Raw genomic sequence first — 144179 nt, 5'->3', positions numbered from 1 at the left:
TGAATCAGTGGTACAGGCTGATACATTAGATAGGTATAAGAAGGGGTTGGATGGTGTTTAGCAAGTGAGGGAATACAGGGATATGGGAGATAGCTCATAGTACAAGTTGATCCAGGGACTGGTCCCATTGCCATTTTGGAGTCAGGAAGGAATATTTTCTCCCTCTGAGGCAAATTGGAGAGGCTTCAGATGGGATTATTTTGCCTCTGGATCAACTGGCACTTAGGCAGATAAAAAACCCAAAAAACTAAAAGGTTGAACTTGATGGACGTGTGTCTTTTTTCAACCTTACTTACTATGTTACTATATGGATCAGTCAGGCTATTGAGCAGATATTCAGTATTAACCTGGAGAATTTAGAGGCTTCAATAACTTTCCTGTTCTTTCAGATATTCCTGACAGTCAGGAAAGCTTTAATACAGTGACTTGTAGCATTATAGATAGATGGGGGGGGGGGGGTCCCTTTCCACCAATGCTATTCCTCACCTCATTGGGGCTCTTTAAAGAAATAATAGAGGAAGAGTCTCCAGAGCCGAACTGTAACTCTCAATACCTTCAATTTAATAAAAAGTCAGTCTTCTTCTAGCCAAACACGCCTCATTTTGATCTCTTGTTAAAGTGGGACATCACTAAGAGGGAGCCCCTGAAACAGTTGGTTGTCCATAAGCTTCTATGTCTTCCCTTAAAGGAGAAGGAAAGCTACAGAGGCATTTTATTGCCAATAGATTAGCTGCAATAGTGCAAGCTAGAATGCTATATTTATTCTGTAGAATGTTTTGCCATACCGGAGTAAAAAGCTCTAGAAGCTCTTTCTGTTTGGTTTAGGATAGCAGCTGCAGTATTAGCTTGGTGTGACATCACTTCCTGCCTGAGTCTTCCACTGCTCACTTATAACTCTGTGCTCAGATTACAGCAGAGAAGGGAGGGGGGAAGAGGAGCAAACTGAGCATGCTCAAGCCCTAGCCCTGGAGGTTTAAGCTGAAAACAGGAAGTCTGATACAGAAGCCCATGAGTACACAATAGAAGGAAAGAAATGTGCTGTTTCTTTTGACAGAGGACTCAGAGCAGCATTACTTTGAGGGGTTACTGGTGTATTTAGGTGGACCTTTCTGATAAGGCTTACTTAGTTTTAGCCTTTCCTTCCCCTTTAAAGAGATAGTACATACACACATTTATTGATAAGACTTTCAAATGCAAGCCTCAATGGGTAAAACATAGAAGCATGAAATAGTTTGGCTACAGGCACATACATAGATGAGATTCACATGCCTCAGCCATACTGAGTTGGGATGTCACTAGGCTCTAAAAAATAGATTCAGTATAGTATGACTCAAGGAGTTGTCAGTTTGGGGTAATCTGCTTGTAACCAAAGGTCTCCAGAGCCTACACAATGTTCTAAGTCAATTCTTCAGCTGCTGATTGGAGGGAGGTTGAGGTCTTATGGGGCTAGTGAGGTGAAAGGTAAAAGTGGCTGATATGGTTCCTTCATGAAGAAATAGATTTGTGTCCCATTGTGTAAAGGGCAGACAATGTGTTGTTAGGAGGTGAAGGGTCAAGGAAAAGAGGTCCAACTGATAAAAGAAGAAATAATTGAGGAAGATGAAAGAGGTGAACATGTTACACAAATGTATCCGTTATCCTTACAATAACACACAAATATGTGCAATGATACTCAGATTTTGCCATAGAACAGAAGGACAAATGTCTGTAGGACGTAGATGCTCCATACAAAGGAATGTTCCATATACACACACTCAGAAGTAATGTAGTAATTGGGGATGTGACCTCGGTTGTTTAGTGTTTCTAATAGTAATAGTGTTTGTAATAGTGTTTCTATCTGTGCCCTCAGATGTGACTTAGGAGGGGCTAGGACCAATCTGTCGCCAATCGTTAACTCAAGGACCCTCTAACCATCTTTCTGCCAAGTCACCAACTTAGGATCCCCTATTTTCCACCACATGAACATTCCGTTTAGTTGAGCAATAAGTGTATCTTCTTCACCAAAGAGGTGCCGTGCCCTCAGGATCAGGTATGAAACCCAACCTTAATACAGGTATATGGAATGGACAGGACATGATGGTTTCCAGATAAGGGATCTTTCCCTAATTTGACTGAATCATGAAATAACCCAATGGAATTATTTTGCCACCAATATGGATTTATACAACTTACTTACCCTCGTGTACAAGGTACTGTTTTATTATTACAGAGAAAAGGGAAATCTTTTTTTTTTTTTTTAAAATTCCAATTATTTGCTTAAAATGGAAGGTGCATGGCCTTCCCATAATGTGGAGCTTTCTGGCTAAAGGATCCCATGACTGTACTAATTATGCAGGTGATAGACCCCTAGCTGAATAGTGGACCTTCTTTCTGGAACTATCACTTGAGCCTAAAATGTCCATAAAAATATCAAATGTCGAATTTCGAATTCATGTGAGTTTTTTAAACTACTTTAAAGGAGAATTCAACCCATAACATAAATAATCCCTACCCTACGTAGACCCGCCTCCCTCTTCCTCTCCAGCCTACCTGGTACCTGGGGCAAATGCCCTTACTTTCTACTTACCCCTTGTGCAGATTCTGTCCTCGGGAGTTCACGGCTGCCATCTTCTTTTCTTCATTAAACTTCATAAGCAGACTGTAGTTTTCGGCGCATTTGCAGTTGGAGTAATATTCCGATCCCGAACACCTGCGGATGTGCCGAAAGTAACGAAAATTTCAGAAAGTCATGAAAAATGGCACGAAAATTCCCCTAAATTTTTCATTTCAATATTACAGTCCAGAACAACTTTTAGGACATTTTCATGACAGTTTTTGTGAGTTTTGGAAATTTTCTTGACTTTCGGCACATGTGCAGTTGTTCGGGACTGGAATATTACTCCAACTGCGTATGCGCCGAAAACGACAATCTGCTTCCAAAGTTTAACGAAGAAAAGAAGATGGCGCCCATGAACTCCCGAGGACAGAATCTGCACAGAGGGGTAAGTAAAAAGTTAGGGGCATGCCCCGGGTACCAGGTAGGCTGGGGGGGGGGGAAGGAGGTCTATGCAGGGTAGGGGGGTAGGAGTTTTTTATGTTACGGGTTGAATTCTCATTTGAATTCGAATATACTTGAAATTCAGTTTAAGAAAAAAATCGAATATCTAAAACTCTAACAAATTTTACAGACCCGAAAACTTGAATCAAATCAAAAAAACATGAATGTCAGGAAGGCTAGCAACATGCCCAAATTGGTCCCTGGACCTCTCCCACTGACGTATACATGAACTTGGCAGGTTTTAAGTGGCGAATAGTCGAATTTGAGTTTTTAAAGGGCCAGAGTATGATAAATATCAAAATTCGAATTAAAACTCAAATCGAATTTGTATAATTCACCAAAAAAGTTTTTTTTGAAAATTCAAATTTGAATTTTAAATTCAACCCTTAATAACTCTGCCCCTTAGTGTTATGTGAAAGCCAGGTGGAATGGTAGGTCCTTAACCCCTGCTCTGAAACCCAAATTAAGATTTTGAACGAGTTCTGTGACCCCAAAATTGGTTTAGAACTAGTTGGTGGACACCATAAACAGAATAGGGGCCTTATTTTGGGTTGTGTCCCACAGTTTATAAATCCCTGCCATAGAGTATTGAAGCTTACTATCCCCATCAAGGCAAACTCTTGTCCAAGAACCGATGGAAAGGGGTGAAGATTTGTTATGTAGATGTGGGATGGGTAGGCAGGGAGCTGGGTCAAGCAGTTCTCCTTAAGTGTCAATAGAGCTAACTCTTGTGCAGGCTCAGATGGACACCGGGGAATCTCCCAGGTACTTATTGGATCATTTCCATCAGTTCATTATTCTACACACCCAAGATCCATACTGTTTTATCTTTATTGGTTGTGACAGTGGGCTTCATGATTTCTAGATCAACAACGCTCTTGTGCAAAGTCCATGCACCCGGCTCATGGACATGGGCTGTTTCTCTTATACGCTCATTATTTTTGTACGCTTCAGTTTGTGCTGGTTCAGAGTGCAAAGTGGCCATTGTTGCACCAAGGAGCAACCTGACGAGACGATATTAATGCCGCCTGAAAGACAACGAAGGTTGGGTTAAACCGTAACTGTCAGACTGTCACTTCCATCCGTCATTGTAGACAACAAAATTAGTTTTTTCCTGATGAACTAAATGGCAGAATTCAAATCAAACCATCTGCAAAGATTTAATTACAGTGATTAAACCACATCCTATCATTTGTGCATGACATTAATAAGATTTTGTGTTGTTTTTTTTTCATATTGTGCCCCGGCTCAGTTTCACAGCTTCATTAAGTGCCGTGATGTCTCTGTCCTCGCTGACGACTTTTAATGAAGTGGATACTGACATCAAGCATTATTTGGTGTGTAAACATCAACAGCCTTTCCCGGAGCAAAGGTGATCGGGATGCACTGACAATGAAGGAGGGAGATGCGTGCAGGAGACCAAAGCGCTCTTTGCATTCTTGCGCGATTGGCTAATTACGATGCAGGAGCGTTGCCCAATCACAGGCAATTAATGAAATGAATGAGTAACGAGATAGCAGACTCATGATATTATAAAAACATGTTAATTGCCCAATGACATTTTTCCATCTATTTTTATAAATGGAAAACAAAATAAGTAACTTTTAAATGGGTTTGTGGGGGTAGGGGGTTTAAAAGATGGAATCTCAGCTAAATATCGTAATTTACTAGTAATCTAACTTTCTTTTCCCCCCACTCTCTAAACTGAAATTGAAAATTCAAATTTTGGGCGTTGGTGACAAACGCTTCTGCAGGAACAATAAAACTGGAACCAGCTTAGGCAATTTCCAAAATGGAGACTGGGTTTTTTTAAAGAGATTAGGCTCCAATTTTTGAAATTCGGCGCCTCTTCATGACGTCACCAACAATCTCCGAGAGACACGCCGGGAGGTAAGAGAAGCCGGCAATCTCCCGGAGCGTCTTACAAGCAAGTTCATTATTAAAATATTCTACAGTTATTCTAAGCAGGATATCCATTGACATGGGGGGTAAGATGGTTTCACCATCAGCCAAGAAAAGTTTGGTTTTCTGTGCCAAGATCTATACAGGTCCTGTGGAGATTATGGGGCAGATTTATTAAGGTTCGAGTTGTGTTTTCGATGAAAACTCAAGTTTTTGGGTTAAAAAAAACGAATTTATCGAGATTTATTAAACCCCCATCCTGGAAATAGCTTGAATATGAAAAAACACCACCTTAAACCAGATGAGGTCATGTAGGAGTCAATGGCAGAGGTCCCATGAACCATTTGAACATGTTATCAGCCTGCATGATGTTCGAGTATTTTTCAGAGAATTTTACCTAAAAGTGATTTGTGCAATTCAAGTTTTTCTTTTAACAATTCGTGTTTTTGAGATTCAAACTCGCAGAATTGGTTCGTAAATAAGATACCATTCAAGTTTTGAGTTCATTCAAAAAACTCCTTTGATAAATAACCCCCTATGTGGCAAGGGTTCTGCTTCTTTATTACTACAGATACTATTATGGTCATGTTAATTCCAGGGTCAAAAAAAATGTTTTAGTTATATAAAATCAAACACATGACCTTTCCATTGTTGTTGATAGATAATTCTTGGCACTGACCAAACTTTCTCTTGGCTGGGGATTGTACATCTACATCAGCAGAAAGACCAGAATCCACGAACCCCTGATATAACGTGTTCCTATCACTATCTTGCCCTGCTGTTGCCATCTTGTCTTACTGTACGAGTTATGACACCACTTTTCCTAACAAGAGGTGTTAAACTGGCCGTACACAACCAATAAACACTGCCAACCATTTTATGCAACAATTCAGCCAGATATCTATCAGGTAGATCTATAGAAATAGGTAAAATCAACTGGACTTGCTGTGTTTTTTTCCTTGAAGACGTTTCACCAGTCATCCAACTGGCTTTCTCAATTCAGAATAACTTGTACATAGGATCTTGCTTCGCTATATATCCTCTGGAATGATGTCATTAAATTAGGTGTTGATTGTATTAGCAAGATTGGAGATTTGATGTCTTATTAAACCTTCCAGGGAGAGGTGACAAAACAGCATTGTATGTGGCACACAATAGATGTCCCCCCACCTCTATTCAGACTTGGTTTTTCAGTTTTTACATATATGGCTTCTTTACCACCTCTTTTAAACCAGTCGCTCTCCCTGTGTAGAATCTGGACGTGGCAGTCTTCAATCATGTATCCTTTTTCAAGGGAAAGTTGTGCTCACCACTAATTTTTTAAAACTTATAACTTGTTATAGTTATACAGGAGCAGTGACCAGCTCCATGTTGTAGCTCCCACCCTTCCCAGCTATAGTCAGGTGATCCCACTGGTGTCTAATAAAAGGGCAGCCAAGTTTGGGAGTTTTACTTTGAAAGCAGCAAGTAAGTAGCAGGTAAAACTAAGTCCCTTTGTAAAATGTATAATGAAGCAATAGAATTCTTAATGAATCAGATAAAATTGAGCGTAGGACTGGCCAGATATGGGATGACTGTGACGTAGTTGGCCAGCTTAAACATATTGCAATATATGGACAAACAATCCCTGTGTTGTTTAAAGGGTAAGGCATTTTTTCAGTAGCAGTATGCACAAAATGTCTCTGTCTTAAATATATTGATAATGGGTTGAGTGCAGAGGACTCTTGTATTTGTCTATATGTATCCTTTTTCGTTTAGATGTAGGTACACGGCTGAGTTCTGACCAGAGGAGCTGACTCTTCTGTGCTGGGCCATACACTGGTGTAACTGTTGTTTGGTTTCTCCCACATACAAATCAGAACACTCCTCACTGCACTGCACACACAATGTTCCTCTTCTTGTGCATTGGGGTGGGGTCTTTTGGGTGAACCAGTTGCTGCCTCAGTGTGTTGCTGGATTTAAAGCAGATAGGGATGTGGTGTTTATTAGTATTTATTATAATATAGTGTTTATTATCAGGTAGGTTTGGAAATCGTATGGGGTGAGTACTGCACTGATGGTTTTATGAGGCCTTCTTCTGACATATTTTCCAGGTCAAAAATCAAATCAGTCTGATTGGCCCTGAGCATAGGAGGCCAAGTTATTCAGACCTCCTCAAGTGCAGATTTGACCTTACCAAACAATGATCTGATCAGATTTGGCTCTGCACTTTGTTGGTCAAAACATGCAGAGATCCATGAGACCTTACCAAACAAGCAGATGTCACCTTTACTATGAAGAGTCCCATGATTATCAAAGATCAGAGCAGTCACCATTATTGGCTCCACCTAAAGGGCATGTCAAGTCCAAGATCTTTTGTTTTTACTCATCTTTTGCAACTTTTGTTTGGTAGATCTCTCTCCCATCCATGGGAAATCTAAATATGCAGTCAGTAGCAAACATGGATCCAGTTACAAGCACAATTAAAATTCACAATGTTTAATTAACAATACAAAAAAAATGTGCAAAATAAGAAACAAAAATGGTATGAGTCAAACAGAAACAAAAAGAGGTTCTGAAGGGTCATATATGGGCTATCGTTGTCTTAATGAAAAGAAATAATACAAACTGTACTAATAAAAGCAGAGTGATTATGACTTTTAAAGATGGGTCTGCGTCGTTACCTACAGCATTACCCACTTCAAAGGCTGCTCCCTGAAAGCACCTCCTTATTAAGAGGAAGACAAGCAGAAACAAAGGGTGCACATGATTACCCTAATAACTGGGAGAGAGGTAAATAGGCTTTTTAGTCACCAATGCCCGCACAAGGCTCTCACTATTAAGGAACTGCACAACACGGCTTTTATCTCAGAGACAATGCCACGACTGCTTAATTTGTCTTCTTCAAAAGATGTCAGCTTTTAAGAGATTGTCGAGGGCAAAGCAGGGGTCGGCTGGAGTCATTTCATTAGACAGATATTCCTTGAGCATGGAGTGGAGAGGGAGCAATTATAACTTCACAAATAACAGAAAGGCAGAACGAGTAAATGCTGTTCGCTGTTTGTGCTGGCGCCAGGAAGATCTGACGGTGACAATTAGTTATCATATATTCACTCTCGATGATCAGCGTGGCTGTGTCTTGCTGTTCAACATTTCAGAGGAAAATTAAATTCACCAGAATCCTCAAGTGAAGTTTTCCTTGTTTTAGATAGAGGTAGTATAACCAGAAAGGAAGGTTTGTTGGTAACTCTTCCAAGAGGTAGATGTTCCATAGTCCTTCGTGTTTTAATCTATCCAGCCACCTTGGGTTGCCACTTGTCTAGTTTTAAAATTAACAGACCAGTTTCTTTCCTGAATAAAAAGTCCTTTTTTAAAAAGTCCTTTTTAGAAAAAAAAATGTACTGGCTGGGGAGAAAATACAGCAATGCTCTTGCCTTTCAAATGAATCCTGATAGTAGATTTAGACTCGGAAATTCAAAAATATCTCTACTGTTAATTTGTAAGTCTTCAGCTGGCCATACACTGGTGGATAAAAGCTGCTGACTCCAGTCCTGTCTGTGGGGCTTAGTGACTGGCCTACCCAACCAACATTTAGCCAAAAATCATCTTTTGGGCAGGTCTAACAATCTCATTGTTAATTATTGCATCAGTGTGTTGACCTGACAAGTCTACATAGACCCCACCCAACGAGTGGATTAGCACAATCATCCTGATAAAGGGGAAAGTATTGAGCACCCCGGAGCCTCTGGAGATCTTACGGCTAGACATAGAAAGAAAAAATTGCTTTTTCTGGTCAACATTTATTTCAGTGACATACAGATGAACTGGGCCACAGGGTAGAATGTACCAAAAGGCAGCTTCAGTTTAAAACACTCATGGCTTTGTATAATTTCATGAACTTTTTTTTAGAAGGATGTAGACAATTATCAATCTGTATTTGGTCTCCATTTTTGTAGTTGGTATGAGTGACTGGAGGATGAATCAAAGATGCTTAATTTTACCAATTTATTCAAAAGAAAGACAAACTTACTTTCTTTCTTGGTCCAAATATTTTTTTCAATTGATTACATTTAATATGGCAAAGAACCCCCACCCATAATTTATGTTCATATTTTATTGGGACAACTCTCTCCTCATTAATGTACTAGTCCTTTAGTCTGATCTCCCCCAGTGCTGAGAGATCTCCAAGAACAAAGTCTAGGCATACAATGACCATTAAATGGGTGCATTTTGGGTGGGCTTCAACTACATGAAACTTTGACCTTCCTTCTTGTAGAATAACTCTTAAGGTACAAAGAGAGCTGGAGCTCACCCAAGTTAATGAAACATTATGATAGCAATATGACCCTTGTGGCAAATACACAATCATTGCCTTAAATTCCCTTCACATAGATAAAATACATGAGGTGATACCAACCTATTAGTTTAGCTGGCTCTGTCTTGCTATACAGTTACCACCTCACTGAGCTTACTCCATCTAGCTTTACTGTCACCATCTCACCCTGCTTTCATCTTGATATTCTGCTGCCATAACCCCGGCAGGCTTCATCTTGCTTTTCTGTTGCCATACCCCTTTTGGCTTGTTCTTTCTCTACAGGTGATGGAGCCATCACTTGCTGGCCCCATCTTGCCCTGCTATAGCTGCAGTGTCTACTCTTCTTACATACAACAGCTACTTTGATGGATTTCACAATATGAAGGCCCATGACAGTAACCATGATTGGAACATCACTGCAGGTTGTGTGCCCCTAATGCCATTGGATCATAATAAAAATTCCTTTTTGATTTTTTTTTTTTTTTTTGCAGGGTTAGACTACAGTAAAACAAAGCCCCTTTCTAAAGCTACAACTTTATTCTACAAGATATCAAAAGTTACATTTTATATGAACATTTTTTTTTTGCTTTATAAGAACTGGCAGCAATTCCCAAAGACACAGTTAGAGCTACAGTACAATAGTAAATAAAGCATTAAGAGTTAGAAAAATGATTTACCGTATATACTCGAGTATAAGCCGAGTTTTTCAGCACCCACAATGTGCTGAAAAAGTCTACCTCGGCTTATACTGGAGTCATCAATTTGTGCCCATGAAAGTTCCTCCTGTGGCCCACACAGCTGCCTAGTTTCTGGCTGTACTTGCAAAATTCGGAGTGCTCGACCCTTCATGAACCCTATGCAGGGTATCAGGTGCTTACTCTGGTTGACCCTTTCCTGCCCACAGGGTCCAGCATACAATGTAGAAAGTAATCCAGCAGCACACTGATTTTTGATGTGATAAGTGATATTATTTATTCAGCCCATATACATACAAGGTAAGGGCAACGTTTCGGACCCCACTGGGTCCTTTGTCAAGCCTGGCTTGACAGGCTTGACAAATATATAATAAAGCAATATATAATAAAGCAATAGAAGGATCAGTTGGGATGTTTTTCATTTATTTGAATGGTCACGAATAAACAGCATTTCCACACATTGATGAGAGGGAGTTGGAAAAAATGCTGTTTATCTGTCACCATTCAAGTAAATGAAAAACATCCCAACTGATCCTTCTATTGCTTTATTATTTATATATATATATATATATATATATATATATATATATATATATATATATATATATATATATATATACTATATATGTGTTAGTGTGGATTCAATCTTGCCCTAATTTAGCAAACATAATATAAATCTCTCTCTCGTCCTAGCAGTGACGCTAAGCACTACTGGTTCAGAAACTACCCATTAACACTCAGGGGTTGCTATTTATTATTAAGGAAAATTTTGCACACCTCTCTTACCAGCACCCTAGGCTTATACTCGAGTCAACAAGGTTTCCCAGTTTATGTAGGTAAAATTAGGTACCTCGGCTTATACTCGGGTCGGCTTATACTCGAGTATATACGGTACTGACTTCGTGAATCTGCTCTTCCAGGTCAAACAGCTGCATTTCAAGGTTGGAGCAGCAACTGGCTTGTCAATAGAAATCACAGCTGCCATACAGTTATCCATTACTCGTGCCATGGAAACCAATAAAGAAGACTCATCCTCCAGCACAAGGGTAATTTAAATAGACATTTGGACAAAGGCAACAAATACCTCAGCTTAGTAGGCAATTGATCATGTTCCCTATAGGGATAAAAGTCAATGAATATTTTATTAGATGTGACATAAAGGAGCACTTATAGGAATTCCTCATCATGGTGAGGAAACAGTATGTGCCGGGTGATAAGCTCTACCACAACCACCCTCATGTCCCTTTCCTTTAGTCAGTTCTAATCATTTAAGGGTAAGATTTAAAATATGAAATATTTTTGGCAAAAAATAAAAAGCACCACAACGCCACGAAATTTACCAATTAACGTTGTATTGGTGAACATTTACACCTTTTCATCAGGTCATGTTTTACCATGACAATTTTAACAAGAAAGAGAGGAGACATTTTCCTTAAAGAGAGAGCAGCCATAGTTGCATCCCAAAATCACAGTTCATCATTTGTTTGTGGATTAAATTCTCTAGCTCATTTCGCCCACTGCAATTGTATGATGAAAATTTCACAGAGAATTGACGCCAGATTTGCATGAAGTATAGACAAACTTTAGCAGAATTAAGGTGGCCATACACAGGCAGATTCAAGCTGAAGATATCAGCCCTCTAGAACGATTCAGCAGCTTGTCTGCCCATGTGGGGGCTTCCAACAGGTCCCTGATCAATATCAGGCCAAAAATCATCCTGATATCGATCTGGCAGGTTTGATTTTTCCTGCTATCGAAGACCGCATCTGCTAGTTGATACGGTCTTATGACCGGTCGGCGCCCATTATCTTCGTTGTAATACAATTGTTCGGCCCTAGTTAGATGGCATATCGGAAAGATCCGCTCATTTGGAGATCTCGCCAAACGAGCAAATCTTATAGTGTATGGCCACCTTTAGATGAGGAAAAAAAAGTATCACTTTAGGAAATATGCCCCTTGCTGTTTCTAAGTTGACTGAAAATAGCAATATCGGCAACCACACCGCTAAAATGTAGGGTTTTTACAGGAATGTGTCATTATCCCTTTAAAGGAGAAGGAAACCCCCTGGGCGCAAAACCCGAATGTCACAAAGTTTTCGTGACATTCGGCGCATGCGCAGTAGATCCGTACCGGTAAATGTTCCTACTGCGCATGCGCCAGAAGACGCCGGTCAAAGCAGGAAGAAGACCGCGTGGGAGAAGATGGCGACTGTGAACTCCGTGGACAGGACCTGTGCAGAGGAGTAAGTAACAAGTTAGGGGCATTTGCCCAGGGGGACAGGTAGGCCAGGGGGAGGAGGGAAACACAGGGGAGGGGTTTTGCGCCCAGGGGGTTTCCTTCTCCTTTAAATAGAGCTTCAGCCTTATTCCAATGTTTCATAAACTCACACCATGCATCCTCCGCACTGGTTACTTACCCATGTTAGACTCCCAACACCTCTTCAACAGCAATGTTGGGATTTGGGGCGCAAACTGTAGAATAGTTCACATACCCAAAAGCCAAATCAGTGAGGCTGCAGGAACAGCGGTTTTGGGGAGTACTACATAGGGGCAGCTGGGGAGGAGTTTTTTTTTTTTTTTTTAGAGTCCTCATGGAATGAATGTATTACTTAATTATGTGGTAACCATCAGTAATTGTTAGACTTTAATTACATTTTGCAGACACATTTACAGATTGATTTTATACAATTGTGTCTAAAAATGCAATGGCGCCAAACGAGCGGATCTCCCTCCGATATGCCCACCTTGAGGTGGGCTATATCGGCTGATCCGATCGTGGGCCCTAACTATGCCCAAACGGGCGGTCGGATCGCGGATCGCGGGACCGCATCAACGAATAGATGTGGCCGCGATCCGACGGGATTTTCTGTCCCATCCGATCGAGATCTGGCCGACTTTCGGCCAGATCTCGATCGGTGAAGCCCGTCGTGGGGCCCCATACACGGGCCAATAAGCTGCCGACACGGTCTGTCGGCAGCTTTTATCGGCCCGTGTATGGCCACCTTTACACAAAAGAATATTTTGCTCTTAGGCCAGTCGTTCAGTACAGTAGCTGGGTAGGGTTGCTTGTACACAGTAGATGAGTTTTCAAAGTAAAAGAGTAGCAAAAGTTGGAAGAAAAGACACAGCCTTACACTCTAGTAATCCCTACCTAGTTACCAGCTGATGATGCACAGGAAGAGGACAGAATCCTAAGCCGTTTCCAATCCACAAGGTGAAATACAAAATGAAAGTCTGATTCCTCGGCCATCGTGTACTGTATATATTACAGCTAATTGCAGTGGCATTCAATACGACTAACCGCAACGTCCAAACATTCACAGTTTTAAATCCCATTTCCAATTCAGGGCAAAGATCATTCGGAATAAGTCTATAATGTAACTGTATAATCCATTCACTCTCAGCTCAGGCAAAGACCCGACCTCACTTGCACAGAAGGAAACAGGAAAAATAAAGACATTTGGTAGATGTTTAATAAGAAGGAGATAAACAGTGGCTGCATTCATTATAAGCTTTACACAAGGACAGAGCAAAGGATTGACAAAGGGATTTTTTAAAAGCTTTAGCCTCTTTTTAGCAGATAATCTCCGCTCTATGTTTTTGAGAGCAGAAGGCTTAGATAAATAAATAAATTCAACGTTTGTAATTAGAATGTCTTTAAAACAACCAATCAACAATATTTTTGAGCTATTGCTCATGTATCATGAGGAAATTTTTATTCCCTAGACACAATGATTTGAACATCTGATCATTAAACAATAAAGATGATAGGAGACCTGATGGAAGGGTAACTCTGGCCCTAGATGTTCATATCATTAGATGTTCATATCATTCCTCACTGATGTGCAATACAGTTATAATTAATTAGCCCATAATTAAAAGGCTTCTGTGACTAAACCTAAACGATGCAGTCCAGCAAAGCCAGCACTAAATCAGCCATAATGAGTGCACTGGATATTGAGCATTAGGGATGCACCGAATCCAGAATTCGGTTTGAGATTCTGCCTTTTTCAGCAGGATTGGCTGAATCCTTGCACACGGCAGAATTGAAATCTAATTTGCATATGCAAATTCAGGGAAGGGAAATCACACAACTTTTTGTCACAAACAAGGAAATAAAAAACGTTTTTTCCACTTTTTCCCTAACCATCCATAATTTTCATCTGCAAATTAGGATTAGGTTCGGACAAACCTTTTTATGAAGGATTCGGGTATTCGGCCCGAACCCAAAATAGTGGATTTGGTGCATTCCTATTGAGCATATGCATGAATACGCCAATATTGGCACAAAAGAAATGTATTCAATTTTAGCTCAGGTACTAGTGATGGGCAGGTTCAGGCCAACATCATAGACGGGTTTGGGCTGAACATTACCAAGAATTTCAACCCCACCACAAACTTACAATGCCCCGCGTGCGTCTCCATTCAGCACTCGCGCCCATGTACCCCACCCCTTCCATGACATCAGAGTGGGGTGGGTTAGTGTCAACTTTTTCCTCGACCCACACATCACTACTGGATAAAGTTCTCTGAAATATGCATGACGGCGGATGAAGGAAACCCTGCCATTTTCTTTGACAACTGTCATGGAACACTGAATGATTGTTGGCACATTGGGTGCAAAATGACAATTTTCTTTTTGGTAGGCACTGAAAATATCTGGAGTTGAACATTGGGTTAAGATAGACAATAAATTACTTTGTGCATTTGGCTCACGGTGGATTGTGAAGATCTATGCTTCCTATGGCTCGGCATCATTCTGATTATGTTTAACCCTCTCTGTCCCATGCTCAGTGAACTCTGGGCTGCAGTAGCTCACTCACCTTTCTGAATACTTACCAGCATACTCTTCATAAGTGAGGAGGCAGGCAAGGACTCCACAGTATGCAGCTACAGGGTTGAACTTCGGAAGCAAGCATAGATCATCCCAATGCATGAAGCATATTTTCCAAACGGAAGCTATTGGCCTGTGCCAATATTAGAGCATATATTGCACCAGTCTAGATTTGGAAGCTGCATTCAAAGCCCTTTACGGCGAGCCACAATGCTTTTTTGTCTTTTATATATTGTAACTAAATTTCCTGTCCTTAAGCAAGGATTATGTAACCACAGTCCTGTAACAGTGATAATGGCACCTCAACCCAATTAAGAGTTTATTTGTACTCCTCCCCATCGACTACCCATAAAAATGTCCTTGACATTTGCTATTTCTTTTGAAAACGAACAATATGATAAGTTAGTATTGCCAGAATTGGCCCAGTGGACATAGCTAAGCTCTGGCAGCCAGGAGGCAGTGCTTTGTCTCAATGATAATTGTCTAACAATAAAATGATAATTGCCTCTAACAAATACCAGAAGTAACATGGCGGCTTCTTAAAAGAAAAACAATAATGGCTCAATGCAGTTTTTTTTTAATAGGAAATGACTAAATCCTGCTTGTGTGGGGTGATCATAACACCCTGGAGCCAGACAGCCTTATTATAGGTGCTTCATTTCTTATGCACAAAAAAACCCAAACATGGTTCAAATCGGCAATATTAACTATTCAGGATTCTCAATGGTACTTGGAACACTTGGCTCAATAGTCATATGAAATAGCAGCCTCAACATTGGTCTCAAAACCTAGAGAAGAGCCTGAGATGTGCATTGAGTACATGTGACAACTGATCACACAGATGCCTTGCTAATCAGGCAGAACAGAATCTACAACATACTCTGTACAGAGAGATGTAGCCAACTTGTAATTCCCCAACCAATGATACAAGGTTGAACATCCCTTTGCTGCTAACAGCCTCTACATATTTGGAAAACCTTGTAATTAGATACTGACATTATTGATGGAATTTCCATCCATTCAGCCCCAAGAGCATAGGTTAGGTTGGGGACTGATGTTGCCTGGCTCACTGTTAGCATTCCAATTCACCCCTCAGGTGTTCCGTTGGATTGAGGTCAGGGCTCTGAGCAAGACAGTCAGGCCATGCCCACGGCAGAAAAAACATTATGTATGGATTTTACTTTATATATGGGGTATAAATGCTAAAATAGAAGCACAGAATTTCCACTGTACACTAGATGACAGTTAATGTTAGGCAGTCAGGTAGATAATGTTCTCCTTGCATCTTCCAAAGTCAACTCCCTAGAACTGCCCAAGACTCCAATGGCAGTAAGCTCTGCACCACTCACGCCAACACTTGACATTGCACATGGTGACATTAGTTTAGCCTCTGATGGACTCATAAAACCCCTATACTTCTTACAAATAATTCTTGTGCTGACATTGCAGACAGTTTGGAGCTCAGCAGGGAGTGTTCAAATTTCTCATTTTAGGATTGTCTGGATACTTTGGCCATATAGCGTATCTGCACACTGCAAAGTGACAGTTGACAGAATGTGCAAAGTTAATAGGTCATACACTGTCAAGGGAACACTTAAAAAAATTATATATATATATTTCTATTTAGGCAGCTTTGTGACTGTTTTAGATGTTTTATAGTAGCCATGGTTTACACATAGTTTCCCACTGCAGTTATGTTATGAATTGTAAACGTTCTAATGCTGCAATTACCTTTAGTCTGATTGGAAACAATTCCGTAGTCCAGAAATAAAGACAAGGGGCAGTCCCAGTAATGACAACACTAAATTAACTAGTATGCAAAGTAAAGGAAAGACGGAGTCCAACAAGTATGGCAGTTATTATCTGAACACTTATTTGATAAAGTATCCAAGAAAACAAATCCTTACACCACCTAGCAGCGAAGTGGTTTACTAGCCCTAGTACTAACCAGTGGACAGAACCACATAAAAGTGTAGCTGGCTAATGCGAGAGGAAAAGACAGGGCTTGTGAGCGTCTGCACTTTATTCCAACACAAATGTAAAGGCCTTATTATAACTTGCACATGAAAAAGGATTAATCAGGGCCAGAGTGGTACAAAGAGGCCATCTACAACTCATGTTGAGAGTGTGAAACCTGCGGGTATCGATCTATGAGCCCTGGAAAATAGCCTCCATGTTTTCCACCTTAAAACCAGCCCTGGGGTTATCCACTGTAAACATAAAACGTTTGACTGAATTCCTCCTGCTAACACAGCTATAGTATTAAGCAGAACAGCAGTATTAGTGGGGGTAACTACCTCCCCCAGTCCTAAATAAATACACAGGAGTTTAGCAGCAAACGATATAAAGTTAAGCATCGTGTCCTTGAAGTAGGCAAGAACACAGTCATCCGAAAGCAGTGTTCAAGCCGTATCCTGGGCAAAGCCTGTCTTCATTGTGCAAATCAAAGGTGGACTCTCTGAACATCTCGCGTGGCAACAGACCTGTTGCAATTGTTGCACAGAACAGACAAAGACTTTTGTTTCTCTGCTAAGCAAGGCCGGCACATGAGGTGGCCGCACGACAGCTGATACACAGGCTCCGTCTTGCAGTAAGCGGAAAATATCCTCCCACAAGAAGAGCAACCTTGACCCTCGCCACATTGATTAAACTCTAAACAGAAAGAGCGAAGAGAACAAGAAATACAAGTTATAGCAGGAAAATAAGTTGTTTGTAATGAAAAGACACAATCAAATAAAAATATCCAGGAAGCTGAAGTGTAAAATTCTAGAATGTCACATCCAGAACCTAAAAGGACTTCCGGTTATGGACAGAAATGCCATATGGTGTCTTACCGTTAGGTGTGTGGAATTATAGAAATAAGCCAGGACAGAAAAATACAAACAGGCTACCAGAACATATTTTTTGAATTTTTTTGCAAACTGGGTTACAGTCACTAATTTATGGTTTTTCGATTTGGTACCTGGGGTGAAATGTATTTACATAGTGTAAATCAAGCCTGACGCATTTCATGTAAGAAGAGCTTTACACTATGTTAAAGGACGTTGGAACCTTTTAATTAAATAATGAACAGTGTTATTTGACTATGGTCTTGTTTGTGCCAGCTCATGTGTGCAAGACTGGTGTTTTGCCTGACTGGGAGATGGCTGCAGCCTAATGGTCTGTGTATGTGGCCAAAGCAATTGCATCCCAATTCAATGACTACTTATCAGCACATCAGAAACCAGTTGATTTTGGGCCAAGTGATAGAAGAGGTGTAGTACAGCTTACAGGTCAGTTAAATACATGCCCTTTGGTGTGGAGGTCATTGTCAAAGGCACTTAGTTGACTGACTTTCCTATCCCATTAAAAAATAAGCGTAAAGCTGAACATGTGATCTGTTGAAAATTTAAGGAGGCTTGGTGATGGGCACCCATGTTATGTATTACAGAACAATGCGGTAATGAAACCAGAGCCCTATAAGTAGCACATCAGACACAAAGTCTTGGATTATGAGTACCGGGCATGGAGCTGCAGGTTGAGCTTCCTCCACCACTCTCCACCGAAGCTCCCAGTTGTCCTTTCATAAACCTTGCAGTGTACGAGGGCATAGATCCGAGTGTAGTTGTGAGTGCGTAGTCCAGGCTTTGTGTCAACCTCTGCTCATGGGATGCTGCATCTGCATAGATACATTAGGGATATTAAGATACTCTAGAATTTCTACCCTATAGGCTTATAAGGTTGTCGCTGAAACATTCTACTATAAACAGACTCAAGAAAAGTTGCTGTAATACAGCATATACCATTTTTAATGGAGACAAAGTAGCCCTACACCCCTAAAGCAGAATATGAGCAAGTACCTGAGTTACTGGTGGAACAATCCATGTTTGATGGACTACACTCATTTTCCGTTTTCAACTTCTTGGCACTGAAGTCTGAGGCAGAGCTGTTGAAACCACTTACAGCAGAAAAATACGTGTCTACGTTGTCGCCGTCGTTGGCACTGTCCTCCATCCATTCTATTTTCCGTTTCATGGAAGACAACGCTACAGCAGATGGAGTCACAAAAGGCCCAATCTGAGTCCTGCCCAGAATATTGGAGCCAGGCATCCTATGCTGTAAGAGGAAATAGTCTATCCTTAATTTCAGGGATGGGTGGGGGACAGGTTGAGTGTGTTGGCTGAAGGGGACGCCAGTAAATGGGTCGCTAGGCAGTCGACCCCATGTTGCTTCACTTTGGTTGCATTTATCTAGTGTGCTTTGGTCAATAACTTTGCCAGAGGGAAGAAGCATTGGGAAAGTCATAATGTCGAGTGTAATGGGATCCAGAAACTCCTCAGGGACATTATGGAGAATGCTGGCAAGTTCACTTGGACAACGCTGTATATTTTCTGAGGTGTCAGACGACATGTGGCTACTTTCCATTGGCAATGATGGAGGCGGCTGCTGCTGCTGTCTTGAATCATGGGGGAGACTCAGGCAAGCAATTTGGCACAGGCTTTCCACGATTTCCTTAGGACAAGTCTTTGCCGGCTGACCCCAAACCTCTACCCTCTTAATACAACATGGGGCAGCAATATGAGTAATACAAATCTTAAGACTGGTTACACTGGCAAGACTGGAGGGACCTTTATTCCATAGATCCTGGCAGGATGAACCATGGTCAGATGTCACATGATCAAATTGGGTAAAACAGGTGTCGTGGCTTAAAAGCCCTGTTACTAAACGTCACTTTGCTTTGATTTTTAAGCAGGATTTTGCCCACCAAGGTAAACAATTCTTTGTCAGGTCCTTGCCCCCTAAGACAGGCTGGTTTGGATCATGAGCGATCCAGGAGGATTTGGTAGAGGAAGCAGAGGTATAGCGGTCTATCCCAGAGAAGTGATGCTGCCCTCCATGGGAAGTATCTATATTAATCCTACATATCTCAATGCCATAGGGAAAAGTGATTGTGACGTGCACAGGAGGTCTTATAAAATATTCACAGCAAAAGCCACGATTCCTTTTACTCAGATCTTCTGAGATTAGGTTTTCCACTTCGTAGCCATCTGCACTAATCTAGAAGCAGAAGAAAAGCAAACATTATGTTAAGTGCAAAGAAAAGCTTTATGTGGCTCTCCAGATGTACAAGATCAGTTAACAGTTACCTGTAGAAATTGTGCCGAGAAATTCGGAAATGTATCCATTAATATGAATTCTAAATGTATTTCCTTATTTTAAAGGAGAAATAACCGCCCCAATAAGAAAAGCCCCTACCTACCACCCTAGATAGTCCCCTGACCCTGCTTCCCCCGCCCCCCCCCCACATAGTTCATTACCTCTGAAAGTTTCCTGAATACATTGCTAACATATCGGTGTAGAGTAAAAGAGGAGCTCATGGGCGCCATCTTCCGGGTGTTCATCTGTATGGAGCGCCGTATTGGTGCATGCGCAGTTGGAGCAGTCTTCCAGTTCGTAGCAACTGCACATGTGCCAAAAGTGCTGTGGACTGCCGAAGGGAAGGACCTGAAGAAGACGAAAGATCCGGAAAATGGTGCCCATGAGCTCCACTGAGCTTACTCTGCACCGATACGTGAGCAATGTATTGGGGACACTTTCAGAGGTAATGAACAATGCGGGGGGAAGCAGGGTCAGGGGACTATCTAGGGTAGTAGGTAGGGGCTTTACTTATTGGGAGGGTTTAGTTCTCCGTTAAAAGTTCCAGATATTGAACTGAATGGCTTAATTGGCCATCCGGCAGGATCACTATAAAGCACTTATGGATCAAAATGAAGGTGGCTGCTGATGTGATATCCACAAGCCAGAGTTGGACTAGAGAAGATTTTTGGTTTGGACAAACAGAAATTCCAATGGGTCAGTTGCAAGTGGCTCCCACAGGGGCCATGGACACACTCATAGATAATAAGGTGGAAACTGGCCAAAGTCTCTGACTATATCAGTGTAGGTATGTCCATGGTAGGCATCTCAGTAACTATGGGCACAGACAACTTGGTTGGCCCTGTATTACGATATTTACCTTATTACACGCTACTCTAGGGTGAAACTGGGGAAGACAAAGGTTTATAACCATCCTTGTTGATCAGTCAAGATCTTCTTTAATATTAATATCTGGAGGAAACAAAAGAAAAAACGTAGAGACTATAAAATGAACGGATAAGGCAAAGTGCAGGTCACCCCAGGTGACCAACCATTATAAATAATGGATCAACCTACTAAAAAGCATCACTAATGTGTTAAAGCCACAATCTCCAATGCTACATACCCCTAGGAGGGGAGTACATGGACAAACAGGTCTGCTACATAATAACAATAATATCTGGTCCAATAAACTCAAAGCAACCAGACCTTTGCTAACTGGCACATTATTGCTAGGGGTCAATAAAGAAGGGCAAGCTTTGCTCATTTACTTAATACAGTTGTGATATGAGGGCCGGCCCAATACAAGCAGGTATCCTACAGTGCTGTGTTGTAACCCAGTTGGATAAGAGCAGAAGTACCTGTAAGATCCCAGGACTCCTAGGTGTTAAGCCAAACCTAACCCAACTCCTTGGTTAAGAATCCCTGGGTTAAAGGAAAATTAACCCCCCCCCCCACAGCTAAAAGCTTCCATTCACCTTCTCCACTGGTCCCCTCCCTGCTTCCTCCCCGCATAGTGTTCAACAAGTATGTGTCCCATCCAGCAACACTGACCTAAATTTGCAGATTAGCGTCGTGAAGCTCAAGGGCCCATGTTCGGTCACTTTGATATCTTCTGGATCCTCTTTCTTTTGGGTAATTTTCAGAGCTCTCCAGCTCCAACTGCACATTTGCCAAAGGCTGAAGTGTCAGCTCTCAGTTCATGAAGATACCGAAGAAACTGGACATGGCGCCCCTGAGCTCCACTACGCTGTAAATTTAGGTCAGTGTTGCTTTTAGCTGTAGGGGGGGGGGGGTTTTTAATTCTCCTTTAATACCCACCAATAAGCAATGCAGGCAACCCGCTGCCAATGTTTCATCACTTTGCTCTCTATATTCTTCTCTTGCCTTCATACTCTCCTGTGCATTGACTTTCTCTGCACCCCTCTGTTTTCAATGGAAATTGCCAATAGAGTTGGCTACAACTGTCATTTTGGCAAAGTTCGTTCACCTAATCAGACTCTGAAAGTGCGAACACCTAGATCTGTGTTGAACTATAACCAGCGTGCCAAGCATGAACATTATCCAACTAGCTTTACGTTGTTTCCAGATATAAAGTCTATCCAGTCAGACTCCTGTGTGTAGGCACCAGTCAGGTCCGGACTGAGAATTAAATTAGGCCCTGGCTTTTCAGGTACACAAAGGCCCACTCAGTCCACATAGAGGCCCAAACAGCTCCACCAGCCCACTAAATACTGACTTTCAATGGGATCTTATAGCAGCCCCTCTAGCATTTGCCAGAACCCACAGATTGCCAGTCCGGGCCTGGCGCCAGTTAACATCTTTATGTAGCACTACCAATAACTGGCTCAAAACACAATTTACAGCCACACCAATTCATATCATCTATGTTTTTGGGCCTGAGGATTATAAGAATTGATGATTAACATTCAAGGAAAGACAAGATCAACTGGGGTTGATCTCATTAGAATAAATATGTTCTAGGGGATTGTGAACTGGTAACTGGAGCACAGTGTGAAGGGAGATATATTTCCCCTAGGTTCATGTCTTACTCCCATATGTACAGCAGTTCTGTGTGGGTTAATCCCCTAGAAAGTCTCACCTGAGGAATAATTAGAAGGCTAAATCAGCTAGCTGCTAGAGAGGGGAATTCTGAGATAAACGCTGAGAGGGCTGAGTGCTGGGATCTGTGTAGCCATTTGGAGCGGCTGTTTGCTTTTCCAGAAGGAAAAATTACATTGTAAAGGTACCGTGACTCTGTGGAGTTGTACTTTTGTGTTTGGCTGGGAATCCCAGTAGGGGACTGGTAGTAGAGAGGGAAACTACCCTGTGTATTAGTTAGAGCCCAAGTGTGGCAAGTATTTTGTTTTGTTTTATGCTACTTTGCTCACAGAGTCTGTATATGTGAACAATAAATGGACTTTGCCCTGTTAAAGAACTGCCTGTTCATCTGATCCTGCTCACAGGGATATAATTAACAGGCCAAATGCCTGAATTCCCAAACTAGATTGTCACACACTTGTACAAGATCTGCAGAACGTTATGTAGAGGAAATCCTGGACACAAGCAGACTTTACCCATTATAAATTTCTATTGTCATGCTTCAATTCTACCTTGTCAAAGGGCAATAGTTGTACTGTATTCTTATGAACAATAACAAATCCAATCCATGATGCCTGTTCGCTATATTCAGCACCCTTCTGTAACCAGCTGCTTTTTCCTAAGCCTCTCCTGTATACCTTCATTCCTCTCTGATTTCTCCTGACTTTCCCAGTCATCCCCACTCACAACTTGCTCTGTGACCCCGTGCCTTCTTCTCTGCTTAAACACTGTGCTGCTGAGCTTGCACTCCAGCTCTTACATCTTCAATTCTTCTCTGGCTTTTGGAACATTCCCCTCTCTGTTAAAACAGACCTGTGTCAAGCCTATTCTTAAAAAGGCCACTCTTGACTCTTCCGGTCTCGCTAATAATCGTCCTTTCTTTCAACCGATATCCAAGTCTTCTGGCGATATCAGTCGCCTCTTTTCCCACCATACACGCACTGAAAATCGTACGAACATTTGTTTTGTACGATATTATCTGTGTGTCTATTGCCACCTTAACTTTCTACATGCCCTTAATCTGTTGGACCCTCTGCAAACTGGTTTCCAGACTGCACACTACTGAAACTGCCGCATGCAGTGTTACAAATGATAATCATGTGCCAAAACCAAAGGTCACTTCTCTATCCTAATCCTCGACCTATAATCTGCATTTGATACAGTTGACCACTAACTCCTGATGCAAATTCTGCATTCCCTTGGTAATCCATAATCAGGCTGTATCCTTGTTCTCTTACATTTCTTACTGATCATTCATGGTCTCTTAAGCGAACAGAACCTCATCTCCAGTCCCACTAAATGTAGTGTTTTCACAAGGCTCTGTACGTGATCCAAACCAAAGAAAAAAAAGCAGAAAAGCCCAATCTGTGCAGTATTCGTGGTATAATAATTTGATTGCAGCTCCCACCAAACTTTTCCATCTGGCAGGACTACGTCTTATAGCCTGTGGGAAAGTGCATAGAGAAGAAATCTAATCGGAAAATTCTACACTAGGAGTTTTCTTGTTATTTAGGCTTCTCCGCAGAATATAATTTCAAGCCTCTGTACTTTGTCAGATATTCCCGCTATACACTCGGTCTTTGGTAGATCTCATCTGCTCATTTGGCTTTAAATATCTGTATGCTGATATCCAAATTTATTTCTCAAACCCTTCATTAACAGATAAAATCGAAACTCAAGAAAGTGCCTTCTAGCAATCTCCAACTGGATGAATCCATGCCACCTTAAACTCAACCTAACAAAATCTGACCTAAGCCTGGTCCTACCCTCTAACGCTGCACATTGTCTGTGGGTTATCTTTGCTTCATCTCTCTCCTTCTCTGACCTTATAAACAGCACGGTCACCTTTTCTTTCGCTATATTGCCAAAATCTGTCCCTTTCTTTCACCTGCAACAGCTAAAAATCTCATGCATGGTCTCATCCTATCAGGTCTACACTACTGCAACTTGCTACTAACTGTCTCCAACAATTCTCCCCCACTCTTATTCCAAATAAATATGACGATTTAGAAGAAAAATCTTCCTTAAAAACCAAAGAATTTTCCAGAAGTCCCCTAATTTAAAGCAAAAGTTAGGGGCTGATTCACTAAGGGTCGAATATCGAGGGTTAATTAACCCTCGATATTCGACTAGGAATTGAAATCCTTCGACTTCGAAGTCGAAGGATTTAGCGCAAATACTGCGATCGTACGATTAAATCCTTCGAAGGATTTTAATCCAACGATCGAAGGAATATCCTTCGATCAAAAAAACCTTCCCCATAGGCTAACATTGACTTCGGTAGCTTTTAGCTGCCGAACTAGGGGGTCGAAGTTTTTTTTAAAGAGACAGTACTTCGACTATCGAATGGTCGAACGATTTTTAGTTTGAATCCTTCGATTCGAAGTCGTAGGTCGAAGTAGCCCATTCGATGGTCGAAGTAGCCCAAAAAATATTTCGAAATTCAAAGTTTTTTTTACTTCGAATCCTTCACTCGAATTTAGTGAATCGGCCCCTTAGTGTATGCATGCTCCCATAGTGAAATTGAAGAAGTAAAAACGAACATATATCAATGTTTTTTCTCATGTCATCTCTGTAAGATCAAATAGTTTAAAAAAAAAAGGGGAGCACATAAATAATGTACATAAGGGATATGAAAATCTTTGAGTCTCCAAACATTTCTTAAAGAAACATAATAAATGTTTAAAAGGGATGCATTGGTTTGACATTGAATTAGTCAAGCCACATTGGAGCGGACTTAGGAACTGACACTCTAAAATGAAAGAGTCCTGTTCGCGGTGAGGTGTGGGCACGTGCCGTAGAGATTGAAAGACTCCGGAGTTTTCTCTGGACTGTACTTTTTAATCTGACAAAGTGCAGTTTTAATAGACGTTTGCAAGTGCATTATAATTTATTTATTAAAGGTTTTAAAAGCACATGCCACTTTTTATTGCACTTAAAAAGAAGTAGAAAAAGTTGCTAAGAAGCCATTATTGTGTTTGGTAGTTACTATATGCAGTTAATAAAGATATATCTTGTGAGTATAATGGGACATTAAAGCAAAGAATGAAGTGGATAAGTCCTAAATTCATCTTGCAATCACTTTATACACTATATGATGAGTGTGTGGCGCATATAAGGTGTATTTCACGGTTTTGAGCATCTTGAATTGGAATAAGACCCTTAATTCTGAGACTGTGGTAAAGTGTGCTTTGACAGAGGGTGTGTGATTTTTAAGAATGCTACACTATATATTATTTTATCTTGTTTTTTCCCACAAGGCTCATGTCCTTGAGCTCTTCCAGCGGCACGGATTTGGAGAACTGAATACTTTGAGGTTGAAGAGAAATCATTGTGTTTTGCAGGAGTGGAGTGACACTGATTTGGGACTCAAATAATTCACTCTACCATTTAAAATTATATACTTGAAGCAACAAATGTATTTTTTCAGCTGTAATATTGGTGTGGAGGAGCCATCTCAGTGCATTGTGCCTAATTCTGAGCTAAGAGAAGGAGCTGGCATTCCAAGATGGAACTGCTTTGAGACAACTATTGTTTCTCCCCTTCCCATTGTATTTCAGCACGACCTAGGATTTTCCTGATTTGGTGATATTCTGAAGTCTAACACTAGGTGGGGCTTTAGCAATGCAAATAATTCCTTCAGCAGAGGTGTCAGGGAGCTGTTATCTGGTTACCTTCCCATTGTTCTGAGATGGACTGCTGGGGGGGAAGGGAGGGGGTTGATTTCACTCAAACTTGCAGTACAGCAGTAGAGTGACTGCACGTTTATAAGTTTATAAGTTACATGACCCGAGGGCAGCTGCGAAACTAACAATATGTCTAGCCCCATGTCAAATTCCAAAACTAAACCTAAACAAAAAAAAAAAAGATTTCAGTGGCGAATTCTGCTGGAGCAACACTAGTAACTGATGCATTTTGAAAAAATAAAAACGTGTTTTTATTTTATTTTTTTTAAACATTTTGGAAATAGAAAATGGGACGAAAAAATTTGATGCCCATTTTTGTGGCCACACCCTCTAATTACCATGTTCATTTTACAAAGTTTGAACATGTTCATGTGTTTTTTTTCCAGTTATTACAGTTGTGCACAGTCCCACTTCCAGAGACCCTTCACAAATTACTTTGCCCCCCAAATAATTTTATTTGTAGTTTTTTTTTCTCAGTTCTGTCTGCCCCCTCCCTCACTCATTGTAAAATACCAGCCAGGTCTGTAAAATACTGCCCAAGTGGCAACCGTCTCTCTGAATGGGCCACTTAAGCCTCACAACACGACTTCCATCCAAACTGAAAAGGGGTAAAAGACTGTATTAATATTAAACCGCAAACCCTCATCCATGTCTCTATTTCCAAACTGTCCCAATTGTTTAACATGGACTGGATTGAAGCCTCAATGCAAAATTCAATGCAGGATAAGACATTTTACACGTGTGAGTTCTATTAGAACATTATCTATTGAAAATGGTCAAGTGGGGATCATACAGAATCGGCAAATTGTATGATGATAACTATTAAAGGGATCCTGTCATTGCAAAACATGTTTTTTTCAAAACGCATCAGTTAATAGAGCTACTCCAGCAGAATTCTGCACTGAAATCCATTTCTCAAAAGAGCAAACAGATTTATTTATATTCAATTTTGAAATCTGACATGGGGCTAGACATTTTGTCAATTTCCCAGCTGCCTCTGTTCATGTGACTTGTGAAATGCTTTCTGGCAGGCTGCTGTTTTTCCTTCTCAATGTACTGAATGTGTCTCAGTGAGACATGGGTTTTACTATTGAGTGCTGTTCTTAGATCTACCAGGCAGCTGTTATCTTGTGTTAGGGAGCTGCTATCTGGTTACCTTCCCATTGTTCTTTTGTTTGGCTGCTGGGGGGAAAAGGGATGTCACTCTAACTTGCAGTACAGCAGTAGAGTGATTGAAGTTTATCAGAGCACAAATCACATGACTTGGGGCAGCTGGGAAATTGACAATATGTCTAGCCCCATGTCAGATTTCAAAATTGAATATAAAAAAATCTGTTTGCTCTTTTGAGAAATGGATTTCAGTGCAGAATTCTGTTGGAGCAGCACTATTAACTGATTCATTTTTCCCCATGACAGTCTCCCTTTAATAAGCATAATTGTAAATGTACAAGAAAAGAGATGGTATAAGTTACACATGACATATCAAATGACATTGTACGCTCTCTTCATGCATCACCTTCTCTATAACCTGTACTGTATGAGCCAAGACATAAGCTTTTCTTTACTGTAAGAATACCAACTGATGATTAGTATAGGATGTCAAATATTTCATATTGTTAAATCATTGCACAGGTGTGGGATCTGGTATCCAGAAACCCATTGTCCAGAAAGCTCTGAATTACAGAAAGGCAGTCTCCCATAGACTCCATTTTATGAAAAGAATCCAATTGTACTTTTTCTGTGTAGTAATAATAAAACAGTAACTTGTACTTGATCATAGCTAAGATAATTAATCCTTATTGGAAGCAAAACCAGCCTTTTGGGATTATTTAATGTTTACATGATTTTCTTGTAGACTAAAGCCATAGACGCAAAGATCTGATCGTACGAATCGAGGATTCGTTCGATTTCCGGATTGTGTGTGGAGAGCCCCGACATTTTTTATCTGGCGGAGATCGGTTGTTTGATCGATCGGAACAGGTTAGAAAGATTTGTCGGCTGCCGATAATATCTCTGCGTGTATTGCCGATCAAACGATTTTCAGTAGGAGACTGTCACTAGTGTTGTCAGACATAACTTTCATACGATTGCTGTCAGGGGCAGAACTTCGGCTGATCTGTTCTTTTACTACTTTATTTGATCTGAATGGTAAGACTTTGATCTGAATGGTTAGTGGCAGGTCGGGAGATGGGGAAGTCCGATCGTTCGTTGATTCGTACGATCGGATCTTTGCGTCTGTGGCCAGTTTTAAGGTATGAAGATCCAAATTACTGAATGATCTGTAATTTGGAAAACCCCAGGTCCCAAGCATTCTGGATAACGGGTCCCGTACCTGTACCCAGGGCCACCGTTAGAAGTCACGGGGCCCCGTACAACAAAATTTTCCACCCATCCCGGCCCCCAAGCCCGTCCCAGATCCCGCCCACTCCACATCACAGTTAAAAGACCACAGACATCAGTGCTAAAAAAAAAAAAAAAGTAACCCCCGCCCACACAAGTTATAAAAAGCTATTGGGGACCAGGGCCCCCCTATAATTTAAAAAAAAAACCACATTGGCACCAGGGCCCCCCCATAAGTTTTTTTTTTTTTTTTAAAAAAAGCATTTTAAAACAAGTACAAGTAAACAAAAAACTGGGGACCCAAAGAACATTTTTAAAAAAAATATCGGTGGCAGGGGCCTATAGAGTATTGAAATAATACATTGGTGGCCAGGGGATTAAAAAACAAACACACATTGGTGTTCAGAGGAATTGAACTTGTGGCTTCAGGACTTCAACTTCGCTTCTTTTGTGACTTTGGGTCTTTTTGCCGCTTCAGGATTTCGGAACTTTTGGCATTTCAGTTGTTCGGGACTTCGGAAGGAGGCAGCATGGCTTCGGCGCTGACAAGGGGGGTCGGACTCTTTTGAAAAGTTCATCCGGGCCCCCCTTCAGGCCTGGGCCCTCTACACTTGTACCCCCTGTGCCCCCCTGATGGCTGCCCTGCCTGTACCACTAATTCAAGAAACTACTCTGCCTTTTACATATATTGGCTGTCTGTTCACTAAAAAAAAAAGGAAAAAAAATTGCTTTACTGTAAAGGCAATCAGGTATCATAACTACTGAGTGAGATTTTTAACATAAACTGGAGTTACACACACACTGGAGTTACACACACACACTGACGCTATACATACACAAACACATCCACTGGAGTTATTGTGTAGTACTACAGCGCCACCTGGTGCTCAACAGACAACCTCAGAGGAAATTCACAGTGGATCTGCCATACTAGATCAGATCATACAGTATTACAGAGAAACATACAGGCAAGTCAACTGGCTCCTGATAAAACTGACCCTCTTATGTGTGACTTTAGATTGTAAGCTCTGCTGGGGCTGATGTATAACTCATGCAGTGAAATAGGTTGTCGCTATATAAAGGATAACAATGCACCAATTTGCTACAGATAAGTACAGCCCTTTGTTACCGCTTGCCTAAATTGACGGAGTTACGATAAACCAATACATCAGCATTTTTATGGCATTTTATTATATTTTCACTTTGCAGCTTGCCAGTTCAGGATTGCTAGATTCATTAATTCATTAGTTTAGCAACCAAACAATTGAAGACTGAAGGTTGAATAGAAGAGGGCCTGAATAGAAATGAAATCAATAACTGAAAAGGGAACTAGAAAGAAAAATTAAAACCAAATACAAGGTGGCTCATATTACTTTTACAACATATTAGGGGGGAAAAAAAACAAAGCATGGGATCCGTTATCCAGAAACCCATTTATCCAGTAAGCTGCAAATTATAGAAAGCCCATCTCCCATAGAATTAGGGATACAGCAAATCCAGGATTCAGTTTGGGATTCAGACTTTTTCAGCAGGATTCAGATTTGGCCAAATCCTTTTGCCCGAACGAACCAAATCCAAATTTACTAGGGATGCACCGAATCCAGGATTCGGCCATTTTCAGCAGGATTTGGATTCGGCCTAATCCTTGTGCCTGGCCGAACCGAATAAGAATCCTTAAAATCATGTGACTTTTCGTCACAAAACAAGGAAGCGCGGCTCTCTTTTTCTCTCCCTCTCACAGATTTGCATATGCAAATTAGGGTTCGGATTGGGTTCAGTATTCGGTCAAAACTTTCACAAAGGATTCGGGGGGTTGCCAGAATCCAAAAATGTGGATTCGGTGCATCCCTAAAATGTACATATACAAATTAGGGGCAGGGAGGCAAATTGCGCGACTTTGTGTCGCAAAACAAGGAAGTAAAAAATGTCTCCCCTTCCCACTCCTAATTTGCATATGCAAATTAGGATTTGGTTTGGTATTCGGTCGAATCTTTCACGAATGATTCGGGGGTTCGGCCGAATCCAAAATAGTGGATTCGGTGCATCCCTACATAGAATCCATTATAATTAAATAATCCAAGTTCCTTTTCTCTATAATAATAATAATAATAATAATAATAATAAATAATAATAAAACAGTAGCTTGTACCAAGATATAAATAATCCTTATTGGAGGCAAAACCAGCCTAATGGGTTTAATTATTGTTAGGGATGAACCGAATCCAGGATTCTGTTCGGAATTCCACCAGGATTCGGCCTCTTTCAGCAGGATTCGGATGAATCCTTCTGCCCGTCTGAATGAATCCTAATTTGCATATGCAAATTAGGGGTGGGGAGGGAAATCATGTGACTTTTTGTCACAAAACAAGGAAGTAAAAAATTGTTTCCTCTTTCCATCCCTAATTTGCATATGCAAATTAGGATTTGGATTGGGTTCGGTATTTGGCCTAATCTTTCTATAAGGATTTGGGGGTTCGGCAGAAATGAAAATAGTGGATTCGGTGCATCCCTAATTATTGTTTAAATGATTTTCTAGTAGACAAGGTATGAAGATCCAAATTATGGAAAGATCCGTTATCTGGAAAACCTAAGGTCCCGAGCGTTCTGGATAACAGGTCCCATACCTGTAGTAGGTAAAGTGTTCTTAGGGATATGATGGGTGAAAATAGTCGAACATATATTCTTATTCTTTAGTATAAAAGCAGACAATTTGGAATCACCTTATCTGGTTGTAATTAATTAAACAATAATAAAACATTTAAAGAAACAACGGACTCTTGAAGATATAAAAAAAACACCAATGTTTATTGGTGGAACTGTTTATTGTAAAGAACAAAGAGTCAAACCGCAAGGGAAGATGTTTGTAAGAATATATACTTTTGGAAACATAAAAGGTTATTTAAATGTGACCTGATTTTGCATATACAACTGTATCAAGTGGTGATCAGAGTTCTAGTGGTGGTGGTGTGGATGTTGATACAATTCAAAGCTATAAATCAAGCGGCATCGCAGAATTACCAAACCTTAATAATAAGGATGCCGGCCCACCAGAAGCAGGTCACCCCCTGAGATAGTCCACAGAGCTGAATATCTTTTGGTGCAAGTAAGCAAGTTTCTCAGAACGTGTACGTTTTAGCAATGGGAACCATTCCCAAAATGGAATCTCCACAACTACATATCCCAATTGTTTGAGTTGTCTTCTTTTCAAGTTATGGAGTCCCAGTAGATGCCTAGATGCATAGCAGTAGTGATTCCGGTTGGAAACTTGGATAGCCAACCTCAAAACATCTGAACGTGCCTTTGGTGTGCACACAGGTGTTTTGGGTGAAGCCCTTGACATTGACAACATGGATATCAGGTTGTCGGTAATGGAGACTCCACTGGAAAATTCAGCATGAAGTTGTTTCGGGTAATCCTTTGCCACTTTGTGTTGGTCAGCCACATACTTTGGTGCTCTGGTCTTTTCTATGTCTTTCTGCGGATTATTTTTCCGGTTGCTGTCCAACAGCTGATCCAGAAGGTCCTCAGTTATCTGGATACCCACAGGTTTCAGTTCTGAGCTTTCAGGAGAAGATCCTACAGAATCAAAATTTATAGGAATGGGCTTATAATTGATGTCCAAATGGACCTCCAAGTCATTTGATCTAGTGTGAGGCAAAATCATATGATTCTTTACATACTGGGGTCCACCCAACATAGACTCTATCAGGGTAGCAGCTTCAAGAACCTCAGGTTTGATGCAAATATCCTGTCTTGAGAAGCTCTGGAGCATTTCCGTCACCTCTTGTCGAAGCTCGAGAGACAGGTGGTTTCCAGTGTACCGGGGACATTCAATTTCCACGCTTCCATCTAAAGTAAAAAGATCCTTTTTGAGTTCAAACAAGCTTTCCTTGGTAGCTAATTTAACAAACTTCTCACTTAAGGCAAATCCAATCAGATCCAACGGATAGTATTTTGCGAATACTAGCCCCAACAAACAAGTGAGAAAATGTTCCGGAAATTTCTCAAACTCCCTCAGTTTGTTCCGAATCTGTGAAATGAGGGCGGTGTAAAAGTGGTTTGCATTTGGAGGCTGGTAGTTTAAAGCACCAAAGGACCATAAAATTTTGGCCAGGTCTTTGCTTCTGCAGTAAGCAACCCTGTCTGGAATTGTAGCAGCTACGGCATTCATGATGTTTTCATCTAGATAATGTAAGGCAGCGCAAGACAGAGCTAAGTGCATGATGCCTTGAGAACCCATGTTGGGGACTCTGCTGGGTGCGATTTGTCCCAGTCGTTTTAAGAAGACCAAATGATCTACATGGGTGAAGCGGAATATTTTCAGAACATTAACCAAAGCATAATTGCTAATTTCTTTCATATTGTCAGAAACTTTGTCCCCGATCTTTCTCATGAGATGCTCAGAAAATCCATTATGAGACTTGAAGAAGCCTAAGCAAACAGTGCCGAGTTCTTCGAGGTTAATTGAATCCAGGTGTCTCAGTACCATTGATTCAAGTTTCTGCATCAGCTCTCGAGGTGCCCTTCTCCCTTCCCCAATAATATAGATCAACTGTATTAGCTGAGGCAAATTAAGATCCTTCCAGCGTAGCTCCATATAACTGTATAAGATCTCTAAAAAACGAGGCACGCTACGACCCAAGCACCTCCACATGTCCGCTATTAAAAGCAAGTCGTTTGTGCTCATGTCCCAAACCCTACGGCAAAACTCCACCTCGTAGACATTGAGCATTGAGTGATTAACGGAAATCTGTATACGGACAAATGCCTCAAGAATACGTATCAGCTCTGCAGGAGTATACTGCTGTAGGTTTTCTACACTGTAACGGCAGAGCATTGCAAACTTAGTATTTGCCCGTAACGATTCCATTTGATCAACAGGTAAATGACTGAGTTTATCAAAATAGTCAGCGATGACTCCAGGAGTCAGATCGCTCTTCAGAAAAGTTACTTGTTGCAGAAGGTGCTGCTCTTCCTCTACAGAAGTGCACACGTTTTGGGTCGAGTTGCTGTAGCACAAGGATCTGTACTCTGGCCTGTACTGCTGAAACTTTCTTGGATCTTCCTTGGTGCTATAGATTTCAGCTTCGTATTCATCAAGCTTAGGCTCAGCTTCATTTTTTAACTGGTGCTTTGTATTTTTTGGCAGTTGAGCCTGCAAGGTACTTGGACTGCTAAATGCAAAGTCTAAGATATTATTTTTTGCACTAGATAAGCTTCGGGAAGACGTAATGCTGTAAGTATTTTGAATCTGCTTGGCATTCCTTCTGGTGTAGTCTCTATGCAAAATATTATCCTCATAGTCTTCTGACACTTTGCGGTTACACTTTTTGAGCCCTAGATAAGCCCCAGGGTTGTATAGAGTTTGATAATCCACACTGAAACCATTTCTGTCGGGTTTAAAGCGTTCTGTCTCCAAGACCAGCAAGGTGTAGGCATTTCCATGATCATTGGGAAGATTCTTGTGCCTCAGCTTGACCGCCGATGAAAACGTGCTGGCTTTGTATACACCTCCTCGCAGTCTTCGGCATATCACAGTGGCCATGGGTCACAAGATCCAGCATCACAAAAGGATCCAGTTACTGAAAAAAGGGCAGATGAAGAATGAAGATGAGTATCTTCCTTCAACTCAACTGGCGTTTCCTTTTTTAATCTTAAGGTTTATATCTATCAGCAAAAACATAGCAGGCAAATAGAGAATCTGGAAGGTGACTTGGAGCTGTAGAATACATTAAGGAAGAGCTCTTGCTTTCTATATTATTGAGCTACAGAAACTAGGCATAACCACCAAGTAAAAAAGTCAATTTAACCATTCTAGCTTTATCTTTCCTATGCAGTTATTCAAGCTGATAAGAAACACCACCATAAATTAGATTCAAACATGATTACAAACAGTTATATGTGTTGGGGTTTTGCAGGAAACCCAAGTTAGTGTTCAGTTTCCCGACCCTAAACAAATATTTTAAAAATAATGAAGCGCTTATTAAAGCCTATTTTAGGAAAATGAATACCTGTCATTCAGCAAAACACACCGCAATTGGATCAGTAGGCACCCATAGTTTTCTAACCCGACTAATCAGATTGATGGTGATGTGATTGTCCTGATCTACTCATTTGCTCTCTAGTATCATTTTATTAGACTCCTAAAGGACCATCTTGTTCAGCGACAAATAGACAGTACAGAAAGTTTTGCTCAAAGATGTTCCAGAAGCAGTTATAGCACCTTTTTGCTAAAAATATGTGTATAAAGAAAACTCTCTTTGCATAGCAGTTTAGTTTATGTCAGTGATCCCCAACCAGTCGCCCACGAGCAATATGTTGCTCACCAACCAATTGGACGTTGCTCCCAGTGGCCCCAAAGCAGGTGCTTATTTTTGAATTTCAGATTTGAAGGCAAGCCGTGTTTGCATAATAACCCGGTGTACTGACAAACAGAGCCTCCTGTAGGCTGCCATTCTATATACTGTAGGCACTACCTAATGACCAATCACAGCCCTTATTTGGCACCCTCAGGACTTTTTTTTCATGTTGTGTGCTCCCCAACTCTTTAACACCTGAATGTTGCTCACAGGTTAAAAAAAGGTTGGAGACCCCTAGTGTATTTAAAATTGAAGTGCCCATCGGTTTCCATAGTGGGTCAAGTATTCAGTATTCTACACCTTAGAGGTCAGTTGATGTTAAAGGAGAAGGAAAGGTTAAAAGTAACTAACAGAAAGGTCTATATAAATACACCAGTAAACCCTCAAAGTAATGTTGCTATGAGCCTCAGTCAAAAGAAACTTTCCTTCTATTCTGTAAACATGGGCTTCTGTAGCAGACTTTTTTCTTTCAACTTAAACCTCGAGGGCACAGGCTTGAGCATGCTCAGTTTGCTCCTCTCTTCCCTCCCTGATGTAATCTGAGCCCAGAGCTATGAGTGTATAAATGTGATAGGGACCTTAGATTGCAAGCTCCACTGGGACAGGGACTTATGGGAACAATATTAAATCTCTAAATCGCAGTGCAAATTTGTCAGTGCTAAATAAATAAAGGATAATACATTTTAAAGATCCACAGCGGAGCAGTCTCATATTCTAACCAATATCCTTTATTTGGACAGCCCTGTGAAAGCAAAACCGATATTTATGCAATGGACTCTCCCTGCGGAGTTTATTGTCCAACACACTATCAATAGCAGGCTGACCATCTTAAGGTGGCCATACGCGGGCCGATAAAAGCTGCCGACAGACCGATTCGGCAGTTTGTTGGCCCGTGTATGGGGCCCCCCGATCGAGATCTGGCCGAAAGTCGGCCAGATCTAGATCGGAAGGGACTAAAAGTCCCGTTGGATCGCGCCGCATCTGTTCGTTGATGCAGTCCCACGACCCGACTGCCCGTTAGGCATCGTTAGGATCCGATCGTTGGGCCCTAGGGCCCACAATCGGATCAGCCCGGTATTGCCCACCTCAAAGTGGGCATATCAGAGGGAGATCCGCTTGTTTGGCGACATCACCAAACGAGCGGATCTCTCCATGTATGGCCACCTTTAGCCTCACTCACCAACTGGATCCTGAATGATGTTGACACCCACAAGAGATATTATAAGAGACCATAAAATAAAAAAAATAATCATGCCTTTTTATTGTAGTGTCAGGAAACAGGGAGAGAATCCAGTCAGACTCATGGAACTGGGTAAAGAGACGCGACAACCAAAAAACACATTGATATCCAACATAAAACAACAATAAACACAGACTTATTGGTTGGAGTATATAATTGGAGTATAAACCACAATGCTGAAAGCTGCAGGGAAAAAAAGAGAAAGTTGAAAATGAAATTCAGCTGCACTAGCTCTGTCTAAAATGTTCTAGTGCAAACGTCAAAGCAAACAATGGAGAATGTGTCTGCTCCCTCCAGTAATCTAGCACAAAAGTCTCTCACTTTAACTGCAGGTGCCACCGAGGTATTCGAACAATTCCAGACAGGATTCAGCTACGGAGACGTCACTCTACCCCATCCCCTTTAGACTCTGGGATATGTACAGAGCCAACGAGACAAGGAATATCAAACGGATTGAAATTAATCACAAATCAAGAAAAAAGAAACAGAAACACACCGGCGTACTGCAATTCACTTTACAATCTGGTAAAAAAGCTGATATCTCAATGTGAAGAGAAAAACGCAAAGTGTGTCCAAAATAAAGAGCAAAATGACCAGGGAAGCCCTCAAGAACAGACAGATAAAAGATACTTAAAGGGGTTGCTCACCTTCACTGAGGCAACAATGGAAAAACGCATCGCCGCGTGTGCGTTAGCGCAGGCAACTTTTCCTATGGGAAAACACGCCGAGGCAGTTCGGGGAGATTGTCGCTCAGAAGACAAGGCGATTAGTCGCCAGGCGACAAAATCTCCCCGAATCTCCTCGTGTGAACTAACCCTTAGGCTACAATTTTATTGTTATTGCTACTTTTTATTACTCATCTTTCTATCCAGGCCTCTCCTAAGCATATTCCAGTCTCTTATTCAAATCAGTGCATGATTGCTAGGGGAATTGGGACCCTAGCAACCAGATGGCTGAAATTGCAAACTGGAGAGCTGCTGAATAAAAAGCTAAATAACTCAAAAAACACAAATAATAAAAAATGAAAACCAATTACAAATTGTCTCAGAATATCACTCTACATCATACTAAAAGTTAACTCAAAGGTGAACAACCCCTTTCATGCAATGCTTCCCACCAATCAGAAGCGAGCATGGCCCTGTTCCGTGTAAAGACGAAAAGCAACAGAACTCTGGTGTAAAATCTAAGACAGAGAGGTCCAAGAACCCCCACCCCATTAAAAGAATGAGCTATTTGTATGTACAGCTACATACCTTGGTTAATTCAAATGCAAAAAATAGGAAAGATCCTCCCTTTGTCAGGTTACACCCCCCAAAACACTGATGCACAGGTGGTCGCAATTACAGGGTGCATGAAATATGGCGTTTGTGCGACCCTCTTAAAACATCACTGAATTGACGAGTGCCGACCATAAAGGGGAGATCAGCAGCTCCAGTGCACAAGTGTAAAGAGAGAGGTGAGAGGTGAGAGGTGCAGCAAGTATTTGTTTCAAGTTATGTGTCACTAAAAGTAGTGTCTGTCTGGCTCTGCACCTCTGGTTCTGACTCCTGAAACACTATTGCAAACTGTGTTTCTAACTATCTGACATTTTCTCTCCCCAAGTTTCCAGGGGCACTTTTTTCTACCCAAAGGGATATGCGTTTCTTAGGACCCTGAGTTTTCATCAGAGGAGCCCTAGTTTTCTCTCCTGTGGGTACACCAGGGGATATTTTCTAAAGTTCTACCCTAACAGATTTAAGTTTTTAGGGAGCCCTAGTGTTCCACCCCAGGAGATATTTTCTAAGGACCCCTAGTTAAGAAAAATAATGGTCTAGGGACCCTTAATTCTCTCCTCTGGGGATACATTACGTTCTAAGGACCCCTAGTTTTCACCCTGGGAGGCTTTCATTCCTGGGGACCCCATAGTTTTCTCTCCTGTGGGTACATTTATAGATCACTCCTAGTTTTCTACCCCAGGGGATATTTTCTCAGGACCCCTAGTTTTCACCATGGGAGGCTTTCATTCCTGGGGACCCCATAGTTTTCTCTCCTGTGGGTACATTTATAGATCACTCCTAGTTTTCTACCCCAGGGGATATTTTCTCAGGACCCCTAGTTGATATCCCTTAGAACGTAATGTATCCCCAGAGGAGAGAACTAAGGGTCCCTAGACCATTACATTTCTTAACTAGCAGCCCTTAGAAAATATCTCCAGGGGTGGAACACAAGGGCTCCCTAAAAACTTAAACCCCCTGGGGTAGAACCTTAGAAAATATCCCCTGGGGTAAAAAACTAGGAGTGACCTATAAATGTACCCACAGGAGAGAAAACTAGGGGTCCCCAGGAATGAAAGCCTCCCAGGGTGAAAATTAGGGACCCTTAGAACGTAATGTATCCCCAGAGGAGAGAACTAAGGACCCCTAGTTTTCACCCTGGGAGACTTTCATTCCTGGGGACCCCTAGTTTTCTCTCCTGTGGGTACATTTATAGGTCACTCCTGGTTTTCTACCCCAGGGCATTTAAGTTTTTAGGGACTCCTAGCGTTCCACCCCAGGGGATATTTTCTAAGGACCCCTAGTTGAGAAATATAATGTTCTAGGGACCCATAGGGGTGAATTTACTAAGTAGTGAAAATTCGCTCAGACAACACTAATTTACTAAAATGCTGCGTCCAGGGCACCGAAAGCTGGCAAATTTTCGCTAGCATTACTTCGGCAATGCGACCAAATCAAAGCGAATATGCGCTAGCGTTCAATTCTGCCTAGAGCAACTTCGTTGGAGGTCTTCGCTCAGGCTAATTTGCATACGCTCGGAAATTATAAAGTTGAATGGACATATATGTTGCAGCAAATACATTACATTACACAAGTCCTGGGAACCTTAATAAAGGGATCCGGTCATCAGAAAACATGGTTTTTTTTCAAAATGCATCAGTTAATAGTGCTACTCCAGCAAAATTCTGCACTGAAATCCATTTCTCAAAAGAGCAAACAGATTTTTTTTATATTTAATTTTGAAATCTGACATGGGGCTAGACATTTTGTCAGTTTCCCAGCTGCCCCTGGTCATGTGACTTGTGCCAGCACTTTAGGAGAGAAATGCTTTCTGGCAGGCTGCTGTTTTTCCTTCTCAATGTAACTGAATGTGTCTCAGTGGGACATGGGTTTTTACTATTAAGTGTTGTTCTTAGATCTACCAGGCAGCTGTTATCTTTTCTTAGGGTGCTGCTATCTGGTTACCTTCCCATTGTTCTTTTGTTTGGCTGCTGGGGGGAAAGGGAGGGGGTGATATCACTCCAACTTGCAGTACAGCAGTAAAGAGTGATTGAAGTTTATCAGAGCACAAGTCACATGACTTGGGGCAGTTGGGAAATTGACAATATGTCTAGCCCCATGTCAGATTTCAAAACTGAATATAAAAAAATCTGTTTGCTCTTTTGAGAAATGGATTTCAGTGCAGAATTCTGCTGGAGCAGCACTTTTAACTGATTCATTTTGAAAATTTTTTTTTTTCCCCATGACAGTATCCCTTTAAATAAAATAAAGTTGTTATATTGCCCTACACATGAGCCCACTGTATAGTTTATGTTCCAAATGTTAGAAAATGTAGGGGGGAACCCAGTTACCCCAAAAAAATGTAAGGACATTTGCAGCCTATCACTCTGAATAAAGCAAAAAAAACAAACGACAGCGTTTTTTGGACTTTTTCCACTAAAAAATATGATGTAAGATTGAGGAAGATCTATGCACTCCATTGCACTTCCCCTGGTCTGAGCTGAAGGCAAGTCTGGTGAAACAGGCAACGTTCAGTAAAATCCACATCTTCTGAATTTGTGGAGTAACGTCCATTCGCCAGAGCGAAAATTCACCTGGCGATAAGAGTGCGAATGACCGCTAGCGTCTGTCTCTGTCTCTAGCGAAGTGACGCACGCGCCCGTTAGTAAATCGGCAAAGTGCCTGAAAGCGGTAACTTCGCCCTTTAGTAAATCTGCCCCCTAGTTCTCTCCTCTGGGGATACATTACGTCTCTAAGGACCCCTAGTTTTCACCCTTGAGACTTTCATTCCTGGGGACCCCTAGTTTTCTCTCCTGAGGGTACATTTATAGGTCACTCCTAGTTTTCCACCCCAGGGGATATTTTCTCAGGACCCCTAGTTGATAAATAGAATGTTCTAGGGACCCCTCACCTCCAGACATTCCCAGGGAACACATGTTACACAGGAGCCTCTATTATTCACGCTCCATGAGAAATGACCGGCAGGCCAGAGCTCAGTGGGTCTGTTTATAAAGAAGTTCCCAGACTGCAGCTCCCAGAATGCTCCGCAGGCCACTGTATAATGGCGTGTTTGGATATTTGACAGGGAGGTTTGGGGGCGTGGGCTCAGCAGATCTGCCAGCAGCAAATACTCACACCACCCTGACTTACCCAGATGAGAAGCCTATACAAGTGCGGTCCCTCCTGCCGCCTTCACACAAGCCGACATTAAGGAACCGCAGTACAAGGGCATGAGGCGCGCACTGTCTCCTTCCCCGGCTCTGCGCCCGTAAACGTCGCACCAGTAAGACGTAATCTGTCAGCGCGGGGATATTACGTCACGCGTATGCGCTGGGCGGGCGCTAAAACAAATCGCCCTATCAAGAGGTCGCGTGGCTTCGGACACGTGATCAATAACATACCCCTTTTCTACAGACCATATTCTATTTCCCCAGCTTGAGGGTATTCATATAACAAGTTTATTGGGTCGGGGTAGGGTCCACCTATGGGATCTTTGACCTGGGCCCACTGGCACCTTCGCTCCTGGATGTTGGCCAGAACAATGGGCTTGTAGGACTCAAAATGAAACAACGAACAGGGGATTCATCCAAACGTGCAAAACACAATGTCTGGGATGATTTAATACTGAGAGGACACTCCTACCTTCAATTATTTGGCCTTCAAAAATGGTGAACGTATAAAAGCACTCGAGATGGGCGCTGAGAGCAACTGTCACTTATTTAAACATGTGCCTCAGTCTGATCCATTCCTTAAAGGGGATGTTACCTTCTCTCTGTGTCACTAAACACTCCATATTAGTCTGCAGGAAAGTGGAGACTTCCATGTTGCTGCCAGTGAAGCTGCCATGTGTCTCTTGGACTGGCAGGTGGCGCTGCTGCTCAAGCATATACTGACCTTCCTATATATTTATCTTTATTCCCTATTAATAACATTGGGATCACTGGCCTTCCTATATATTTATCTTTATTCCCTATTAATAACATTGGGATCACTGACCTTCCTATATATTTATCTTTATTCCCTATTAATAACATTGGGATCACTGACCTTCCTATATATTTATCTTTTTCCCCTATTAATAACATTGGGATCACTGGCCTTCCTATATATTTATCTTTATTCCCTATTAATAACATTGGGATCACTGACCTTCCTATATATTTATCTTTATTCCCTATTAATAACATTGTGATCACTGGCCTTCCTATATATTTATCTTTATTCCCTATTAATAACATTGGGATCACTGGCCTTCCTATATATTTATCTTTATTCCCTATTAATAACATTGGGATCACTGACCTTCCTATATATTTATCTTTATTCCCTATTAATAACATTGGGATCACTGACCTTCCTATATATTTATCTTTATTCCCTATTAATAACATTGGGATCACTGACCTTCCTATATATTTATCTTTATTCCCTATTAATAACATTGGGATCACTGACCTTCCTATATATTTATCCTTTATTCCCTTATTAATAACAATTGGGATCACTGACCTTCCTATATATTTATCTTTATTCCCTATTAATAACATTGGGATCACTGACCTTCCTATATATTTATCTTTATTCCCTTATTAATAACATTGGGATCACTGGCCTTCCTATATATTTATCTTTATTCCCTATTAATAACATTGGGATCACTGACCTTCCTATGTATTTTATCTTTATTCCCTATTAATAACATTGGGATCACTGGCCTTCCTATATATTATCTTTATTCCCTATTAATAACATTGGGATCACTGACCTTCCTATATATTTATCTTTATTCCCTATTAATAACATTGGGATCACTGGACCTTCCTATATATTTATCTTTATTCCCTATTAATAACATTGGGATCACTGCCTTCCTATATATTTATCTTTATTCCCTATTAATATTTATCTTTATTCCCTATTAATAACATTGGGATCACTGACCTTCCTATATATTTATCTTTTTCCCTATTAATAACATTGGGATCACTGACCTTCCTATATATTTATCTTTATTCCCTATTAATAACATTGGGATCACTGGCCTTCCTATATATTTATCTTTATTCCCTATTAATAACATTGGGATCACTGGCCTTCCTATATATTTATCTTTATTCCCTATTAATAACATTGGGATCACTGACCTTCCTATATATTTATCTTTATTCCCTATTAATAACATTGGGATCACTGACCTTCCTATATATTTATCTTTATTCCCTATTAATAACATTGGGATCACTGACCTTCCTATATATTTATCTTTATTCCCTATTAATAACATTGGGATCACTGGCCTTCCTATATATTTATCTTTATTCCCTATTAATAACATTGGGATCACTGGCCTTCCTATATATTTATCTTTATTCCCTATTAATAACATTGGGATCACTGGCCTTCCTATATATTATCTTATTCCCTATTAATAACATTGGGATCACTGACCTTCCTATATATTTATCTTTATTCCCTATTAATAACATTGGGATCACTGACCTTCCTATATATTGATCTTTATTCCCTATTAATAACATTGGGATCACTGACCTTCCTATATATTGATCTTTATTCCCTATTAATAACATTGGGATCACTGACCTTCCTATATATTTATCTTTATTCCCTATTAATAACATTGGGATCAACCAATATTCTTACCTGCTAGGCCTGTAAAATTACAGCGAGGTGGCAACCCTAGTTGTCCTTATTGACTGAAACACAACGAGCACCAAATCAGAACTGCAGACTGGGTGGTTTGGTGCATCGGGGGGGGGGGGGAGTCCTGCATTCCAGTGATCCCTTCTGTGTCAACTCCCTATGGATGTGAAAAGTGACTCTGTTACAAGGATTACTGGACAGGAATAATTGTTGTTCCTATTCAGACTTTTTGGTGAATCTTAGCTATCAATCTGACTGTTCCTCAGGTGCCAATTTGTTAAACACCCCCATTAGTGATGTGCGGCCGGCCCCTCATCTGCAGGACCCGCAGGTTTTGGACTGACTACCACATACATTCTGCGGGTCACGGGTGGGTTTGGGTTGAACTCTTCTTGCACTCTCCCCACCCATGGCCTTACGCTGCTTTCGGCTTTGGCAGCCTCCATTTATAGGTGCACGCCTGCCCAGCCCCCTTTTGTGACATCAGAGATGGGAGGGTTGGACTCAGGTCTATAAATGGAGTTGCCAGCTGGGTGGATTAGTGGAAGAGTTCATATGCTGAGGACTTCCCATACCAGTCAGTTGAACTCAACTGCTCGGAGTAGTGAAACGTTTTCAATTATTACTTTGCTATTCCAGTTGTTTTAGAATTACTTATAATACACAAAAGCCATGAATATCCTGTAAATTATATCCTTATAAACGGTGAGTTCTGATGTCATCAGTTATAAATGGTGAGTTCTGATGTCATTTCTGTCACATGACTTGCTGAAATGTGTGTATTATAATAAATAAAGTACCCCCTGTTGTAAAATATGAGGGTATTAGAAGTTACCTCGGAGTTTCATGACCCGTATAAAAACACTCGGCCTTCGGCCTCGTGTTTTTATATGGTCATGAAACTCCTCGGTAACTTATAATATCCTTATATTTTACAAGAGGGGGTACTTTATTCACTATATAATAGATACAGCTGGGCGTGGATCTAAATTTTTGATGACCTGCACATCACTAACCCTCACCCCTGGCCTGGACCAAGGGCTCTTTCTGCTTACTCAACTGCACAGGTCTAGTCAATGTCATCATTAGAAATCACGGGGCCCCGTACAACAAACTTTTTGGGGCCTCCTGTGCCCACGCACATTGGTGTTCAGTAGAATTGAACTCTTGGCTTCAGGACTTCAACTTTGCCTCCTATCGTGACTTTGGGTCTTTTTGCCGCTTCAGGACTTAATTTTGTCTGTTTTCGTGACTTTGGGTATTTTCGTGGCTTCAGGTCTTTTTGCCGATTCGGGACTTCGGCTGTTTGGCACTTCCTCATTTCAGCTGTTCGGGACTTCGGAAGGACGGCATGGCTTCGGCGCTGTCAAGGGGGGCCTGGCTCTTTCGAAAAGTTCAGCACTGCCGGGCCCCCCTTCAGGCCCGGTACACTTGTACCCCCTGATGGCGGCCCTGGGTCTAGTGGGGTGCAAGGAGTAACTGGAAAAAGAGTAGGGATGCACCAAATCCAGGATTCGGTTCGGGATTTGGCCAGGATTCGTTCTTTCAGCAGGATTCGGCCTTCTGCTATGCCGAACCGAATTTGCCTTTTTGTCACAAACCAAGAAAGTAAAACATGTTTTCCCCTTCTGACCCCTAATTTGCATATGCAAATTATGATCCGGATTCGGTTAGGTATTCGGCCGAATCTTTCGTGAAGGATTTGGGGGTTCGGCCGAATCCAAAATAGAGGATTCAGTGCATCGCTAAAAAAAGAGATATGATGATGTGCTTAGGTAAAGAGAACCCTGGGCCTAACGAATGTTTGCATATGCAAATTAGGATTCAAATTCGATTATGGATTTGGCTGAATCTTTCCTAAATGATTCAGGGGTTTGGCCGAATCCTAAAACTATGGGTTCGGTGCATCTATAACACAAACAGCTGGTGGGGATCCTTTTTGGGGTTCCGTCACTTTCTATAACAAAAGACAAAGAGGCGGAGACTCAGAATGACTCCCATGTTTATTTCTCGCTCTCTCGGCTGACCCTCCTCCCACATACACGCCACAGTAATATTGCTAACAGATAGCGCATGTGTACATGTACACATTATATATATATATATATATATATATATATATATATATATATATATATATATATATATATATATATATATATATATATATATATATATATACACACTGAGATGATTCTATTGATATCAAAGTACACTTGTTTAGATAACGTAGCAGCATATCAAACAGGAATAAAATGACACTGAAATCAGAAACTGTTCCACAGACTTGCGCACGCCACTCTTATCCCCTATTCATCCATTCAGGACCATCGGCAGTAAATAATTCCTTTAATAAGGGTAGATTTGCCACAACATTCAGCAAGAGGTAAGGTGACTCCATACAGAAACAGCACAATAATCAGCGTCGATAATAAAAGATATTTTTTTCACCTTTTTCTCATAAATTTCATAGAAAATTAGATATGTACAGCTCTGTGCCTCTGTGTATATATATATATTTATATATCTCCTCTCTATGATATCCTATTCACATAACACGTGCTCACATGCACTCTCTCACACACACACCGTGCCATAAAGCTCCCCTTCTTAAAGGATAAGTAAACCTTAAAAATAAGTGAATGCAAAATTGATGAGAGTGCTATTCTAAGAATGTTTGCGATGTACACTCTTTATTGTTTTTTTAATTCCAAGATATTAAGGGATACATGTACTGTTAATATGAATGAATTTTGTTACAACACCGCCACCTGCTGGTCATTTTCCCACCAGTCTGACCACCAAGTAGTCAAGGAAGTTGTCAGGAGAAAGAAAGAGGCTGATGTTCTTCTGCTTAGGAAAGATTTGAGAAAGGTTTCTAAGCAGAAGAACATCAGAGCAGCCTCTTTCTTTCTCCTGACAACTTCCTTGACTACTTGGTGGTCAGACTGGTGGGAAAATGACCAGCAGGTGGCGGTGTTGTAACAAAATTCATTCATATTAACAGTACATGTATCCCTTAATATCTTGGAATTAAAAAACAATAAATAATGAATGTACATTGCAAAAGTTCTTAGAATAGCACTCTCATCAATTTTACATACATGTATTTTAAGGTTTACTTATCCTTTAAAACTGACATCTATAGGGTGCAGGTTGGAGTAAGGGCAGTGGCACAGGGTGGCATGGCTACAGGTCGCTTTCCACTGACATCAATGAGAATCTCATGAACCCTTCCTTTGTTCATAGTCGAATCCCAAAAATAAAAATGCAATGCGCATATTTGTGTTTTTATCAGGCATGCGTTGCATCTCACTGGTGTCAACAGGAAAGAAATGGCAGTTGTTTTGATTGGCGCTACAAGAAATGGCGATCACAGTGCCCTTAGGATGTAAGGTTTTAGTCTTCACTCGCCATTTTGCTCCCTGGAGACAAGAGAACAGAACTTTATCTGATTGCAGTGGGTCGGCCCAAACGGACAATTCCATTGGCTGATGTGCCCGGAGAGTGTGCGGTTCAACAACATAGAAGCCGAGTCACTGGTACACACAGGGCCACTGACATCACGGATCAATCCTCTCCCGGCTTCTTCTTTCTTAACATTTCCTGGGGCAGACGCATGTGCAGTAGAACAAAATAGCGACATTTTAGTTAAAGTTCGGCTTTTCGTTCTTCTGTGCATGCGCAGCCGCGAGAAGTAAGAAGAAGATGGAAGAGGATCACTCCGTGGTGCTCACTGGTATAACCCCGGGCCGATGCAGTTTTCTGCTGATAGGAGCACAAGCCCAGGGTTTCAGATAAGTAAATGCGATCACTTGGGGGTGCCTAACATTTGGCTCCCCAAGTGGAAGAAGACTTTCCTTCTCCTTTAAGTCCTGGTTGAGCTGCTCAGGGATTGGATAGCTGAGGTTTGAACTTCCCCTCCAACTCATCCAATGGCCATGCAGCTTTACCAGGACTTAAAATTCTGTGACTATGGGGCCCTGTGATTTCTGATGGCAGCCCTGGGCCATCCATCAGAATCACATGATATAGTTTTATGCTCCCTGTTTACACTCTGGTCTGTTATCATTACAGCTCCCACTAGATGGCAGTAGCCTAAATGGCCGTTACTGTAAATTACAATTATACTGTATATTTATGGGGGAAGAGTAAAAATATCCTCCAGGTGTTATATAACAGCATTTTCTGTTGCACAGGATTAGAGATAGTAAAGGCAAAGCGCATGGCTGCAGCACGGGCACTTACATTATACGTCTCCTTAGTGTTGAGACCTATCACTTCAAGAGCCTAGTTTGTGTTGTTTTGTATTTATTGATCTTCTCCCTCAAGGAGGTACAATAATTACTACAGTGAGTGAATTGCACCCATGGGCATGAGTTGCAGCAGCTCAGCAAGGGGTGACATGTGGGTGGGACACGTGAGCATGCGTCCATGCATGTGATGCAACAGTGAGCACCTAAATCTGCAGCCAGCAAACAGAGTCCTGTACTCCGTGCAACCTGAGCGGGAGACAAGTACAGGGCAGCACCCGATGAAATAAATGACACCTAGCGTGGGGCACCGTCGTGCCCTTACATGTGCAACCTACAAGTAGGCGGAGTTGATATTTTTGGGGTGATTGTTTCATTTCTGAGCGTGGTAACATAAACAACAAACAGGCATTAAAAGAAGAGCTTAAAGGGGAAGTAGAGTCGGCACAATACGTTTTTATCTTTTTATATTGTGATGCAGATTCTCCGTACACCCAGTGTCGCCACCTGGTATCCTGGTACATACACATATAATTACCAAAGAACAAAACACATCATCTTTCCTACCCAGGGGGGCAGTTAATGTGTGTTTGTGTGAGAGCAGGAATCCATTGTGTGATTCTAAGCAACCGTTACCTTCTGTCTTTCTCCTTAAAGGACCAGTAACACCATCAGTTCTTTGTATCTGTTCAACCAGCAGCTACAAAGAAACAATTTCATGGCTGAGAGCTATAACAACCGTGTTTATCTCCCTTGAGTATTAAAATAATTATATATGGGCCTTATTGCCGTATTTCAGCATGAATTTGTCCCCCCCCCCGGCTACCCAGCAGCTTATTTCTATGAATTATATTTGATCCTCTGAGGGTGGTGTTAGAGACAGGTAACAGTCCATTATATTGAAATGCATAGAAAACCCTTCCATGTGTGCTGGTGTTACAGGCCCTTACATTAGGGGTGCATTGTGCTCACAGAATATCTGTCCCTTTAATATGAATAGGAGCTACCCTATTGTTTGCCCCTGCCCAGTGGTGTAAGTTCACTTTTCCTGGGCCCCTTTAATATCACAATACCACAACCCCAATTCCTGCCTGCATGAAGGAGAGTGCCGGGGGTACAGGTCCTTTCTGGGGACCCCCTGTTGAAGGTAGTGATGGCACTGGACATTATCCACTGAATCATCAGCTTCTGAGCCACAGAGAATGCGATTAAACTGGAACACACGGGAAAATGCCAAAACCAAGGATATATTAAAGCTTATATATGGTACAAATACAAATAAACAGAGAAGGGCACACAGTAAACTCATTTAAAGTGAACAATATGGCAGCTTCCACCCCTATGTATAAATTTAATAGGCAAATGGTCCGTGTGCACAATGAGCTACTCCCTTACACTTCGTTGTAGCAAAAGCGAAACACCATGGCAGATCCTACTCGCATGTAAAAATACAAATATACAAACTTTGCACACAGTTAGATGAACTCACTTTTCAGTCCACATAGGGGAAAATAGATATGCGCCTAAAAATAGAATTTACTCTTCCTTAAATCTAGGGCTGGGCAACCTGCAACTTACCCAGCATGCTCCTTTAGCCATTGAAGGGATGCTGGGATTTGTCGTTCCAAGAACACTGTATTTGTTATATATTTAATGTTAAATCGTATTTAAATACCCCCTTTCCCCGGCCTGTTGAAGAACATCTGATGCAATTCCAGGTATCAGTGGTCCTTTAACATTAACATCAAGGCTCCTTATCCTCTACCTCCCTGGGCCGTAGATCAGGTTTAGTAAACAAGCACACTCACAGTTCATTGCAGCATTTATCATGGAGCGGAATCTAGCGGATAAAGACACTCTACCCACTGTGAACGGTGACTTCCAAAGGAATATTCTTGGCTTCCAGGCACAGGTCATTGGCAAAGGTCAAACCTTCCTACTCTGGCGGTTACTCTGCCTACAAACTAACTCTACGTTATATAAAATGATATAAATTGGTCCTTTTTGTGTTTCCTGAAGAAGGACTGCCATTGTCTTTGGTCTGAACCCCAAAGTTTTTGGGCAGTTTGGTCTAAAACATCTTTAGGCCTTAATGTTATTGATTGATCATTCTTAGGGACTATGTTCCCATCACTGGGGAGACTCATCTGGAGTTACACAGACAGATGTTTAATGGGATATTATCATCATTTATTTCCAAGAAGAATATTTTGGATATATTAATTCTTATTAGAGGCAAAACAATCCTATTGGGTTTATATAATGTTTGAATTATTTTTAGTACACATAAACAGGTCCCATACCTGTGCCAAACATCATGAATATTGAGGGAAATAAATTGTTAGTATCCCTTTAAACATTGAACTGTCCAAGGGCCCCTAATATATGCATAGGGCTCCTTTGGAATTTAAATGTCTTAAGGGCCTAAAGATGGATTGTCCTGGTCTTGATCTATCAGAACAATTTGAACTGCTATTGTTGGAATACTTGAACTCTCAGATTCCTGCTTTGTGAGAACTCCAGTTCCCAGCATGCTCAGCTATGTGTATCCAGTTTGGAAATTGCTGGGTGCACCAAATATTTAATAACTCAGGGATAGTTTTAATAAATATATATTTCAATATCAATTAACCGTGTATGCAAATATATACGTATTGGCAAAGCTTTGCTAATTATATGCAGCGTTGCTCAATTAAAATGTTTATGGAAAATAGAATGTTGACTATGGAGAGGCACAGGGTGGATAAAGTGATGAGCAGAAGGTCACAGGGAGTTGGGAAGATGTGTCAGACTCCAGTATTAGAATTCTAATGGCTGCTATATGTGCTAGGTCTTAAAGGTTGATGTCTTAAGGCTAGAAGGAAGCAGCCTCACCAGAATGCACCTGGGCATAAGAGCTTACAGCTTACTGGAGGATTCACAAAGATCAGCCCTTGGAATCCCGTAGCAACAATGACTTGGCCGGAGCATTAGGCACCCTTGGGCCTTACCTTCCTCAAAAATCGATCAGTTGTGACGTCAACAGGATTGACTAGCTGTAGCATTATCTGGGCTACGTAGAACTCAATCCAAAACCATGTGTCTATTGTAGGTGATGCTAAGGACAACTCACTGTAACCTTAGTTTTAAATGGCACTTGTAACTTATACAGTCTAATATATTCTTTAACAGTCTTCTTCTATGCTTTAATGCTTGAAACTTGTGTAGCCCACCATGACTCTGCATCGCTCTGATATTGGTATGGCCAACATCTCCTACCTCTACAGTCTGCATTTTATTGCTAACAAAACCTACTACCTAAACTACCAGGAAACACCACTAAGTTCTGCTAAACTCTATGATAAAACATAAAACCCAGCTTGCTCTCTGTATTAGAACCTGGGAAACAATTCCATAAAAATAAGTCTCCAAAGGGAATGTTGGGATTGGCTTCCCGATCATTCGGGTTGTTTATCCCTAGCAACAAGGGACTTGTGTCTGACTCCTACTTACAGACATACACAGAGAGAGTCCAAATTTAGTGAGATTCCCTGCATAAAAAAAGAATTTTTTTTTGGATAATTCACAGTAAACAGTGGCTAGAATTCTTTATGTGTATAGGTAGATTGCTAGATTATACAGCACATCCAACCTTCCCTCCACTAGCCAATATGGCTAAAATATCCCAGAATCCAAGTCACTTTGACTTTTTTTTTCTTTGCACAAATCCCAAAATGAGAAAGGGGCCAGTCAACAGTCAGAGTTTGCCTCACCTCTGATCTGCACAAGGGCATGAGGAGCACAACGCCGAGGCAATGCACTCTACGCCATACAGGCAGAGAAAAGTGCATGCAACAGGGTAAACAGACACATAGCATAACAAACTGTATACCACATGTTCTTCATTTTTAGTGGGGCCACAGCAAGCATCCGTTCCCCTGCTCTGACACCTTCTGCTTACTGAGAAGACCTGGCCAAGGCTGCAGCTGCTGGTCTCCTCATTGCTGAAGGGTCTATTTGAATTATTTCCCCCTGATGACCATGACCTGGAAAAGGCTGCATATGCACAGTGAGAATCTAGCTGTGTATATGTGATCCACCATCCTCTTTTATATCTCTGTGGACTCTATTCTCTCAAGCCTGGAAGGTGTCCATGCTTTTTTATCTTCTGCTGGAGGTGTCGTCACCTTGGTGGTGATTTCACTGATCTTTTGCTCAAGCTGTTGGTTTTTCTGGTACATCTCCACATAGTTGAGCTGAAGCTGCTTCTGGTACTTAATGACTTTCTCTTTCTCCTCTTGCCAGGTACGTCTCTCCTCCTCAAAGTCCGCCACCTGCTGATCCCTTTGTTGCCTCTGTATCGTTAGTTCCAACTGCAGCCTCTCTATATCCTTCTTCAGACTAATGACATTGTCCTCATTTTGGCGCTTCATTTTGGCCTCATCGCTTTCACAAGCAAGAGTATCCTTCAACTTTTCATTAAGCTCAATGGTGTAAGGATTTTGTCCAAGGTTCACCAAGGTTTCTTTCAAGCTTGATATCTCTTGTTCATATTGGCTCAGCTTCTCTTTCATCTGCTGAGCTTCACTTTGCTTCCTCTGCATTTCATTCTCACAGATCTCCAGGCTGACGCTCTTGGAGCTATAAGAGTCTTTAATAGAAGTAATATGTTCCTCTTTCTCCTTCAGAAAGGCCATGGCTTCCTTAAGTTGTGTTCTAAGGCCAACAATATCATTTAGTTTCTGGGATACATCTGCCTGGCTGTCTTTCAACTGCTGCTTCAGGAGCGAGATTTCTCCTGCTTTCTGGCAAACCTGGAAAGGTAAAAAACCATAGAATCAGTTGGGTCTTGACCTGCCAGAAATCACCAAGATTTCCATTTAAGTAAGTGTCACCACAGACCTGTATCCAAGGTGGTACCTTCCATTCCAATACTATTATTTAGCACTACTTGTTATAGTTACCAGTCATGTCATGGTAACTGACTATAACTTAAAAGAAAGAAGGAAAGGAAATTTGACACTCTGGACCCCATCAATGAACGATGGAAACCCCCCCTTCTTAACCGGCATTTGTACTTTAATTCAATAGCCACCACTTTCCTCTATGTCTGTTTTTATACCCCTGATGAAGTTGCACCACGTTTCCCATAGTTAATTGAGTTTTGGCGGTTAGTAAGTTGCAGGTTTATGTAGAAGTCTACTGAACGAGGCCAGTGTACTAGGTGGAAGGCAGCTCTAGAGACATAACAGAGGTGTTCTATTGGCAGAAAAACAGTGCAGAGGCTTTGCACACTTACTGATAAAGATGGACATCACACACAATTATTATCATATCTACTTTTGTATCCTAATTCAAGAGCCACAACCTTCTGCCATATCTGTGTACCCCACAGTCACAACATACTTCCCATGATAGAGAGAACTTTTAGTTATTTATGATGTGTAATGTATCATAATGTAATTATGTATAATATGTGTGATTGTATGTTAAACAAGTGAACTCTGTCATAATAATTTCCTTTGGGATTAATAACCAATAAATAAATAACCAATCAATAATCTATCAAAACAACAGCCTCATAGCACCCAGAACCTTCTACACACGTATTAATTACCAAGCTCTACCCAATTATGTGCAGTTATTGGTAACCTGTACATAAAGTTGAAATGTGGTTGTAGTTGTACGTACTGACCAAGATATTTGTTCATTCTATTAAAACACAGGTTAACTCTGGCTTAGCTAGCATCTTATTTTGCTCCTTACCTCCCACTTGGTTTCCTCTATTTTCGGGAGGAACTCTGCCTGCTCCTTTTTGAAAGCCATGCATTTTTTCTCTATCTCCTCTCTCTCCTGTAAAAGTTGGGCCACATCATCTTGCAGCTTTTTCTTGTCTTGCTGGAGCTTAAATATCTGCAGTTGCAGAGCCTGCTGGGCTCTTTGCGCTTTCTTGGAGACTTGCTGAAGCTTGTTGGCATAATTTTGTCTTAAATCCTCCATTTCCCGCTCCCAGATCTTTTGCTTCTCTTCAAAGACTTGAAAAATGGCCGCCTCGCTTTTGTCCAAGCTTCTTTTCACCTGTATGACTTCTTGTTCCTTTTCCCACAGTCGATCTTCTAAATCTTGGATAATGTCATCACTTGAGGGTGAGTGGAAAGGCAACGACTCACTGAGATGGTTCAGTCTACTAAAAGAGGAGGCACTCTTGCTGGAAGATCGTCCACACTCTGAGGTAGTTGTTCCATTATAACCCACTATGTTCTTTTCAACATAGCTAGACCCGATGCGATTTATATGGCTCGTTGATGCGCTCATTGGGCCAATGTGCTGGCTGTAGCCGCTCCCATAAGTTGGTAAGCTTGTCAGAGAATTCCGACCGGAATCTGAAAGACCTCCTACCTGGTTGGATGACCTGTTGTGGCTTGACTTCTCAAGACTATTTTTCATGGCAGCTGAGCTATTGCTGTTCCCATGGTTTGAGCTCTTTCTGTTCTCTATTACTCCATTGTTCAATGGTGGACACAGGTTCTGCATGGAGTGAAAGTTTTTCGGAACTACTGGTTTAAAGGCAGAAGGTCTTACCAAAGGTTCATTGCTCTAAAACACAAAACGAAGAAAATACATATACATTAATATGCATTCCTATATCACTAGTACATTGCTCAATGGGTAAATCTAGAAACTACACATCATGTATTCTGCACTGTGGTGGTACAATTGCTTCCCTTTATATGGTGTTTGGCATCAAGGAGATGTTTTACACAACATAACAGTATTGGGCACATTTACAAACACAGTTTAATACGCAACATGCCAGATTCGTACTCAAAATCACTATGATTTTTTTTACCCAGAGTGCAGTCTGTGACTACCAATATGTATGCAAATAAGGGTCCGTTTTTGTAAATCATACTCAAATTGCATGTTTACTGAAGTTGTGATGGCATCACTTCCAACTCGCCAATGTGAGTGAGGGCAACACAAGAATTAAAATCTAAAATATTTGGCACAAGTCAGTTGCGTCTAAAGAAAATAAAGAACTAAAGCTGGCCAAGTTCTCATCCAACCATGCGCCCAATTGGGAGCAGTTTATGAGAGCCACCACTCATGCATGTGTTCATAAATGAGCCCTTACTATGTTTCTAATTGTACACCAAGCAAGAACTTCCCTGAAACTACCATTAGCATACCTGCCTTAAGCAACAATACTGTTTAAAGGGATTCTGTCATGATTTTTATGGTGTCTACAATATAAAATTTAATTCCTGAACCAGCAAGTGTATTTTTTTTAAAAATTTATAATATTGGGGTGTAGGCGTCATCTCAGGTCATTTTGCCTGGTCATTTGATTTCAGAAAGAGCCAGCACTTTAGGATGGAACTGCTTTCTGACAGGCTGCTGTTTCTCCTACTCAATGTAACTGAATGTGTCTCAGTGGGACCTGGATTTTACTATTAAGTGCTGTTCTTATATATACCAGGCAGCTGTTATCTTGTATTAGGGAGCTGCTATCTGGTTACCTTCCCATTGTTCTTTTGTTAGGCTGCTGGGGGTAAAGGGAGGTGGTGATATCACTCCAACTTGCAGTTTATCACAGCACAAGTCACATGACTGGGGGCAGCTGGGAAACTGACAATATGTCTATCCCCATGTCAGATTTCAAAATTGAATATAAAAAAATCTGTTTGCTCTTTTGAGAAATGGATTTCAGTGCAGAATTCTGCTGGAGCAGCACTATTAACTGATGTGTTTTCAAAAAAACATGTTTTCCCAAGACAGAATCCCTTTAAGGTGCTATACTAAAACTACAGTTGGGGCAGTCATAATACGGGTGATTTTGGTAGAATATGTCAAGGCACTCAGTGAAATAATAAGGATGTGTATATATATAATATATAAATAAATGGAGCTTCATGGTGGAACATGGGGAGCCATCTGAGTCAAATGTCTTTATAAACTCTGTGTAAAATGTACTCCATCATATTAAAATTCACTTTAGGTAGGCTGTAGGCTCTCTCCAGCAGCTAGAAGTTTCACTAGGGCAGTAACCGGAAAAGAATTTAGATTTCTGGTTTTCCTGACTTCATCTGACTGCTGCAGTCTACCAATTTACCTGCTCCAACTTTCCAGAGACAGGTAATATCTTTGGGGGGTTGGAATCCCTGTACTGAGCTGCCTGTGGCATATTCTTTTCATTGTTGGCACTAACGTTGCCGCATGTGTCCGTCTTCATCTTCTCGCTTTTGCGCTGTTCACCGTTGATGTACATGGAGCTGGTGTTTTTTTCCAACTTGTAGATCTTCTCCTCCCCCGAGTAGCGGTTTGAGTAGCCGTTCCTAGAATTGTCGTTTTGCTTGAAGCTGTGCTGAGTCCTGGTCCCTACGCTCTTCATTGGAAACTCTTGGTCGTTGGCCACTCCGCTGCCTACGCTTCCCATAGTGCAATGGGGGGGCGAATCAGAGGACCTGCTAACGAATGAGTGGAAGGATTCTTGGCTCTGGTAGGCTGCGTCGCTGAGGACAGATCTTGATTCTAACTTTGCCATGGCAGCGTAGAGTCGAGGATGGGACTTAAATCAATGGCACTAAAGCAAAGAGAGAGAAGAGAGAGTCATGGGAAGAAGTCAGGACATCATTGCTCACAAATCCATATTGATATCAGTATAAAACAAAGTGCTCGAATTTTAGCATATATGAAGATGGCAGCTCATTAAAACCAATTAGAATTTCCCGTCTTATTCATCTGAATGTACCGCATGATGTCTGTAAATCATTAATGATCTAATGTTAATGATCTGCAGGCTCCTTGCAGCCTTGATTCTCACGAGTGGTAATGATTAGCCGGCATCATGCTGGGTGGCACCAGCAAACATCACAAGCAGGAGCAGAGCATTTCTTTACTAAACAGCCACGTTTGGCAGAATAAAAATCCAGTCAACTAAATGGAAATGGTATGAATTAGTATATCCTAGCATTCCCTGGTGGAAAGAACGTACACCTTTAATTTTCTCCTGCTTTGGGTTTAGCTGGCTCCTTAGTTAGCTCAGGTACCAATAGATACAGTTTTAATGGATTTAAATTCAATTTACATTTAGAACACACACACACACCTATAGGTGAATGTATAATTTAGACTGCCGACCCCTTGTTTGTTCCCATCTTCATTCCTCTACTGGGGTCTTTGTCTCTGTGGATACCAGTTCACTTAGTGGTCTATTTAAAGCCAAAGAATAGACTATTAATATTCCATTTTACTTCATGCTTGGGGGAACCATGTGTTTATCCCAGGTCCCCAATGGGTTCATTAGTTAATGGTCCATTTAGACTGCTCAGAGAAGGTTCCTTCTTAAAAGGAATTACTGCAGTTCCTGTGAAATTGAATCTTATCTTTTATCTATATAGAGCAGACATTTTGCTTTACAGACACTATCTCTACATCATACTAAGGGGCACATTTACTCAGTTTGAGTGAAGGAATAGAATAAAAAAAAACTTCGAATGTTTTTTTGGTTACTTCGACCTTAGACTACGACTTCGAATCGAACGATTCAAACTAAAAATCGTTTGAATATTCGACCATTCGATAGTCGAAGTACTGTCTCTTTTAAAAAAAACTTCGACCCCTACTTCGCCACCTAAAACCTACCAAAGCTCAATGTTAGCCTATGGGGAAGGTCCCCATAGGCTTTCTAAGTTTTTTTTTGGTCGTAGAAAAATCCTTCGAATTATTCAAGTTTTCGTTCGATCAAACTAATTGCGGTAAGTTCTTCGATATTCGAAGTCGAAGGATTTACATTCGGCAGTCGAATATCGAGGGTTAATTAACCCTCGATATTCAACCATATGTTAATCTGCCCCTAAAAGTTCATTTAAAGGTGAACAACCCATTTAACCATGAGCCAAACAGGCCAAAATTAACCAATATATAAAGGGCCTATTTACAGAAAAATACAGCAAAACTTGTGTGAAAATTACCAATACATACATTAATTAACCAAAAATGTACATGGGGCTTTGAGTGGGTTTGGGGGTGGAGCCATAAATGTGTATCATCCAGCCAGATAGGACCATAGTCAGCTCATGCTGCAGGGTAGGAGGGGTTTGCTTTCTGCCTGTGGTATTCTGATTAAAGCTAAATGCTGATTGGTTGCTATGGGTTTCTGCAATGGGGCAAAATGCAGACCACTGGGGGAAGGACTGAATCAACAAGTTAAATTTTAGGGCAGATATCAGTTGGGCAGGCCCATCTTCAGACCAAGCTGACAACTGGATCTGAGGGGTATATGAGTTGAACTCTGCCGTGTACGGCCAGCTTTAGTAAATGAGCAGAAGGCAGGCAGTATTGTGAATGACACACTTTAAAAGGACAGAAAGACCAAAAAAAAAATACAAAAGAAGGAGAGGAATAAATATCTGGACAGGGAATCAGCTGGTTTCTTGTTGCAAGGGGCACTAGACTGTAGTAACCAGGAAGCCTTATAAATGCCAGATGAGCAAGAGGCACAAATAACATGAATAAAAAAGCACAGTGAATTGGTGAATCAGAGCAGTTACATATGGTTCTAACTTCAGGTCCAACTTGCCCTGGTGTTGCCATGTGCATTTAGCTACAGCACTACCTGGTGTTTTCCTGAATAAACTTTCCCTTTCATTTGTACCTACCTCCCTGCACAGCTTGGCTCCATCCCAATCACAGGGGGGAAATTTGATTTCTGCAGAATAAACCATTTGAGGCATCAGGGAGGGAAGTCAGTAGCTCTATGGTCAGAGGGGCCAACGGTAAATAGTAACCTGAGTTGTTTCTTTATTCATATGTGTTTCTATACATTCCACACATTCTCTGTGCTCGACCACATATTCCTGGCTAATCAGTAACCCACATGTAGGGTTTAATGGCAGTTTGCTGTACGAATTCATTTGTATGTATATATAACTTTGTAACGAGCCGTTAGGGAGCCGCAGCGATGTACAGTGCATAAAAGTACAATGTATATAAAAGTATACATGGGGAAGATAAATCGCATAATAAATATATACAGAAATCATATCAGGACAAAGAGCTTAAGTGCTATGTGGTAAAAGACATAGTGGGAAGGAGGTACCTGCCCCGTAGAGCTTACAGTCTAAGTGGATGGGAGGCTAACATACAGGTACAAATTGGAGATGTAGGTAAGGCATAGTCAGTAGGTACAGGACTAGGCTAATGTTCTAGTGCTCCAAAAGGTAGGCTCTTAGTTTTTTCTTGAAGAGATTAAAAGAGGATTCAGGTGTGGAGTTCCAGAGGGAAGGAGCAGAAAGATAGAAGGGTTTGAGACGAGATGTGGCAGTGGATGTGGATGGTGTGAAGAGAAGGTGCTCTGATAAGAGCGGAGAAGACGACCAGGAACATATAGTGAGACAAGAGAAGAAATGTAGTGAAGAGCAGAGGAGCGAAGAACTTTGAATGTTAGTAGAAGGAGTTTATTCTTTGCTTAACAGGCAGCCACGCTAAGGATTTTAGTTGGGGTTGAGCAGGTTCCCTTTTAGGAGAGAGCAGAAGGATCCTGGTAGCAGAGTTTAAGACTGATTGGAAGGGAGAGAGATGGGAGTCAGGAAGACTGGTTAGTAGGAGATTGCAGTAGTCTAAACTACATAAGATAAGGGCATGGATTTGTGTTTTGGCTGTTGATAGTGAAAGAAAGGGGTGTATCTTGGCTATATTGTGGATGAAGAATATGGCAGTATTATTAATATGATAAGAGAAGGAGAGGGACTGGTCAAAGATGGCCCCAAAGCAGCGTGCTGCGTTAACTGGGTTAATGGTCATGCCATCAATAGTAACGGTGAAAGGAAGAGAAGGGCTCGGTTTGGGTGGAAAGACCCAGTCTTGGTCAAGTTGAGCTTGAGGTGGCATTGGTACATACAGGAAGAGATACTGTAGCTACTAAGCAGTCTGCGATCTGGGTTAGAACATCAGCAGTTAGTGAGGGGGGTGTCTAAATATATCTGAATGTCATCGGCATACAGGTGGTATTTAAGGCCAAATGAAGACAGAAGGTCTCTTAAAGAGAGAGCGTACAAGAACCCTGAGGCACCCCCACATTAAGATGAACAGAAGGAGAGGATTTGTTTGCAAAGGAAGGAGCGGTCAGAAAGGTAGGAAGAGAACCAGAATGCAGCTTGATCACAGATACCAATTGAATAGAGAACTTGCATTAGAACAGAATGGTTAACATAATCAAAAGAAGAAGATAAGTCCAGGTGAATGAGAATAGAGTATTGCCCTTTGGCCTTAGCAATCTGGAGATCATTTGCAACTCTACATAAGGCAGTCTCAGTGGAGTGTGCAGGTCGAAAGCCAGACTGCATAGGGTCCAGCAGATTATTGGTGCAGGGAAAGTTAGTAATACGGGAGAAGACGAGACGTTCCAGAAGTTTAGAGGCTAGTGGTAAGAGAGAGACAGGACGGGAGTTGGACAAACAGGATGGATCCAGTGTAGCCTTTTCAGAATGGGCTTGACACAGGTCTGTTTGAATAACGAGGGGAAAGTAACAGAAGTTGGTGAGGAATTGAATATATGAGTAAGTACTGGAGTGAGGACAGGAGCACATTGTTTTAGTAGAGGTGATGGGATAGGATCAAGTGAGCAAGGTGTTGATGGAGAGGATAGGAGAAGTTTAGAGACTTTAGGCTCAGATATATGATCAAAAGAGTTGAAAATGGAAATAGAAGCTTTAGGGGGAATGAGAATATTGGGATGGGAAAAATTTTGTGGATAGAGTCAACTTTGCTTTCAAAGAAGTCAGCAAAGTCCTGGGGGTATGTTCAGGCGTCAGCGAATTATTTGTAGAGGGATGAAGTAGCGAGTTGAATATTGAAAACAAGTAGTGATGGGCGAATTTGCGGCGTTTAGCCGAAACGTTTTTTTGATGCCGGTGCCCATTTTTAACGATGACGCCCAAATTTTTTTGACGCCAGCAAATTTTCGCGGGCGTTTCGCAAATTTATTCGCTGGCGGCGAATCGCGTAAATTTGCAGCGAATGCGCGCCTGGCTAATAATTTCGCCCATCAATAAAAACAAGCGGCGTGGGTTGGATTTATTGTTATAGTGTATTGTAGTGCTGTTGTTTAGCCTGGGATAGGGCAGTACCAAGGCAGGACATGAATCAGGATCAGAGGAAGTAGAGATGGAGGAGAAGCTAGAACTGAGAGTCACATAGAGCAGTTATATCACAAGTGAGGGTGTTATGAACCAGATAAGATAAGATTTGGCCAGAAAACTTAATAAAGTCACCTAAAACTGTGATCGTTAGTTGTGCGGTTTCATTTTTTTTTTTGGATGAGAGAGGGGAGTATTGCAGAAAGGCCTCCAGGCCCCCTTTGGAGAAACCAGTAAATAAAAAATAAATTTGGTATAACAGCCTTGCAGTTGGTGGAATGCTGGGAGTTATACTGTAACAGCTGGAGATGCTGCAGGTTGGTTGGGGGTCCCAGTCTTACCTCCTAAGTGACAGTGACCCCTTTCTTTGTTTAAAGGGTTGTTTACCTTTGAGTTCACTGTTAGTATGATGTAGAGAGTGATTTTCTGACACAATTTACAATTGGTTCATTTTTTACATTATTTTTGTGGTTTTTGAGTTATTTAGCTTTTTATTCAGCAGCTCTCCAGTTTTCAGCAATCTAGTTACTAGGGTCCTAATTCCCCTAGCAACTATGCACTGATTTGAGTAAGAGACTGGAATATGAATGGGAGAGGCCTGAATAGAAAGATCAGTAATAAAAAGTTGCAATAAAAATAAATTTGCAGTCTTACAGAGCATTTGTTTTTAGATGGGGGTCAGTGACCCCCCCCATCTGAAACCTGGGAAGAGTGAGAAGACAATTAAAAGACTATAAAAAATAAATAATGAAAACCAAGCGAAAAGTTGCTTAGAATTGGCCATTCTATATATAACACACTTAAAGTTAACTTTAAGACGAACCACCCCTTTAAGAGGAGAGGAAGGTATCAAAGTAACCCTCAGGGTACTAAACGTTGGCCCTCCTGCTATTCCCACCATCTGTCTGTACAATCTTCTGCATGGGCTGGGGCAGCTGCCTTTTAAAGTACGAATGAATTGGGGTGCTATAATATAATATGCCCCAGGTCTAATAACCTCAATAAATCAATACCCTGTTTTATGTTACACTGACTAGCAAATGTTACGTGCTGCTTGGTTGCTATGGGTTACTAGACCTGAAGCTAACTTGACACATTTTACTACATTCATTTCCAGGGTTTTGGGTCAGTATGAAATGCAGAAATCCCAGTAAGCCTTAATGTGATTGACTGCTTGCAGACTAAGAGTATGACTGTGCATTGTTGCACCAATAAAACTGTTTGCATGGTTGTGCATTGTAGCGTCAATAAAACTGCTTACATGGTTGTGCATTGTAGCGTCAATAAAACTGTTTGCATGGTTACGCATTGTAGCCTTAGTAAAACTGCTTGCATAGTTGCGCAATGTATCATCAATAAAACGGCTTACACGGTTGCACATTGTAGCGTCAGTGCAACTGTTTGCATGGTTGTGCATTGTAGCGTCAGTACAACTTCTTGCATGGTTGTGCATTATAGCGTCAATAAAACTGTTTCCATTGTTATGCATTGTAGCGTCAGTACAACTACCTGTATTGTATAGTTTCTCGTTGTAGCATCAATACAATAATACACAACAATTCTTCCTAGGTGCATGAGTTTATGTGCAAAGATGCCAGACTATATAAATCAGCACATTCCTGTTCTCTAATTCTCTTGGAACATAATAGTGGCAGCTGGTGGGTCTTATTGAAATAGATTCCTATTTTCAGATTACCGCATGTTCCACTGCCGCATATGTTTTGCATTTAACCAAGTGACATAACTAAAAGACTTCTTATATTTTATTATTGTCGCTTTTGATTTCTAAATCTTCCAGACCTTCATTAAAGAGGTGGCTCACCTTTAAGTTTACTTCTAGTATGTTATAGAATGGCCAATTGTTTGTCTTCTACTTATGACTATTTTCATCTTCCAAATGGGGGTCGCTGACCCCATCTATAAAACAAACGCTCTGTAAGGCTACAAATGTATTGTTATTGCTACTTTTTATGACTCCGTTTTCTATTCAGCCTCTCCTATTTATATTCCAGTCTCTTATTCATATCAGTGCATAGTTGTTAGGGGAATTTGGACCCTAGCAACCAGATTGATGAAATTACAAACTGGAGAGCTGCCGAATAAAAAGCTAAATAAATCAAAAATCTGAAATAATGAAAAATTTAAACCAATTGCAAATGGTCTCAGACTATCACTCCCTACATCATACTAATAGATTAAGGTAAGGTGAACAACCCCTTTAATGATGTTCCTCAGCCAACAATTTAAATTTTATAATTTAAAAATAATTTTTCCTTAAATTTTGTCTCATTCAGCAAACCCTGCTTGCAAAAAACTCCCGCACACCCGTCTCAAGCAGCTGATGTTTACTTGCTAAGCAGACGTGCAACTGCCTCGCATCTCCGTTGCCTAGCAACCTGAGTCCGCAGCTGCACCCCCTCTGGGGAGCTACGTTTCCGGAGGGAGAAACAATGTGCAACACAAGTTGTGATACTGCATTCAACACTACACGGTAGCCCCCTTTGTATCCCCTTTTGTGAAGCACGGCGGATCGCGGCGGAATCGGCCGTGTAGTCCTGCCCTAAACGGGAGCTGGAAGTCGGGTGCGGGTGGAGGGAGGGTGCGGATCAGGAAGAACCCAACCCGCACATCACTACTACAGGGCTAAAAATGCTGGGGGTAAAGCAATAGTACATTGTATGATATCCAACTGATTATTTATTATCGATATCCTTTATTTATATAGTGATGACATATTGTGCAGAGCTTTGCATAGATTATATATCATTCCCATCAGTCCTAGCGGAGTTTACAGTGACATTCCCTATAACACACGGTTGCCACCTTTTGAAACGGTAGAGACCGGGAAGGGGGGTGGGCAGTGACGGCAGGGGGTGGGGCCATGAGGTAGATGGGAGTGTCCGTGATGTCAGGGGGTGGGGCTATGATGCCAATCAAGGGAATCCTGCCCGGTTTTCCTTATTTGGAAAACCGGGCAGGAAGTTTTGACCCAGGCAGCCCTTCAAAATACCGGGCTGTCCGGGTCAAACCCCTACTATAACACTAGTTTTTCTGGACCTGCACCCAACTCGCACCCAGCCTGGCTCAGCTCCTCCATTTAAAGACCCGCCCACCCTGCAGTGATGTCATGGGCGGGGCAATGGAGGAGGAGCCAGAAGTGTTAGGTCACAGACGAGGAGAGCAGAAGGAACCGCTCAACCCACCCACTATCCGAAGCCTTGATGCAGCGGCCAGTACATCACTACCCCCCACCTTCCCGGGCCCCCTGCCCCAGCCATGATGTCCACCCAGATCCGCATCCCCTCCGCCCCCTTTCCCCTGACTGGTACCTGTCGCGTGCATTGTTTTCCCTTTATGCCACAGCAATGGGGGGCCAGGGGTCGGCAGGGCTCACTGTTTTATTTCCCGGGGTCCCAATGGCCCAGTCCTACCCTCCCCATTCACAATCACACACACTTGGGGCAATTTTATGAGTAGACCATTAACCTCATGTTCTGGAGTGTGGGAGGTGCCAGGAGGAAACCCACACAAAAACAAGGAGAACATGAACATACACACAAATAGTGTTCAGGCTGGAATCAAACTCAAGACCTCGGCTCTGCTAAACCCTACACACAATGCAGTTAAAGGGACACATTTATATCTACCAATCAGGAAGGTCATTGTTATACTGCACTTTAATGGGGTGGTTCACCGTTAAGTCAACTTTTAGTATGTTATAGAATGGCCAATTCTAAGCAACTTTTCAATTGGCCTTCATTGATTTTATAGTTTTTGAATTATTTGCTTTCTTCTTCTGATTCTTTCCAGCTTCCAAATGGGGGTCACGGACCCCATTTAAGAAACAAATGCTCTGTAATGCGCCGAGTCCCTCGAAAAGATTTGACCGAATACTGAACCAAATCCGAATTTGCATATGCAAATTAGGGGTGGGAAACCTTATTTACTTCCTTGTTTTGTGACAAAAAGTCAAGCGGTTTCCCTCCCCGCCCTTAAACTGCATATGCAAATTCGGATTTGGTTTGGCAAGGCAGAAGGATTTGTCCGAATCCTGCCGAAAAAGGCTGAATCCTGAATTCGGTGCACCCCTTGTAAGGCTACACATTTATTATTATTGGTACTTTTGATTATTCATCTTTCTTTTTAGGTCCTCTCCCATTTACATTCCAGTTTCTTATTCAAAGCAATGTATTGTTGCTAGGGTCATTTGGACCCTAACAACCAGACTGGAGAGCTGCTGAATAAAAAGCAAATAATAAAAAATGAAAACCAATTGCAAATTGTCTCAGAATATCCCTCTCTACATCACACAAAGTTAATTTAAAGGTGAACAACCCCTTTAACTGACAATAAAAGTACCAATTTCTTCTCCTTCCTTCTTTTATGTGGATCCTAAACGAACATCTGTGGCCACTTGGCAGGCGCAGGCAGCAGAACGCCGTGGGATTGAAGAGAACTGTATATTTACTGGGAAAGTTATTTCAGATTCTGTTCAGGGACCTGTTTAGGTACAATGACATTTTGCGGGGCCGCTTCCCATCTGATCAGTAGCTGCGAGGGCGTTTGGCTGGCACGGGGTGGCAGTTATCCAGGCATCAGAGAAAGCTGTTTTTATGCTATCTATGGCTATATAGGGTGTTTTATAATCATTTCTACAAAGCAACATATTTATTGGACTAAAGGTGGCCATACACAGGGAGATCCACTAGTCACCAAACGAGCAGATCTCTCCCCGATATGCCAACATTGAGGTGGGCGATATTGGGCTGATACAATTGTGGGCCCTAGGGCCCAACGATCAGATCAGAATGGAGACGATACGGACGGTCGGATCGCAGGACTACATCAAATAAAAGATGCGCGCGCAATCCAGCAGGATTTTTTACCCTGCCCTAATTTCGGGCCAGATATATCGATCGGGGACGCAGTCGGATGGCCCCACACACAGGCCAATAAGCTGCCGACTCGGTCTGTCGGCAGCTTTTATTGGCCCGTGTATGGGGGTCTTTAATTATATAGAAGGCAGCCTTTTAGAAAAACAAGCGTCTGACGGACACAGACTAGATCTACAGAAGCTTTAAACCTAGATTTCTACCCCACTCCATCCACAGGCAACTTACATATCAGGTTACTGAAATTTTTTTTATATAGACTTCATGGATATAATTCAGTAAACTGGATATAACATGTCACTAGCAACTCATAGAAGCCCACCAGCACCCCCTGACCTCTCCACTATATGATACTTAAAGGGGTTGTTCACCTTTGAAATAACTGTTAGTATGATATAGAGAGGGAAATTCAGAGACAATTTGCAACTGGTTTTCATTTTTTTTATTTGTGGTTTTTGGGTAATTTAGCTTTTTATTCAGCAGCAATCCTGATTGCAATTTCAGCCATGTGGTTGCTAGGGTTCAATTCCCCATACAACCATGCATTGATTTGAATAAGAGACTGGAATATGAATAGGAGAGGCCTGAATAGAAAGACGAGTAATAAAAATTTGCGATAACAATACATTTGTAGCCTTACAGAGCATTTGTTTTTTAGAAGGGGTCAGTGACGCCCATTCGAAAGCTGGAAAGAGTCAGAAGAAAAAGGCAGATAATTGTAAAACTATAAAAAATAAATAATTAAGACCAATTGAAGAGCTGCTTAGAATCAAACATTCTACAACATACTAAAAGTTACCTTAAAGGTGAACCACCCCTTTAAAGAGGTGGTTCACCTTAAAATTAAATTTTAGTATTTTGTAGACTTGGTCTTCTTTTTTTTATGGCTTTTTGGTTATTTAGCTTTTTGTTCAGCAGCTTTCCAGTTTGGTATTTCAGCAGCTATCCGGTTGCTAGGGTCTTACTTTTCCTAGCAACCAAGCAGTGCTTTGAATAAGACACTAAGGGGGTATTTACAAAGACTTGAATTTTCCCATTTTTCTATTAAACAAAGTCGCCCTAATTTGCATCCATAAATTTACCTGATTTATCAAAAAAAAACATTGAAAAAGTCGGTGCAGGAAAAAGCCACCACAGAATCATGAGTCAAATCAAATTGTGCAACTTTTTCAATTTGAAGCTCCAATCATGCGACTTTTTCGATTTGACAGCCAAAAAAACTCTACTTTTTGGATTATCTAATGAAAACCAGCCTGAAACCTTCGAAGACCATGAAAGCAAGAAGTAACTTCAGATTGTTAAAGGGACATCTGCTATTGACTTTTACATGACTTTTGTATTTTTGGATTCAGATCTTTAGTAGCTTTGGAGCATAATAAATAAATAAAAAATTTTACTTTTTTCTCCCCTTAAAAACTCAACCAGAAAAGAAATCGAGGCTTCATAAATAGACCCCTATGTATAGGAGGGGGGCCGAGTAGGAAGATAACTTATAAATAGTAGCAATAACACTACAGCTGTAGCCTCAGAGAGCAATAGTTTGATGCCTGCCGAGGTCATTGACCCCAATTTGAAAGCTGGAAAGAGGTAGAAGACTATAAACTATAAACATTAAAGACCAATTGCAAAGTTGCTCAGAACAGGAAATTTTATAACATGCTAAAAGTAAACATTTAAGGTAAACCACCACGAAAGGGGAGTGCTCTACAATGTTGCATTTGACACAATAAATTGGCTTATGGGTAATCCCTTGCTGGCAATAGCTTTGACATGTGGGTCCTTTTTGTTGTTGGGATACTGATAGTCTAGGAGCAAGTTTCTGCACACTTGGATACCATACTGGACTCCATTTGGATACCATACTGCATGCCCTTTGGATACCATACCAGACGCCCTTTGGATACCATACCAGACTCCCTTTGGATACCATACTAGACTCCCTTTGGATACCATACTGGACGCCCTTTGGATACCATACCGGACACCCTTGGATACCATACTGGATGCCCTTGGATACCATACCAGACGCCCTTTGGATACCATACTAGACTCCCTTTGGATACCATACCGGACGCCCTTTGGATACCATACCGGACGCCCTTTGGATACCATACTATACTCCCTTTGGATACCATACTGGATGCCCTTTGGATACCATACTGGAAGCCCTTTGGATACCATACTGGACGCCCTTTGGATACCATACTGGACGCCCTTTGGATACCATACTGGATGCCCTTTGGATACCATACTGGACGCCCTTTGGATACCATACTGGACGCCCTTTGGATACCATACTGGACGCCCTTTGGATACCATACTGGACGCCCTTTGGATACCATAATGTGTGTTCCTCATATATGTCACCCTGGTCAAGCACATAAAGAGCTGTTTGTTTGGCTAGTTCACCAAGCAAATGCCGACTAGAGTGGTGGAGTTGGCAGCCAGTGTTGACTTCTTCATAGCTTTAGTTGAGCTTTAAATTTACTCTACCACTCTATTTCCTTAATTATCTCTACAGCTGACGTCTACATTGGCAGACATGGCCCATCTTGTGACCGGCAGCTTTCCTTCAGCGCACACAGACATCCATCTGATCATTCCATCTAACAATAAACTCTCTCGGTTTGACCTGTTCGCTCGTCTGTCATTGTGTTTTTTCCACTATTTATCCAAGTTCTCTCGGGCAGATTCTCATCGCTTTGCAGGTGGCACCAAGAGAAACTCAGGAAGAAATCGTAAGAGGGTGAAATATAGAATGAAGCTATTTTTAGGCCCAAGTGTCATAAAGATTTTATTTCATACAGCTTTCAGGGAACTCTGCACTGATATCATCCCATTCAGCATCCCGAGAATTTACTTTAGATCATTTGAAATATAGAATATCATTAAAGACGAAGCTTGGGCATTCCTGGCATACACTCTATGGGATATTCCCTGGGCAGATGCAATTCAAATAGGGTGTTTTCCTGGAGCTGAATGCTGGGCCCAGGGTTGCCGACAGTAGCAGGTTTCGTTGCCATTTAAAAAACATTAGCACTGCATCCCAATCTCTCCCCCAAATTCCATCCATACGTTATATTTGCTTGTAGAAGAGACATGCATGGCCGCTACCTCTACTCTTACTGATATAATGGATATTGCCATGGCAACAGCTGGTGTAAGGAAAATATCACGCAAGTAAAAGCTCAGCTAAAAATCTGGGTTTCAGCTTGTTTTATAATACGATGCAATTATTTTATCTTCATTATCATGTTATTTAGAAATGTCTCACCTTTAACCCCTGCTAAGGGTTTTTTTCCACACCACAACGCTGAGCCTGACATTTTAATTTATGCTTACATTTATATCAAGATACGCAACTAACATTTTTCAAGGGGAAGTTAACCAATTTTCTATTGAATTTCAGTAAGATGGCTGGAATTTCCAACTGCCCTTTACTTTTCTTTGCTTTCCTTTAACATTGGCCAGGTTTTATGTCTCCTTTAGCCTAGCTCCAGGCACCCTAAAGACCATAACAAACAGGCTGCTTCAGGGACCCCACTTGTCCTGCTTTAGAGCAGCTCCTCATTGCTGCTCAAGCACCAGCCTTAGCACAGAAAATGAGAAGATGTATAGGCAGGAATTTACAATTTAAATTTACTTATCATCATGTTAAATTAGAGAAAGGAAGAAGTTTCCACATCCAAGCTCTGGAACCCATTCTCATTTCAGTTCCTCTTTGGCTCCTGTATTCCAGCTCTATTTGGCTCCATAGCATAATACAAACAAAAACTCTTAAACAAATTTGCTCTATCCAACGGTGGCCTTTACTGGTTGCCCCTGTTCTAAAATGTTCCCATAATGATGCCCCATTCCCACTCTGCCCCTTGTTAGTCTTCCTTATCCTTCTGTGCTCCCCTACTGGTGCCTATCCTACTGTGCCCCCTAATAATTCCCCTGACTTCTGTATCCCACTTAGTTCCACTGGCCAACTTCCCTGGATTTCCATAACCAGGATAGCTGCATTGAAAGGCTGCTTGAGCATCCATGGTTTGATCACGGTTTCCATGGATACATACCGCAAGGTTCATGGTAGGATAAGTGCGCTCAGCTTCTCAAGTGGAGCCAATGGGCCAAGAAGGACTTGCAATGGAAAACAGTAATTTTGGTATAGGGAGGTACAGTATTGCAGTCACAATTGTAGGGTCAACCATGCTCAACATTGTGCACGCCAAAAAACTTCATATACAAAGAGACTGCTTATGATAAGAACCAACGAAAAGCTTAAGGAAGCCCTGCCATTCACCAAGAATAAGGTACAAGGTACCCCGTGCCAGAGATGCCTGATTGGATCCCTCATATATCAATAATGGTCTTATTCTCTGGCATACAACCCACACACTCTTTGGACTGTTAACGTTATTTTATGTCCAAGATCAGAATGCACTTCTCAGTTACCTAAACACCCTGCCTAATGACAACAGAGGCAAAGTCACGTGAAAGACAACGCCTGGATCAAACTGGTGATCGCTCATTAATCCTCACAACAGCCTTTGATGCAGCTTATGAACTCAATACTACAAAAAGAAATCTGTATTGTGCAGGGAAGCCAAACATGAAGGTGGGCCTAGCGAGAGACAGAGCACCTAATAGAAGGGTGCCCTGATCGAAAGACCATTAACAACTCTGGGCTCCTCAAGGGCACTCAAATCACGTCAAGAAGAAGAATGAGATGTTGTAAAGGTTTGATTTTCAACATAAAATATAAGGGTGGTTTGGTAAGAAAGATCAACAAACACAGCCTACTTGTTTTCCAACACAATGACCAATCAATAGAGCATTTCTTATTGAATGGGATAATTACAGCAGAAAAGAACCAACTGATTCATCTGGCTGTCCATTCCCTAAATGGACCATTTCTGTCTTCCCTAAATATACCATTTCTATCTTACTTCATGCTCAGCGAAGCCCTTTTTATATCCCAAGCATATTTTCCCAAACTAGGTTCTATGTTTCTATGGTTACCAGTCCATCTGGGCTTCCAATTCCTTAACCGTAGGAGAGAGATAAGACTAGTAATTCTTCATCTTACTTCATGCTCAGCTGCGTCTACCCCTGGCTTTCTTCCTTTACTGGATTTCATGATGGTACGCTTCTCAGCACAATTTGATGTTCCATTGAGGGTCGGACCACCATTGGTGGGTGCCTCCCCTTTTTTCGAGCACAGATGATTGATTCTTTGCAATCTTTTGTAAGTTAATTTTGTCCAAATCAGGTTCTTTGGTGGGCCCCAATCTGACACCGGGTCCATTCATGTTCACTGGAGCCCTGTGTCTATCCTAAACTGGAGGTTCAGAAGTTAGGCACTAGGTATTGAAGAAGAATTCTAAACCCAAGCCAAGCGTTTTGTACGTCAGTGTCAATATGTAAAGTCGTGCTGCTGTGTCCAGCATCCCCGAATAATGGATCAGTATAACTTATTTTCCTTAGCAGCCCTGTGATACAGAGCAACAGAGCTTCAGTTGCTGCTACAGCCTATTGTAATAGATAAGTACAGTTTATCAATCCTCTGAATGGGTACATCTTCTCACCACAGCAGATCTTCAACAGATTAGAATACGTTTGTATTGAATTAATACAACTTTATTACCAGATGCATTACCTGAAATAACTTATCCAGGCTTCTCTCCCAGGCAAACCAATAAAATAGATCAGCGCAGCTTCTTTCCTTAACTCCCCATTATAATGGATCAGCCCAGCTTCTTTCCTTATCACCCCATTATAATTGATCAGCCCAGCTTCTCTCCCTAGCAAACCAATAAAATAGATCAGCACAGCTTCTTTCCTGATCACCCCATTATTAATGGATCAGCCCAGCTTCTCTCCCTAGCAACTCCAGCCTTCTCTATCACCGGATCAGTAGATCTTCACTGTCCCTGTCAAAACCCTTCAGAAGATGAACAAAACTTCTTTTCAACAGCACCCCATTGGAATGGCTCCCCACAGCCCCCCAAATTGGAGGAATGTTTACTCAAAGTGAACCAGCTCTGTGCTTCTACCTGCCTTCCAGCAAACTGAACTTTAGCCCCTTGGTCTGATGTGTCTGAATGGGGAGCATCTCATCTCCATTTACTTCAGAACTCTCAAGAATGTGTCACCATTACCCTGTATATTAAATCCAAGCATCTATTAATATAAAGACAATTTAGTGTAAATTAATTCTTGAAAGCTGATTTTCCTAACAACCTTTTGCAGACTGTGCTCTGCCGGCCCTCTCTAGAATCACAGAAAGTACCACGGCGTGTTCCACGGCCCTAATCCTTGGAAGGTCAGGGGAGCTTTTTAATCAAGGACAGTAAAACCAATGCTCGACTGACTTTTTTCCTATCCCAGGATTATAAATTCACTGTTATCTAATAGTTGGTAATGCTCTGTATTTAAGGCATCTGCTGGACAATATGAGGAAAAATTAAACTGGAAATGGAAAGAGCTGTGCCTGTTGAGTAGATATGCAAAACAGATGACTGAGACTTCTGGGAGCTGTTGTACTGGACAACTTCTAAAAACAGTGGTAATGTATTTAAGGGTTTGGTGGATAAGCCATATAATATTTTCACTCTACCATTATTATTGGCCAAAGCCTAATCTACCATAATCAATGCACGACTCTGGCCTATCCATGGCACCTTTTATAGGAAGCCAACCCCTTTCTGTAGCAGAAACAAGTAAACAATAACACCCCACAAAACACAACATATTTAGCCTATATGCTTCAGGAGTCAAGTGGGTGTAGGAGGGAAGAACTTACCCTCAGTCCAACCCCTTCTGTATCTCTAGTGCTATCAAGCATTATTAAGCAAACTTGGCCTCCAAAGTCCTTCCAGATAATGTGACATCCATTGTCCACTTTCACAACATGTTTGTAGATACATATTATAGATATAATGGTGAAGCAAGATGCTATTTGCCCTGGATGGTGCCTACTAGGGTCTCCACCCAATGGAAGATGATCTAGTACTCTAGCAATAGCAGGTCTAGTCCAACTCTAGTTGTAATAAATAAGGAGGCGTCATTATAAAGAGGGTAATGATTAAATTAACCCCATCTCACCATTATACCACGTTATACCCTAACAAATAATTCCATAACAAAGAAATTGAGTCTTGAAGATAGGAAGGTTGGTTTTTAATTCCAGGAAACTCAACAACTCTACTTGAAAATGATTTAACGGATTTCTTCAACCATGGATATAAATCCACATTCACATCAACCATGGATATAAATCCACATTCACATCAGTCTAGCGTAAGGCTGTCTAGATAGAGGTCTATAGGATGTGGCCCTTCAAAGGGGTTTTATGGGTCTAAGACTACTTATGAGCTACAGAGTCTTCTTTGTATGAGTTTTCTATAGACACACACATTTATGCCCTGGTATGCCCAAGCCAGGCCTCTTGCCTCACCATAACCACAAGAAAAGTCTGGAGGGGAGAATCTGTAAGGGGAATGGGGAAACTGCCATTGCTGAATTTCATATTAAGATCCAGTTTTAGCCACAATAACTCTTCCTTCAGAGCATTACCAATAAGAGACCATCATGCATGTTCAGGACACCCCTTAAGGGCACCTTTGTTTATAAGGGTACTGTAATTCCTTCCCATTTCAGTAAACTCCTAGTGCTTATCTACCGTATCCATGTTTATGGGTTTTTATTGTTCCTCTCTCATGTATGCCAATATCCTATGATTCCTGGCTTTCTGGAAGGCTAGAAAGATACTCCATTTCTATAAAAAACGTATTTTGGGTCCTCTGTCACCAAGTGTGATTTATTCAGCCTGAGATGACATGGACTTTCTGATCAACTGAAGTGCATATAAAAGTGCTCCATGTTTGAGCAATGTATTAGTTGATGGCCCGGTGGCTTCCATGAAAACATTCTAAATAAGTTCTAAATATCACTGTGTTTGATCCCCAAGCTTCAATGGCTGACGTTCTGAGGAACCAAGTCCTATGTAAATATATCTCTAAATGTGATCCTCATCACATCATGTGTAGTATTTTCGACTTGAGCAATAAGGCACTAGTCACATGGGTAAGCACCAATGGCATAGAGGCCAGACAAATATTCTTATGGGAGATGTAAACCCAAAAATACAATAACATTTACTTTCATTAGGCAACATTTTATTTATTTTTTTTGTTTACATCACCTTTAAAGATGGCAGCCACGATCCTTCAGGAGACAACACACTCTCACAATGTACCATAAATAATTAATACATTACTTTGTGTCTCTGTGTTTGGGGAGGGCTGTTTGCGTGTAAAAATTGCCTTCTCCTTCACCATAAACAAAATGTTCATCCATATTTAATATGGCACACTTGGCATTGTGAGTGCAGAGGAAGAACTGCAGCAATCACCCGACACTTCTTCAAACAGAAGAGCGTAGAACTTTGCTTTGCTAGTAGCAGACACGTGATGAAAGACTCCTTGTATTTGAAAACACCTTCTGAATAGGTATAATTCCATCATACAATTACATACTTAACAATGACATGACTTCTACCTTGGGGCAACAGTTTGAGCACAGTTTCAACATCTTAATGCCCCCATACTGTAAGCAAGATCCCTAAAGAATGGGTTTGCTGAGATAGGAGAGATTGAACTTGACTGCCGTGCACAGAGCCCTGACCTCAACCCAATGGAACCCCTATAGGATGAACTGGAACCCCAAATGTGAGTCAGGTCTGAATCCAACACTAGTGTCAGACATCACCCATGCTCTTGTGTCTGGATGGAAACTAATCCCACCACAATGTTCCAACATCTAATGGGAACATCTCCAGAAGAGCATAGGGGAATGGTAGTAAAGAGAGAACCAACGTCACATACTTTTTGCCATTTAGTGTTTATTAGGGTGTCATGGTGTCTATATTAGCCTATGGGTACCAGGGGAGCTTTAGCATTTCCCTAGGTGGATAAAGATATAAAATTCCCCTTCACCCAGTACCTCCCCTCTCTGCCAAGCTGCAAATGAAACTGGACAGAAGCCAATGAAGGATTTTCCTACGGCAGAAATATTCTCATCCCATGCAGAGGAGTCACCTTTGTAATCTACAATGTACAGACCATCCATATCCTTCCCATCACACTCCTCAATATATTCACTTGGCAGCCAACTAGGCCAACTCCTATTTAGGATCATAAACATCTCTATTTGGACAGTGTTCATATGTTCCATGGTCATCCCACAGACGTTAAAGGGATTCTGATTTTTATGATGGCGTTTTTTATTTCTAAATGACACTGTTTACACTGCAAATAATTCACTCTACAGTATAAAATTTCATTCCTGAACCAGCAAGTGTATTTAGTTGTAATATTGGGGTGTAGGTGCATCTCAGGTCATTTTGCCTGGTCATGTGCTTTCAGAAAGAGCCAGCACTTTAGGATGGAACTGCTTTCTGGCAGGTTGTTGTTTCTCCTACTCAATGTAACTGAATGTGTCTCAGTGGGACCTGGATTTTACTATTGAGTGCTATTCTTAGATCTACCAGGCAGCGGTTATCTTGTGTTAGGGAGCTGTTATCTGGTTACCTTCCCATTGTTCTGTTAGGTTTTTTTTCAAAGAGCATCAGTTAATAGTGCTATTAACTGTTTCTCTTTGGAAAAAAACCTTTTTTCCCCATGACAGTATCCCTTTAAGGAACAGTTCTGTGACAGATATATATACCAATTAATTAGTCCGCCACTGCGGAGCTGCCAGAATCCCAAACCCCTACCCATAATCCTACTGCTAGGACGTCAGACCTTTAACACTATAAAGAAATACAACCAGTTGATGAGCATCTGGGCACTGCGAGTGTTTTCCACGGAAGTCATCAGAGTTCCACATTGACTCCCACATAAACTGAGCGACACTTACAGAATCATTTGCACTTTACCCACCTACTCGAGATGTCCTAAGCCAAACATGGCAACACCCACCTGGCACAACAGCTGTTACCAAACTGCCACCATACAAATGCCGCCTGTGCTCTATAAGCCACACCTACTGTTCACCGATGCTGTACAAATGTGCCCATAACATGGGTGCGGTTTGCCAATACCAGACTTTGTACTTTCATATAAAGGCAACTTGTCTTTCATTGTCTCTTATACAGTTTCCCTTTGTAAGATAAATCACTAAAGCCATCAATGAGGAGTCGCAGATCCCCTCAACGTGCAAACCTGTATTTTTTTTATAATACAGCGGACAGAAAAACGAAAATATGTAGTAAAGCAGGATTAAGGAAGTGGGGGGGCCTGCCAATGCAGGGGTGCTGGGGTCCCCATTAAAGGGAAAGTTTATAAACCAGGTTACTAACTGCAACTGCTGGAGGCTGAATAACCTGGATATAATGGAAAGCTACTCAATAATTACATTAGGTAATATTTACTTTTTCTTGATTTTTTCCCCCTTTGATACTGGGGACCTAGAGCCATGGGATTAAAAACAGGAGCAGCAGACCCTGCAGTTGCTGGCAGGCCCAGAAGTACACAGTGCCCTGTGGGGTCTTGTCTAATGTAATATCATTATATCTATGTTGCTTAAGGTTTGGTAAAATGAGTTTGCTATGGGGTCCAAAAAGCTTGACTTAACCCCCACATATTGTGGGACTTTTATGGATCATTTATGGTGCCTGGAACATTTCATCTTCTGGATATTCCCCATTGGCATCGCAATACCGTCTTCTATGGTATGTGGGACGCAAAGGGTTAACGAATTGGAAGATTCACCAGCATCAAATTGGCCAACGATACAAGGGATGAATGGATACACAAACTGACATAGAAGGACTGACAGATATAAATAGATAGACAGACAGACAGATACATGGGCACACCAGATTCATATGACTCTATGCTATTTACCACATAACTGCCAAGTGCAACAATAAATACTATGCGAAGCCCAGGCTCCATACATAGTGCTGAGTTGTAGAGCCAGCCTGTCACCCAGTGATGAGCCCCTCTGTCCTTACCTCTGCAGCCCCTCTCCTTATTCCTGTTACAGGGGCCTCTCTTCTCCATAAAGCAGCGTCGTGGTTCCCTACTGCACCCGTGAGTTCTAATCAGTATCGTTATGAGATGAAGAAGAGACAGAGATTGGGGATGTTTTCTGAGCAGTGAAAGCAGCTGTGACATCCACTTGCTTTCCCATGCCAGTCTGTGTGACAGTGTGTGTGAGAGTGTGTGATAGTGTGTGTGTGTGTGTCTGTGCTCCAACACACTGAGTCACGTTGCTGTGTAGCACTGAGTGTTCAGCTGGTCTGACTGCCCACGTGGGTTGCTAAGTGGGTGTGATGCTTGTGCACCCGGGAGGAGATAACGTGCCAGTTGGAATTCTTGGGTGTTTAGGTACGGTCTATGTAACATTAGCTCAGAGCTCAGCATGATGGAAAGCAGAGTGAAACATTCTGATAAAATTATCATTCCACAGAGAGCTATCTATAGGGGCCCAAACAGGGGGCAGCAGCCTTGTGTATCAGACATAGTGGGGCAACACAGAGCAGCAATGCTATTTAGGAAGCATGGGAAACTGTAGGCACTGCTGCAGCACATAAACTGTGGGAAAGCAGGTATAGTAGGGAGAGATGGTGCCTATAGTAACAGTGGATAATAGTCTCTGGGAAGGGAGTGTGACTGTGGGATAGCAGGTATAGTAGGGAGAGATGTGTCTATAGTAACAGTGGGATAATAGTCTCTGGGAAGGGAGTGTGACTGTGGGATAGCAGGTATAGTAGGGAGAGATGGTGCCTATAGTAACAGTGGATAATAGTCTCTGGGAAGGGAGTGTGACTGTGGGATAGCAGGTATAGTAGGGAGAGATGGTGTCTATAGTAACAGTGGATAATAGTCTCTGGGAAGGGAGTGTGACTGTGGGATAGCAGGTATAGTAGGGAGAGATGGTGTCTATAGTAACAGTGGATAATAGTCTCTGGGAAGGGAGTGTGACTGTGGGATAGCAGGTATAGTAGGGAGAGATGGTGTCTATAGTAACAGTGGATAATAGTCTCTGGGAAGGGAGTGTGACTGTGGGATAGCAGGTATAGTAGGGAGAGATGGTGTCTATAGTAACAGTAGGATAATAGTCTCTGGGAAGGGAGTGTGACTGTGGGATAGCAGGTATAGTAGGGAGAGATGGTGCCTATAGTAACAGTGGGATAATAGTCTCTGGGAAGGGAGTGTGACTGTGGGATAGCAGGTATAGTAGGGAGAGATGTGTCTATAGTAACAGTGGGATAATAGTCTCTGGGAAGGGAGTGTGACTGTGGGATAGCAGGTATAGTAGGGAGAGATGGCGCCTATAGTAACAGTGGATAATAGTCTCTGGGAAGGGAGTGTGACTGTGGGATAGCAGGTATAGTAGGGAGAGATGGTGTCTATAGTAACAGTGGGATAATAGTCTCTGGGAAGGGAGTGTGACTGTGGGATAGCAGGTATAGTAGGGAGAGATGGTGCCTATAGTAACAGTGGATAATAGTCTCTGGGAATGGAGTGTGACTGTGGGATAGCAGGTATAGTAGGGAGAGATGGTGTCTATAGTAACAGTGGATAATAGTCTCTGGGAAGGGAGTGTGACTGTGGGATAGCAGGTATAGTAGGGAGAGATGGTGTCTATAGTAACAGTGGATAATAGTCTCTGGGAAGGGAGTGTGACTGTGGGATAGCAGGTATAGTAGGGAGAGATGGTGTCTATAGTAACAGTGGATAATAGTCTCTGGGAAGGGAGTGTGACTGTGGGATAGCAGGTATAGTAGGGAGAGATGGTGTCTATAGTAACAGTAGGATAATAGTCTCTGGGAAGGGAGTGTGACTGTGGGATAGCAGGTATAGTAGGGAGAGATGGTGCCTATAGTAACAGTGGGATAATAGTCTCTGGGAAGGGAGTGTGACTGTGGGATAGCAGGTATAGTAGGGAGAGATGGCGCCTATAGTAACAGTGGGATAATAGTCTCTGGGAAGGGAGTGTGACTGTGGGATAGCAGGTATAGTAGGGAGAGACGGTGTCTATAGTAACAGTGGGATAATAGTCTCTGGGAAGGGAGTGTGACTGTGGGATAGCAGGTATAGTAGGGAGAGATGGTGTCTATAGTAACAGTGGATAATAGTCTCTGGGAAGGGAGTGTGACTGTGGGATAGCAGGTATAGTAGGGAGAGATGGTGTCTATAGTAACAGTGGATAATAGTCTCTGGGAAGGGAGTGTGACTGTGGGATAGCAGGTATAGTAGGGAGAGACGGCGCCTATAGTAACAGTGGATAATAGTCTCTGGGAAGGGAGTGTGACTGTGGGATAGCAGGTATAGTAGGGAGAGATGGCGCCTATAGTAACAGTGGATAATAGTCTCTGGGAAGGGAGTGTGACTGTGGGATAGCAGGTATAGTAGGGAGAGATGGTGTCTATAGTAACAGTGGATAATAGTCTCTGGGAAGGGAGTGTGACTGTGGGATAGCAGGTATAGTAGGGAGAGATGGTGCCTATAGTAACAGTGGATAATAGTCTCTGGGAAGGGAGTGTGACTGTGGGATAGCAGGATGGCTGTTCCAGGGTTCCAATGACTTCTGCTGGAACGGCAAACCTGAACAGGTGCTAAATAATCTTAATATGCCTGTGACCAGTTTTTGTGCCCATTAACTTATTAACTCCCATTGTTTCTCTATGTTTTACATAGTACATTACATAAATGCAACCAGTGTGAACATTCCTCAATCTTCAAACTGAATAAACTATAACATTGATCTAAATGTTTAAATCGGAAGTCTTAGAATTAGCCACCAAAGTAATAAGGCTATAGGCCCTCTATAGGGGACCAAGGGAACTGCAACATCTCTGTCCATGGTGCTGAACAGATTCCCCTATCCATGGTTCTGAATGGAACCCTTGAGCCCAACCACATTAAGATTTTTGTTATTGAACAGTTTATGCAAAATAAATCAAAGGCAAATTTAAGTGATGATTTTGTCAGTCAGGGCACAGTCCTACACCTTATTTAGGTGACAACATATTGTGCTCCCCCTACAGGTAAAGTTTATTAAAATTGCCAGTGAAGATGGCATGGGACGTGCGGTAGGTGCCATGTATCATAACTGTGAGTGTTATTGTTCCCTGTGTATAGAGAACATCAGCTTCTACCTCATATGGAGAAAATGAAGCAAGGGATGCAGGGAATTTTCATACTGCCCACACGCCGAGGAAATTACTATGAAATGACACCTTAATCACAAGCTAATTGACCTATTTTCCAAGTACTCACAGGTCTATTCAAATCTTACTCATGCCCCGCTGTAAATGACACACTATTGTGTGCGCATAATCACATTATAGTGTTTTCCGAGGAATTACCTTGAATTACCTTGATGGGACCTCCTGCAGTTTGCACGGTGACTTTTAGGATTATCATGGAGCCTGTGAAACTATATCCAGCAGCAAGGCAAACAGATTCACTACACTACTCTGTAGGAAACCATATGGAAGAGCTCTTCCTTCCAACTATCCCCCTCTGCTTCTCCTTTCTCTCTCTCTAAGCTTCACCTTATGGGTTACATGTTCCTCTGCAAGTTCCAATTAAGGGTCCAAACTTTGGCTACAGGCAGCCCTTGAAGGTCCAATCTTTGGTTCGAGAACCCTAAGCTTATCTTCAAGCTTGGGTTTAAGGTGTATTTAGGAGAGGAATGGCCATTCTCCCTAATTCTCACCCTAACTGGGGTTCAGGCTATGCCCACCCAACCACTGCTCCATGCTCCTCCAGTGGGGCTAGCCGACAGTTTGAGACTATGCAGCACATTGACATTTAAAGGGGAACTATCAAAAAAATGAGAATTTAATATAAACTTCAGCATTATAAAATACGTTTTCTAAATATAATCAATTAAAGATTCTGTACTATTTCTGAAATAGTCAAGTTTATTTTCACTATTCCTCTCTCGGCATCTATTTCTCTTCATTCTGTCTTCAGGCAGGAGTTGGGTGTCAGATAATCATTGACAGTTAGATCCAATATAGCTTATAGGGGGGGTCCTTTTGCCTAGAAGATGAATTAGAGTTGTTAAAATCACCAGACATCATGTCTCTCTACATGCAGATTTTGTTAGATTTTGTTTGTACTGGATTCAGTTATTTGAGTGAGCTCTAATACATCTACTAGGAAAGGAAGCCCCCCTATAAGATATATTGGATCTAACTGTCAATGAATACCTGACACCCAACTGCTGCATGAAGACAGAACGAAGATGCTGAAAGAGGATGAAGATAAACTTGATTATTTCAGAAATTATGCTGAATATTTAATTGATTGTATTTAGAATGTCTCTTATTTCAGCATGCCGATAGTTCCCCTTTAATGATGGGTAAGTGGATGATGTCAGTTATACAAAATCTCATTTAACAACCCCCTTTAACAATCCAACAACATTACATTTAGCCTCGTCATTATAAATCACCTTTCAAGTCACCAAGACTTGCCAGACCTTTCTTTCTGTTATAGGGGACCAGTGATGAAATGCAAAGACTATGGAGGAACAGAACAGAGATGTATGGAGAGTAACTATGATAAAGAATATGATAAGTGCATAATTTATGGGGCACAAAGTGGCTGGAATAGATATTCCAACACCTCAACGAAATCAGTAGAACGTCCTTATCTAATGGTCCAGGAGAAGAACATTTCCTTGGCTCATCCTGAAATCTTGGCACAAAAACTGAACTCTGATTTACCTGCCGCTACAGTGAATTTTCAGGCCCCGTTGTGTTAACATAATAAGTTCGAGAGCTTTTTTTCAACACACCAAGGAATAATTCCATGAGAGGAATTCAGGTCATGCTGTCATTCTGGTAGGAGATCCAGACGGAGAATTGCTGAGCTATGAATCAGGCAACGCAACTTGTAGAGGTACCAGAGAAAATCACTATTCCATTATGCTACAAGCGCACGGTAATCATAATAATTTATGCTCTTGTGGTGCCGTTCGATGCGATCAGCCTTAAACTGAAAGTCTACTTTCTCCTGCTAATGAGGTAGAACTTACAGGAAGACTCTGCCAAAATCTATTCTTGCAACACTGCAGCCATTTTCCTTTTCTGTCTTTACAACTGTTGCTAAAGGAATGCTCCAAAAGACACTATTATTCTCGAGGTATCCAGGGCAGCCAATAAGAACTCAACCCAAATCATACTCTCATTGGTCAGTAGACTGGGCCATCATTGCTCAAGCAATAATATATCATCTAAAACACATAGGGCTTCTTTGCTAAGGTATTATCAGAAAATAAATATAGTGGGTTGTAGAAGTTTATAGGGAAGGGGCATATTAGAAAATAATTGGTAAGTTTTTGAGTTTTGCACGATCCAACTAAACTATAGAACTTGATTTGAAACTAATGCTGGTAATACACCAGTCATTATTAGGGATGCAGCAAATCCACTATTTTGGATTGGGCCAAACCCCCGAATCCTTTGCGAAAGATTCGCCCAAATACTGGACCCTAATTTACATATGTAAATTAGGGGTGGGAAAAACATTTTTTACTTCCTTTATTTGTGACAAAAAGTCATGAGATTTCCCTCCGCGTCCCTAATTTGCAAATTCAAATTAGGATTCTGTTCAGCCAGGCAGAAAGATTTGGCCAAACTTGAATCCTGCTGAAAAAGGCTGAATCCTTGGCGAATCCTGAGTCGGATCCTGAATTTGGTGCATCTCTAGTCATTATTGGCTGCAAGCTTGATGTCACATATGGGGGAAATAATGCATTTTTAATAGAGATATAGTTCAATCTGATGTGAGTAATGGTGGAAAACTCTTCTCCTGATGGGTCCCCCCAAGGAATGCCTCCAATTTGGCCCACCAATTCTGGGTTTTTGGAGACAACACCAACTGAGAGGATTGTTACATAGTTAGTTAGTTAGTTAGTTAAATCGGGTTGAAAAAAGACAAAGTCCATCAAGTTCAACCCCTCCAAATGAAAACCCAGCAGCCATACACACACCCCTCCCTACTTTCACATAAATTCTATATACCCATATCTATACTAACTATAGAGTTTAGTATCACAATAGCCTTTGATATTATGTCTGTCCAAGAAATCATCCAAGTCCCTCTTATAATCATTAACTGAATCAGCATCACAACATCACCCGGCAGTGCATTCCACAACCTCACTGTCCTGACTGTGAAGAACCCCCTACGTTGCTTCAAATGAAAGTTCTTTTCTTCTAGTCTGAAGGGGTGGCCTCTGGTACGGTGATCCACTTTATGGGTAAAAAGGTCCCCTGCTATTTGTCTATAATGTCCTCTAATGTACTTGTAAAGTCTAATCATGTCCCCTCGCAAGCGCCTTTTTTCCAGAGAAAACAACCCCAACCTTGACAGTCTCCCCTCATAATTTAACTCTTCCCTCCCTCTAACCAGTTTAGTTGCACTTAGTCTCTGCACTCCCTCCAGCTCATTTATATCCCTCTTAAGGACTGGAGTCCAAAACTGCCCCCATACTCCAGATGAGGCCTCACCAGGGTCCTATAAAGAGACATAATTATGTTTCATCCCTTGAGTTAATGCCCTTTTTTATACAAGACAGAACTTTATTTGCTTTAGTGGCCACAGAATGACACTGCCCAGAATTAGACAACTTGTTATCTACAAAAACCCCAAGATCCTTCTCATTTAAGGAAACTCCCAACACACTGCCATTTAGTGTATAACTTGCATTTATATTATTTCGGCCAAAGTGCATAACCTGCATTTATCAACATTGAACCTCATTTCTATACACATAGAATTCTCCATAGAATGTTCTGAAGATCTAGCCCACAATTCACATTCCATAAAGCAGACCCCTGATGTACAGGTATGGGAACCGTTATCCGGAAACCTAAATTCTAAATTATGGAATGAAAACCTCCCATAGACTCCACTATAATAAAATAATCCTGATTTTTAAAATTGGTTTCCTTTTTTCTATGTAATAATAAAACAGTCGCTTGTACTTGATCCCAACTAAAATATAATTAATCCTTATTGGAAGCAAAACCAGCCTATTGGGTTTATTTACTATTTACATGATTTTCTAGTAGACTTAAGGTATGAAGATCCAAATTACAGAAAGATCCCTTATCCGGAAAACCCCAGGTCCTGAGCATTCTGGATAACAGGTCCCATACCTGTACCAAGTCTTCAAGAACTGGTCCATAGACATGTACAAACAGCAGATAGAGGACAGGGGAAATGAAAGGGAAGACACTCCAGAGACAATTTGCATTTGGTTTTCATTTTTTACTATTTGTGGTTTTTCAGTTGCTTAGCTTTTTATTCAGCAGCTCTCCAGTTTGCAATTTCAGCCATCTGGTAGCTAGGGTCCTAATTCCCCTAGCAACCATGCACTGATTTGAATAAGAGACTGGAATATGAATAGGACAGGCCTGAATAGAAAGATGAGCAATAACAATACATTTGTAGCCTTACAGAGCATTTGTTTGTTCAGGTGAGGTCAGTGACCCCCATTTAAAAGCTGGAAAGAGTCAGAAGAAGAAGGCAAATAATTAAAAAACTATAAAGAAAAAAAATAAATAAATAATGAAGACCAATTGGAAAAAACTATAAACAAATGAATGCCAATTGAAACGTTGCTTAGAATTAGCCATTCTATAACATACTGAAGGTTAATTTAAAGGTGAAGCTTAAGAAAATCAAAGTGTGCCCTTTATCCAGTTGGCTGCAGGGACCCTGTGATTTAAAATCTTCCTTAAAACATTTTTTTTTTTTTTTTTTTTAAATTTTACCCCATCTCTGAAAATAAACCTGCCAGATTCCCAGACAGACAAGAAAATACAAAGCACAATAAATGATGATAACGTCTGCTATAAGAAAATACTTCTCTCTCCCCAGAATGTTGCTCCTTTACTCTGCCCGAGGGACATGTGAGAGTTGCCATAAAGATAAAGTCAATAACATACATAAATACATATAAAGACTGAGATAAACTCCCAGCAAAACCACAATGAATTCCAAAGCCTGGGGATCAGGCCATTCCCTCTCTGATCACCTGAGAGACACAGGCAAATGCAGGGAAATCATCTATGCAAAGTGGCACAATGGAAAGTACAGCAGATACATCAGTAATGAGTACTTACTTACTTACACAGGTCTGACTTCAGGACACGATGGTACAGGGCTTGGTCCTACTTTGGATAATATCTTGACTTGCAAAACTTCAATAAATAAATCAACTGCCATTCACACTGGGTCTAAACTATCCAATCAGCTGTGTCCAAATTGTCTTAGCAGGAATATTAGGTGATAAAGAGGGATTCACCCCTGTCTAATATGGAGAGGGGCAAATGAGCAGAGTTTTCTAACAAAATACACCTGCTGTGTTCCCATTGGCTGATGTTGTGCCCAGTAGACAGACTCAAATAGGAGGATCTTATTTTAACCACTGGCACAGAATGAGCTTTTCTACAGTATATTAAACAGCTACAGCAAATTGCAGTATATACAGTATACAATAAGTTGTAGTATATAGGAGAAATACAGGTTGGGGGAGATGTACATAGGAGAAATACAGGTTGGGGGAGATGTACATAGGAGAAATACAGGTTGGGGGAGGTGTACATAGGAGGAATACAGGTTGGGGGAGGTGTACATAGGAGGAATACAGGTTGGGGGAGGTGTACATAGGAGGAATACAGGTTGGGGGAGGTGTACATAGGAGGAATACAGGTTGGGGGAGGTGTACATAGGAGGAATACAGGTTGGGGGAGGTGTACATAGGAGGAATACAGGTTGGGGGAGGTGTACATAGGAGGAATACAGGTTGGGGGAGGTGTACATAGGAGGAATACAGGTTGGGGGAGGTGTACATAGGAGGAATACAGGTTGGGGGAGGTGTACATAGGAGGAATACAGGTTGGGGGGAGGTGTATATAGGAGGAATACAGGTTGGGGGGAGGTGTATATAGGAGGAATACAGGTTGGGGGGAGGTGTATATAGGAGGAATACAGGTTGGGGGAAGTGTATATAGGAGGAATACAGGTTGGGGAGATGTACATATAGGAGGAATACAGGTTGGGGAGATGTACATAGGAGGAATACAGGTTGGGGGAAGTGTACATAGGAGGAATACAGGTTGGGGAGATGTACATAGGAGGGATACAGGTTGGGGGAGATGTACATAGGAGGGATACAGGTTGGGGGAGATGTATATAGGAGGGATATATATATATATATATATATATATATATATATATATATATATATATATATATATATATATACACACATATATATATATATACACATATATCCCTCCTATATACATATATATATATATATATATATATATATATGTTACAGGTGCAGGTGAGGGCCATGTGTGACGCAGCAGGTGGCAGTTTGGGCAGGTATCTGGCAGTGAGTCGTGGGATGACGTCATGTCGGCAGTAGGGGGGGGTGCAGTGCGGGGGCCCCGTGCGGTTCTGGTGCCGCTGGATCAGTAGAAGTCGGAGGGGGGGGGAGACTTACCTGCCAGTGTTGGGGCTTGTGTTTGGCATCTTCCCTGCAGTGACCCGGGGCGGGGGCAGACTGGCTCATTGCCGGTTGATGGGGCGGAGGAAGATCCTGATTGAGCTGCTGTTGGTGATTCCCCGGACCGTGAGTTCCAGGCTGTGAGATTCCCACACACACGCCCCGCCCCTCCCCGCTCTGTCACTGTGGATTGGCTGTAACTCAGGGGGAGGGAAGTCTCGCAACGATCTCTTGACCGAGTTACCGGCACATCAGTGTGTGACTTATACTCTCGCTCCTCTCTGTGTCTCTGTCCCGCCGGTACCACTGACACTCAATGTGCCCATCCCCCAGTCTCTCTCAGTCTCACGCACATTCATATAATAACTCCCTGTTGGGCACAGAAAGCTCCGCTTATTGTTATTTGGCAATGTCGCTAATTGAGAAGATCTTGTGATGTCACAACCTGCTGTTTATAACTTAAAGAGACAACAACACTATTTGAGAGCATGATGTGGGCTCTGTCACAGCAGCATCACCTGCAGGGCTGCCAGGTTGGTGGTTTTCCAGCCAAATTGGGCTACTAATTTAAAGCCCAGGAAGATTTGAAAGTACAAACTAGCCAAGGTAAGGATTTGGGCTACTTTTTGGGCCTTTGGCTGGTTTGTTGCCCAAATGTGCAAAAGCCTGTGTCTCCCAATGCATGTTGGGTAATGTAGTTTTTGTTTAACAGTTTGCCAACTGCCAAGTTTAAGTAAGACTACAATACCCAGCATGCACTTGTGTAGAATTTGGGAGTTATCGGATTTTGGGCTTCAGTCTCCCGTGCCTTGGAAGCATTCTCGGGTTTTCTGGTGCCTTTTCTAAATTTCAGACAATTTTGGGGCAAAAATCAGCTGGCCACCAAAATATTTAGAGATTGACCTGTTTCACCAATATTTATTGAAATTGTATATGTATTAGGCCCTTATGGGGCCCCTATACCTCCCAGGCCCCTCTGTAGTTTCTCCCCTTGTGATGGCTGGGCAAATCTGTCCCATTTTACTTCATGGAAAATTTGCAAATCAGCGAAAATTTGAAAAATACATATTGTGCTATTTTTGGGCTAGTTTTGAAGTGACTCTTGGCTAATTTTGGGCTGTTTTTTTTAGCTGACTTTGGCTGTTTTTGAAAATAAGACCTGGCAACCCTTGTCACCAGGGCCCTTTTAATTAGGAAAAGCATAGAGGGGCCCCTGCTGTTATTTAGTAGGGGCCAACAAGTCTCCTATTCCTTTAAAGATCCCATTGGATAACTGACAGGGCATTGACGGACCACTAACTCAAAGCATTTCCTGAACTTAGAAGCCACTACTGTACAATATACTGTATATATATATATATATATATATATATATATATATATATATATATATATATATATATATATTAGATGCCTCTACTGTACAAGATACTGTATATATTTATATATTCGATGCTCCATCCTGGCGCCTTTGAAAAGCCTTGGCCTCCTAGTGATGAAAGAGGAACCGTATTCTCCTCACTTTTAATGAGTTGAATGTGGCCTTTTATGTACAAGTGATCTGTCACTCACAGGCCTGAGACTCTGCAATGTGAACTCCTAATGAACTCGCCCTTATTATATTCCTTTTTAACCCTCCGCTTCCCATTCCATAACGTTGGGCAGGCGGGCAGAGTACCAGCAGGAGGAGATAAGCATCAAAGAGAAGCCGCAAGGCTTTCCGAAATATGAGGGGGTGGGGGGATGAAATTAGACTTTGAGTAAATCACAAAAGTGTTGTGCCCCCCCCTCCCCCACATTAGGACAGTTAAAGCAGTAACAATAAGTTAGTGGATTCTCCCATTTGTATAACTATATACATTTATATCCATAGTGCTGCCGTATACCCAGCGCTGTACAGTTCAGGATTCAACTACGGCTCCTTTCTTGGCTTTGGTTCTTTTTGCGGCTTTGGGAGTTCAATTACGGTTCCTTTTGTGGCTACAGGTCATTTCACGGACTCAGGACTTCAACTTCAGATCCTTTAGTGGCTATGGGTCTTTTGGTGTGACTTCGGCTCTTCTAGACTTCGGCAGGTTGGCACAGTTTCGGCACTGTCGAGGGGGGCCTAGTTGTTTTGAAAAGTGCAGCACAGCCGGGGCCCCCTTTAGGCCCGGGCCAGCAGTACCCCCTGTGCTGCACTGATGGTGGCCCTGGGTGCAGGTAGCATTGGACCATGACCCTCCACCTCTTTGAGTTCTCCACTCACTGTCGCCACAAGCCCCCCTTCTCCCCCGCTTGTACCTTGTTTTTTTCCCTTGCAGTAGCCATGGGGGGGGGGGGTAATGGACAGCAGTTATCATGTCAGCAGGTCTGGTTCGGTAGGGTCGACAAAATTTTTCATTATGTCCCACCAGACCAGTTTGATCATGGAATAATGGATTATACTGAAGGGTCAAAGTCATAGAAAAAAGTCTACAGAGCCCTGCCCTGAACCTTAACCATACCTCACAATGAACTTAGAAGGTTGCCTGGTCTTTTTCTGGTCTTTGATTATGGGGTTATCCCCACCTCCAAGAACATTAGACCATCTCATGCTACCAGACCCAATAATACCTTTAGAACATAAGTGGAAGTGGTTGTGAACCTTTTTCCTCAGTTCAAGCCCAACTTGAAGGTCCAACTTTTGGCAAGGGCCAATTTTGAAGGTCCAAGCTCATGAATAATGGTGTCACAGTCATTCAGTCACATTTTCAAGAATATCTAGGAAAGAAAATACATATTCACCCCAAATGTCATCCTAACTGACCTTTCATGCTGGACTTTCAGGGGTATCTAGTACAGTAAGATGCCATTCTCCTTTAATATGAGCCTCCTGGGGATGGTGCAACAGTGGCCATGGTTCCTATAAGAGCAATACATACTTTCCTTTACATCTCCATGTAACGGATCCCTCAAGGAAGCCATATAATATCAGTAACATTAGTGGAGAGAATGTGTGTTTCTGCACTAAATGAGCTCTTCTCTGTGTGAACTCTAGCGTGAGGCCGGTTCTCTTCCAATGGGTGAAACGAGGACAGGACAGAAGCAGTCAGAGCTCAGAGGCGCCACCGTAAAGCTATGAAAATAGACAAGAAACTGGAGCAGGCAGGTCTGCCAAATGGTCTGATGTGCGTGACAGCCAACGAGATGCAAGTAAAATCCATAAATCTAAATGACCAAGGGAGATCTCTTCTGTTTGCATCAGTCTAAATTGCCGTGATTTCATACAGTCCCTGGTATATTCTTAACTTGTGTTTAAGTCTTCATGAGAAAAAGTACAAATAGATGCTCGAAAAAGTATTGAAGAAAGAGAGGAACCTGATTTGCCCCCTGTGCTGATAATGTCAGTAACCTGTCAGAGCTTTATGTTCACTGTGTTACTGTTACGGTGTTACCCTACTGTTGCCATCTTGCCCTGCTCATGCTATCTTGCCTTACTGTCTCCATCTTGCTGTGCTGTTGCCACTGTGTCCTACTGTCTCAGTCTTACCCTACTGTCTTTATCTTGTCGTACTGTCTCAATCCTACCCTTCTGTCAAGCTGAAACTACAGCGTGTATTTTTAAACATGGTCGAATAAAGATTTTCTATTTTAACTAAAACGGCCTGGTGTGCGGAATCGCTCTTCTCTATTTATCTTTACCCTTCTGTCTTTCCCTAGTGTCTTACCCTACTGACTCTATCTTGTCCTACTGTTCCAATCTTTCCCTACTGTCTTTATCTTCTCATACTGTCTCAATCTTGTCCTACTGTCTCCATCTTGTCCTACTGTCTCAATCTTACTCTACTGTCTCTATCTTGTCCTACTGTCTCAGTCTTACCCTACTGTCTTACCTTAGTGTCTTATCCTACTGTCTCTATCTTGTTCTACTGTCTCAATCTTACCCTAATGTCTTACCTCAGTGTTTACCCTACTGTCTCTATCTTGTCCCACTTTCTCAATCTTACCCTACTGTCTCTATTTTGTCCTACTGTCTCAATCTTACCCTACTGTCTCTCTCTTGTCCTAGTGTCTCACTCTTCCCGTGTCTAAATCTTACCCTACTGCAAAGGAGAAAAACTGCAGCACCTCTTGTTTGCAAATTGTGAAAGATTTATTACAATTGGTCAGTAACAGGCAAGCTTCTTGAGGCTTGAGAAAGGGCAAGACCAGGCCCGAAACGTTGCCTGTTACTGACCAATTGTAATAAATCTTTCACAATTTGCAAACAAGAGGTGCTGCAGTTTTTCTCCTTTGCTGTATATTTGGCCCATGGCAAGGGCCTGTACGCTGCTTTGCACTCTGACCGAAAGGAACTTATTTGAGGTGGTTGAAGCACACACAACTGTATACTTGTAAATCTTACCCTACTGTCTTACCTTAGCGTCTTACCCTACTGTCTCTATCTTGTCCTACTGTCTCACTCTTACCCTACTGTCTTACCTTAGCGTCTTACCCTACTGTCTATCTTGTCCTACTGTCTCAATCTTACCCTACTGTCTTACCTTAGTGTCTTACCCTACTGTCTCTATCTTGTCCTAGTGTCTCAATCTTACCCTACTGTCTTACCTTAGTGTCTTACCCTACTGTCTCTATCTTGTCCTACTGTCTTAATCTTACCCTACTGTCTTACCTTAGTGTCTTACCCTACTGTCTCTATCTTGTCCTAGTGTCTCAATCTTACCCTACTGTCTTACCTTAGTGTCTTACCCTACTGTCTCTATCTTGTCCTACTGTCTTAATCTTACCCTACTGTCTTACCTTAGTGTCTTACCCTACTGTCTCTATCTTGTCCTACTGTCTCCATGTTCCTTTTTTGTTGCAGTCTTGCTCTGTCACCATTTTTCTTTACCGTCTACATCTACCTGTTGTTGTCATCTCGTCCTCCACCATGTTGAACTAATGTCTCCAGCTTGTCGGTGGTCTCCATCTTGCTCTGCTGTTAAAATTTTCCTCGGTTGTTGCAATCTTTTTGCTGTACAGTCTATATCTTGCCTTGCTTTTGTTGTCTTGTCTCACTCTTGCCATCCTTCCCTAATGTCTCCATCTTGCCCTGCTGTTGCCATCTTGTTTCCCATTGGTTATCTTATTTTATTCTTGCCATCTTGTCTCATCTTGTCATGTGTCTCTAACGCTCCCATCTAAGTTATTACCTCCACCATGACCTACCATGTACAGCTTGTCCTGCCGTATCCACCATGTCTCACACTCCTCTCATCTTTTGCCCACTCTTAATATGTTTCCCTACTGTCTCCATCTTGTTTTACTGCACCAACTTACCTTCATTGTTCCTATAGTTCCATATTTCCTATTTGCACCCCTTGCACTGGAAGCCCCACTATGCGAAGATGATAGAATGGCCATAGTATCCCTTGAAGCCACCTCTGTACTGTGGATCCAGTAACAAGGAGCAGCCATGGAATTCCCTACCTGAGTTAAATTCAGCATGTAGAAAGAAAAGGGGATTGAAACAAAGATAATCTACTTTACATTTTTGCTATTAATTTAAACACAATTGTAGGCCCCACTGTATAATTATACACAAAGCTCTCTAATGAATGTCTGCACTGTGACTCCTGCATTGGCACCTTGTAGAAACACATTCACAGTAACTCTGTTATCTTCTCCCTGGCACTTGCTCCAGCTGCACAACTACAGCTCCCCACATACTCCAACACATGATGGTGGAATATCAGTGCAATGCTTTGTAGCCTTTGAGGCTGCATCAACTCACACACACTAATAGGTTAGGGCAGCTGTTGGCCATAAAGGGGTTGTTCATCTTTTACATAAATTGTAGTATGATGTAGAGAGGGATATTCTGAGACAATTTGTAATTGGTTTTCATTGTTTATTAATTGTGGTTTTTGAATTATTTTGCTTTTTATTCAGCAGCTCTCCAGTTTGCAATTTAGCAGTCTGGTAGCTAGGGTCCAAATTCCCCTAGCAACCATGCACTGATTTGAATAAGAGACTGGAATATGAATAGGAGAGGCCTGAATAGATAGAGGAGTAATAAAAAGCAGCAATAACAATAAATGCATAGCATTTTTTTAAGATGGGGTCAGTGACCCCCATTTGAAAGCTGGAAAGAGTGAGAAGAAAAAGGCAAATAATTAAAAAAAACTGTAAAAAAGAAAAAACAAAGGCCAATTGAAAAGTTGCCATCAAGTTCAACCTTTAAATAGATGGCTTTCTTCTTGGCTATAGGAAGATATGGAGGAGCAGCGGCACCAATAATTCCAGAGTAAATGTTTCGGGATGGGCGAATTTGACTGGTTTCGCTCCGGCAAAATTACGCTGACGCCCATTATTGGCGTCATTTCCGTGGCGAAAAAATCGCCCATCCCTACAAATGTTCTAATAAACAACAAATTTTTTCGCTGTAGAAAAAACCTAATTTCTCTCTCACCTCAGGGAGAAAGAATCATTGTTAAATCATTGCAAAAAGGGAAAAAGGCAACGTTTTTCTGCCATTTCGGAACTTTCCAGAAGTGCCTGTGTCTCTAATGCGTTTGCTGCTGACAGGAGCGATTCATCATCTCACGCCCTTGTCCTAATGAGCCCAGACAATTCTAAATATTTTAAAATTCCTTCTGGAAATAAACATTACAAGGCACATTCAGACCTCACTTTCCTCCCGCAACAGGCACTTTGTCTGGCGAAGCGCAAGATATTCGCAGCAGAATTCCGTTTTGGAAGCAAAATAAATGATTGCATCATAATTGCTGTGTTCTGATCAATCCAGGGGTGACAGTTGCAGCTATGGGGCCCTGCAGAAAAGTTACAGCCCCACAGGATTCCCAGCCATGGGATCTGGTTTATCCAAAAATCACATGAAGCCCCAAACAGCACTATGTCCCCAATGGATTTTTGGGTTTAGTTCAAAATAAGGTTCTGTGGGCTCAGCAGGTGCCAATATGTCGGTCCACTTGAAGGGGATGTTCATCTTTGAGTTAACTGTTAGTATGATGTAGGGAGTGATATTTTGAGACAATTTGCAATTGGTTTTCATTTTTTATTATTTGTGGTTTTTGAGTTATTTAGCTTTTTTTTTAGCAGTCTTGTTGCTAGGGTCGAAATTCCTCTAGCAACTATGCACCGATTTGAATAAGAGACTGGAATATGAATAGGAGAAAGTAGCAATAACAATACATTTGTAGCCTTCCAGAGCATTTGTTTTTTTTAGAGGGGGTCACTGACCCGAATTTGAAAGTTGGAAAGAGTCAGAAGAAAAGCAAACAATGAAACAACTAAAAATAAATAATGAAGACCAATTGAAAAGTTGCTTAGAATACGCCATTCTAGAATATACCAAAAGTTAATTTAGAGGCGAACCATCCCTTTAATCCTGTGTCAACCTCGGCCCGGCCTGATCAAATAAGTAAATGTTCCAGTAAATGAGATTGTTCTGGTCAGGCTAATTGGATCCTAATTAAACTGACCATAGAGGCACATTTATAAAAAAAAAAAAAAAAGTTGAATTTCAAATTCATGTGAGTTTTTTTAACTCCCATAAATTTGAAATTCGACCAATCGAAATTTATTAATAAAATTGAATTTTTAAGATGAATAGAATCGACCCGAAAACTGGAATCGGATTCAATTCGAATTTAAAAAACCCGATCCTAGTTTTTTTCTCAGAAAAAACTAGAACGTCAGGAAGGCTGCAAACATCTCCAAATTGATCCCTGGACGTCTCCCATTGATTTAAACAGCAATTCGCCAGGTTTTAAGTGGCGAATAGTCAAATTTGAGTTTTTAAAGGGCCAGAGTATGATAAATCTCGAAAATCAAATTAGAATTTTTTTCAAAACTCTTGAATCGAATTTGAATTTGACAGTTTTGACCATAAAAAAACTCGAATTTCGAATTTTCAATTCGACCCTTGATAAATCTGCCCTTCATAGTGTGTGTGAATGGGATACGGACCTTAGATTGTAAGCTCCTCTGGGACAAGGACTGAAGGGAATGTTGACCAGTCTGTGTTGGTGCTATAGTAAATAAATAGAATCGACCCGAGAACTGGAATCAAATTTGTATCCAATTCGATTCGAATTTAAAAAACTCGATTCTAGTTTTTTTTCAGAAAAAAAACTTGAATGTCAGGAAGGCTGCAAACATCTCCGAAATGATCCCTGGACCACTCCCATTGATTTAAACAGCAATTCGGCAGGTTTTAGGTGGCGAATAGTCAAATTTGAGTTCTTAAAGGGCCAGAGTAGGATCAATCTCAAAAATCTAACTCGAATTTTTTTAAAAAAACTCGAATTTGAATAACTCCCTAGTCGAATTTGACAGTTTTGGCCATAAAAATTTTTTCAATCCGACACTTGATTAATCTGCCCCATAGTGTGTGTGAATGGGATACGGACCTTAGATTGTAAGCTCCTCTGGGTCAAGGACTGATGGGAATGGCGAGCAGCCTGTGTTGGTGCTATAAATAAATAAAGGATCACACGATGCCATGACCAGTGCCCCGGTGTTTATCATATGCTGAAACGATCGGCTGGGAAAGAGAATAGATACACATTTAGTAGAATACCTGACATGAGGCCCTAACGGCGGTTGCCATGACAACCGATCACGGTCGTAGAATGTCTCTGCGGAGCACGAGGCCGTGTATCAGGAGCAAATAAATGAGGGGAACGTGGAGATGGTGGGGGCAGGGCTGGAATGTTTCCTTGCAGCAGATTTGCACTGAAAATTGGCCCAACCTCCTGTGTGTAGTGTCAGTGCAATGGGATCTGCTCGTGTAGTAAATACCCCACATTAGGCCTCTTCTATATCAACTCAGAAGAGTATTTGTACCCAATGAAGTCTTCCACTCCAGAAGATTCACGTACAGTTTTAGGCTAAGGCCACACTAGGCGATAGCGCCGCGATTTGACTCGCGGCGACTTTTCGCCGCGACTTTTAAGCCGCAATCGCTGGGGAAACTTTTGCGCTGGCGTCTATGGGGAATCGCGAAAAATCGCCAGCGTAAAAACACACGCGGCGATCTTTTTTCTATTGTCGCTCGAAATCGCCTAGCGAGGCAATTTCGAGCGACAGTAGAGAAAAGATCGCCGCGTGTGTTTTTACGCTGGCATGTGGCCTTAGCCTTAACTGAAGCTTTAAATGAAGCCTCTCCTATAAAGGGTTGTTTGCTACCCTGTGATAAAGGAACAGTAACACCAAAATATTAGTGATTTAAAGTAATGAAAATATCATGTAGTGTTGCCCTGCACTGGTAAAACTGATGTGACACTACTATAGTTTATATAAACAAGCTGCTGTGTAGCCATGGGGGCAGCCATTCAAGCACAGGATACACAGTAGATAACAGATACGTACTACTATAGTTTATATAAACAAGCTGCTGTGTAGCCATGGGGGCAGCCATTCAAGCACAGGATACACAGTAGATAACAGATAAGTACTACTATAGTTTATATAAACAAGCTGCTGTGTAGCCATGGGGGCAGCCATTCAAGCACAGGATACACAGTAGATAACAGATAAGTACTACTATAGTTTATATAAACAAGTTGCTGTGTAGCCATGGGGGCAGCCATTCAAGCACAGGATACACAGTAGATAACAGATAAGTACTATTATAGTTTATATAAACAAGCTGCAGGGATCTCACCCATCAATATGACTTCAATAAGTCATATTAAGACATACCCATGAATCCATATGTCACCTCCTCCCCTGTGGATAATACAGCATACCGCCCCCCAGCTAATATCAGGCTAAGGCACAGTATGGCACACATAGGGAGTAAAGGGAAAGGAAAGTATGACACACACAGGGAGCATAGGGCAGGCATAACAGAGCAAGAGACAAGGAAACATATCAGGAGCAGTCTAATATGTACTACATACAGTGACACAGGGCTGGGGCCCCATTAGCATTTTGAATAAGGAGTGAACAGGTGAACAATGTGGCAGTTTCAGTCTGGATCTCAGGTGTGAACAGTACAGGCTTTAGGGCTCTTACTCATGAGCGTTTTTACCTGCGCTCCCCTGCGTTCCGTTTCTCGGCGTTCAGCCGCAGGGGAGCGCAGGAATAGACACATTTCTTTATTTCAAATGGGGCTGTACTCACACAGGCGCGTGTAGGTGCCGAACGCAGGAAAAATGCAGCATGTTGCGTCTCAACCTGCGTTCGGCGCCTACACGCGCCTGTGTGAGTACAGCCCCATTGGAAATAATGAAATGCGTCTATTCCTGCGATCCCCTGCGGCTGAACGCCGAGAAACGGAACGCAGGGGAGCGCAGGTAAAAACGCTCATGAGTAAGAGCCCTTAGGGGTGTGAACAATAGAGGTGTCACAAGTGTGAAGAATACAGGGGGATTACAGGTGTGAACAATACAGGGGATTAGTCTGAATTTGAGATTTAAACAATGAGGGGCCAGTTTATCTCTGTAGTGATACCTTAGGCTAAGGCCACACTAGGCGATAGCGCCGCGATTTGACTCGCGGCGACTTTTCGCCGCGACTTTTAAGCCGCAATCGCTGGGGAAACTTTTGCGCTGGCGTCTATGGGGAATCGCGAAAAATCGCCAGCGTAAAAACACACGCGGCGATCTTTTCTCTACTGTCGCTCGAAATTGCCTCGCTAGGCGATTTCGAGCGACAATAGAAAAAAGATCGCCGCGTGTGTTTTTACGCTGGCGATTCCCCATAGACGCCAGCGCAAAAGTTTCCCCAGCGATTGCGGCTTAAAAGTCGCGGCGAAAAGTCGCCGCGAGTCAAATCGCGGCGCTATCGCCTAGTGTGGCCTTAGCCTTATAAATCTTACATATGTTAAGCAGATACAGCAGGTAGACTTTCATGTGGGGGGCCACACAAGCACGCTTTAAGTAATTACTGCAAAGAAGTTACCAAACACACATCTGACGAAGAGGTCCGCCCCCGAAACGTTACATCGCTGACGTGAATAAACATGCAGGGTTTCGCTCGCTACACTTGCCCTTGTGTGTTTGGTAACTTCTTTGCATTGAATTCATTGGAGAGGTGCCGACCTCTTTTCCAAAAATTGGGCGTAAACCGAGAAGAGTCTGGGGAAAGTAGGAATCGTTTTGCATTAAGTAATTACTGGCCATCAGGGAGCGAGAGAAAAAGGGGGAGGTTCCTGACAGGGACGCAAAGAGCTAGAGAGATCATATAAGGGGGCTATGAAGAGAAAAGGTCATTTTTGGGTAGAATTACATGGGCAAACCAGGGTACAGAACTTAAAGAGGTACAGGCCGGGATTTCATTTTGCAGCTCCCCTAGGCTGCAGGGTCCTAGCGCCCCTATAGTGAGCGCTCGTGCGAGAGCTGCGCATCCCCAGTGCTCAGTGAATGTGGCTGGGCTGCCTGCCACCCCTGAAATCTTGCCTCTCAAGGTCCAGCCCTTTGTGGCCTCACCATAAATCTGGGCCTGAAGGAGTAGTTCACCTTCAAATTACAGTTTAGTATGTTACAGATGAAGCCATTCCTTTCAGTTGGTCTTCATTTTTTATATTTTCAAATTCTTCTTCTGACTCTTTCTAGTGGGGTTCACTGAACCTGGAAAAACAACTCTTGCCCTGCGAAGCTATAGTTTTATTGTTATATATTTTACTTATCTTTTTATTCAGGCCTCTCCAGTTCATAGTCCAATGTTTCAATCACACCACTGCTAGGTTACTAGGGTAATCTGGACCCTAGCAACTAGATTGTCGGATGCAAACATGTTGCGTCTTTATCTGACAGTTGTGTGGCCGATGCACGCAGCTTGTAGGTCAGACATTTCTATTACTTACATTATATTTGGCGCATCCGTCTTGCGTTTCCTCTCAGCGCATCGGATCGGAAGAAGCCGCACCGTGTAGTTCAGCCCAACGAGTCCTGGTGCTCTATGTGTGCCGGTAGCCCCAGCATTTCATAAATTAGTGAAAATAGCATTTCATGACACTGTGACCCCAGCATTATATGATTCAGAGCCATTTATAACACAGGGGCCCCAGCATTTCATAACACTGAGCTTCGGAATGGGGAAAAAAACCATCAATGAGCTCTACTTGAAAACTCTTACAGCAGCTTCTGAACTCATTTATAAAATACTATTCTCTACTCCGCTGTTCTGCACCGGCAAGGGTTAATGGAGCGAATATCGAGTGAGTGACTGCCGACTCCTCATTAACAAAAGAGATCAGAATGTGGATTCAGGAAGAAGATATTTATAGCTGCCAAAAGTTTCATTCATTATCGTTAAGGTGTCAAACACAGGGGAGCAAGATGCTATTTTTATTCATTGACTGAACTGTCTGTATTTCATCTTGAATTTTTTATGAGCGTTCCCTGCTGTGCACCTTAATGTACGAATCTTTTTCTATATATATACACATACATACTGTACATACACACCAGATTTCCATGGGGATACATATTCTGGGGATATTGCTGCTATTTTTAGTAAGAAGGAAACAGGATCTTGATTTATCCTAAGGACTTCTGATTGCGCTCTCATGTGGCGGAACATGTTACCATGGCAACAGCTCTTGCCCTAATTTGTCTGTATAGGGGGGATATTACTTAAGTTAATAGGCATAATAAATGCACATTCCCCCCATCTTACTTCCCACGATGATTGTCTGACGAGTTACAATATCTTGAGTCACAATATCACGAGTTACAATATCACGAGTTAAAATATCACAAGTTAAAATATCACGAGTTACAATATCACGAGTTACAATACTACGAGTTACAATATCATGAGTCACAATATCATGCAGGGGGTGGTTATCAATGGGTGCCTAATACAAAAAAGGGGTAGAAGTTGCCCCTGACTCAGACAGTGCAGTCATTCACACCGACCAGCCAATTAGCGTTTTCTCCTTTCATTTGTCTCACTACATTAGCCACAGAAAAGCAAAGTGTTGATTAGATGCATTAGATGGTTATTAGATTCATTAAAGGTCAACAGCATGAGTGGGGCGACTACACCTGTTGTGAGAGTCCCTAGTGGGTTGGCTCGCACCAAATGGTAAGTGATGGGCAGCAGGTGAGCAACATGGGTCCTGGGTTCAATTCCAGCCAAGCCTACTCTATGTTCTCTCTATAGGACTCATCTACAAGTGCAACATGCAATTTTGGGTACAAGTTGCCATGTTTTTCTCCCACAATTCCAGTGTAGTTCTGGCTGCAAGGAGGAGGAGACATGCACCTGGTGCAATTATGTCCAATTAAAACACAGTTTGTGAATGAGCGGAGCCTGGATGGAGCCATGCATTTGGGACCATTAGAGATGTCGCGAACTGTTCGCCGGCGAACTTGTTCGCGCGAACATCGGGTGTTCGCGCTCGCCGGAAGTTCGCGAACGTCGCGCGACGTTCGCCATTTTGGGTTCGCCATTGTTGGCGCTTTTTTTTGCCCTCTCACCCCAGACCAGCAGGTACATGGCAGCCAATCAGGAAGCTCTCCCCTGGACCACTCCCCTTCCCTATAAAAACCGAAGCCCTGCAGCGTTTTTTCACTCTGCCTGTGTGTGCTGAAGAGATAGTGTAGGGAGAGAGCTGCTGCCTGTTAGTGATTTCAGGGACAGTTGAAAGTTTGCTGGCTAGTAATCGTTTTGATACTGCTCTGTTATTGGAGGGACAGAAGTCTGCAGGGGTTTGAGGGACATTTAAGCTTAGGTAGCTTTGCTGGCTAGTAATCTACCTTCTACTGCAGTGCTCTGTATGTAGCTGCAGTGGGCAGCTGTCCTGCTTCTGATCTCATCTGCTGACTGCTGCAATAACAGTAGTCCTTGTAAGGACTGCTTTTATTTATTTTTTTGTTGTTTTACTACTACTACTACTACTACTACTATAAGAGCCCAGTGCTATTAGTCTAGCAGTGTTGGGGAGTGGGACTGGTGTGCTAATCTGCTGCTCCTAGTAGTTCAGCAGCACCAACTTTAATTTTTTTTTTTTAATATTCATTTTTTTTTATTTTACTTTTTTTTATTTTACTACCGCTGTAGTAGTGTATAAGTTGACCTTTTAGGCATTATTTGCCCTGTAGGCATTATTTGCACACTGTTTTCTTCAACCCGCCATCGAGCTGTGTGACCTTGTTCACATTCTGTCTAAATATCCATAATATTACCGTCTCCAGAAAAAACACCGGAGTCACTTTTTTCAAGCAGCCATAATATATTTTACGTAATCCGTATCCACCGCTGTAGTAGTGTATACGTTGGCCTTGTAGGCATTATTTGCACACTGTTTTCTTCAACCCGCCATCGAGCTGTGTGACCTTGTTCCCATTCTGTCTAAATATCCATAATATTACCGTCTCCAGAAAAAACACCGGAGTCACTTTTTTCAAGCAGCATTCATATATTTTACGTAATCCGTATCCACCGCTGTAGTAGTGTATACGTTGGCCTTGTAGGCATTATTTGCACACTGTTTTCTTCAACCCGCCATCGAGCTGTGTGACCTTGTTCCCATTCTGTCTAAATATCCATAATATTACCGTCTCCAGAAAAAACACCGGAGTCACTTTTTTCAAGCAGCCATAATATATTTTACGTAATGGCGAAAAATGACTATTTTCAGCATTTATATGGCATATTTTTTCTGGCAACTGTGCTTCAGTGGCTGCGTCCAAAAAAACTGGGCAAACAATGCCTACAAGGTCAACGTATGGCAGTTGTTTAAAGAGAACAGTAGATTACTAGCCAGCAAAGCTACCTAAGCTAAAATGTCCCTCAAATCCCTGCAGACTTCTGTCCCTCCAATACAGAGCAGTATCAAGCAGATTACTAGCCAGCAAACTTACTATCATCTGTCCCTGAAATCACTAACAGCTCTCCCCCTACACTATCTCTTCCAAGCACACACAGGCAGATTTTTCAGATACATTTTTGCCCTTGATCCCCCTCTGGCATGCCACTGTCCAGGTCGTTGCACCCTTTAAACAACTTTAAAATCATTTTTCTGGCCAGAAATGTCTTTTCTAGATGTTAAAGTTCGCCTTCCCATTGAAGTCTATGGGGTTCGCGAACCGTTCGCGAACCGCTCGCGTTTTTGCGCAAGTTCGCGAATATGTTCGCGAACTTTTTTTCCGACGTTCGCTACATCCCTAGGGACCATAAGGACATGCGCTCTGGATTCTTGTTGTTTGCATGTTTTGGCGCAGAACACACCTGGGAGCTTCCACCACGAGGCTCCAGGGTTACCCAGGGTCAATAGATTTATCCAAACAGAGGGTTTGGTCACATTGGTGTCTTTAGACATAAGTAGTTTTCATAATATGAGGCAGAGACGTAACTATAGAGGTAGCAGCGAAGCCCAGACAGAAGAGTCCTGCGTGGGTCCATTTTTTTGAAACCCGTATCTGACCCAAACCCACAATTTGACCCGCATGTTCCCGATACCCGACGCGACCCACAATAGGCCAACTAATCTTTGGACTCGGGGAACATGCGAACCCGGAAGTGACATCACATTTGCCCGGAAGTGAAATCACTAGGGTGCCAAATCCTCCCAAAAAAATTTAAAAACTGGAAGAATCGCCTTTGTTGGCTATCCAGCCAGGTTACTCGTGGATTCTGCAACTTTTTGCCTGAAACCCGACCACTTTGTGGGTATTCTGCGTGTACCTAGCCCGATGCAGGACTCCAAAAGATATAGGGGCCCCACAAGACCCTAATTCATATCAAATTTCAATAAATAATGGTAAAGCAGGTCAAACCTCTAGACATTTTGGAGGCCTGAAAAACAATGTGCTGTGGGGCCCAGAAATATCTAGTTACGCCACTGATATGACATCAGTTTGCGCAATGACTACGGCAATATTTGCGCATCCACAACTGACCTTAGTAAATTAGCCCTTATTTCTTTGTGGGTTTCCTCCTGTATTCCAAAAGGAAATAGGAAGGTTAGCTGGATCCTGATGAAAACTGGAGTGTTACGGACCTTCCATTGTACGTTATAAGGACCTTAGATTGTAAGCTCCACTGTTGCAGACGTTGCACGATGTTATTTGATTTCTGTAAAAGATTTCGATAATAAAGAATGATCATAATGATGCTGGTTGTACTTAGCCAACATTTAAATGTCATTGTCACGGGTTGGCCGAATGCTAATTTTACTTGCTGTTTCTTTAAAGGAACAGTTCAGTATAAAAATAAAAACTGGGTAAATAGATAGGCTGCGCAGAATAAAAAATGTATCTAATATAGTTGGTTAGGCAAAAATGTAATGTATAAAGGCTGGAGTGACTGGATGTCTAACATAATAGCCAGAACATTACTTGCTTTCCAGTTTTCTTGGTTTCCACAGATTGGGCAGTAACCAATCAGTGACTTGAGGATGGGCCACATGGGTCATAACTGTGGCTTCTGAATCTGAGCTGAATTCCGAGGCTCTATTAAAAACTCACTGAACAGTTATGTCCCATGTGGCCCCCCTTATAGTCACTGACTAACTCAGAGTTAGAGAGTTGAAAAGCAGGAAGTAGTGTTCTGGCTATTATGTTACACATCCAGTCACTCCAGCCTTTATACATTACATTTTTCCAACTAACTATATTAGATACATTTTTTATTTTGCACAGCCTATCTATTTACCCAGTTTTTCTTTTTACACTGAACTGTTCCTTTAAGAGTCTAGGCTTTGGTGGCTCTATATCCCTGCGTTTGGGGTGTAGCAGTTCTGTGCCTTAAGGAGGTCACTTCATGTTTCATAGACGCGTGTAGAAGAGATGCTCAGTCTGTATGGGAAATATCCCAAAATAAAATAACTCAGAAGTGAGCAGTGTTCTCCTGCAGGCTGATATACGCCGTCACAGCTACACACTGTCCCAGATATGTCACCTTAGCTTCCGTGTGCTGCGACCTCTCCGTCCTTCACAACTTTATTTCATAGATGTTTCTCATGGTGCCGGCTGTGCAGAATACATCAGAAGTGCTGGGACAAAGCTGCTGCCATCAGGGATTTATCAAGCACAACTTATACATTATCATCAATTCCCAATGTAACGTTGCCATCTCATATATGCCATTGGGGTTCCTCATAAAACTTGGTGGTATCTGAACAGTTCCAAAGCCCTTCAACAAAACAATGGATAGGCCCATGTATGTTGCCCTCAGGAGGTCCTGCCCGATTAATATAAATTGGGCAGGTTTCAAAATCCATGGTCGGTGTGGTCCTCCCCGACAGGTCTTAGTAGTCCCTGACCACTGGCCCAACTGATCAGATCATTATGATTTGGCCCAATGTGTTGGTGGTCAACTCGGGTAAAGATCTGCTTGTTTGTGAGTGGATCTTACCAAGTATGCCCAGCTGAACCATAACACCCTGTTAACCAAATGGACTTCAAAAAGCATTTCAAGAATTTACAAAAATTTCACCCAAAAGAACATTTTTGTAATACAATCTTTTGACCCTATTCTCCCTGTTGTGTGTGGCTTTGGGTCTATTAATAAACGCATAAACAATGGTGGGTGGCTCTGTTCTTTGTACAAAAAAATCATAATTCACAAATTAAAAAACAGAAAAAAGTGATATGGTGGTCTCTCCCCGGGAAAACCCCCAGTCCAAGGGTTGTCAATCATTTTTTGGATTATACAGAAAATTTACCTCTGGGGACATGTAACATTTTCTCCATAGCAGCCAATCAGGTATTTGCTTTTGCTATTCTAACTGCACTGGACATGTAAATGCTCCCTGCTGGTTGGTCAATAGGGGTTAATAGACTTAAAATTCAAAATGAGAAGAGACCCACTATAAGTGAAGCAGTAGTCCAAGTATTAATAAAGTTAAAAAGACTTTATTAGGACATACATAAGCCTAATGCGTTTCATGCCTGAGTGGGCACTTACTCGTAGGCTGTAAGTACACACTCAGGCATGAAACGCATTAGGCTTATGTATGTCCTAATAAAGTCTTTTTAACTTTATTAATACTTGGACTACTGCTTCACTTATAGTGGGTCTCTTCCCATTTTGAATTTTGGGTCTATTAACCCCTATTGACTAACCAGCAGGGAGCATTTACAGGTCTACTGCAAAAGAATAGCAAAAGCAAACACCTGATTGGCTGCTAGGGATTTCTGAGGATGGAGAAATTGTTACATCTGCCACACAATGTGCTGAATTATAACTCTCAGCCATTCCACAACATCCTAAGCCAGCAGGAGACCACAGGCTGCTTTAATTTAGAATCAGAGTTAAAATGATGCCCCCCCTCACAGAGCATTCCGCATGCTATTAGTCTTTCCAGCAAAGCTTTAGCCAGGGATGCTCGCTGCTGAAAATAGAAACTGGCAGTAACGTAGCATCCTCCTCCTCGGCCAAGCAGTGGTAATAACCATTACTATGGCGACCGTGGCTCAGGTGCAATAAGTGACAGTTTGCTGCGCAGATTCGATGCTGGAAACTAATGAGCTCCCTGCTTTGGGAATAACCTTCTCCATCAGATATCAATGTGAAGGAACAAGGTCAGTGACCATTTGGGTTGTCCAACTAAACTGCAGCATTGTTCTATGGGTATCTAATACTTTCCTCTGACTCTTCAGCAACTACGTGTAGGAATTAGCCTTCTGCTAAATAGCCAGCCGTCATTCCAGGCTCATGCCTCCCTATCTACCCCTGAGGGCTGTTCTCATCCCACGGTTCTTTCTTTGCTTGAACCTTCCCTGTCCCTTGTTTCAGCACCATTTCCATAAGGGAAGTAGTTAGCCTTTCTTTGGCCCATAAAATCTATATGAGAATTAAGGTGGCCGTAGATATTACAATTATGATCTTTCCTGGAAGAGATGTTTCCAAAAAAGATTGTTAGTTTCAATACCCACGTGTAGAGCTGAATGGTCAGATGTACATAAAGAAACAATAGAATTCTACCTGTATCTGACCATTCAGCACTAACAATGGCCGATGTTTGAGTGCCTTCAACGGCGACCAATCAAAATTTGATGGACAGCCTGATTGACGAGCCAAGTCTTCAGCGGATATCGGTCGGCTCTTTTCCCACCATACACACAATGAATATCATACGGAAATTAGTTTTGTACAATATTATCGGTGGGTCTATGGCCACATTTAGTTGTTAATGATTCCAGGTTTTGGGTTTGTGCCTATAGCTGTATTATATCCTGCGGGCTAAGCCCCAATTATTAAACTTTTATAAGCATTAGGCCCCTGTTAATGACTCCAGCTGCTTTAAAAATCAGTCAGTGGGGGTCATTTATCAATACTGGGCAAATTTGCCCATGGGCAGTAATGCAAGGCAACCAATCAAATTGCTGCATTCATGGTTCTACTTTCAGCTGGCTTTAAAAAGCTAATCACTGATTGGTTGCTATGGGTAACTGCCCATGGGCAAATTTGCCCAGTGTTGATAAATGAGCCGGGCCCCACTATCTCTTTAAAGAGGAACTGCCACGAAAATGTAATATGAGCTTCATCATAATGAAATAAGAGACTTTGTAAGTACGATCAATTAAATATTCTGTACCGTTTCTGAAGTAATCAAGTTTATCTTCACTATTTCTCTCTCAGCATCTGTTTCTCTTCGTTCTGTCTTCATGCAGCAGTTGGGTGTCAGATAATTATTGACAGTTAGATCCAATATATCTTATGGGGGGGCTCCTTTCCTAGCAGAGGAATTAGACCTCACTCAAATAACTGATTCCAGTACAAACAAAATCTAACAAAATAACTGCCTTTTGCACAAATTCTGCATGTAGAGAGACATGATGTCTGGTGATTTTAATAGAGTGAGCTCTAATACATCTTCTAGGCAAAAGGAGCCCCCCTATAAGATATATTGGATCTAACTGTCAGTGAATATCTGACACCCAACTGCTGCATGAAGACAGAATGAGGAGAAACAGATGCTGAGAGAGGAATAGTGAAGATAAACTTGATTATTTCAGAAACAATGCAGAATGTTTACTTGATTATATTTAGAAAACTTCTTATTTCAGTATGCTGAAGCTTATATTAAATTTTCATTTTCTCGATAGTTCCCCTTTAATGATTCCAGGTATTAGGTTTGTGCCCATATCGGTACAATATCCCTAATTGTTAAACTTTTCTAAGCGTGGGGCCCCTATTTACGACTCCAGCTGTTTGGATAATCCGTCAGTATCTATTTAATGTTACCTGCAGCGTTCGGCTGTGGGGGAGTTGACGTCGGAGGACGTGGGTAAGGGAACATTGCGTTCTTGTCTATCAACGACGGCTGTTACGCTGTGTAAATGGGCCACATTAGCATCACAATACATCTGCTTAGTTACAACGGTTTCACTGGAAGTCGCTGCAGAGTTTTAATCCATGAACAGCAACTTGTAATTGGCCAATTCGTCGTGCAAGAGTGCCCGACGCGTACGCTGATTCCTGGCATGTACAAATCAGATGGTGATGTCACGCTTATTAGTACTTCCTAATTAGCTCTTAATAATGCCAATATTAATATAGCTGCACGTACTGCATGATCACAGAGACAAGTCTCATATTAAAGACTTCCCAGACATTCCAGTTCTTATTTATTAGCAATATACAGTTATTTCCCTTTAGAGGGGATTTAGTATTTGTCTCCATCAATATACTTAGAAGTCAGGAGTTCTGTCATGCTTAAAGGGGTTGGTCACCTTTGAGTTAAACTGTCAGTATGATGTAGAGAGGGATATTCAGAGACAATTTGCAATCGGTTTTCAATTTTTATTATTTGTGGTTTTTGACTTATTTAGCTTTTTACTCAGCAGCTCTCCTGTTTGCAATTTCAGCCATCTGGTTACTAGGATCCACATTCCCCTAGCAACCATGCATTGATTTGAATAAGAGACTGGAATATGAACAGGAGAGGCCTGAATAGCAAGATCAGTAATAAAAATTAGGAATAACAAAAAGGGGGTTATTTACTAAACCTCAAATTTATCTGGTCTGGCTTTTTGAATTTTCAGAGAAAAAACAAAACTTGAATTTTTCTAGATTTATTATACTCCGATGCTGCAAAAAGCCAAAATTTGAAAATCTGCCATCTCAGTATAAGTCAACGGGAGAGGCACCGATCTCATTTTGAAGTTATAGTGGTCTGCGCTGGGTTTAGCCTAAAAATGTAACTTTTTAGGGGTTTTGGGCTGATTCGGGGAAAAAAGCTACAAATTCAAAAATTCTCTATAACCATGCTTTTTAGTTTAAAAAATTATGACATCATGTTAAAGAATAAGTAAACCTTAAAAATAAGTGAATGTAAAATTAATGAGGGTTCTATTCTAAGCACTTTTGCCATGTATATTCATTATTTATTTATTTTTAATTCCAAGATATTAAGGGATACATGTGCTGTTAATATGAATGAATTTAGTTACAACAGTGCCACCTGCTGGTCAGTTTCCCACCAGTCTGACCACCAAGTAGTCAAGGAAGTTGTCAGGAGAAAGAAAGAGGCTGATGTTCTTCTGCTTAGGAATAAAATTAGAAACCTTTCTCACATCTTCCCTAAGCAGCAGGTTTACTTATCCTTTAAAAATCACAAAAACCCCACATGGAGCCTAACGCGTTTCATGCTTACCCAGCACTTGGTCAAAGGCAAGCTCTCGGGGAAAAAAGACCAGAAAACTCTGGATGAATATGCCAAGCTTAATGGCAGGGACACTTTTTCAATTAAGGTACTATAGAGGGAGAGAGCAGGGAGGTGGGCAATGGAGTAAAGGGGATTTTTGATTAATGGGGGGTTTAGTTCTCCTTTAATGGCCAAGATTCTAAAACACTGAAGGGGTGTTTCAGGATATGATGTCACTGACATGAGATTGAGGAGGATGTTGCTTCATCCTATCAGTTCGCCAGGTCTTAGGTGGCGTAAGAAACTCTGGCGAAAGAAGTAACGTTCTGTAAAATTTGCACTTTAGTGAATTTGTGGAGTAACGATCGTTTGTCTGAGCGAAAATTCACCTGGCGATGGGGCGAGAAACTGTACTAGCGAATTGTCCTCTACGCCTGTTAGTAAATTGGCGATGTCCCTGCGGATGAGAGTTTTAATAGTGCTGCTCCAGCAAATAGCAATAGCAACATATTTTTTTTATATTTAATTTTGAAATCTGATGGGGCTAGACATATTGTCAGTTTCCCAGCTGCCCCAATTCATGTGACTTGTGCTCTGATAAACTTCAGTCACTCTTTACTGCTGTACTGCAAGTTTGAGTGATATCACCCCTCCCCAGCAGCCTAACAACAGAACAACGGGAAGGTAACTAGGTAACTAGATAGCTCCCAAACACAAGAACACAGCTGTAGATCTAAGAACAACACTCAATAGTAAAATCCAGGTCCCACTGAGACACATTCAGTTACATTGAATAGGAAAAACAACAGCCTGCCAGAAAGCAGTTCCATCCTAAAGTGCTGGCTCTTTCTGAAATCACATGACCAGGCATTGACCTGAGATGCACCTACACACCAATATTACAATTAAAAAATACACTTGTTGGTTCAGGAATGACATTTTATATTGTAGAGTGAATTATTTGCAGTGTAAACAGTGTCATTTAGAAATAAAAAAACTACATCATAAAAATCATGACAGAAGTAATATTACAGGACAGTCACAACACAAACAGAAGACTATAATACTGAGTAAACATTTAGAGGCACATTTATCAAGGGTCGAATTTCTAATTCATGAGAGTTTTTTTTTTTTAAACTTCCTTAAATTCGATTGAATTCGAAAACTCGAATCGAACTTGATTTGAATTGTATAAAAAATATTTTTTTTTTTAGTTTTTTTTTTTCTTGGAATGTCAGGAAGGCTACAAACCTCTCCAAATTAATTCCTGGACGTCTCCCGTTAACTTATACATCAATTTGCCAGGTTTTAAAGGGCGAATAGTCGAATTTGAATTCTTAAAGGGCCAGAGTATGATAAATGTCAAAAATGTAATTACATTTTTAAAAAAAAAAAAAAAAAAAAACTCGGATCGAGTTTGTATAATTCCCTAGTCGAATTTGACAGTTTAAGTTCAACCCTTAATAAATTTGCCCCTTAAAGGTCACTGAACTACAATAATCAGTGCATTACACAACAAATTAAATTAGGGCAGATTCTCTTCTGCATTCATACTTTTTGGTCACGTTCATTAGTGAGGCATTTCAGTGCTATTGGAGGCACAGCGAGCTGCTTCTGGGCTTATCCATAATCCCCAAGAGTATCCAGGTCTGCAGACTCTGACAATAAAGGAGATGCCTCAACTGTGAGCGACCTGGAGCTTGCCACAAAAGCATTGCGCCCGTAATTTCGGGCATAAACAAAACTTATAGAGGCAGCAGCCAGAGACATCCCCCCAGCAATGACTGCAAAAATGAAACTTTCCCCGAATTCAACAGAGTCCTTCACTGTCACCGTGGCGTGGGATTGGATCTCGTGGATGAGCAGCCGGTAGAGGTAGGAACACAAAGCTACAGCTGCAGCCGTCGACAAAACTGGAAATCACAAAAGGACAAATAATTTATAAGAAAAAGAGGCACTAAGGGCAGAGACACGCAAAGATTTGGAGAGATTTAGTCGCCCGGCAACAAATCGCCTCTTTTTCGGCGACTAATCTCCCCGAACTGCCTTCCCGCCAGCTAAAATCTAAATCGCCAGCGGGATGGCTCTTTGTTGCCGAGTGACTAAATCTCCCGAATCTTCACGTGTGTCTCTGCCCTTACCCTTTACACTTAACTCCTCAGACATGCAAGGAATATTAAAACGATTTGCAATTAAGAAAGATAAAGAAACCTTGTTTATGGCTGTATGAAATCTCCTTACTACCTGTACCCACTTAAAGACAGGGGTTTTCTTTTTTCAAAAACTTTGATGAATTCATCTCCCTATATTTGAGACCAATTAAAAAACTAATAATTGATTAAATATGGATTATTAATCACCACTTAATTAACTTGATGGACTTTATACACCTGATTAGGTAATTAAAGGACATGTAAAGCCTACATATTCCTACCATGTATATAAGTTGGACACATCTCCCCACCCAAATGGCATTATTTGTACTGCATATACTAGAGTCCTGCAGCGGGTCGGGTACCTGTGGGCTACCCGCAAAAACCTGTGGTCGCCTGCGGTTTGCAGGTAGGAGTTTCGGAAGCGGGTATAGACCCGCGTCAGCGGGTTCTCCGGGTTTGCGGGTCTTCTCAATAGCGAGTTTTACTCATTTTTTTGATCACGCCTACTTCCAATGACGTCACTTCCGGTTTACAACGACAGCACTTCCTGTTTTACTAATTTTTTTCTGATCATGCCTACTTCCAATGATGTCACTTCCAGTTTAAAAAGACAGCACTTCCTGTTTTACTGTTTTTTTTCTGATCACGCCAACTTCTAATGATGTCACTTCTGGTTTACAATGACAGCACTTCCTGTTTCTTGATGGTCAGCAGGTTGCGGATCGGGTTGCAGAAAAGGTACTTGCGGGTTGGGTAGCAGGTTTAAGCGGATAAGTATGTTGGTTGCGGGTCCTGATTTGTGGGTCACGGGTCAAGTTTAACAAATTGGTTCCGCGTAGGACGCAAGCATATACCCACTCCGTTAGCCAGCGACATTACATTTCCCTAAAACAAATATCAGCTTTCACCAGGGGGCCATTTTCCCTCATCAGTGCATTAATATCAGCAAACAGCACGTATGCAAAGTAAAGTTCATGCAGTTGCAGAATGCAGGCTAATATAGGCAGAATTTACTATGATGACAAATCCTGCTTGGATTGAGCACTTTAATGGTTACTCTGAAATCAGGGGAGGGTGTTAGGAGTTAAAAATAGGAGCAGACAATTGGGAACAAGCAATGCTATCTCTTTATTGGCTATGAGACTGGAGGGTGTGTTTTAATCTGAGTTGAGAAGAACTGAGCATGCTCATGAGCCATCAGCCAAAGGAAATTCCTAAGGGAGGGGGCAGAGTGGGTTAGAGGAGCAGAAGGAATCCTAAGTGATTAAGGGGATGCTGCTGTCTTACTGTTAACCTTTGAGCAACCAGAGTGGCAGGTATTTAGAGATTTCAAAGAGGCTCTTTAATTTTTGCGTGGGGGGTTTACATGTCCTTTAACTTAACCAACTACTTAAAAAATAAATTTGGTGTTTCTGTGAAATTAATTAAATTCCTCAAACTCAGCGCACCCAATTAATCAATTTACTTAAGTTAAAAATAGATTTTGATATTTCTGTGAAATTCCTTATTAAGTGCCCAATGCTTTTTAATTCATTACTTACGTTTATCTCACTCCATATCCCACATCAATGCATTGCAACAATTAATTAAATATAAAGTGACTAGTGCAAGTATAATAAATCCGATAAATTACTATGTACGCTATATAAATAAAGGATGATAATAATGAGATGTTAAAAATTAGGTCTCTTTGCCGAGATATCTCAAAATGACAATTAATGTCAGTTAAAAAATGTCACAAATGAAGGTGAAATGAACTAGGAGTTATAATTATTTTAGTGTAGAAACTCAATTGTAAGATGAAAAGCGTATAGTTTATATCAATTCAACCTCCAGCTTACATGATATGAAATATACTGCCATCTAGTGTGAAAAAAACAAACTATGAATCATCAGAAATACATATAGAAACAATAGAATTCTACCTCTATCTGATGATTCAGCACTAACAATGGCCGTTGTGTTTCAGGAAATTTAGATTTTTTCAGAATACAAAGACTAATATCAGATCAAAGGAGGGAATAAGCTCAAATGGATTTTCGTGTTAGCCACCAGACTCCCCAAAAAGAATTAAACAGTGAATATGACGTCTGGTGTTATTTCTAAAGAGAGAGTCCTTTCTATACAGATGGGTCTTTACTAACAGAGTGATGCTGGTCTAATTATTAATATTTTTGTCTTTTGTTATTTGTAAATAAAGTTTTTCTTGTTTTGAACATGTTGTAACAGAAAGGTGTACCAAGATGGCACCCATATGGGGTGGGTGACAGCTCTAAAGCTGGCCATAGACGCAAAGATCCGATCGTACGAATCGTGGATTCGTACGATTTTCGGACTGTGTGTGGAGAGTCCCGACATTTTTCGTCCGGCGGAGATCGGTCGTTTGGTCGATGGGACAGGTTAGAAAATTTCTGTCGCCTGCCGAAAATATCTCTGCGTGTATTGCCGATCGTACGATTATCAGTGGGAGACTGTCACTAGTGTTGTCAGACATAAGTATCGTACGATTGCTGTCAGGGGCAGAACATTGGGTGATCTGTTCTTATTTGATCGGAATGGTAAAGACTTTGATCTGAATGGTTAGTGGAGGGTCGGGAGATGGGAAAGTCCGATCCTACGTTGATTCGTACGATCGGATCTTTGCGTCTATGGCCAGATGGGTGCCATCTTGGTACACCTTTCTGTTACAACATGTTCAAAACAAGAAAAACTTTATTTACAAATAACAAAAGACAAAAATAGAAATAATATAGAGATGAATGTTGTGATTTGTTAATTGATTATTTAGAAGTGTAAACTGACTGGTGTATGTATGTTTAAATACAATGTCTCTAACAGTTTGTAGTTAGCCTATGACTAAATGTGTCTAACACGAAACGCGTAAGGCTATGCTGATTTGACATCATAAACATTTTACTTATTTTTACTGCCCGGTTGAAGATTGCCTTTTTGAGTAACTGAACCAAAAAAGTTGTGAGATTTTCTTAAAAAAAATATACCAAAAAATAGTTTAAACCATTTATGAGGACATACAGGTGAAGGCCTGATGCGTTTTGTGCCTATTGGGGCACTTGCTCAATAGGCACGAAATGCGGCAGGCCTTCACTTGTATGTCCTAATAAATGGTTTGAACTTTTAATTATGTTTTTGTTGGTTATTATTTTTTTGAAGAAAAACTCACAACTTTTTTGGTTTGGTTACATGTTTATGCACCCATGGACTGGGGTGAACTGTGAGTATATTTCTTCTCTTTAAATTCATTGCCCTTAATATTGGAAATTTTTCATAGTGGTGCTATGGGTAATTTGCATCAATTCTGTCATTTTTATTTATTTTTTTTGGAGTGCCTGCACTACAAAAGCGCCTGATCAAAAATTTCCAGACCAATATCCAATTCTTCTGCCGATAATGGGCGGCTCGTTTCCCACCATACACACACGGAATATCGAATGAAAATTAGTTTTGTACAATATTATCAGTGTGTCTTACTAATAAAGCTGGAATCCCAGCTAGATGTTGAGAACTACAACTCCCATTATTTCCCAGTTACTATCAAACATCATTGAATTCTGAGAGTTGTCATCATGTGAAACAGCTGCCTAGTGACAAGTATGACAGTTTGCTATAGCAAGTGCCAGCACGTGTGAATACACTCACCTGTGGATGTATGCAGCAGGACAGCTCCCTTCACTAAGACTGGCCGAGCTTTCCTGCATTCTAGGAAGTCCAGCAGAAAGACGATGGATCCAAGCAGAATGCTCAGGTAGCAGCAGAGCGCCATGATAAGGAGGAGGTACAGCCAGGTCCCATGCATCACTTTATCTGCCTCATTAAAATAATAAAAATTGGATATTAATGGAAAAATATAAATGTTTTGCTCACATGATGCTGCTCTGTCACTAGAATGTACAGCAACTCTGACTGCCACTTGCTCAGCAATATCACTTATTAGCACAATTATATATAGACAGAATACACAGGGCACATCTGATACTTCTGGATACTTATTGAGTAAAATTACTTTTCAGTCCCAACTTTGCCGCTATGAATCCTGCTGTCATAATAAGAAGCAAATCAGTCTCACCGGGAAAGTGACCAATACCTTCTTCTTCTTCTTCTTTCTCTGCTTTCCCCTCTGCTGTTAAAGGAGAAGGAGAGCTACCAAAGCAGTTTATTGCCTATAGATTAGCCACAATCGTGCAAGCTATAACACTATATTTATTCTGCAGAATGTTTTACCATACAGGAGTAAACAGCTCTAGAAGTTCTCCGTTTGTTTAGGATAGCAGCTACCATATTAGCTTGGTGTGACATCACTTCCTGCCTGAGTCTCTCCCTCTTTAATCATAGCTCTGGGCTCAGATTACAGCAGAGAAGGGAGAGGAGCAAACTGAGCATGCTCAAGCCCTAGCCCTGGAGGTTTAAGGTGAAAACAGGAAGTCTGATACAGAAGCCCATGAGTACACAATAGAAGGAAAGAAATGTGCTGTTTCTTTTGACAGAGGACTCAGAGCAGCATTACTTTGAGGGTTTACTGGTGTATTTATATAGACCTTTCTGATAAAGCTTACTTAGTTCTAACCTTTCCTTCTCCTTTAATACCCCCTTATCCACCCGCCCCTACTATAAGTCTCCCCACTCCCCTCCTGTCAGTCAGATCTCCTTCCCCCTATTTGTCAGTACCCCACTCCTCAGCTGTAAATATCCGGCCCTTGCACGTCCATCTCTCTCCTATGAGCGTCCCCTTCCCTCATCCAGCCCCTCGTGTCATTGGTCCATTCACTCCCCGTCCCTTTGTATCTCACCGCCGGCGGTCACGTTGAGTCCCTGGTGCAGGACGTACGACACCCCGTAGACATAAGAGCCGTTCCCGGCATGCACTAGGAGCCAGCTGGGGTCGGCAATAGCAGTGCAGAGGGAAGTGATAGCGAATCCCTGTAGGAGGGCAGGTGCCAGGCAGCGCTGGGGAACAGTGGCCCGGGGGCCTATTGGCACCCCGTCCATATTCCGCTATCTACCCCACCGCTCTTTGTTTGTTTACTTCCTGTCACTCACTTCCGGCACGCCCCCAGGCAGCTGATACATTAGAACCAGTGACATCATTGGCTAACCGCTCCGCTCGTGTGACGTCACAGCTATTCCGCTGGTTCTCTGGTTTTAGCTAAGGATGTCAGCTGACTCCAAACAGTTTGTGGCGCCTGACAGCTCCCGGGTGATGCTGGGAATTTCATCATTAATCAGTGGCCGGAAGTGCTGCTCTGGGTGTCAGATACTGACAGCACTGGGGGAGGGGCGGTGTGTGCTCATTGCTGTCTCTAGAGCTTACACTCTACTGGGATTCACCCTCACCACTGTCACTATAAACCTTATGCAAGGAAATAAAGCACTCTGATAGTTACACTGAAACCTCACTTTTACTAACACTCCTTTTATGTTTTTCTGCCGCTTGTTTTGTGGTCCCACCAGTTAATTACACATTGTGGGGCCCATTTACTTAGCTCGAGTGAAGGAATAGAAGAAAAAAAACTTTGAATTTTGAATGTTTTTTTTTGCCTACTTCAACTACGACTTTGAATCGAACGATTCGAACTAAAAATCGTTCAACTATTAGACCATTCGATAGTCGAAGTACTGTCTCTTTAAAAAAAAACTTCGACCCCCTAGTTCACCACCTAAAACCTACCGAAGTCAATGTTAGCCTATGGGGAAGGTCCCCATAGGCTGTCTAAGCTTTTTTGGGTCGAAGAAAAATCGTTCGAGCGATGGATTAAAATCCTTTGAATCAAACGATTCGAATGAATTTAATCATTCGATCAAACTATTTGCGGTAAATCCTTCGACTTCGATATTCGAAGTCGAAGGATTTCCATTCGGCAGTCGAATATCGATGGTTAATTAACCCTCGATAAGTAAATTTGCTACCCAACCCTACCCGCAGGAACCTTTTCCGCAGCCCGGACCTGCGACACGCTGACCATCAAGAATCAGGAAGTGCTGTCATTGTAAACCAGAAGTGACATCATCGGAAGTAGACGTGATCAGAAAAAAAGGAGTAAAACGGGAAGTGCAGTCATTGTAAACCGTAAGTGACGTCATCGGAAGTAGCCGTGACCAGAATAAAGGAGTAAATATCGCTATTGAGAAGGCCCGCGGCCCGAACCGCAGAACCGCGTCTTTACCCGCACCCAGAACTTCTCTCTGCACACCGAAAGTTTTTGCAGGTTAACCCTCGGGTACCCGACCCGCTGCAGGACACCACCAGGCAGGAGAATCATAGGAGAGGAAGGGAGGTGCTGCAACAGACAATTAGTGAATGCTGGCGTGTCTGTAGCGGTGCTTGGAGAAGTGAGTGCTCACAGTGACCCAGTGATGATGATCACACAAGAGGTGTTGGTGGTGGGTAATAAAGAGTCTGGGAATACTGGGCCTAAAAAATCACAGCAGGCACATGGTACTGAGGGCCTAAAATCTACTGAGCAAGCTACATCTTCTGGGGTGGACCCTAGAGCTTCATTTTCTGGGGTGAACCCTAAGGCTTCATCTTCTGGGGTGGACCCTAGGGCTTCATCTTCTGGGGTGGACCCCAAAGCATCAGGAAAGTTCTGGGAGAGAAGGAGATTATTCCCTGCAGATGAAGGGCCTTCCTTTGATGGTCAGGCATTCTGTAGGAAAAACTGTGTCATGCTCATGTGGGAAGGGAACATACGGAATGCCCCAAACAGAACATACATTATTAGGAAAGTGCTAGAAGTCTCAGCTAAAATTAAAGCTGGAGGCCTGTATTGTGCAATCTGTTATATAATGGGATGTGAGCTTCAAAATCCCACAGGGGTTAGATGCTTTTTGGTGGCTTTTTGAGACCTGAAAAACACAACCAGAGTGGCAGACTTTTGATGCCATGCCAATATCTAAGCCAGAGATAAAGAACATCACTTTCATTCTTAAAAATGAAGGGGTCCCTGTGGATGATGTGCTCACGTGGCTGAAGCGTCAGTGCATAGTCCTCTCCCCGTTAGGCCGTGTACTTGAAGATGATGTGTGGACAGGGGGTTGGAAAACTGAGGTCAAGCTCAGGGTGGTTAATAACGTCCCCCCAACATCAGCCCAACACATTTTTCATAGGCAAAAAAAAGTGCATCTGCTTCTATGCTGGCCAGGCTAAAAGGTGCTTTAAATGTGGGTCACTTAATCACCTGGCCAGTTCCTGTGCTGTAGAGAAGTGTATCCTCTGTGGGAAAATTGGCCAAACAAAGAGATTCTGTAAGGACATAAAGTGTAACCTGTGTGGTAATATGGGACATCCTCACCGCTTGTGCCCTATAGTCTCTCATAATAAAAATAGGAATAGTCTTGTAGTGGAAAATCAGGTAGAATAAAAAGAAGACCAACTGTTGATCAAGGCTGTTTATGAGATAGAAAACCAGCAGAGAGAGGAAAAGCAGCAAAGGCACGAGGGCACAAAACCTAACCAACCCCAACAGAGAGAGAGAGAGAGAGAGGGTCAGGATGGTACAGGAAGGAAAGTACAACAGCAGAGAGGGCAGACTCCTACTAACAGGGAGGTAGATCAGAGATCATTTCCACAGCCATGCCCATCAGGCGCCACAAAAGGCCTCTCACAAACCGTGAGAGGCTCCATAATCTCCCCAGATCCCAACCCACAGACACACCCTCTGGGTACAGTAAGTCCTAAACCTACCCAATATATCAGTGAGACTCCTGTATCCATGTCAGAGGAATTCCCTTACATAAAGAAGAAAAAGAAAGGGAAACTTAAACCTACTCTGCGAGAATCATAGACCCCAAGCAAAGAAAACTGGCAAGTAGTTAGTGGCTCTAGTAGAGCAAACCTTGAGTCATGTGCTTTAGTCCAGAGACATCCAATCGCTATTCTCAACTACAAAACGATGATTCGGATTCAGATGACTCTTGGGGGCCAAAGATGGAGAGGGAAGAATTTCAGAGAATAGAATGGGAGATCTCTCTGGAGCAGATGGAGGTACAGCACTTAGACGCTAGGGACCAGGAGATAACCCCAAAAGGTAGTGGAGGCATCTCTGTGGTTGAGCCCATTTCAGCCTCTTTGGCTGACAAACCAAATAGGGCTGGACTTGTTCCTAGTGTAGACCTGGCTATAGATGAAGAGACAGTCCATCTTGGAGTTGAGGATCCTATACCTGCAGGGGTCCAGGTTAAAAGATTTGGAGAAGGGATATTTGATGGTGAAAGTGAAGGGAAGAAAAACAACATAATGGCTACACATAACACAGATACTGGCTTGTTAATGGCGGAGCTCACCCTAGTTGACGGCTCCTCTCTGGTCGCAGCTCACGCGAGATCCCAGTATCTCCTTGCCGGCTTACACTGCACTTCCAATATCTCGCTTACACAGGCGCTGATCCAAGAGTGGAGACTCCAATAATATCAATAAGGCTTTATTGTAAGTACACACATGTTCAATTACAGCAGTGGGATGCTCAAAAACTAACGCGTTTCGTGTCTATCGACACTTCCTCAGAGTTGTGCAAAAAACTCACACGTGAGCGTGCTTTAAAGTGTCATCACAAGTGTATATCATTAATCACTTATTAGTGTTTAAAGGTAAAATCACTTTTATGTAATAATAATGTGAAATTTATATACAAACATCATATTAAAATCCTCTTAGTTAATCATGCTGAAAATATGTGCTAAGAAAATGTGTGGAATATAGAAGCAATAAAATTCATCAAATAATGTTAATGAATTCCCATTTCCTAAAAATCTTTGTATATATCTCATATATGTGCTTAAAAATGTCTATGGGATTTTAATATCATTCCAATATCAATAAAAACACTAGATTATTGTATCGAATACCCTGTCTTGTTAATTGCGATGTTCAATCTAAACACGCCATGTTATCTTTAAACATTCTTATACGGGATTGCTGGACGTTCATAATATATTTTTTATGTAATGTTTTCTTAAATATGTCATTATTGATCGAACCCCTACTTTTAATGATTTCATACAATATTTAATATGTAATATATTTATTTACATAATTGTATTCATAAATTAGTATTAAATATAAATAAAGGTATTTTGCCCTATATTGTATTCTGTTTGATTTCTGTGTTCTTATTATTTCTTATTAGTCTATTTGGTAATGAATCAGAAATATATTTGGTCAAATAATCAATCAGAATCACAGATTAAATACATATCTATCCTTCCTTACCCTTCCAGTTAAATCTGATTATTCTAGGAAATATTTTATATCACACTCTTTATTCAACCCTTTAGGGGCAACTGTATCCCACATAGTCATCCACTTTATCTCCTTTTTGGATATTAGTGGTAATATATTTCCTTTTCGATTTCCCAATTTCACTGTTTCAATCCCCTGAAGTGACACAAAGTGTTCATTAGCGTCATGTGTTTCAATTATTTGTTCCGCTATGGCAGAAGACTTGTCCAATCTATTTATGCAAGCTATATGTTCCAGAACCCGATCTTTGAATTTTCTTAGGGTTCTGCCAACATATTGCATGCCACACCTACAAGTTGCTAGGTAGATAACATTAATTGTGCGACAGTTCACATACCTTCTACATTTATGTATTTTGTTAGTTACTGTACTCCGTATCTCCTTAGATGTTTTTATAAAACTACAGCATTTGCACACGTTTGCGCCGCATTTGTAAGTGCCCCAATTAGTATTTCCTTTCTTATCGGATAACAAGCTTGGTGAGATTCTATCCCTCAAGTTGTAGCCGCGTCTATAGACAAATTGTGGCTTCCCCAAATTCAACTGTGCCAATATTGGATCTGTTTGAAGTATGCCCCAATGTTTCATGATGATCCCATCTATAATTTGTGCCTCAGAAGTATACATAGTAATAAATCTCGTCCTATTATCCGATTATTTGACCAATATATTTCTGATTCATTACCAAATAGACTAATAAGAAATAATAAGAACACAGAAATCAAACAGAATACAATATAGGGCAAAATACCTTTATTTATATTTAATACTAATTTATGAATAAAATGATATAAATAAATATATTACAGATTAAATATTGTATGAAATCATTAAAAGTAGGGGTTCGATCAATAATGACATATTTAAGAAAACATTACATAAAAAATATATTATGAACGTCCAGCAATCCCGTATAAGAATGTTTAAAGATAATATGGCGTGTTTAGATTGAACATCGCAATTAACAAGACAGGGTATTTGATATAATAATCTAGTGTTTTTATTGATATTGAAATGATATTAAAATCCCATAGACATTTTTAAGCACATACAGTATATGAGATATATACAAAGATTTTTAGGAAATGGGAATTCATTAACATTATTTGATGAATTTTATTGCTTCTATATTCCACACGTTTTCTTAGCACATATTTTCAGCATGAGTAACTAAGAGGATTTTAATATGATATTTGTATATAAATTTCACATTATTATTACATAAAAGTGATTTTACCTTTAAACACTAATAAGTGATTAATGATATACACTTGTGATGACACTTTAAAGCACGCTCACGTTTTTTGCACAACTCTGAGGAAGTGTCGATAGACACGAAACGCGTTAGTTTTTGAGCATCCCACTGCTGTAATTGAACATGTGTGTACTTACAATAAAGCCTTATTGATATTATTGGAGTCTCCACTCTTGGATCAGCGCCTGTGTAAGCGAGATATTAGAAGTATAATGGCTACACAACCAATAAGGATTTATACATCTAATGTGTGAAGCATTCGTTCGCCAAAGGCAAGGTTTTTAGCTTTTTCTAGTCTCTCATCATCTGATGGAGACATATTTTTCCTTCAGGAGACTCGACTAACCACAAGGGCTGACCTTCAGAGGGCAGCTTCAGATTGGCACCATGGGCCCTCATTCTGGTCAATAGCAGTCGTGCAGGGGTGCTATTCAGAACTGAATTGAATGTTGTTATACATCGACTTGTGGAAATCCAGGTAAGCAGGTGTCTCCTTCTTGACATCACAGCCAGAGGCAGGAAGATGCGCCTTATTAATATCTATGGGCCACAAGGGCTGCTACATTGTCTCTTTGGACCAGGCCAAGGCTTTTGACTAGAGATGTATATGGTCAGTTTGCAGCAGCTCTTAAAGTTCCAGTTTTAAACAACTTGACCTATGCAGAGTCAGCTTATGGGGTTTCTGCCAGGCAACATCTACTGGACCACGAGACCCTCTATATTATCATTGCCTACACATGGTACCAGATCTGGCAGCATAGGTGCAGGAGATCCATTGGCTATTCTGGTGCTACTCCTGATAACATTGTTAGGGCAACTCTGGCTCAGTTGAGTTTCCTGAAGGACAATGAGAGAAGATCTGTGGTTAATAAAAAGCGATGGCGATGGGTGCACCTCCCTCTTTAAACTTAAACTTGGCATCTTGTTATATAGTATATGGAAACTGTTATATTGGTATTAATATCATCTCCCACGCTCTGATACTGCTCTCCTCAGGGTGATGGCAGAGATATTGCACAGCAAAGAGTACAAGGAGAGATATGTCCTGCAAATGCTTTGTTACTCATGCAATTCTGGAAGAGGGTGGAGGAGTTTGGATATTGTTTTTGTGCTGGGGTGGTTATAAAGGCCATATGGACAAATACAAGACTTTGCAAGTCTGGCCTTGTGAATTGGTAGTTTGGTGGAGGGTTTTGGACTGTTGCCTATGGACAGAGGGATGGACTCGGTGGGCAGGAGGGTGTATGGGTGGGTTTGTTGCTTTTTTGGTTTTCCGATATGTAAATGTTTTGAATTAATGTAAGTGTATTTTTATAATAATAAAAATTTCTATATATTAGGTACCTATTTAGTGCTTCCAATCCCTATTTCTGTAGGGAAATGAGAGAGAGCAGACAGTAACCCTTCCAACACTTTCCTCTTGTCTCTATATATTAGGTACCTATCTAGTGCTTCCAATCCCTATTTCTGTAGGGAAATGAGAGAGAGTAGACAGTAACCCTTCCAACACTTTCCTCTTGTCTCTATATATTAGGTACCTATCTAGTGCTACCAATCCCTATTTCTGTAGGTAAATGAGAGAGAGTAGACAGTAACCCTTCCAACATTTTCCCCTTGTCTCTGCCCCAAGGTTCTTCCTTTCTTTAACACTTAACTAAGTAGCTAATGAAATCCGAGGCTGGTCGGGTGTGTGTATGTACAAAACTGGAGTATACATGATTTATTTGCTTTGGGGTTGTAACTCATCTGTAATCCTGCCAAATGGTTTCATTGGTCTCAGTATTATAATGGTATTCTGATGCAATGTTCCATATGTTCCATTAGGTGGCAGTGTGGCAGCACCATTCTAGTAACGTAACAATGCGGGACACTCTCTGCAAGTATCTTTTCTGTATTCACATGTAGCATTACAGAGGTTTAAATCACAGCAAACACAGGCAGTGACAAACTAGAAGCTATGTATATAGCCATGAGCACAGCATTTAGAGATGGGGTAACCAATAAACCTGTTGCAAAACATTTTCTTGAAATGAGCCACAGATTACCCACGTTCAAACATATAGCCATAGACCATATTCCGCCCTTGAAACGAGGTGGGGATAGTTTCAAAAAAATTACTCCAACGAGAATCCTTTTGGATACGTAAATTGAACACTGGCTTCTCTAAGTTTGAATGAGCATTGCTCTTATCTGTGCTTTCTTAATCAACGCCAAGGGGCCAATTCATTAACTTCGAGTGAAGGATTCGAAGTAAAAAAACTTCGAATTTCGAAGTGTTTTTTGGGCTACTTCGAGCATCGAATGGGCTACTTTGACCTTCGACTTTGACTTCGAATCGAAGGATTCGAACTAAAAATCGTTCGACTATTCGACCATTTGATAGTCGAAGTACTGTCTCTTTAAGAAAAAACTTCGACCCCCTAGTTCGCCACCTAAAAGCTACCGAAGTCCATGTTAGCCTATGGGGAAGGTCCCCATAGGCTTTCCACGTTTTTTCTGATCGAAGGATAATCCTTCGATCGATGGATTAAAATCCTTCAAATCGTTTGATCGAACGATTATTCCTTCGAACGCTGTATCGAACTATTTGCGCTAAAATCCTTCGACTTCAATATTCGAAGTCGAAGGATTTTAATTCCCAGTCGAATATCGAGGGTTAATTAACCCTCGATATTCGACCCTTGGTGAATTTGCCCCCCAACTGCCTGTTGCAAACTTTATATCCTTATCTTTATGTATCAATTCTCTGCCTGTGTTTATATTGTTTTATATTTTTTTGCATACTTGTTACAATGTTTATACATACTTTCTGCTCTTTTGGTGCAGGTGTTTTCCCAGTCACATGATTAAGTGGGCCTGCACAATGGGGTGAGTGTCATGTTTTTAGGTATTTGAACACTGATATTTTACTGTGAACATGATCTTGATAAAGGTCTTAGAGACAGACCGAAAAGTTGGCCGGTTCTTTTTAATATATTTAATAAACATAAAGTTTTAACTTATTGAAAACCCTGGTGTGCACCTTTCTTCTTGGACAGTATATATATATATATATATATATATATATATATATATATATATATATATATATATATATATATATATATATATATATATAGAAATAAATATAACAATAATACGGGTGATACCCACACTCCTTCGTTATATATATATATATATATATATATATATATATATATATATATATATATATATATATATATATATATAGGGCTGGAACTAGGGGTAGGCAGAGTAGGCACGTGCCTAGGGCTCAAAGCTGGGAGGGCGCCAGGCACGTACCTCATCTGTTGCCTACCCCAAGTCACGTTTCCTTCTCTTGCCGACTGTAAGGAATTTAATGGTCCTCGAGCCGGCGCCGGCGCCATCTTGGAAACTATGGCGCACGCGGCGCGCCTGCGCGCCTCTTAAAGGCGCAGGCACGCCGGCGCATTAGCGCCAGCACGTTTTTTGACGCCCGTTTGGCGCGAAATTTGAATATTTAAGGCCCATTCTGTTTCCCAGCCGGTGCCCGTGATAGGATATTATTCCTGGTGCTCCTGAGCTTTGTGCTATTCTGATTCTGTCTGAACCTGTCTGATTCCTGTTTTGACCTCTGCCTGGCTATTTTGACTATTCTGAATTCTGGATCCTGACCTTGCCTGCTCACGACTACTCTACAGTTTAACCCTTTGATTGATTACCCGGTTTTGACCCTTTTTGCCTGTTTGACGATTCTTGCTATCTGCCTGCCTCGACCCAGCCTGTCTGACGATTCTGTTGCCTGTTCCGTTTGTACCGTGACCTTCGGCCCAAAAGACTCTGCTACCTGCCGTGCCCCTCTGCTAGCCAGAACATCTTGCCTTGTACCCCTCGTTAAGTCCAGGTGGCACCCAAGTAAGCTGAGGGCTCCTCCCGAAGCCCAACGGTGGTCACACTACTGGTGAAGCCGAGCCGAGACCAGGGTACTTGGCACCTGTTCTGGTATTGGGTGCTCGATGTATTTTTCGCGCTTCGTGCGCTTCTGCCTAGGGCGCCTGCCCAGAGTGGCCCGGCACTATATATATAACCAAAGGAATGGTGCACTCCGTAGACAAAATTAATACCTGGGTGCCTACATGGAAAATAAGCAGTGAACAGGATTGCGGCACTCACAGTGAAAAAACTAAAAAATGTTTTATTATTAAGACTCATTGTTCGTCAGGAGCAAAATCATGTTTGTTTCCCTTGTTTGTTATAGTTCTACAAGAGCAGTGACCAACTCCATGTTGTAGCTCCCACCCCCTCCAACTATAGTCAGGTGATCCCACTGGTGTCTAATAAAAGGGCAGCCAAGTTTGGGAGTTTTACTTTGAAAGCAGCAAGTAAGTTGCAGGTAAAACGTATTCGTCCCTTTTATAAAATGTATAATTAAACCATAGAATTCTTAATGAATCAGATGAAAATTGAGCGTAGGATTGGCCAGATATGGGATGATTTTGACGTAGTTGGCCAGCTTAAATATATTGCAATATATGGACAAACAATCCCTGTTTTGTTTAAAGGGTAAGGCATTTTTCAGTAGCAGTAGCACAAAATGTCTCTGTCTTAAATATATTGATAATGGGTTGAGTGCAGAGGAATCTTGTATTTGTCTATATGTATTTTGTGGTCACACCCTCATTGCACCCCCGCCTAATGGTTTTAAAAACTAGTGGTGAGCACAACTTTCCCTTGTTTGTTATAGTTCTACAAGAGCAGTGACCAGCTCCATGTTGTAGCTCCCACCCCCTCCAACTATAGTCAGGTGATCCCACTGGTGTCTAATAAAAGGGCAGCCAAGTTTGGGAGGTTTACTTTGAAAGCAGCAAGTAAGTTGCAGGTAAAACGTATTCGTCCCTTTTATAAAATGTATAATTAAGCAATTGAATTCTTAATGAATCAGATGAAAATTAAGCGTAGGACTGGCCAGATATGGGATGACTTTGACGTAGTTGTTCAGCTTAAATATATTGCAATATATGGACAAACAATCCCTGTTTTGTTTAAAGGGTAAGGCATTTTTCAGTAGCAGTAGCACAAAATGTCTCTGTCTTAAATATATTGATAATGGGTTGAGTGCAGAGGAATCTTGTATTTGTCTATATATATATATATATATATATATATATATATATATATATATATATATATATATATATATATAAATAAATATAACAATAATACGGGTGATACCCACACTCCTTCGTTATATATATATATATATGTATGTATATATATATATATATATATATATATATATATATATATATATATATATATATATATATATATATATATATATATATATATATGTACAGGGCTGGAACTAGGGGTAGGCAGAGTAGGCACGTGCCTAGGGCTCAAAGCTGGGAGGGCGCCAGGCACGTACCTCATCTGTTGCCTACCCCAAGTCACGTTTCCTTCTCTTGCCGACTGTAAGGAATTTAATGGTCCTCGAGCCGGCGCCGGCGCCATCTTGGAAACTATGGCGCACGCGGCGCGCCTGCGCGCCTCTTAAAGGCGCAGGCACGCCGGCGCATTAGCGCCAGCACGTTTTTTGACGCCCGTTTGGCGCGAAATTTGAATATTTAAGGCCCATTCTGTTTCCCAGCCGGTGCCCGTGATAGGATATTATTCCTGGTGCTCCTGAGCTTTGTGCTATTCTGATTCTGTCTGAACCTGTCTGATTCCTGTTTTGACCTCTGCCTGGCTATTTTGACTATTCTGAATTCTGGATCCTGACCTTGCCTGCTCACGACTACTCTACAGTTTAACCCTTTGATTGATTACCCGGTTTTGACCCTTTTTGCCTGTTTGACGATTCTTGCTATCTGCCTGCCTCGACCCAGCCTGTCTGACGATTCTGTTGCCTGTTCCGTTTGTACCGTGACCTTCGGCCCAAAAGACTCTGCTACCTGCCGTGCCCCTCTGCTAGCCAGAACATCTTGCCTTGTACCCCTCGTTAAGTCCAGGTGGCACCCAAGTAAGCTGAGGGCTCCTCCCGAAGCCCAACGGTGGTCACACTACTGGTGAAGCCGAGCCGAGACCAGGGTACTTGGCACCTGTTCTGGTATTGGGTGCTCTATGTATTTTTCGCGCTTCGTGCGCTTCTGCCTAGGGCACCTGCCCAGCGTGGCCCGGCACTATATATATATATATATATATATATATATATATATATATATATATATAGGGAGGATTTAGCCCTTAGTGAAAAAACAGCGTTCAACGGACATTGATTACAGGTAATGCTAAAATGCACATAAAATATAAAATAAGTTAGGGACCGCCATTCGGGGTTTACCTTGACGTGGTATGGTGGCTTATCAATTTTATGATCATAACTTTGTAACAAAATAACCCCTGTTTTGGGTACATATGCAATAGCATTTATTATACTTATATATACTTTAAAGCCTTTAGAGTGCTCCCACAACCCCCCTGTTTTGATATTGTATATATATATATATATATATATATATATATATATATATATATATATATATATATATAACCAAAGGAATGGTGCACTCCGTAGACAAAATTAATACCTGGGTGCCTACATGGAAAATAAGCAGTGAACAGGATTGCGGCACTCACAGTGAAAAAACTAAAAAATGTTTTATTATTAAGACTCATTGTTCGTCAGGAGCAAAATCATGTTTGTTTGTTTTTGTTCCTGACGAAGATCCCTGTGGGGGGATCAAAACGTGGAGGCTTAATAATAAATTTTTTGGGGTTTTTTCACTAAAACCCTGTGAGTGCCGCAATCCTTGTTCATATATATATATATATATGGACATGAATCTCTAGGACTTCTCCCATCCAATAGGTTACTCACTGATTGTTGGTTTCTTTTTTAAACTGTATGAATCCTGATATTTCCAGTGAGATTCTATACAGGATGGAAAAGTTTTGTTGCACGGAATTAAAGAGGTGATTCACCTTTAAGTTAACCATTAGTATGTTATAGAATGCCCAATACTAAGCAACTTTTCAGTTGGTCTTTATTATTTTTTTAGTTTTTTTTAATGAATTCCCTTTTTCTTTTGACTCTTTACAGCTTTCAAATAGGGGTCACTGACCCCCATCTAAATACAAATGCTCTGTAAGGCTGCAAATGCATTGTCATTGCTAGTATTTATTACTTCTCTTTCTATTCAACCTCACCTATTCATATTCCAGTCTCTTATTCAAAACAATGCATGGTTGCTAGCGTCATTTGGGTCCTAGCAACCAGATTGGCGAAGCTGCAAGCTGGAAAGCTGCTGAATAAAAAGCCAAATAACTCATAAAACACAAATAATAAAAAAGAAAAACAATTGCAAATTGTCTCTGAATATCATTCTAAAGCTGGCCATAGATGCAAAGATCCAATCTTTTCGGACCGTGTGTGGAGAGTCCCGACATTTTTCGTCCGGCGGAGATCGGTCGTTTGGTCGATCGGACAGGTTAGAAAATTTCTGTCGGCTGCTGATAATATCTCTGCGTGTATTACCGATCGTACGATTTTCAGTGGGAGACTGTCACCAGCTTTGGTTGGACATAAATATCGTACGATTGCTGTCAGGGGCAGAACATCGGCTGATCTGTTCTTTTACTTTTTTATTTGATCTGAATGGTAAGACTTTGATCTGAATGGTTAGTGGCAGGTCGGGAGATGGGAAAGTCTGAACGTACGTTGATTCGTACGATCGGATCTTTGCGTCTGTGGTCAGCTTAATACTACTAAAAGTTAATTCAAAGGTGAACAACCCAAATAGGCCGTTGATGAAGAACATTAAGGTGGACAGATTTGATCCTTTTAGTGCTCATAAGTCAAACTTGCAGTACAGCAGTAAAGAGTGACTGAATTTTATCAGAGCACAAGTCACATGACTGGGGGCAGCTGGGAAACTGCCAATATGCATAGCCCCATGTCAGATTTGAAAATTAAATATAAAAAAATCTTTTTGCTCTTTTAAGAAATGGATTGAGTGCAGAATTCTGCTAGAGCAGCACTATTAACTGATGCATTTTGAAAAAAAAACATTTTTTCCTATGACAGTATCCCTTTAAACACTTTCTATACCATGAAATGTAAAAGACCAGTAACATAAATTTCTTTTAAAAAAATTAGTTTCTACTTAACGGAAAAAAACACCAAGACAGAAATTACTTACCGATTCTCTGCTTGCGCTCCTCTTCAGAAACGGCGATAGGGCGACGATCCATTATGCGGCACTCCATTTCTCCTCTCTGTCTTCTAAAGGAGATAGCCAGGGAGGAGAAATTCTGCGTCGCACGATGGATCGGCGTCCTGTCGCCGTTTCTGAAGAGGAGCGCAAGCAGAGAATCGGTAAGTAATTTCTTAATAAAGACTTTGCGAATTTAAAGTTTAAACTGTCTTGGTTTTTTTTTTCTTTAAGTAGAAACTAATTTATTTTACATTTCTTTTTGGTACTGGTCCTTTAATCTGGTCAAAATCTCCATTGTGTCTTTGCATGACATGTTTTCCTATGGCTGAAACTCTTTTGTTATGAGGTTTATCCAGATCTAAGGTCAATCGGTATAAGGTGCTCTCTGACAAGTACCATGGATTAGAATTTGGGGGGGAGGGCAGTATTGGTGGCACATAGGGCAGGAGGCTTATTATAGTGTAAGCAATAAAGTTTAGCACAGACACTGTAAGACAAATGCATTCACACACACACACATCAGATCAATGCAGATAGAATTCTTTGCATGGCCGGCGTCTCTCTGTACACTCAAGTGTAAGGGAAATGATATCAGTGATTCTGAATAATAATTCCCCCATGGACTGATGGAAGTGGCACTTCAGACAACGCTGATGGGTTTTCAGCTCTGACCCATGAACATGAGCGGAGTGCTGGGTCCCTCCTAATTAATGCACCGGCATCGCAAGAGATAATTAGGCACGCACAGGGCTACTGTGAAATTGTATTAATAACATTAATATTTATGGGCTACAGCTTGATCTGCTATTTTTTAAAGTAGATCTGATATTTATTTATATGCCCAACACAGAGGCAGGGCTAGCCAATAGGAGGCCCAGGGTGCTATACGGATTATGCTTGTTTTTTTCCTTTATGATCTATAGAGGTTTGTGGCACAGTCATATATACAGGTAAGGGATCTGTTATCCAGAATGCTCGGGACTTGGGGTTTTCCGGATAAAGAATCTTTCCATAATTTGGATCTTCATACCTTAAGTCTACTAGAAAATGTAAACTTTTAATGAACCCAATAGGCTGGTTTTGCCTCCAATAAGGATTAATTATATCTTAGTTGGGATCAAGTACAAGCTACTGTTTTATTATTACACAGAAAAAGGGAATACTTTTTAAAAATTTGGATTATTTGGATAAAATGGAGTCTATAGGAGACAGCCTTTCCGGAACCTGGAACTTTCTGAATAACGGGTTTCTGGAAAATGGATCCCATACCTGTATCGTGTATATATATTTATATATGTGTTTATATAAATATATATATAAACACACAAACACGGCTAACACCTCTCTGCAGGCTGATCCACCCCTTGCTGTAGCTTTTAATAGGGGAGATATCTCCAAGACTCACACATATTTTAAAGGCGCAATTAAAGGGATGAGTTTGGGGGTACTACAGCTACCTAGAATTTGCCTTCCTGCAAAAAAAACCTCTCCCAAAATATGACAGTATAGGACAAAATGTTGCAACACAAAGCAGGTAACCAATTTTAAAGAGAACCGGCAAAGTGTTAAATAACTTTGGTTAAAGGGGTTGTTCACCTTTAATTTAACTGTCAGCTCTCCAGTTTGCAATTTCAGCCATCTGGTTGCTAGGGTCCAAATGACCCTAGCAACCATGCACTGATTTGAATAAGAGACTGGAATATGAATAGGAGAGGCCAGAATAGAAAGATGAGTCATAAAAAGGATGAGCAACAACAATATATTTGTAGCCTTACAGAGTATTTGATTTTTATATGGGTCAGTGGCCCCCATTTGAAAGCTGGAAAGAAGAAGGCAAATCATTCAAAAATGAAAAAAAAAATAAAAAAAATAAGAAGTTGCTTAGAATTCCTCATTCTATAACATACTAAACTTAACTTAAAGGTGAACCACCCCTTTACTTGTAAAGACACCAACCAGTTGTATTATAATATAAAAAAGCCGTGGCCCATTCCTCCCACAGACACACCCAATCCCACTCAGGCCACTAGGGTCGAACCTGCCCACTGAAATACTGTAAAAAAAAACCTGATGGGTCCTGCCCAGTGTGCCCAGTCGTTTCAGATCCCATCACAGAATGGTGCAAGGGTATGTGGGGTTGGAAAGGTGTGTGTGTGCAGGGGGTGGATATTGTTGGCGGGGTTGGTGATGTTATTGACATTCAGGCTGGTCAGTGAAAGTGGGGGCCTTTTAAGGGAGAGTATGCAGCTAAAAACACCTTTGCTGAAAATTAGCACATTAATTAAGACTTGTTTTGAATTTAAATTCTGCCTATTGTTTCAATTTACAAAAAATCCATATTTTTCTAATTTTTTTTGCCAGAATAAAGCACAAATTGAAAGTTGAGCTATTTTCACTGACCTTGTCTCCCCATTTCTTTATAATTGGGGCAATTTGTTTTGGCACTCGTTATCTGCCTTTCAATGAAACAACCCCCTCCCTTCTCTAAGCCACAGCCTTTGAGCAGCTCATTATCAAGGGGCTTCTCAGTGGACTGGTAATTCATTTTATCTGTTCCTTCGGGATCAGGAAGTGACAGGAAGTACCAAAGTGAAAATGGCTTCATATTCTTGTTTAGTTCCAGAAATAACAGAAACCATGGATATTTTTTTAATTAAAACAATAGGCAAAAGGTATGTTCAGCACATGCTCTATTCATTCAGCTCAAGTTGTAAAGAAGAAGGAAAGGTTAAAACTAAGTAAGCTTTATTAGAAAGTTCTATATAAATACACCAGTAAACCCTCAAAGTAATGCTGCTCTGAGTCCTCTGTCAAAAGAAACAGCACATTTCTTTCCTTCTATTGTGTACTCATGGGCTTCTGTATCAGACTTCCTGTTTTCATCTTAAACCTCCAGGGCTAGGGCTTGAGCATGCTCAGTTTGCTCCTCTCCCCCTCCCTTCTCTGCTGTAATCTGAGCCCAGAGCTATGAGTGAGCAGGGAGAGACTCAGGCAGGAAGTGATGTCACACCAAGCTAATATGGCAGCTGCTATCCTAAACAAACAGAGAGAGCTTCTACTTTTTACTCAGGTATGCTAAAACATTCTACAGAATAAATATAGTCTTATAGCTTGCACTATTGCAGCTAATCTATTGGCAATAAACTGCCTCTGTAGCTTTCCTTCTCCTTTTAGTCCTTTGTAAATAGTGTGGCTTTGTAACAGCTCAGTTTTGCATCCAGTTTAACTCTTTGCGGTGACTCTTGCGTCCGTTTGATTTCACCAAACCTGTAATGTGAGTGAGCGTGTGAATTTGCTTCCAGAATGCCGAGCAGTTGGAGGACAACTGTATCAACAAATACCTTCTTTACAGACGTCATAAAGTTTTATTATTGCAATTTTAAGGCGGATTGTGCCTTCTGTTGTGCTGACTGATATAACTCTCTCATTGCCTGTGTGAGGGGGAGATATGTTTCACTTTTATGCCGCTATCATTCCCCCAAACATTATTAACAGCGAGCGGGTGCTTCTGCTTACCGGCACTGTCACTCGCTTTATTCTGCCTCCAGCTGCAGCCTCAATCCAGGGGGCATAATATAGAATAACAAAAGGGGGCTTATATATATATATATATATATATATATATATATATATATATATATATATATATGTGTGTGTGTTCGGGGTGTCCACATTTATGAAGCAGCTGTGCATGATCGATATGTATAATATAGAATGATGAAGGATCCTTTAGAAAGGTCCCCAGGTGGGACCGAAACGTCGTATATGATGCTGTGTTATCAATAAAAACACTTTGTTTACAAGCAAAATGACAAATAAACACAATAAAGTACCCCCTATTGTAAAATATAAGGATATTATAAGTTACCGAGGAGTTTCATGACCATATAAAAGTACGAGGCCAAAGGCCGAGTGTTTTTATACAGATCATGGAACTCCGAGGTGACTTCTAATATCCTCATATTTTCCAAAAAGGGTACTTTATTTATTATGATACACACATTTTAGTGAGTCATGTGACAAAATTACATCAGTACTCACCATTTATACTGATGACATCACTTGTCACTGTTTATAACTGATGACACCATATTCACCATTTATAAGGGTATAATTTACAAGATATTCATGGCTTTTGTGTATTTTTCCCAACATTTTGGGAAAAAAAAAGAGGGACAAAAAAGTTGCTGCGGGCAATGCAGCAAATTTTTGATGACCACACCCATTTTGTGGCCACACCCCCTACTTACCATGTTCATTTTACAAAATTTGGCAGGTTATGAAAGTTTGAACATATTTCTGTGTTTTTTTTCCAGTTATTACAGTTTTGCTAATGAAGGTGAATTGACTTTTAAGCGGTGAGTCTAACTTCTCCCAAGAGACCTGCTGATTTTAAATTGTCACAATTATTTGCTGATTTCACAATTGTTACAAAAGTATCTTATCTGCAGCTTTTGCTGTTCTGGGCTCACTGCCAAAAGCCAATTAACTTAGAAACATTGTTTTTTTTTCTTCTGGCTGTTCAGTGCAGAGAAAATCGAGACTTCTCCACTACAAAAGAGGGACAAGAGGGACTGTCCTTCTAAAAGGGGACAGTTGGGAGGTGTGATATATATTTAATAAGAGGTTTAAAGGGATTGTTAATAGTTTAAAGGGACAGTAAAAAAAAGCAAATGTATCCATTGAGATAAAGAGGGCAGCTACTCATATTATATTCTCAATTATGCTCCTTGTAATGAACTTTCCCTTATCTGTAAATGAGAGACAGGTGTAACAGCTGGATTATGGGGGTTGGGGGAGGGCTGTCATGTTATATTAGAATATATTATAACCCCCCAGGCATTATAAAATACCTGGGGGTTATTTTCCCTTTAAAGACTTAAAGCCAAAGATTTGACAGGGCAGGCTAAACAGATGGTTCTTTAGGGGAAATGCACTAAAGGACGAAGTTAATTCGCTAGCGTAGCGCATTTTTGTTAATTCGCCGATTCACTAATGGACGCTGGAGTAAATTTGCTAGAGTTTCTTCGCACCCTTACGCCTGGCGAATTTGCGCAACAGACGTAACTACGCAAATTCACTGACGCGCAAATTTTTCTGAACGCCTTTTACACCAGAATTCCTTTGCCACTTCAGACCAGACGAGGTGCAATAGAGTAGATAGGGATTGCTTCAAAAAAAGTTAAAATTTTTTCTAAGTCCCAAAAAACGCTGGCGTTTTTTCTTTTTTTATGGGTGATAGGCTGAAAAAGATCGAAAATTTTTTTGGGGCTCCCCTCCTTCCCCCCTACATTTCCTGACTCATGGCAACTTAACTATACAGTGGGCACATGTGTAGGGCAAAATAAACATTTTATTTGCTGTTTTGAAGGTTTCCCAGGCTTGTGTAGTGATGCTACATATTCCTCCATTGTAACTTCAATTTGGCGCCGTATGCAAATTAAGCATCGCTGGCGTAACTTGGCTTTGCTTGACGAATTAACGCTAGCGCAACTTCGCAACCTTACGCTTCCCCTGAGCGCAACTTTGGATTTTAGTGAATTTGCGTAGCGCTGGCGAAAATGCGCCTGGCGAAGTGCGGCGAATCGGACGCTGGCACAACTACGAATCTTAGTGAATTTGCCCCATTTGTTTTTATATAACTAGTCTCATCCGTTTGACTTAGCAAGTGGCCCTATAGGGCACATGACTGAGCCAAATTAACCTGATCATATGGAGGGGAGGGCAGTGCCTTTTTGGGCCTATGAGCTGTGCCTGCTATTATATATATATACAAGCTGAGGAATGACAGATTTGGTATCACCTTTATGCCACTTTGTTATTTTTTATTTCAAAAGGGTTGACCTGTAACACTCTTTGGTAAGACTCTTGATCCATATCCCAGCCCAGGACCTTAGAGAGGAAATTGGACAATGTAAAAAGGGCCAGAAACTAAAGAAGTCGATTTGCCTTTATTGAAAGGTTGATCCCTGTAGCTTTCTGTCCAGGCAGCGGCCTCAGAGACTTCACTATCCCGGGATTTGTGCCGGAGACGGAGAAGTGGCTGAAGATAAAGCAATTTCACTCGGATCACACGGCGCTCTGAAATTGCCATTTAACTCACACTATGCTATAGATTTTTCCAGGGGAAGAAAATCCTGTTTTCTATTTTCTTTCAACATGGGAAGAAGAGATGGATTATGTACATACATCCGAGCCGAGGACAGATGCGCCTGTACTCAACGTATTTATGGGCATTTATATCACTGCAACTGTCAGCTTTTTAACCGACAGCCAAATGCAGGGGCTGGGTTTTGGGGTGGGGCAAAAAGGGCCTTTTGGAAGGGAAAAAAATAATGCACATGAGGAATATCCAAGCTGCACCCTCCCCCCCTCAGTTTAGCCAAGATAAAGTTAGACTGGGATTGTGATGCAGATGTAACACATTGACACAAGATTTGCTTCTATATCGGCACCTTAGTATTGTGTGCACAGGATTATGCATCAGACTCAATTGCCATCATTTGTCCAACCAATCAAATCGCTGCATGCATTGTCTGGAAAAAAACAATCACTGATTGGTTGCTATGGTTTATATAGTGAATAAAGTACCCCCTCTTGTAAAATATAAGGATATTATAAGTCACCGAGGAGTTTCATGACCATATAAAAGTACGAGGCTGAAGGCCGAGTGTTTTTATACAGGTCATGGAACTCCGAGGTAACTTCTAATATCCTCATATTTTACAACTGGGGGTACTTTATTTATTATAATACACAAATTTCAGTGAGTCATGTGACAGAAATGACATCAGAACTCACCGTTTATAACTGATGACATCAGAACTCACCGTTTATAAGGATATAATTTACAAGATATTCATGGCTTTTGTGTATTATACTGGGTTACTGCCCCAATGACACGGAGAAGCCCATTTATCAAAGTCTGAATTTATCTTATTATTTTACGAAAACTACTCCGACCACATCCACACGGGTTTTCCCCCTTATTTATCAATACATTTTCCCGACAATTTCCTGTGCGGGAAAAAAACGGAAAAATTCGGATTGTACAAATTTTTAGGATTTTCTGCATGAAAACTCTTTTGGATTTTCTGATTTAGTGGTTTTCAAGAGATCTTCGGGACTTCTCCCATTGACTTATATGCAACCTCAGCAGTTCTAAAATGACAGATTATCTGAATCTTTCCATCCTTTGGGTATAATAAATCCCGAAAAATTCGAGTTTATTTTTCACTAAAAAATTCGGATTTTATAATAAAAAGCATGAGTTTTTCAGGTTTTTGGAATTCAGACTTTAATAAATAACCCCCTAAAATTCTGGGACTGTGATGGTATTTTCACTTTGACTCTTCAGGCCTTATTTATCAAAATCCGAATCTTTCTGATTATTTTGATTAAAAAACTTCCCACCAAACTAGCTGGACCATATTTATTATAAAAATAACACTATTTAATCGGATCAGTAACAAATATGGAAAAATCGAGCGAAAATCGAGTTTTTTCCTGAAGCCATTTTTTCGGGGCTTCTTCCCGAAAAGTACTAATTTTGAGGATTTTTGCCACAAAAGTCTGAAACTTCCAAATAAGATAGGGACCTCTTCCATTGACTTATCTACAACCTCGGCAGGTCTGAGATGCCGGATTTTCGGATTCAGACTTTTTCTATCCTTGGGGTATAATAAATATTGAAAAACGTATAGAGCAAGGAATCCTGTAAGTATCTCTCCATTTTGTGGGCAATCTATGCAACTTTATTTGTATTTTACCTTTCCTTCTCCTTTAATAAATAACCCCCTTCATGTCTGTGCTTGAGGCCCAACGTCAAAGTGGTTCATTTATCAACACTGGGCAAATTTGTCCATGGGCAGTTACCTATAGCAACCAATCAGTGATTAGCTTTTTGAAACCACCTGCAAGCAGAACAATGAATGCAGCAATTTGATTGGTTACCATGGGTTACTGCCCATGGGCAAATTTGCTCAGTGTTGATAAATGACCCCAAGTCTTTCATGTGTTACTGTAGGTAATGGTACAGGAGAGGATTTGGGCTTTGTTCTGTCACTGTGTCCTACAAAGCAGCAAGTGATGAAAACTCTGAGTTGCTCCTACTGTAGATCAGGAAAGACAATGGCTCTGGGCCCAAAGCACTGACAAGTCAAGGTGCAAAGTGCAAATATCAGCACAGTCCCAGAATTGCAGCAACTGATGAAAAAATGTCAACCGTGACTGTAAGGGTCTGATTTTTCATTTTCTTTGTAATAAAACTTCTAAATTTAAATTATGCTTTCAACAACTGCAATGTACAGCAATTATTAAAGGGGTTGTTCTCCTTTGAAATAACTTTTATTATGATGTAGAGAGTGATATTCCGAGACAATTTGTGCTTGGTGTGAATTTTTTGTTATTTGCATTTTTTGAAAAATTCCACTCTTTGTGGAGCAGCTCTCCAGTTTGGAATTTCAGCGGCTCTCTGGTTGCTAGGGTCCAATTTAACGTAGCAACCAGGCAGTGGTTTGAAAGAGAGACAGGATTATGAACAGAGCAGGGCCTAAAAAGAACGCTAAGTAACACAAAGTAAGTGTAAAATTTGTAGTCTTACAGAAAAATAGTTTTTTTGGCTGCTGGGGCTCAGTGACCCCCATTTGAAAGCTGGAAAGAGTCAGAAGAGAAAGACAAATAATTCAAATTAAAAATGAATAGTGATGGGTGAATCTGTCCCGTTTCGCTGAAAAATTCACCCAACAGCGGAAAAAATTAGCGAAGCTGTAAAAAATTTGCGAAATGCATTGAAGTCAATAGGAGTGACGAGCGACAATTTCCATCTGTGATTTTTTTCACAGATGGATTTTCACCACAGTTTCGAGAATTTATTAGCGGCCAGCGAAACGCGGAAATTTACCACAAATCCAAGCCTGGCGAATTTTCCTTATGTGTGGCGCGTTGTTAAGAACAGGCCATACTATAATATACAAAAAGTTAACCTGAAGGTAAAACACCCCTTTGAGCAAAACAATTTGAAAATTTTAAATTGTAAAACTTCAGAGTGTAAAAGTTGCAGAATTCATGTAAAAGTCAACGGGATCTGTCTATGGTAAATTTATAGCGTTTTTTTTCAATGCTAGCTTTTTTGACCTGTTGAAAACAATAAACAGAGTACCAAATTTGAGGTATTCTTGTTATTTTTAACTATTTTATTCAATCACATTTTTTATATTTAGATTTTTTTTAAAATAAGTAAACATTTAACTAAAAAATTACCTCTACCATTACACAAATGCGATTTTTTTTCTAAATAGGCCCTCCTGTGCAAGGTTTTTTTCCATATATCATTTGGGATGTTCACCCCCCCCCAGTTGATCATTTTGCACTCTTCCATATAAAATGTTATTCTTGAACCAACAAATGTATTTTTTTTCGCTGTAATATTGGTGTGGAGGCAGCAATCTCAGTGCATTGTGCCGATTCTGAGCTTTGAGAAGGAGCCAGCACTTGGAACTGCTTTGAGACAGCTATTGTTTCTCTCCTTCTCATTGAATTTCATTACGACACAAGTCGTGCTCCACACCTAGTGGCAGACATGAGAATAGCACCCAAGCAGGAAAAAGCATGGTTTTTCTAGGGAGTAGGCTCTAGGGAGCATTTTTAGCAATGCAAACAAATATTTTAGCAGAGCTGTTGGGGATCTGCTATCTGGTTAGCTGCCCATTGTTCTGTTATTAGGCTGCTGGAGGGGGAAGGGAGGGGGTTGATATCACTCCAACTTGCAGTACAGCAGTAAAGAGTGACTGAAGTTTATCAGAGTACAAGTCACATGACTGGGGGCAGCTGGGAAATGGATAATATGTCTAGCCCCATGTCAGATTTCAAAATTAAATACATAAAAAATCTGTTTGCTATTTTAATAATCTGATTTCAATGCAGAATTCTGCTGGAGCAGCACTATTAACTGATGAACACGTTTTCCCTTAACAGTGTCCCTTTAAACTAATCCTGATCCCTTGGGCTCACCCACTGCTCATTTGTAAATGAAGAACAATCCCTAATGTGCTACTTCCCAACATGTGGAATTGTGTGAGGGAGAAATCAGGGCCGGATTTACATAGCAGGCTCCCCTAGCCCCACTTTTCATCGCCCCGTCCCCTCCCTTTTATCCGCTCAAATTTTCATCTCCAGGACTAGAGAAGTAGGGATTGGTGCACAGGAAATTTTAAAAACTATAGTATCTCCTGTGCCAAAAATCCTGCCGCCCTAGGCCCGGGCCTTGGTGGCCTCTCCACAAATCAGGGCCTGGGAGAAACTTTTGACCACAGATTTACAGTCTGACCCTGAGACTGCTGGGGGGCTTAGTGGGGCCTTGAGCACTTGCAATATATGTTTACAAAAAATGTTTTAAAAATGTTTTGTTCGCGCCACTTCTCTTGACTGCAGATTATGTCTTTGCCCTCTGCATCCCTAAAAATGTTAATTTCCTTGTATACAAATGTGCTTTATTGAGGGTTTTTTGTACAGCAAGCCCAGTGCCGGGGCCATTCCCTTCACAAGAGCCGCTGCTCAGAGTGTTCTGCTTTGTAATGAGCGGCGGAGAACTTAACAAAGATCAATAAACTCATATGTTATTTTTTTTGTCTCGTCCTATAACAATTCTATTGACTTTTCTTTAATATATATTACTCATATTGTTTGAGCAAAAAGGGGAAGAAAAGGATAGATTTTTGATCCCAGGAGTGGGCTGCTGCGCCAAGGTTGCTGTTATTAAATATCGCGGCACTTCTATGTAACATTCATCAGCAACCCAATATAAAGGGAAAATTAATTGGATGCTGGAAATTAACTTGGGAAATACTGATCTCATTTGTAGTTGGTTGAGAGATGCGGCATTAGATGGGATTTAATAGTGCTCTTGGCTTGGAAAAAAAAAGCTAATTTCACACTGTCAAGAAAAAAAAGCAGGACACAGACTGAAAAATCTTTAGAAGGAAATAAATGAACAGAACACGTGAACTTTATATCAGAAGACCAAATTGCACATTTTCATGTCTGTATTTCTCAGCCCATTGGTGCAAAATCTGTGCCTCACTCCCTTTAACCTCAGCACCTCCGAACCCCGGTCCAATCACAGTTTGGTATACTGCTGAGCATCAGAAGCTCAATTGCTACACTAGGCCTCCATTAAATAAAGCAAAAGAAGATGAAGACAGTAGGGAAAGATTGCTATAACATGCCAGTAGCAGTAGCAAATGTAGCAGTAGCACAGGGTGCAAAAGTAGAATAAGATCATGTCAATAGGGAGGGAACAGTCAAACAAAACTGTGAGAGTAGGGGCAGATAATTACAGTAGCAATAGTAGGATAGATGGCTAGTGATAGTAGAACAAGATGGCAATAGAAGGCCAATATGGTGACAGTAGAGATATAATCAGTAGGGAAAGATGGCTATAGTCAAGAAAATATTGACAGTAGAGTAAAATGTCTACAGTAGGCTAGGATGTCCGTGGTAGGGGAAGATGACAACAGAGCAAGATGATCACAGTAGAAAAAGATGGAGACAGTAAGGAAAGTCAGTAGGACAAATGTAGGGCAAAATGGAGACAGCAGAATAAGATGGAGACAGTAGAACAAGATGGAGACAGTAGAACAAGATGGAGACAGTTGAACAAAATGGTGGCAGTAGGACAATATGGAGACAGCAGAATAAGATGGACACAGTTGAACAAGATGGAAACAGTAGAACAAGATGGACACTGTAGAACAAGAAAGAGACAGTAGAACAAAATGGAGACAGTTGAACAAAATGGTGGCAGTAGGACAAGATGGAGACAATGAAATTTGATGCTGAAAGTAGGACAAGATTGAGACAGTAGAATTAAATGGAGGCAGTAGAACAAGATGAAGACAGTAGAACAAGATGGAGACAGTAGAACAAGATGGAGACAGTTGAACAAAAAGGTGGCAGTAGGACAAGATTGAGAAAGCAGAAGAAGATGGAAACAGTAGGACAAGATGGACACAGTAGAACAAGTTGGCAACATTAGACCAAGATGGACATAGTAGAGCAAGATGGATACAGTGGAACAAGATGGAAACAGTAAGACAAGATGAACACAGTAGAACAAGAAAGAGACAGTAAAACAAAATGGAGACAGTAGAACAAAATGGTGGCAGTAGGACAAGATGGAGACAATAAAATATGATGGTGAAAGTAGGACAAGATTGAGACAGTAGAATTAAATGGAGGCAGTAGAACAAAATGAAGACAGTACAACAAGAAGGTGGTGACTGTAGGACAAGATGGAGACAGTAGTACAAAATGGAGACAACAGAAAAAAATGAAGACAGTAGAATAAGATGTACATAGTAGAACAAGAAGATGGTGACAGTAGGACAAAATGCAGACAACAGAACAAGATGGTGACAGTAGATCAGGATGGAGTCAATAGAAGAAGATGGGAACATGAATATTTTATACCAACATAATCTAACCATTCAAATGTTGACTTACAACTTGCAGCAACTTGCCCTTTAGTCTCAGTATCAATATTGGGTTTCTGTTTAACAAAGATGTTTATCTTTTATAAAAGAGGATTTGGAGTCTTTTCAAACAGAACATTTCAGAAACTCAAATATAAACAAAAAAAAAAGAGAGACTGAAGTACGTAACTGTGAATAACAGAAACAAAAGAAAAGAACATTTAAAAAAAGAGTTATTACATGCCCTTGCGGCAGAGCGAAATAGCGCAGATTGCTATTCATTTGTTTGGGCTCTGCAATTTAGTGCCAGAATCCCACCACAATGACTCTGGAAGACATGACAGAGAATGTGATTTACTTTGTAATTCAGCAGTAATAACAGGGTTCTACTGCCCTTTCAGTGCGACATGTTCAGTGCAAAGGTCTGTTGTCTCTCTCCTTCTTCTTCTTATCATAGAAATGCATTTCAGCAGCCAAACTATTAAAGGAGAACTAAAGTTTACCAAAGGTTTAGGGTAGAAATTGCACATCTAGGGGGTTATTTACTAAAACTGGAGTTTATCTAATTTTTTGTATTAAAACAATGTCGACCAAACTCCCATCCATGAATGTAACTCATTTATCTATAATTCTTTTCAACAAAGTTGGAGCGGAAAAAAAGCTGCGACAAAACCGAGCTTCAATTTTGATCTTACAGCTTTTTTGAATTGATGCTCCTAAAACTCGACTTTATTGAATTGTTGCAGCGGAAACTCAAATTTATCTTATTATCGGGCAAAAACCAGCACAGATCCCAATGTCATGAAACATCTTCAGGGACATATATCATTGACTTCTACATGACCTCAACAGGTTTGAGATGGAGTATTTTCAGATTTGGATTTTTAGCAGCTTTGGGGTATAATAAATAATAAAAATAAATTATAATTTTCCCCTTTAAAAACTCGACCAGAACAATTCAAGTTTTATTAAATAGGCCCCCTAATGTTTTGTACCAATATTAGGCCACCATAACTCTTTAGCAATGAAAATTACTCTTACGTCTTCTATTAAAACTCTGGTATGGGACCTGTTATCCGGAATGCTTGGGACCTGGGGTTTTCCGGATAACAGATCATTCCGTAATTTGGATCTTCATACCTTAAAACTACTAGAATATCATGTGAACATTAAATAAACCCAATAGGCTGGTTTTTCCTCCAATAAGGGTTAATTATATCTTAGTTGGGATCAGGTACAAGCGACTGTTTTATTATTACAGAGAAAAAGGAAATCATTTTAAAAAATTCGGATACAATGGAGTCTATGGGCGACGGCCTTTCTCTAATTTGGAGCTTTCTGGATAATGTGTTTCCAGATAAGGGATCCCATACCTGTACTAGTAGTGTATTGGCATGTCAGATATATTCCATTACCTACTTATCCTAGGTGTTGTCGATGTTTCCTAGATCAGGTCTTTGATTGTTTCAGCAGGTAATTAATGTTCAGTTCAGCTATAATCTGGATTCCTGTGTAAAGGAGGTCTCCCTGGGGCAGTTTCTAAGTGTTTATAAGGATGGTATTGGGTGTTGTTATATGATGTTATCACTTGTTAGGAGATACCTGTATTAAATGTAATAAAACCACTGATATTAAGAATTGGAATTCTCTGTCACGCATAACACAACCGGCCCACAAGCTTTTTTGTGAAGCATGTGGGTAAGTCAAGCAAACCTTATTATTAGTTTATTTATGGTTACAGGAGAAAGGGTCGGACTGAGCCCAAATCCGCACCCAAATCCTTGATTTCCAGGGATCTGCCGCACAAGCCCAAAAAATCCAGTACTGTGCCTGGTTCGCGTTTGTGCATGCACGTGGTGGGCATCGGGGGCGGGAGGTCCGGAGGTCCCTGGACAGCAGCCCCAGTGGGCCCCGGGCCCCCCAGTCTGATCCTGACTGTAGGTGCTTGTCTGCTACAATAAGAATAGTCCATAGGGCTCATTTATGGCCAAAACTGCAGTTGCCACTGCCCAAAAATGGATGTTTTGCACAAAATGACTATTTGTGTCCAAAGCCGCTCCTTGCACAACTGTCTACTGATGCCTGTGAACCCTGGAGTTACCAACATATTAAATGAGGGGGGAAACTCCGGGGTTTTCACATCTGCCAACATCAATAGATGCAACATGTGTACAAAATCAGACCTGAACATCATTTTGAGGCCAAGCACCAGAAATTCAAACCCTGGCAGAATTCCAGCATTGAAGTACAAGTGCAATGTCGGTAAAATTTCCTCTCCCTCGCTAACCTTTCCCCCATTCAAACCATACCCAAACACACCCCTTTGGTGACATCAGAGATGGACCATACATCACAGGAGAACAATAATGTTGCCAGTGTGGTAGGGCTAGTGGAGGAAGTTCGGCCCACAACCTGCTTCTAGTAATGGTTTGTTGGACCAAACCCACGCGACTGCTATGTTTTAGTCCAACCCTGAACTAAGAACCCCAGGAGCAGGGGTGCAAATCTTTGTGCCACCCCTATAATGATTTCGAGTATAACTCAACTTTAAACATGGTAACTAAGGGGCAGGGGATCCAGAGGGATTGTTTAATGAATATATGCATTTATCAATAGCAGATCAATGTGTCAATTCATCAGAATTTGATTGGCTACTTAAAGTAGAACCCCATTATGTGATTGAGTTGTTCACCCCAAGTATCGCCTTTGCACAAAGCAATTTAACGGAGGGGGCTCATTGAGTCAGACGTTTTTTTTCCATTCTTGGCCAACGTGAATGTTGAGCAGTTTCAGTGAAGCTATATAAGTGCGCTGTCGCTATGTCAATACTAGCCGATTAATAATAATAATAATAATAATAATAAGATGGATCGTTCCATTTCGGGAAAGTAGCGAACAATCCATCCGCCCCTGCTCAGTAAGTGTCCTTAACTGCACTTGAAGACCACTGTATAAAAGTCTTTAGTCCTTTTTTAGAAGCAGAAATGTAAGACATACAGTACGTTGTTATATTATATCTAATAATATAATACTGAAGGTTAATAGATATGGTTGCTAAAACACAACCCAGCATTTTCCTCTTTATAATGGCCTCATTTTCTACCTGTTTCTGTGGCTAATACCTTTCCCTGGTGCTATTAGCGAGTGTCCTGCTGGCTGCTCTGACTAATGTGCTGTATTCTGCACTTTGTACCATTTTATTTTAGATCCCATATGGAGAGAAGGTAAAAAAAAAATTGCCGACGCCATGACCACCTACATGGCTCAGCGCTATTGTTTTATTCCTTTTTTTCCTGCCTGAACCAAGCGTTAATGACCTTCTTTTAAAATTCTATTTTATTTAGAGATTTCCTTTCCCTTCCAGATACGTTTTTAACACGAACGCGCATGGACTTGACAGTTAAATCCCCTTTTTTTTAGTATTATTTTGTTGGAAATCTCCCAGTTTGTGGCCGTCTTCCAGGTCAATAATATTTTTCTTCTTTGTTGGTTGCCTTTTACCATTAGAACAGA

General features: G+C 41.2%; 3 protein-coding genes and 1 pseudogene across 5 annotated transcripts; all 4 read right to left on the bottom strand.

The window, feature by feature from the left end:
• Positions 1–13382: 13382 nt before the first annotated feature.
• On the bottom strand, positions 13383–40634 carry LOC108697136 (annotated as a pseudogene).
• fastkd5.L (FAST kinase domains 5 L homeolog) lies at positions 31307–40639 on the bottom strand. Its single transcript, XM_018227035.2, has 2 exons — positions 40506–40639; positions 31307–34085 (listed from the first exon to the last, which is right to left on the bottom strand). Exon 2 carries the CDS (start codon positions 34046–34048, stop codon positions 31562–31564), a length of 2487 nt encoding a protein of 828 aa, XP_018082524.1. The 5' UTR covers positions 34049–34085; positions 40506–40639; the 3' UTR covers positions 31307–31561.
• A 7622-nt stretch (positions 40640–48261) lies between these two features.
• On the bottom strand, positions 48262–86095 carry lzts3.L (leucine zipper, putative tumor suppressor family member 3 L homeolog). Of its 3 annotated transcripts, none has more exons than XM_018227066.2 (4): positions 85818–86095; positions 55458–55832; positions 53015–53845; positions 48262–52062 (listed from the first exon to the last, which is right to left on the bottom strand). In XM_018227066.2, exons 2-4 carry the CDS (start codon positions 55791–55793, stop codon positions 51358–51360), a joined length of 1872 nt encoding a protein of 623 aa, XP_018082555.1. In that variant the 5' UTR covers positions 55794–55832; positions 85818–86095; the 3' UTR covers positions 48262–51357. The 3 variants fall into 3 exon arrangements, with proteins under 3 accessions (XP_018082555.1, XP_018082535.1, XP_041443112.1); XM_018227046.2 differs by having other exon boundaries at positions 55362–55832; positions 85818–86094; XM_041587178.1 differs by lacking the exon at positions 85818–86095 and adding an exon at positions 76285–76497 and having other exon boundaries at positions 55362–55832.
• Positions 86096–108259: 22164 nt separating this feature from the next.
• On the bottom strand, positions 108260–114627 carry LOC108697143 (transmembrane protein 127). Its single transcript, XM_018227074.2, has 3 exons — positions 114296–114627; positions 113148–113312; positions 108260–109247 (listed from the first exon to the last, which is right to left on the bottom strand). The coding sequence occupies exons 1-3, from the start codon at positions 114492–114494 to the stop codon at positions 108955–108957; spliced, it is 657 nt and encodes a 218-aa protein (XP_018082563.1). The 5' UTR covers positions 114495–114627; the 3' UTR covers positions 108260–108954.
• Positions 114628–144179: the final 29552 nt, after the last annotated feature.

The sequence above is a fragment of the Xenopus laevis genome, chromosome 1L (assembly GCF_017654675.1).
Source record: "Xenopus laevis strain J_2021 chromosome 1L, Xenopus_laevis_v10.1, whole genome shotgun sequence".
In the NCBI taxonomy this organism is placed as follows: Eukaryota; Metazoa; Chordata; class Amphibia; order Anura; family Pipidae; genus Xenopus; species Xenopus laevis.
Note: the sequence above shows the minus strand (reverse complement) of the source record. Positions and strands in the feature narration are given on the sequence as shown.

Excerpts from the sequence above, each read along its gene's own strand:
- fastkd5.L (XM_018227035.2), bottom strand. The coding sequence starts at position 34,048 with ATGGCCACTGTGATATGCCGAAGACTGCGAGGAGGTGTATACAAAGCC.
- lzts3.L (XM_018227046.2), bottom strand. The coding sequence starts at position 55,793 with ATGGCAAAGTTAGAATCAAGATCTGTCCTCAGCGACGCAGCCTACCAG. Across the intron at positions 53,846-55,361 it reads TCTCTGGAAAGTTGGAGCAG|AGCAATGAACCTTTGGTAAG; the intron begins GTAAATTGGTAG and ends TTTGTGTTTTAG. Across the intron at positions 52,063-53,014 it reads TAGAGGAAACCAAGTGGGAG|GTTTGCCAGAAAGCAGGAGA; the intron begins GTAAGGAGCAAA and ends TTACCTTTCCAG.
- LOC108697143 (XM_018227074.2), bottom strand. The coding sequence starts at position 114,494 with ATGGACGGGGTGCCAATAGGCCCCCGGGCCACTGTTCCCCAGCGCTGC. Across the intron at positions 113,313-114,295 it reads ACTCAACGTGACCGCCGGCG|ATAAAGTGATGCATGGGACC; the intron begins GTGAGATACAAA and ends TTAATGAGGCAG. Across the intron at positions 109,248-113,147 it reads CCTGCTGCATACATCCACAG|TTTTGTCGACGGCTGCAGCT; the intron begins GTGAGTGTATTC and ends TGTGATTTCCAG.